Source organism: Giraffa tippelskirchi, chromosome X, assembly GCF_054371585.1.
Source record: "Giraffa tippelskirchi isolate mGirTip1 chromosome X, T2T-mGirTip1v1.2.pri, whole genome shotgun sequence".
Classification (NCBI taxonomy): Eukaryota; Metazoa; Chordata; class Mammalia; order Artiodactyla; family Giraffidae; genus Giraffa; species Giraffa tippelskirchi.
In genome coordinates, this window is record NC_137289.1 from 33,485,943 (window position 1) to 33,594,312 (window position 108,370).

At 46.6% G+C, this 108,370-nt stretch overlaps 5 protein-coding genes and 5 pseudogenes across 8 annotated transcripts; all 10 read left to right on the forward strand.

Moving 5' to 3' along the window:
- The first annotated feature begins 1,651 nt into the window (after window positions 1–1,651).
- Window positions 1,652–3,459, forward strand: LOC145536762 (uncharacterized). The gene is made up of 3 exons (XM_081566565.1): window positions 1,652–1,818; window positions 2,008–2,356; window positions 3,103–3,459. Exons 1-3 carry the CDS (start codon window positions 1,740–1,742, stop codon window positions 3,176–3,178), a joined length of 504 nt encoding a protein of 167 aa, XP_081422691.1. The 5' UTR covers window positions 1,652–1,739; the 3' UTR covers window positions 3,179–3,459.
- A 3,167-nt stretch (window positions 3,460–6,626) lies between these two features.
- LOC145536763 (non-histone chromosomal protein HMG-14 pseudogene) lies at window positions 6,627–6,931 on the forward strand (annotated as a pseudogene).
- A 5,681-nt stretch (window positions 6,932–12,612) lies between these two features.
- LOC145535525 (uncharacterized) lies at window positions 12,613–14,419 on the forward strand. The gene is made up of 3 exons (XM_081563983.1): window positions 12,613–12,779; window positions 12,969–13,317; window positions 14,063–14,419. Exons 1-3 carry the CDS (start codon window positions 12,701–12,703, stop codon window positions 14,136–14,138), a joined length of 504 nt encoding a protein of 167 aa, XP_081420109.1. The 5' UTR covers window positions 12,613–12,700; the 3' UTR covers window positions 14,139–14,419.
- A 3,168-nt stretch (window positions 14,420–17,587) lies between these two features.
- On the forward strand, window positions 17,588–17,892 carry LOC145535526 (non-histone chromosomal protein HMG-14 pseudogene; annotated as a pseudogene).
- A 5,683-nt stretch (window positions 17,893–23,575) lies between these two features.
- Window positions 23,576–25,383, forward strand: LOC145535501 (uncharacterized). The gene is made up of 3 exons (XM_081563942.1): window positions 23,576–23,742; window positions 23,932–24,280; window positions 25,027–25,383. The coding sequence occupies exons 1-3, from the start codon at window positions 23,664–23,666 to the stop codon at window positions 25,100–25,102; spliced, it is 504 nt and encodes a 167-aa protein (XP_081420068.1). The 5' UTR covers window positions 23,576–23,663; the 3' UTR covers window positions 25,103–25,383.
- Window positions 25,384–28,552: 3,169 nt separating this feature from the next.
- LOC145535502 (non-histone chromosomal protein HMG-14 pseudogene) lies at window positions 28,553–30,232 on the forward strand (annotated as a pseudogene). The gene has a single exon (XR_014075440.1). The product of XR_014075440.1 is annotated as a non-histone chromosomal protein HMG-14 pseudogene (transcript).
- A 4,308-nt stretch (window positions 30,233–34,540) lies between these two features.
- LOC145535480 (uncharacterized) lies at window positions 34,541–36,348 on the forward strand. The gene is made up of 3 exons (XM_081563916.1): window positions 34,541–34,707; window positions 34,897–35,245; window positions 35,992–36,348. Exons 1-3 carry the CDS (start codon window positions 34,629–34,631, stop codon window positions 36,065–36,067), a joined length of 504 nt encoding a protein of 167 aa, XP_081420042.1. The 5' UTR covers window positions 34,541–34,628; the 3' UTR covers window positions 36,068–36,348.
- Window positions 36,349–39,516: 3,168 nt separating this feature from the next.
- LOC145535481 (non-histone chromosomal protein HMG-14 pseudogene) lies at window positions 39,517–41,195 on the forward strand (annotated as a pseudogene). The gene has a single exon (XR_014075434.1). The product of XR_014075434.1 is annotated as a non-histone chromosomal protein HMG-14 pseudogene (transcript).
- Window positions 41,196–45,501: 4,306 nt separating this feature from the next.
- Window positions 45,502–47,309, forward strand: LOC145536764 (uncharacterized). Its single transcript, XM_081566566.1, has 3 exons — window positions 45,502–45,668; window positions 45,858–46,206; window positions 46,953–47,309. The coding sequence occupies exons 1-3, from the start codon at window positions 45,590–45,592 to the stop codon at window positions 47,026–47,028; spliced, it is 504 nt and encodes a 167-aa protein (XP_081422692.1). The 5' UTR covers window positions 45,502–45,589; the 3' UTR covers window positions 47,029–47,309.
- A 3,168-nt stretch (window positions 47,310–50,477) lies between these two features.
- LOC145536765 (non-histone chromosomal protein HMG-14 pseudogene) lies at window positions 50,478–52,156 on the forward strand (annotated as a pseudogene). Its single transcript, XR_014076007.1, has one exon. The product of XR_014076007.1 is annotated as a non-histone chromosomal protein HMG-14 pseudogene (transcript).
- Window positions 52,157–108,370: the final 56,214 nt, after the last annotated feature.

The window sequence follows — 108,370 nt, forward strand, 5'->3', positions numbered from 1 at the left end:
GCATGAAAGGGAAAAGTGAAAGTGAAGTCGCTCAGTTGTGTCCGACTCTTAGCGACCCCGTGGACTGAAGCCTGCCAGGCTCCTCCGTCCATGGGATTTTCCAGGCAAAAGAGTACTGGAGTGGGGTGCCATCGCCTTCTCCGTAAATCTTACCTAGGTGAATCTATTTAGAGGGCTGCTTCCACATTACAGAAAGCTGTCACACGACCTGCATTGTAAGGGATACCCTAGCTAGGCTAAGGAACACCAGGATCATAACCATTAGAGGTTTCTCAGCTTATAACTAATCCCAAGCCCAAACTGTTCATTGTGGGTGAGGTGAGTAGGGTGGAGAACAAGAGTTCTGGAAGATGGTCCCAGTCAAAGGGAGAGAGAGGAGGGGAAAGAGGAGGGTGAGAAGGGAAAAGGTGGGCGCCAAGGAGGGGATTAGAGGAGCCAAAGAAGAAAAAGAGGAATTTAACCCAAGTCCAGGGGCTTTCCAGGTGGCTGAGCCATAAGGAATCCGCCTGCCAATGCAGGAGACGCAGGTTCCATCCCTGGGTCGGGAAGATCCCCTGGAGAAGGGAATGGCAACCCACGACGGTATTCTTGCTTGGAGAATCCCATGGACAGAGGAGCCTGGCGTGCTACAGTCCACGGGGTCGCAAGGAGTCGCACGCGACTGAGCGACTAAACAACGACGACACCCCAGTCCACACAGCGCCCAGCATAAGAAACCCGTGCACTTGTGCAGAGGGCCGGCAGCCCCAGACGCGGTAGCGGAGCATAGCAAAGCAGATGCTGTGTCCTCCACAATCGCGTCCAGGGCCAAAGCAAGGGCCACGTGCAGTGTTCTACACTTGCTCTCTGACGTAGGTTAGTAGACATTTGGATTACTTGTTGCATTTGCAAGGAACAGGCTGGGCTTCTTGCAGCAGGCCTCCGAGCACACAGTGTGTCTGCAAATACAGCCCCAATTCCCTCGCCCCAGTATCCTCCAGGGAACGGGGCGGGCTCTGCGTTTAGCGCCTTCCTGCAAAAATCCAGCAAGTAGTCTCCCACCTACATCTTTCCGTCTGAATCACTAGCCCGTTTCATGGACTTTGAGAGCGAGTGGACCAGAATCACAGTCCCATCCGTTAATTATCGACTTCCCAGAGGGAAGTCGCGCTCAGAGCCCACGCGACAAGGGGGGACGACTGTCGTCTCAGCCGGCTGGGGTTGCTGGGGCCCCGCGGTTTCTCCAGTCCCATCTCTGCGTCGAACGCTCCGGGGGCCGGGGGGAGGGGGGTTGGGGGGGGAACAAATGGCAGCAAGCCTGAGCCCATCGAGGGCCAGGCGGAGAGACGTTCTCCCAACATTTCTCCCAGGCTCCCGGGACGCGTGAGGTCTCATTCCCTCGCCCCTCCCCTGTCCCAAGTCAGCTCGCACGATCGGGAGAAGCCCCTAGTTCAGGACCGACCCCAGGCAGGAGCCGGGAGTATTCAGCTCAGCCACAAGTGGGAGCTCGCGCGCCCCCACCCGCTCGCCCCCTGCCAGGACTCTCCCCACGTGCACCCCTCTACTCTATGGCCACGCCCTGCCCAGGTGCACGCCCCAGCGGCCACACCCACCGCACGCGCCGTTACTGGGGAGACAAGCTATAAACTCGCAACGCGGCGTCACAGAAAGAGAATCCGACCGGTCAGGCCCTCGGGATCGCCGCCGTCAACAGCGCAGCGTCGGCCGAGGCGCACAGCTGCTCGGACAGCGCTAGCGACATGGACCGTGCGCCCGGAGACAACCACGAAGACTCCGGTTACCTCGGCCTGGGAGTCGACGAGCCCCAGGAAGAACCCGGTCAGTGTCCGGAGCGGGATAGGTGCCCTGGCGAACTCGAGGGAAAGGCCCTTTCCCTGGGAGTGGCGAGTGGACGGGACGCGGCTGCGGCGCGGGCGCCGTCGCCGCTCAGGTCGCGGGCCCGCGCCTCCCGCCGCGGCGCACACTCGGCGCTCCGACGCCCAGACTTCTTGTCTTTTTCCTTTCCAGATACGAAGCCCACCGAGGTCTCGGGCATCGCAACAAGTGCCGCCGTCGAGGAGGAGTCGGGGTCGGAACCTGAGTCGGCAGCGGCGGCAGCAGCAGCGGAACAGGGCCAGGTTGGGGTGGGAGCACCCGACCCCATGGTGGACGAGATCCAGAAGGGCGGCGGCGGCGACGGCGACGGCGACGGCGACGAGGAGGAGTTCCCGCAGGAGCCGCCGATGCAGGCGGACGCCGAGGATCCGCAGCCCTCGGACAGGCAGCCAAGATTCCACGGCTGCCCGTTCCACCGGCTGCACCTGAAGGAGCTGGAGAGCATTTTCCAGCGCAGCCGGTACCCCAATGTGTTCGCTCGGTAAGTGGCTTGCTCTGGAGGCGCCCCAAATTTTCTGGGACGTTAGGGCTCTTCTCCCGACGCCTTTGGCGCTGTCCCTTCCCCCAGAGCCCGATCTCGGTGGGGGGCTCGAGGCCCTTGGAGGCTGCCCGCCCTTGGGCTCCCGGGTTGGGGCGGGGCGGTGAGTGAGTGAATTAAATGCGGAAGCGTAGGTTTCGGTGAATAACGTTTCATTGGATCGGGGTTTAGGTCAGTGGGAGGCGAGTGAGACCCAGTCGTGCAAGTGCAGGATTGAATCTTGCCTTTATTTAAAATGTTAAATAATTTGGTCGTCGTGCAATGTTTTCGCGCGTTTAGTCTTCCAATATTTATTTGGTTGCACCCGGTCTTGGTGGCGGCATGCGAGATCTTTCGTTTCGGCCTGTGGGATCTAGCTCCCTGACCAGGGGTTGAACCGCGCCCCCTGCCGGGGGAGCGAGAAGTCTTAGCCACTGGACCACCAGGGAAGTCTCGGTGCCTTTAGTCTTGATTCTTAAACAGTGTATTAAAAACGCTTAATATGGAATACTGAGGTTTTCAGCGCTCCCATAAATTTTGTGCACAAAGGAAAATTCTCCCTAAAGAGAGCCTGGAACTGGATATACAAAAGGATGTTCCCTGGGCATTTGGGAGAATACAAATTTTAAAACCAGCATAAAATGGACATCGTATATCTAATGTGGTCCACAACTCCCAAATACTGAATATTTGCCATTTTCTCCCCTTAGGAAGGCGCTTTCAAGTCGCAGCGATGGGAGCGAAGCCAGAGGGCAGTTCAGTAAGCCTGAAAACAACAATTTGTGAGGGCAGCCGTTATAAAACCTGCTTCAAGTCTTGGACACACTGGTCCTAGACATTCTCAAGGTTTTTGTTTTTGTTTTTGTTTGGATGCCTTTTCCATGTTTAGCAAATAAGTTTTGAACTTTGGGGGCTTTGGCCAGTAGAAATAGGATAAGTAAACACCAATTTATGAAAATGCCAGTTATCAGTAGTAATGTGATTTCCTAAAAGAGCAAGAAAAGGAAATCACTGTTGTTCCTATTTCCTGTGAAAACTGAGACATAATAAAGTTCAATTTCTTCTAACTCTGGTATCCTTTATTGAGCACTTTGTGGAGTCATGTTGGGGCTGCATCTGATCTGGGAAGTGCACATTACTGTATTAAGGATCTAGGTTATGAGAGGGTTGAACTCTATTACTTAACATATCGAAAAGTCCTTAGCTAAATAAGTGGATTTATAAATATTCAGGCACTGGAGTTAGGGAGTAACTCACATACACTATATGAGTAAGTGTCTGTTTAGTTAGGCTGAGACTGATATGGGGAGACAGCTTAGAAGTCCAAGTGCAGGGGACTCCTGCCATTGATTTTAGTGCTCAGTAAAGCAGTGTAGAAAGCGTCAGCCCTACATCATTTTTAAAAACTATTTCTTTGGTTGCACCAGTCTTAGATGTGGCATCTAGTTCCCTAACCAGGGATTGAACCCGGGTCCCAGCATTGGGAGTGGGGAGTCTTAGCCACTGGACCAGCAGGGAAGTCCTAGCCCTACCACTTCATGTTTGGTGTGCTATGATGTGTCAGCCTGAAACCATTGCTAAAACAGTGACATTATGGTGGAGGGTAGGAGCAAGGTGTACAAACTGGAAATTTGTCTGAAAATTGACACGACAATTTTGAATAAAGTGGCACTGAGCTAAGAGTGACCAGTTTAAGAGAATTGCATACAGTCAAACCATACACCTGGTGGATGGGGCTCAAATTGAACTTTATGAGTGAATATCCTCTGGAGGACTTGGGAACATCTAAAGATATATTTTTGATGGTATTATTTTAAAGAGGTGGGTTTCGGGGAATGTGTTTGGTGGGCGGTGGGAGTGGTGGGGGGAAGGGAAGCTTTCAGTTCAGGCCAGATTCTTTACCTGTGTTCACTTGAAATACTTTTTTGTTTGCTCAGGCAGCGATGACTGATTTGTAGGTCACAAGATTACCATTTGAGACTGTAGAAAAACCATAGGCTGTATTAAGAGAGTATGTATCCAAAACTCCCAGATGAGTTTATTCGCTTTGCTTCACAGTGCCCATGTGAGTGCAGTGATGGATACAGGCTGCCGGACTGGTGGTGGTGAGTTGTAGTGAACTTGGACCCAGGTGAGCTAAACTTTCCTCACCTCTGTAGGCTGAAATATCAAGGCAGTGTCCAGGGCGTCAGCAATCATGTCCCAGTAAGACAAGCCACAAGCCCCATGGGCCCTCCATAACCAGGCCTGCCTTGTCTATTTAACTTGAGGGAAACCTGTTTAAAAATCCAACTTGCTCCTATTGAACATCTCCTTCAGATGGAAGGAACTTTTATTTATTTATTTATTTGAATTTTTTTTTTCCTTTAAAACAATCATTTATTTTAATTGGAGGCAAATTTCTTTACAATATTGTAGCGGTTTTTGCCATACATCGACATGAATCAGTCACGGGCACACACGTGTTTCCCATCCAGAACCCCCCTCCCACATCCCTCCCCATTCCATCCCCCGGGGTCCTCCCAGTGCACCAACCCTGAGCACCCTCTCTCAGGCATCAAACCTGGACCAGCGATCCACTTCACATTTGATAATACACACCTTTCAACGCTACCCTCTCAAATCATCCCACCCTCGCCTTCTCCCACAGAGTCCGAAAGACTGTTCTTTACATCTGTGTCTCTTTTGCTGTCTCACATATAGGGTCATCGTTGCCATCTTTCTAAATTCCATATATATGGGCTCGTTCGTATACTGTCTTGGTGTTTTTCTCTCTGATTTACTGCACTCTGTATAACAGGCTCCAGTTTCATCCACCTCATTAGAACTGATTCAAGTGCATTCTTTTTAATGGCTGATTAATATCGCATTGTGCATATGTACCACGGCTTTCTCATCCATTCGTCTGCTGCCGGACATCTAGGTTGCTTCCATGTCCCTGCTATTACAAGCAGTGTTGTGCTGAACACTGGGGTACACGTGTGTCTTTCAAGTCTGGTTTCCTCGGTGTGTCTGCCCGGCAGTGGGATCGCTGGGTCGTATGGCAGTTCTAGTTCCAGTTTTGTAAGGAATCTGCACACTGTTCTCCACAGTGGCTGTACTAGCTTGCATTCCTACCAACGGTGTAAGAGGGCTCCTTTTTCTCTGCACCCTCTCCAGCATTTATTGTTTGTAGACTTTTGGATAGCAGCCATTCTGTCTGGTGTGAGATGGCACCTCATTGTGGTTTTGATTTGCATTTCTCTGATAATGAGAGACGTTGAGCATCTTTTCATGTGTTTGTTAGGCATCTGTATGTCTTCTTTGGTGAAATGTCTCTTTAGTTCTTTGGCCCATGTTTTGACTGGGTCGTTTACTTTTCTGGAATTGAGCTGCAGGAGCTGCTTGTATATTTTTGAGATGAATTCATTGTCAGTTGCTTCATTTGCTATTGTTTTCTCCTATTCTGACGGCTGTCTTGTCAGCTTACTTATAGGTTCCTTCCTTGTGCAAAAGCCTTTAAGTTAATTAGGTCCCATTGGTTTATTTTTGCTTTTATTTCCATTACTTGGGGAGGTGGGTCGTAGAGGATCCTGCTGTGATTCATGTCAGAGCGTGTTTGGCCTCTGTTTTCCTCTAGGAGTTTGATAGTTTCTGGTCTTACGTTTAGATCTTTAATCCATTTTATTCCTGTGTATGGTGTTAGAAAGTGTTCTAGTTTCACTCTTTTACAAACGGAAGGGACTTTGAGTATGCTCAGCTGCCCCCACACCCAGGGTGATGCTATCCCTGGAAGGTAGGGGGCAGAGGCAGTTGGACCACTGAGGATCCGCTGTCGAGATACGGACATTTCTCCATCCTGTACCAGACATAGCATTAACAGAAGGGACTGGGTGCGATCCATCAGCTGGACTAGCATCTAACTGGAAAAACCACTAACGAGTATTCAGGGTGGGAGGACAGAGACAAAACAGGAGATCTGCTTATCGGGAAGCTTGGCACTTAGCGCTCAGTAAGGGTAAACTGAAGGGAACGGGGCTGTGGTGGAAACTTTACTAAGATGTTTTATCAATCAAGAAACAGCTTCTCCCAGGGGGATTTATAAGAGCTACAGCATAAAGAGTGGCATGTTGGCTGTGGGTCCCAGCAGCTCGGGCAGCGGGAAAAGTGGCAGCGGTCAGGCTACTCGGCCTCGCCAAGGCTCTTGGCGCGCCGCGGCCCTCAGGCTCCGGCTCTCGCCCACCCCGCCGCCACGATGCCCAAGAGGAAGGTCACCTCTGCAGAGGAGGCGGCGAAGGAGGAGCCCAAGAGGAGATCTTCAAGGCTGTCAGCTAAACCGGCTCCTGCAAAAGTGGAAACGAAGCCCAAAGAGGCCGGGGAAAGGATAAATCTTCAGGCAAAATAATGCAAACAGAAGGGAAAAGAGGAGCAAAGCCAAAACAGGCGGAAGGGGCCAACCCAGACACTAAAGAAGACTTACCTGCAGAAAATGGAGAGACTAAAATCGAGGAGAGCCCAACCTCTGATGAAGCAGAAGGAAAAGAAGCCAAGTCTGATTAATACCGCACACCCAGTCCGGTCAGTGGTCCCTGTTTCCCCTCTTGTCCCATCCAGAGGAATATTTTTATCGCCTATTTTGTAAATGCAAGTATTTTAGTAGCTCTGAAACATTTTTAAAAAGGAGGAAATCCCACCTCATCCCATTTTTTAAGTGGAAATGCTTTTTTGCAAGAGGTGAAATCATTTGCTGGTTGTTTATTTTTTGGGACAACCAGAAACTAGTGGGATATTGGATAGTGGAGGCTTTGATTGTCTTGGGTGTCAGCTTAACAGTCCATAGATGGGGGTAGCTTTTCTATCCTATAATACAAAAGCATACTAAATGGCAGTGTGGAGTCAGTTGTGCATTTAATGTCTTGAACACTTTAAATTACTTCTCTTCCCAGCTTGTTTTGGTAGGATTCGTTCCTACAGCCAACTACTCCTTGATCTTGACTCTCCTGGTCAGAATTTTGTGCACTCTGTAATATCTTTGGTCGTGGTAGTTCAGTTTTCCTAGGAAGTTGGTCAATGTGCTGTGAACGACTGACAGTTTGAGGATATAGTGTATATGATAGTGTGAATCAGTGGGACGTATGATGTAACAGAATATCAATATTTGAAGATAACTGGTACTTGATATCCTGTTAAGGAAAATTTGCTCCCAATTTTAAGCTGGAAAGTCACTGGAATAACTGCTAAGAATCACAACTACATGATTGTTTTCAGTTTCTGGTATGTATGTTTAGAAGTGTGTACAAATCGAAATGTCTGCGTAGTGATCCTCAAAACAACCAATCAAAACTCCATTATAAAAGATGAAAACAAGAGTGGCATGTTGTGTGGGGGGAAGTGGTTACTATGACAGAAATTGCTCAAGATAGTAAACCAATCCCTTTTTTCCTCTCTTAATTGAAGGTTTGGTTGAAGAATATGAGAGTCAAGGGGAGGAGACATCAGAGGGCATTAATGTTGAGAAATACGCACCGCGCCCCCCCTCCCCGGGCCACCCTGTGGGCATCATCTCGGATGGGCCCTGTAGTCCCATCCTTGTTCTGGAGCCTGATTGGAGAAGGGTTCTTCTGGAGCCACTGTCATGCAGGCGGCCTGTGCCATCCATGCCTCCTCTGCCCTCGCGTCCCTCTGGCCAGGCCGAAGTTGGCCCAGAATCAGCCCCTGTCACCCGTGACCGTGCTGTAGTCCCTCGTGACTAAGATATGGTCTCCATGACAGTTCTTCTGAAGATATTTTCTGCCAGGTTTTATGCACAGCACAGTACCAAGAGCACTTCACCGAATGCCCGTTAAATGAGTTGAATACATGCAAAAAGTCAGTGTCCCCCTTTTAAAGTAGGGCACATTTTTGTATTTTTCAATAAAGAGGTGAATTCTCAGCATCTTTTGTGTGTGTGTGTGTGTGTGTCCAATGGGGTTAAGTGTGAACAGATGGGAATTTCTAAGGGAATGTCATTCACAGAGAATGGCAAGGAGGCCTCCTATCAAGAGGTGCCATCCCCCAGTCACTGGCAGTGGGCCTGTGTGCATGATAGAAGTTTTCCAAGTACCCAAGGTCGGTTTCTACTGACGCATACTTTTTTTTCCCTCCACCTTCCATTATCCCATCCTCACCCTCACCCTTTGGTGTTGCATGCACATGCAGGATGGGGCGGGACGAGTCCCCAGTGAGAGAAGAGTGTATTTCCAGGCAGGGTAGAGTCCCACCCGTGGTAATTGAAACACTCAGCCCAATGCTGGACACAAGGGAAGCTTCCTAAGAGGCTACATTACAGGGATCCATGGGAAGGTGGCAGCCGAGCATTCATCCCACATGCTCCAAATTCTGTTCGCTGTCCTCTCTGGGGAGAAGATGGGGCAATGGGAGTCCTGGCACACAGGTTCTGCTGCTTCAGAGGCGACACAGAGGAGACCCCATAAGGCCGGTGAGGAGTATTGCACCTTCCTCCAAAGCAATCACACCTTGCAATGTATTATCTTCCTTGAGAGAACCTTGATTCCTGCTAATTCAACACCAAAACGGATTATTTTGGTTTAGTGCTGTGCAAAGCAAGAAGAGCGCCTTCCCGAGTAGCGTCTTCAGGCCCACGTTTTAGAAAGCATTAAGTTCTCAGTACAACCTTGGCACCTGACCTGTCTCTTGAGAAACCTGTATGCAGGTCAGGAAGCAACAGGTAGAACTGGACATGGAACAACACACTGGTTCCAAACAGGACAAGGAGTATGTCAAGTCTCTATATTGTCACCCTGCTTCTTTAACTTCTAGGCAGAGTATATCATGAGAAACCCTGGGCTGGAGGAAGCACAAGCTGGAATCAAGATTGCCGGGAAAAATATCAATAACCTCAGCTATGCAGATGACACCACCCTTATGACAGAAAGTGAAGAGGAACTAAAAAGCCTCTCGGTGAAAGTGAGAGAGGAGAGTGCAAGAGTTAGCTTAAAGCTCAACATTCAGAAAACGAAGATCATGGCATCCGGTCCCATCACTTCCTGGGAAATAGATGGGGAAACAGTGTCAGGCTTTATTTTTGGGGGCCTCCAAAATCCCTGCAGCCATGAAATTAAAAGACGCTTACTCCCTGGAAGGAAAGTTATGACCAGCCTAGATAGCATATCAAAAAGCAGAGACCTTTGCCAACAAAGGTCCGTCTAGTCAAGGCTATGGCTTTTCCAGTAGTCATGTACGGAGGTGAGAGTTGGACTGTGAAGAAAGCTGAGCGCCGAAGAACTGATGCTTTTGAACTGTGGTGTTGGAGAAGACTCTTGAGAGTCCCTTGGACTGCAGGGAGATCCAACCAGTCCATCCTAAGGGAGATCAGTCCTGGGTGTTCATAGGAAGGAATGATGTTGAAGCCGAAACTCCAGTACTTTGGCCACCTCATGCGAAGAGTTGACTCATTGGAAAAGACCCTGATGCTGGGAAGGATTGGGGGCAGGAGCAGAAGGGGACGACAGAGGATGAGATGGCTGGATGGCATCACTGACTCGATGGACATGAGTGTGGGTAAACTCTGGGAGTTGGTGATGGACAGGGAGGCCTGGCGTGCTGCGGTCCATGGGGTCCCAACAAGTCGGACACGACTGAGCGACTGAACCGAACTGAACAACCATTGCTCGGAGCAGTGCAAGGCTTCTTTAATGTTCAGTTCAGTTCCGTTTAGTCGCTCAGTCGTGTCTGACTCGTTGCGACCCCGTGAACTGCAGCATGCCAGGCTTCCCTGTCCATCACCAACTCTCAGAGCTTGCTCAAACTCATGTCCATCGAGTCAGTGATGCCATCCAACCATCTCATCCTCAGGACTGAGTTCCTTTAGGATGGACTGGTTTGATCTCCTCGCAGGCCAAGGGACCCCCAGGAGTCTTCTCCCAGGTCACAGTTCCAAAGCATCAATTCTTTAAGATGGTTTCTGTTAAATGTGTTTAATGGTGAACACTGAGGTCCTCCTGTGAAGTGACTGCTGAGATAAGTGCCTTGACTCCATTGGAATTTCCCCGCACAAGGGTACATCCCAGGCCAGTTTCACAGCTTGGATGCTCCCAGTGGAGCGAGAGGCTCTGTTTTGGGGGGGAAAGCATGTGCTTTAGGCTGTGCTTCCACTACTTTCACTCCTCTCTTCTCTCCCTTTGCACTTGTGGCTGTGTGTCAGACATCAGCACCGTGGTTGTGTGTGATGTGGGCCTTCTGCACAGAGAGGAGGGGAGTGCACCCTGAGGCCCAGCCTCCGCTGGGAGAGAGGAACAACTGAGCCCCAGTGTGCACACGTTGCCATCCTCACCAGATGCTTTTGAAAACACAATTTCTCATTTCCGAGTATTGACCCCTGACCTTCTTTTTAAACATCAGGTTCCTCAAACTTCAGAAATACAAGTACAGCATCTTGTACAAACAAAAGCCACCGGCCACCACCGCTGCTAAGTCGCTTCAGTCGTGTCCGACTCTGTGCGACCCCATAGCCGGCAGCCCACCAGGCTCCGCCGTCCCTGGGATTCTCCAGGCAAGAATACTGGAGTGGGTTGCCGTTTCCTTCTCCAGTGCATGAAAGGGAAAAGTGAAAGTGAAGTCGCTCAGTTGTGTCCGACTCTTAGCGACCCCGTGGACTGAAGCCTGCCAGGCTCCTCCGTCCATGGGATTTTCCAGGCAAAAGAGTACTGGAGTGGGGTGCCATCGCCTTCTCCGTAAATCTTACCTAGGTGAATCTATTTAGAGGGCTGCTTCCACATTACAGAAAGCTGTCACACGACCTGCATTGTAAGGGATACCCTAGCTAGGCTAAGGAACACCAGGATCATAACCATTAGAGGTTTCTCAGCTTATAACTAATCCCAAGCCCAAACTGTTCATTGTGGGTGAGGTGAGTAGGGTGGAGAACAAGAGTTCTGGAAGATGGTCCCAGTCAAAGGGAGAGAGAGGAGGGGAAAGAGGAGGGTGAGAAGGGAAAAGGTGGGCGCCAAGGAGGGGATTAGAGGAGCCAAAGAAGAAAAAGAGGAATTTAACCCAAGTCCAGGGGCTTTCCAGGTGGCTGAGCCATAAGGAATCCGCCTGCCAATGCAGGAGACGCAGGTTCCATCCCTGGGTCGGGAAGATCCCCTGGAGAAGGGAATGGCAACCCACGACGGTATTCTTGCTTGGAGAATCCCATGGACAGAGGAGCCTGGCGTGCTACAGTCCACGGGGTCGCAAGGAGTCGCACGCGACTGAGCGACTAAACAACGACGACACCCCAGTCCACACAGCGCCCAGCATAAGAAACCCGTGCACTTGTGCAGAGGGCCGGCAGCCCCAGACGCGGTAGCGGAGCATAGCAAAGCAGATGCTGTGTCCTCCACAATCGCGTCCAGGGCCAAAGCAAGGGCCACGTGCAGTGTTCTACACTTGCTCTCTGACGTAGGTTAGTAGACATTTGGATTACTTGTTGCATTTGCAAGGAACAGGCTGGGCTTCTTGCAGCAGGCCTCCGAGCACACAGTGTGTCTGCAAATACAGCCCCAATTCCCTCGCCCCAGTATCCTCCAGGGAACGGGGCGGGCTCTGCGTTTAGCGCCTTCCTGCAAAAATCCAGCAAGTAGTCTCCCACCTACATCTTTCCGTCTGAATCACTAGCCCGTTTCATGGACTTTGAGAGCGAGTGGACCAGAATCACAGTCCCATCCGTTAATTATCGACTTCCCAGAGGGAAGTCGCGCTCAGAGCCCACGCGACAAGGGGGGACGACTGTCGTCTCAGCCGGCTGGGGTTGCTGGGGCCCCGCGGTTTCTCCAGTCCCATCTCTGCGTCGAACGCTCCGGGGGCCGGGGGGAGGGGGGTTGGGGGGGGAACAAATGGCAGCAAGCCTGAGCCCATCGAGGGCCAGGCGGAGAGACGTTCTCCCAACATTTCTCCCAGGCTCCCGGGACGCGTGAGGTCTCATTCCCTCGCCCCTCCCCTGTCCCAAGTCAGCTCGCACGATCGGGAGAAGCCCCTAGTTCAGGACCGACCCCAGGCAGGAGCCGGGAGTATTCAGCTCAGCCACAAGTGGGAGCTCGCGCGCCCCCACCCGCTCGCCCCCTGCCAGGACTCTCCCCACGTGCACCCCTCTACTCTATGGCCACGCCCTGCCCAGGTGCACGCCCCAGCGGCCACACCCACCGCACGCGCCGTTACTGGGGAGACAAGCTATAAACTCGCAACGCGGCGTCACAGAAAGAGAATCCGACCGGTCAGGCCCTCGGGATCGCCGCCGTCAACAGCGCAGCGTCGGCCGAGGCGCACAGCTGCTCGGACAGCGCTAGCGACATGGACCGTGCGCCCGGAGACAACCACGAAGACTCCGGTTACCTCGGCCTGGGAGTCGACGAGCCCCAGGAAGAACCCGGTCAGTGTCCGGAGCGGGATAGGTGCCCTGGCGAACTCGAGGGAAAGGCCCTTTCCCTGGGAGTGGCGAGTGGACGGGACGCGGCTGCGGCGCGGGCGCCGTCGCCGCTCAGGTCGCGGGCCCGCGCCTCCCGCCGCGGCGCACACTCGGCGCTCCGACGCCCAGACTTCTTGTCTTTTTCCTTTCCAGATACGAAGCCCACCGAGGTCTCGGGCATCGCAACAAGTGCCGCCGTCGAGGAGGAGTCGGGGTCGGAACCTGAGTCGGCAGCGGCGGCAGCAGCAGCGGAACAGGGCCAGGTTGGGGTGGGAGCACCCGACCCCATGGTGGACGAGATCCAGAAGGGCGGCGGCGGCGACGGCGACGGCGACGGCGACGAGGAGGAGTTCCCGCAGGAGCCGCCGATGCAGGCGGACGCCGAGGATCCGCAGCCCTCGGACAGGCAGCCAAGATTCCACGGCTGCCCGTTCCACCGGCTGCACCTGAAGGAGCTGGAGAGCATTTTCCAGCGCAGCCGGTACCCCAATGTGTTCGCTCGGTAAGTGGCTTGCTCTGGAGGCGCCCCAAATTTTCTGGGACGTTAGGGCTCTTCTCCCGACGCCTTTGGCGCTGTCCCTTCCCCCAGAGCCCGATCTCGGTGGGGGGCTCGAGGCCCTTGGAGGCTGCCCGCCCTTGGGCTCCCGGGTTGGGGCGGGGCGGTGAGTGAGTGAATTAAATGCGGAAGCGTAGGTTTCGGTGAATAACGTTTCATTGGATCGGGGTTTAGGTCAGTGGGAGGCGAGTGAGACCCAGTCGTGCAAGTGCAGGATTGAATCTTGCCTTTATTTAAAATGTTAAATAATTTGGTCGTCGTGCAATGTTTTCGCGCGTTTAGTCTTCCAATATTTATTTGGTTGCACCCGGTCTTGGTGGCGGCATGCGAGATCTTTCGTTTCGGCCTGTGGGATCTAGCTCCCTGACCAGGGGTTGAACCGCGCCCCCTGCCGGGGGAGCGAGAAGTCTTAGCCACTGGACCACCAGGGAAGTCTCGGTGCCTTTAGTCTTGATTCTTAAACAGTGTATTAAAAACGCTTAATATGGAATACTGAGGTTTTCAGCGCTCCCATAAATTTTGTGCACAAAGGAAAATTCTCCCTAAAGAGAGCCTGGAACTGGATATACAAAAGGATGTTCCCTGGGCATTTGGGAGAATACGAATTTTAAAACCAGCATAAAATGGACATCGTATATCTAATGTGGTCCACAACTCCAAATACTGAATATTTGCCATTTTCTCCCCTTAGGAAGGCGCTTTCAAGTCGCAGCGATGGGAGCGAAGCCAGAGGGCAGTTCAGTAAGCCTGAAAACAACAATTTGTGAGGGCAGCCGTTATAAAACCTGCTTCAAGTCTTGGACACACTGGTCCTAGACATTCTCAAGGTTTTTGTTTTTGTTTTTGTTTGGATGCCTTTTCCATGTTTAGCAAATAAGTTTTGAACTTTGGGGGCTTTGGCCAGTAGAAATAGGATAAGTAAACACCAATTTATGAAAATGCCAGTTATCAGTAGTAATGTGATTTCCTAAAAGAGCAAGAAAAGGAAATCACTGTTGTTCCTATTTCCTGTGAAAACTGAGACATAATAAAGTTCAATTTCTTCTAACTCTGGTATCCTTTATTGAGCACTTTGTGGAGTCATGTTGGGGCTGCATCTGATCTGGGAAGTGCACATTACTGCATTAAGGATCTAGGTTATGAGAGGGTTGAACTCTATTACTTAACATATCGAAAAGTCCTTAGCTAAATAAGTGGATTTATAAATATTCAGGCACTGGAGTTAGGGAGTAACTCACATACACTGTATGAGTAAGTGTCTGTTTAGTTAGGCTGAGACTGATATGGGGAGACAGCTTAGAAGTCCAAGTGCAGGGGACTCCTGCCATTGATTTTAGTGCTCAGTAAAGCAGTGTAGAAAGCGTCAGCCCTACACCATTTTTAAAAACTATTTCTTTGGTTGCACCAGGTCTTAGATGTGGCATCTAGTTCCCTAACCAGGGATTGAACCCGGGTCCCAGCATTGGGAGTGGGGAGTCTTAGCCACTGGACCAGCAGGGAAGTCCTAGCCCTACCACTTCATGTTTGGTGTGCTATGATGTGTCAGCCTGAAACCATTGCTAAAACAGTGACATTATGGTGGAGGGTAGGAGCAAGGTGTACAAACTGGAAATTTGTCTGAAAATTGACACGACAATTTTGAATAAAGTGGCACTGAGCTAAGAGTGACCAGTTTAAGAGAATTGCATACAGTCAAACCATACACCTGGTGGATGGGGCTCAAATTGAACTTTATGAGTGAATATCCTCTGGAGGACTTGGGAACATCTAAAGATATATTTTTGATGGTATTATTTTAAAGAGGTGGGTTTCGGGGAATGTGTTTGGTGGGCGGTGGGAGTGGTGGGGGGAAGGGAAGCTTTCAGTTCAGGCCAGATTCTTTACCTGTGTTCACTTGAAATACTTTTTTGTTTGCTCAGGCAGCGATGACTGATTTGTAGGTCACAAGATTACCATTTGAGACTGTAGAAAAACCATAGGCTGTATTAAGAGAGTATGTATCCAAAACTCCCAGATGAGTTTATTCGCTTTGCTTCACAGTGCCCATGTGAGTGCAGTGATGGATACAGGCTGCCGGACTGGTGGTGGTGAGTTGTAGTGAACTTGGACCCAGGTGAGCTAAACTTTCCTCACCTCTGTAGGCTGAAATATCAAGGCAGTGTCCAGGGCGTCAGCAATCATGTCCCAGTAAGACAAGCCACAAGCCCCATGGGCCCTCCATAACCAGGCCTGCCTTGTCTATTTAACTTGAGGGAAACCTGTTTAAAAATCCAACTTGCTCCTATTGAACATCTCCTTCAGATGGAAGGAACTTTTATTTATTTATTTATTTGAATTTTTTTTTTCCTTTAAAACAATCATTTATTTTAATTGGAGGCAAATTTCTTTACAATATTGTAGCGGTTTTTGCCATACATCGACATGAATCAGTCACGGGCACACACGTGTTTCCCATCCAGAACCCCCCTCCCACATCCCTCCCCATTCCATCCCCCGGGGTCCTCCCAGTGCACCAACCCTGAGCACCCTGTCTCAGGCATCAAACCTGGACCAGCGATCCACTTCACATTTGATAATACACACCTTTCAACGCTACCCTCTCAAATCATCCCACCCTCGCCTTCTCCCACAGAGTCCGAAAGACTGTTCTTTACATCTGTGTCTCTTTTGCTGTCTCACATATAGGGTCATCGTTGCCATCTTTCTAAATTCCATATATATGGGCTCGTTCGTATACTGTCTTGGTGTTTTTCTCTCTGATTTACTGCACTCTGTATAACAGGCTCCAGTTTCATCCACCTCATTAGAACTGATTCAAGTGCATTCTTTTTAATGGCTGATTAATATCGCATTGTGCATATGTACCACGGCTTTCTCATCCATTCGTCTGCTGCCGGACATCTAGGTTGCTTCCATGTCCCTGCTATTACAAGCAGTGTTGTGCTGAACACTGGGGTACACGTGTGTCTTTCAAGTCTGGTTTCCTCGGTGTGTCTGCCCGGCAGTGGGATCGCTGGGTCGTATGGCAGTTCTAGTTCCAGTTTTGTAAGGAATCTGCACACTGTTCTCCACAGTGGCTGTACTAGCTTGCATTCCTACCAACGGTGTAAGAGGGCTCCTTTTTCTCTGCACCCTCTCCAGCATTTATTGTTTGTAGACTTTTGGATAGCAGCCATTCTGTCTGGTGTGAGATGGCACCTCATTGTGGTTTTGATTTGCATTTCTCTGATAATGAGAGACGTTGAGCATCTTTTCATGTGTTTGTTAGGCATCTGTATGTCTTCTTTGGTGAAATGTCTCTTTAGTTCTTTGGCCCATGTTTTGACTGGGTCGTTTACTTTTCTGGAATTGAGCTGCAGGAGCTGCTTGTATATTTTTGAGATGAATTCATTGTCAGTTGCTTCATTTGCTATTGTTTTCTCCTATTCTGACGGCTGTCTTGTCAGCTTACTTATAGGTTCCTTCCTTGTGCAAAAGCCTTTAAGTTAATTAGGTCCCATTGGTTTATTTTTGCTTTTATTTCCATTACTTGGGGAGGTGGGTCGTAGAGGATCCTGCTGTGATTCATGTCAGAGCGTGTTTGGCCTCTGTTTTCCTCTAGGAGTTTGATAGTTTCTGGTCTTACGTTTAGATCTTTAATCCATTTTATTCCTGTGTATGGTGTTAGAAAGTGTTCTAGTTTCACTCTTTTACAAACGGAAGGGACTTTGAGTATGCTCAGCTGCCCCCACACCCAGGGTGATGCTATCCCTGGAAGGTAGGGGGCAGAGGCAGTTGGACCACTGAGGATCCGCTGTCGAGATACGGACATTTCTCCATCCTGTACCAGACATAGCATTAACAGAAGGGACTGGGTGCGATCCATCAGCTGGACTAGCATCTAACTGGAAAAACCACTAACGAGTATTCAGGGTGGGAGGACAGAGACAAAACAGGAGATCTGCTTATCGGGAAGCTTGGCACTTAGCGCTCAGTAAGGGTAAACTGAAGGGAACGGGGCTGTGGTGGAAACTTTACTAAGATGTTTTATCAATCAAGAAACAGCTTCTCCCAGGGGGATTTATAAGAGCTACAGCATAAAGAGTGGCATGTTGGCTGTGGGTCCCAGCAGCTCGGGCAGCGGGAAAAGTGGCAGCGGTCAGGCTACTCGGCCTCGCCAAGGCTCTTGGCGCGCCGCGGCCCTCAGGCGCCAGCTCTCGCCCACCCCGCCGCCACGATGCCCAAGAGGAAGGTCACCTCTGCAGAGGAGGCGGCGAAGGAGGAGCCCAAGAGGAGATCTTCAAGGCTGTCAGCTAAACCGGCTCCTGCAAAAGTGGAAACGAAGCCCAAAGAGGCCGGGGAAAGGATAAATCTTCAGGCAAAATAATGCAAACAGAAGGGAAAAGAGGAGCAAAGCCAAAACAGGCGGAAGGGGCCAACCCAGACACTAAAGAAGACTTACCTGCAGAAAACGGAGAGACTAAAATCGAGGAGAGCCCAACCTCTGATGAAGCAGAAGGAAAAGAAGCCAAGTCTGATTAATACCGCACACCCAGTCCGGTCAGTGGTCCCTGTTTCCCCTCTTGTCCCATCCAGAGGAATATTTTTATCGCCTATTTTGTAAATGCAAGTATTTTAGTAGCTCTGAAACATTTTTAAAAAGGAGGAAATCCCACCTCATCCCATTTTTTAAGTGGAAATGCTTTTTTGCAAGAGGTGAAATCATTTGCTGGTTGTTTATTTTTTGGGACAACCAGAAACTAGTGGGATATTGGATAGTGGAGGCTTTGATTGTCTTGGGTGTCAGCTTAACAGTCCATAGATGGGGGTAGCTTTTCTATCCTATAATACAAAAGCATACTAAATGGCAGTGTGGAGTCAGTTGTGCATTTAATGTCTTGAACACTTTAAATTACTTCTCTTCCCAGCTTGTTTTGGTAGGATTCGTTCCTACAGCCAACTACTCCTTGATCTTGACTCTCCTGGTCAGAATTTTGTGCACTCTGTAATATCTTTGGTCGTGGTAGTTCAGTTTTCCTAGGAACTTGGTCAATGTGCTGTGAACGACTGACAGTTTGAGGATATAGTGTATATGATAGTGTGAATCAGTGGGACGTATGATGTAACAGAATATCAATATTTGAAGATAACTGGTACTTGATATCCTGTTAAGGAAAATTTGCTCCCAATTTTAAGCTGGAAAGTCACTGGAATAACTGCTAAGAATCACAACTACATGATTGTTTTCAGTTTCTGGTATGTATGTGAAGAAGTGTGTACAAATCGAAATGTCTGTGTAGTGATCCTCAAAACAACCAATCAAAACTCCATTATAAAAGATGAAAACAAGAGTGGCATGTTGTGTGGGGGGAAGTGGTTACTATGACAGAAATTGCTCAAGATAGTAAACCAATCCCTTTTTTCCTCTCTTAATTGAAAGTTTGGTTGAAGAATATGAGAGTCAAGGGGAGGAGACATCAGAGGGCATTAATGTTGAGAAATACGCACCGCGCCGCCCCTCCCCGGGCCACCCTGTGGGCATCATCTCGGATGGGCCCTGTAGTCCCATCCTTGTTCTGGAGCCTGATTGGAGAAGGGTTCTTCTGGAGCCACTGTCATGCAGGCGGCCTGTGCCATCCATGCCTCCTCTGCCCTCGCGTTCCTCTGGCCAGGCCGAAGTTGGCCCAGAATCAGCCCCTGTCACCCGTGACCGTGCTGTAGTCCCTCGTGACTAAGATATGGTCTCCATGACAGTTCTTCTGAAGATATTTTCTGCCAGGTTTTATGCACAGCACAGTACCAAGAGCACTTCACCGAATGCCCGTTAAATGAGTTGAATACATGCAAAAAGTCAGTGTCCCCCTTTTAAAGTAGGGCACATTTTTGTATTTTTCAATAAAGAGGTGAATTCTCAGCATCTTTTGTGTGTGTGTGTGTGTGTGTCCAATGGGGTTAAGTGTGAACAGATGGGAATTTCTAAGGGAATGTCATTCACAGAGAATGGCAAGGAGGCCTCCTATCAAGAGGTGCCATCCCCCAGTCACTGGCAGTGGGCCTGTGTGCATGATAGAAGTTTTCCAAGTACCCAAGGTCGGTTTCTACTGACGCATACTTTTTTTTCCCTCCACCTTCCATTATCCCATCCTCACCCTCACCCTTTGGTGTTGCATGCACATGCAGGATGGGGCGGGACGAGTCCCCAGTGAGAGAAGAGTGTATTTCCAGGCAGGGTAGAGTCCCACCCGTGGTAATTGAAACACTCAGCCCAATGCTGGACACAAGGGAAGCTTCCTAAGAGGCTACATTACAGGGATCCATGGGAAGGTGGCAGCCGAGCATTCATCCCACATGCTCCAAATTCTGTTCGCTGTCCTCTCTGGGGAGAAGATGGGGCAATGGGAGTCCTGGCACACAGGTTCTGCTGCTTCAGAGGCGACACAGAGGAGACCCCATAAGGCCGGTGAGGAGTATTGCACCTTCCTCCAAAGCAATCACACCTTGCAATGTATTATCTTCCTTGAGAGAACCTTGATTCCTGCTAATTCAACACCAAAACGGATTATTTTGGTTTAGTGCTGTGCAAAGCAAGAAGAGCGCCTTCCCGAGTAGCGTCTTCAGGCCCACGTTTTAGAAAGCATTAAGTTCTCAGTACAACCTTGGCACCTGACCTGTCTCTTGAGAAACCTGTATGCAGGTCAGGAAGCAACAGGTAGAACTGGACATGGAACAACACACTGGTTCCAAACAGGACAAGGAGTATGTCAAGTCTCTATATTGTCACCCTGCTTCTTTAACTTCTAGGCAGAGTACATCATGAGAAACCCTGGGCTGGAGGAAGCACAAGCTGGAATCAAAATTGCCGGGAAAAATATCAATAACCTCAGCTTATGCAGATGACACCACCCTTATGACAGAAAGTGAGGAGGAACTAAAAAGCCTCTCGGTGAAAGTGAGAGAGGAGAGTGCAAGAGTTAGCTTAAAGCTCAACATTCAGAAAACGAAGATCGTGGCATCCGGTCCCATCACTTCCTGGGAAATAGATGGGGAAACAGTGTCAGGCTTTATTTTTGGGGGCCTCCAAAATCCCTGCAGCCATGAAATTAAAAGACGCTTACTCCCTGGAAGGAAAGTTATGACCAGCCTAGATAGCATATCAAAAAGCAGAGACCTTTGCCAACAAAGGTCCGTCTAGTCAAGGCTATGGCTTTTCCAGTAGTCATGTACGGAGGTGAGAGTTGGACTGTGAAGAAAGCCGAGCGCCGAAGAACTGATGCTTTTGAACCGTGGTGTTGGAGAAGACTCTTGAGAGTCCCTTGGACTGCAGGGAGATCCAACCAGTCCATCCTAAGGGAGATCAGTCCTGGGTGTTCATAGGAAGGAATGATGTTGAAGCCGAAACTCCAGTACTTTGGCCACCTCATGCGAAGAGTTGACTCATTGGAAAAGACCCTGATGCTGGGAAGGATTGGGGGCAGGAGCAGAAGGGGACGACAGAGGATGAGATGGCTGGATGGCATCACTGACTCGATGGACATGAGTGTGGGTAAACTCTGGGAGTTGGTGATGGACAGGGAGGCCTGGCGTGCTGCGGTCCATGGGGTCCCAACGAGTCGGACACGACTGAGCGACTGAACCGAACTGAACAACCATTGCTCGGAGCAGTGCAAGGCTTCTTTAATGTTCAGTTCAGTTCCGTTTAGTCGCTCAGTCGTGTCTGACTCGTTGCGACCCCGTGGACTGCAGCATGCCAGGCTTCCCTGTCCATCACCAACTCTCAGAGCTTGCTCAAACTCATGTCCATCGAGTCAGTGATGCCATCCAACCATCTCATCCTCAGGACTGAGTTCCTTTAGGATGGACTGGTTTGATCTCCTCGCAGGCCAAGGGACCCCCAGGAGTCTTCTCCCAGGTCACAGTTCCAAAGCATCAATTCTTTAAGATGGTTTCTGTTAAATGTGTTTAATGGTGAACACTGAGGTCCTCCTGTGAAGTGACTGCTGAGATAAGTGCCTTGACTCCATTGGAATTTCCCCTCACAAGGGTACATCCCAGGCCAGTTTCACAGCTTGGATGCTCCCAGTGGAGCGAGAGGCTCTGTTTTGGGGGGGAAAGCATGTGCTTTAGGCTGTGCTTCCACTACTTTCACTCCTCTCTTCTCTCCCTTTGCACTTGTGGCTGTGTGTCAGACATCAGCACCGTGGTTGTGTGTGATGTGGGCCTTCTGCACAGAGAGGAGGGGAGTGCACCCTGAGGCCCAGCCTCCGCTGGGAGAGAGGAACAACTGAGCCCCAGTGTGCACACGTTGCCATCCTCACCAGATGCTTTTGAAAACACAATTTCTCATTTCCGAGTATTGACCCCTGACCTTCTTTTTAAACATCAGGTTCCTCAAACTTCAGAAATACAAGTACAGCATCTTGTACAAACAAAAGCCACCGGCCACCACCGCTGCTAAGTCGCTTCAGTCGTGTCCGACTCTGTGCGACCCCATAGCCGGCAGCCCACCAGGCTCCGCCGTCCCTGGGATTCTCCAGGCAAGAATACTGGAGTGGGTTGCCGTTTCCTTCTCCAGTGCATGAAAGGGAAAAGTGAAAGTGAAGTCGCTCAGTTGTGTCCGACTCTTAGCGACCCCGTGGACTGAAGCCTGCCAGGCTCCTCCGTCCATGGGATTTTCCAGGCAAAAGAGTACTGGAGTGGGGTGCCATCGCCTTCTCCGTAAATCTTACCTAGGTGAATCTATTTAGAGGGCTGCTTCCACATTACAGAAAGCTGTCACACGACCTGCATTGTAAGGGATACCCTAGCTAGGCTAAGGAACACCAGGATCATAACCATTAGAGGTTTCTCAGCTTATAACTAATCCCAAGCCCAAACTGTTCATTGTGGGTGAGGTGAGTAGGGTGGAGAACAAGAGTTCTGGAAGATGGTCCCAGTCAAAGGGAGAGAGAGGAGGGGAAAGAGGAGGGTGAGAAGGGAAAAGGTGGGCGCCAAGGAGGGGATTAGAGGAGCCAAAGAAGAAAAAGAGGAATTTAACCCAAGTCCAGGGGCTTTCCAGGTGGCTGAGCCATAAGGAATCCGCCTGCCAATGCAGGAGACGCAGGTTCCATCCCTGGGTCGGGAAGATCCCCTGGAGAAGGGAATGGCAACCCACGACGGTATTCTTGCTTGGAGAATCCCATGGACAGAGGAGCCTGGTGTGCTACAGTCCACGGGGTCGCAAAGAGTCGGACGCGACTGAGCGACTAAACAACGACGACACCCCAGTCCACACAGCGCCCAGCATAAGAAACCCGTGCACTTGTGCAGAGGGCCGGCAGCCCCAGACGCGGTAGCGGAGCATAGCAAAGCAGATGCTGTGTCCTCCACAATCGCGTCCAGGGCCAAAGCAAGGGCCACGTGCAGTGTTCTACACTTGCTCTCTGACGTAGGTTAGTAGACATTTGGATTACTTGTTGCATTTGCAAGGAACAGGCTGGGCTTCTTGCAGCAGGCCTCCGAGCACACAGTGTGTCTGCAAATACAGCCCCAATTCCCTCGCCCCAGTATCCTCCAGGGAACGGGGCGGGCTCTGCGTTTAGCGCCTTCCTGCAAAAATCCAGCAAGTAGTCTCCCACCTACATCTTTCCGTCTGAATCACTAGCCCGTTTCATGGACTTTGAGAGCGAATGGACCAGAATCACAGTCCCATCCGTTAATTATCGACTTCCCAGAGGGAAGTCGCGCTCAGAGCCCACGCGACAAGGGGGGACGACTGTCGTCTCAGCCGGCTGGGGTTGCTGGGGCCCCGCGGTTTCTCCAGTCCCATCTCTGCGTCGAACGCTCCGGGGGCCGGGGGGAGGGGGGTTGGGGGGAGGAACAAATGGCAGCAAGCCTGAGCCCATCGAGGGCCAGGCGGAGAGACGTTCTCCCAACATTTCTCCCAGGCTCCCGGGACGCGTGAGGTCTCATTCCCTCGCCCCTCCCCTGTCCCAAGTCAGCTCGCACGATCGGGAGAAGCCCCTAGTTCAGGACCGACCCCAGGCAGGAGCCGGGAGTATTCAGCTCAGCCACAAGTGGGAGCTCGCGCGCCCCCACCCGCTCGCCCCCTGCCAGGACTCTCCCCACGTGCACCCCTCTACTCTATGGCCACGCCCTGCCCACGTGCACGCCCCAGCGGCCACACCCACCGCACGCGCCGTTACTGGGGAGACAAGCTATAAACTCGCAACGCGGCGTCACAGAAAGAGAATCCGACCGGTCAGGCCCTCGGGATCGCCGCCGTCAACAGCGCAGCGTCGGCCGAGGCGCACAGCTGCTCGGACAGCGCTAGCGACATGGACCGTGCGCCCGGAGACAACCACGAAGACTCCGGTTACCTCGGCCTGGGAGTCGACGAGCCCCAGGAAGAACCCGGTCAGTGTCCGGAGCGGGATAGGTGCCCTGGCGAACTCGAGGGAAAGGCCCTTTCCCTGGGAGTGGCGAGTGGACGGGACGCGGCTGCGGCGCGGGCGCCGTCGCCGCTCAGGTCGCGGGCCCGCGCCTCCCGCCGCGGCGCACACTCGGCGCTCCGACGCCCAGACTTCTTGTCTTTTTCCTTTCCAGATACGAAGCCCACCGAGGTCTCGGGCATCGCAACAAGTGCCGCCGTCGAGGAGGAGTCGGGGTCGGAACCTGAGTCGGCAGCGGCGGCAGCAGCAGCGGAACAGGGCCAGGTTGGGGTGGGAGCACCCGACCCCATGGTGGACGAGATCCAGAAGGGCGGCGGCGGCGACGGCGACGGCGACGGCGACGAGGAGGAGTTCCCGCAGGAGCCGCCGATGCAGGCGGACGCCGAGGATCCGCAGCCCTCGGACAGGCAGCCAAGATTCCACGGCTGCCCGTTCCACCGGCTGCACCTGAAGGAGCTGGAGAGCATTTTCCAGCGCAGCCGGTACCCCAATGTGTTCGCTCGGTAAGTGGCTTGCTCTGGAGGCGCCCCAAATTTTCTGGGACGTTAGGGCTCTTCTCCCGACGCCTTTGGCGCTGTCCCTTCCCCCAGAGCCCGATCTCGGTGGGGGGCTCGAGGCCCTTGGAGGCTGCCCGCCCTTGGGCTCCCGGGTTGGGGCGGGGCGGTGAGTGAGTGAATTAAATCCGGAAGCGTAGGTTTCGGTGAATAACGTTTCATTGGATCGGGGTTTAGGTCAGTGGGAGGCGAGTGAGACCCAGTCGTGCAAGTGCAGGATTGAATCTTGCCTTTATTTAAAATGTTAAATAATTTGGTCGTCGTGCAATGTTTTCGCGCGTTTAGTCTTCCAATATTTATTTGGTTGCACCCGGTCTTGGTGGCGGCATGCGAGATCTTTCGTTTCGGCCTGTGGGATCTAGCTCCCTGACCAGGGGTTGAACCGCGCCCCCTGCCGGGGGAGCGAGAAGTCTTAGCCACTGGACCACCAGGGAAGTCTCGGTGCCTTTAGTCTTGATTCTTAAACAGTGTATTAAAAACGCTTAATATGGAATACTGAGGTTTTCAGCGCTCCCATAAATTTTGTGCACAAAGGAAAATTCTCCCTAAAGAGAGCCTGGAACTGGATATACAAAAGGATGTTCCCTGGGCATTTGGGAGAATACAAATTTTAAAACCAGCATAAAATGGACATCGTATATCTAATGTGGTCCACAACTCCCAAATACTGAATATTTGCCATTTTCTCCCCTTAGGAAGGCGCTTTCAAGTCGCAGCGATGGGAGCGAAGCCAGAGGGCAGTTCAGTAAGCCTGAAAACAACAATTTGTGAGGGCAGCCGTTATAAAACCTGCTTCAAGTCTTGGACACACTGGTCCTAGACATTCTCAAGGTTTTTGTTTTTGTTTTTGTTTGGATGCCTTTTCCATGTTTAGCAAATAAGTTTTGAACTTTGGGGGCTTTGGCCAGTAGAAATAGGATAAGTAAACACCAATTTATGAAAATGCCAGTTATCAGTAGTAATGTGATTTCCTAAAAGAGCAAGAAAAGGAAATCACTGTTGTTCCTATTTCCTGTGAAAACTGAGACATAATAAAGTTCAATTTCTTCTAACTCTGGTATCCTTTATTGAGCACTTTGTGGAGTCATGTTGGGGCTGCATCTGATCTGGGAAGTGCACATTACTGCATTAAGGATCTAGGTTATGAGAGGGTTGAACTCTATTACTTAACATATCGAAAAGTCCTTAGCTAAATAAGTGGATTTATAAATATTCAGGCACTGGAGTTAGGGAGTAACTCACATACACTGTATGAGTAAGTGTCTGTTTAGTTAGGCTGAGACTGATATGGGGAGACAGCTTAGAAGTCCAAGTGCAGGGGACTCCTGCCATTGATTTTAGTGCTCAGTAAAGCAGTGTAGAAAGCGTCAGCCCTACATCATTTTTAAAAACTATTTCTTTGGTTGCACCAGGTCTTAGATGTGGCATCTAGTTCCCTAACCAGGGATTGAACCCGGGTCCCAGCATTGGGAGTGGGGAGTCTTAGCCACTGGACCAGCAGGGAAGTCCTAGCCCTACCACTTCATGTTTGGTGTGCTATGATGTGTCAGCCTGAAACCATTGCTAAAACAGTGACATTATGGTGGAGGGTAGGAGCAAGGTGTACAAACTGGAAATTTGTCTGAAAATTGACACGACAATTTTGAATAAAGTGGCACTGAGCTAAGAGTGACCAGTTTAAGAGAATTGCATACAGTCAAACCATACACCTGGTGGATGGGGCTCAAATTGAACTTTATGAGTGAATATCCTCTGGAGGACTTGGGAACATCTAAAGATATATTTTTGATGGTATTATTTTAAAGAGGTGGGTTTCGGGGAATGTGTTTGGTGGGCGGTGGGAGTGGTGGGGGGAAGGGAAGCTTTCAGTTCAGGCCAGATTCTTTACCTGTGTTCACTTGAAATACTTTTTTGTTTGCTCAGGCAGCGATGACTGATTTGTAGGTCACAAGATTACCATTTGAGACTGTAGAAAAACCATAGGCTGTATTAAGAGAGTATGTATCCAAAACTCCCAGATGAGTTTATTCGCTTTGCTTCACAGTGCCCATGTGAGTGCAGTGATGGATACAGGCTGCCGGACTGGTGGTGGTGAGTTGTAGTGAACTTGGACCCAGGTGAGCTAAACTTTCCTCACCTCTGTAGGCTGAAATATCAAGGCAGTGTCCAGGGCGTCAGCAATCATGTCCCAGTAAGACAAGCCACAAGCCCCATGGGCCCTCCATAACCAGGCCTGCCTTGTCTATTTAACTTGAGGGAAACCTGTTTAAAAATCCAACTTGCTCCTATTGAACATCTCCTTCAGATGGAAGGAACTTTTATTTATTTATTTATTTGAATTTTTTTTTTCCTTTAAAAAAAATCATTTATTTTAATTGGAGGCAAATTTCTTTACAATATTGTAGCGGTTTTTGCCATACATCGACATGAATCAGTCACGGGCACACACGTGTTTCCCATCCAGAACCCCCCTCCCACATCCCTCCCCATTCCATCCCCCGGGGTCCTCCCAGTGCACCAACCCTGAGCACCCTGTCTCAGGCATCAAACCTGGACCAGCGATCCACTTCACATTTGATAATACACACCTTTCAACGCTACCCTCTCAAATCATCCCACCCTCGCCTTCTCCCACAGAGTCCGAAAGACTGTTCTTTACATCTGTGTCTCTTTTGCTGTCTCACATATAGGGTCATCGTTGCCATCTTTCTAAATTCCATATATATGGGCTCGTTCGTATACTGTCTTGGTGTTTTTCTCTCTGATTTACTGCACTCTGTATAACAGGCTCCAGTTTCATCCACCTCATTAGAACTGATTCAAGTGCATTCTTTTTAATGGCTGATTAATATCGCATTGTGCATATGTACCACGGCTTTCTCATCCATTCGTCTGCTGCCGGACATCTAGGTTGCTTCCATGTCCCTGCTATTACAAGCAGTGTTGTGCTGAACACTGGGGTACACGTGTGTCTTTCAAGTCTGGTTTCCTCGGTGTGTCTGCCCGGCAGTGGGATCGCTGGGTCGTATGGCAGTTCTAGTTCCAGTTTTGTAAGGAATCTGCACACTGTTCTCCACAGTGGCTGTACTAGCTTGCATTCCTACCAACGGTGTAAGAGGGCTCCTTTTTCTCTGCACCCTCTCCAGCATTTATTGTTTGTAGACTTTTGGATAGCAGCCATTCTGTCTGGTGTGAGATGGCACCTCATTGTGGTTTTGATTTGCATTTCTCTGATAATGAGAGACGTTGAGCATCTTTTCATGTGTTTGTTAGGCATCTGTATGTCTTCTTTGGTGAAATGTCTCTTTAGTTCTTTGGCCCATGTTTTGACTGGGTCGTTTACTTTTCTGGAATTGAGCTGCAGGAGCTGCTTGTATATTTTTGAGATGAATTCATTGTCAGTTGCTTCATTTGCTATTGTTTTCTCCTATTCTGACGGCTGTCTTGTCAGCTTACTTATAGGTTCCTTCCTTGTGCAAAAGCCTTTAAGTTAATTAGGTCCCATTGGTTTATTTTTGCTTTTATTTCCATTACTTGGGGAGGTGGGTCGTAGAGGATCCTGCTGTGATTCATGTCAGAGCGTGTTTGGCCTCTGTTTTCCTCTAGGAGTTTGATAGTTTCTGGTCTTACGTTTAGATCTTTAATCCATTTTATTCCTGTGTATGGTGTTAGAAAGTGTTCTAGTTTCACTCTTTTACAAACGGAAGGGACTTTGAGTATGCTCAGCTGCCCCCACACCCAGGGTGATGCTATCCCTGGAAGGTAGGGGGCAGAGGCAGTTGGACCACTGAGGATCCGCTGTCGAGATACGGACATTTCTCCATCCTGTACCAGACATAGCATTAACAGAAGGGACTGGGTGCGATCCATCAGCTGGACTAGCATCTAACTGGAAAAACCACTAACGAGTATTCAGGGTGGGAGGACAGAGACAAAACAGGAGATCTGCTTATCGGGAAGCTTGGCACTTAGCGCTCAGTAAGGGTAAACTGAAGGGAACGGGGCTGTGGTGGAAACTTTACTAAGATGTTTTATCAATCAAGAAACAGCTTCTCCCAGGGGGATTTATAAGAGCTACAGCATAAAGAGTGGCATGTTGGCTGTGGGTCCCAGCAGCTCGGGCAGCGGGAAAAGTGGCAGCGGTCAGGCTACTCGGCCTCGCCAAGGCTCTTGGCGCGCCGCGGCCCTCAGGCGCCAGCTCTCGCCCACCCCGCCGCCACGATGCCCAAGAGGAAGGTCACCTCTGCAGAGGAGGCGGCGAAGGAGGAGCCCAAGAGGAGATCTTCAAGGCTGTCAGCTAAACCGGCTCCTGCAAAAGTGGAAACGAAGCCCAAAGAGGCCGGGGAAAGGATAAATCTTCAGGCAAAATAATGCAAACAGAAGGGAAAAGAGGAGCAAAGCCAAAACAGGCGGAAGGGGCCAACCCAGACACTAAAGAAGACTTACCTGCAGAAAACGGAGAGACTAAAATCGAGGAGAGCCCAACCTCTGATGAAGCAGAAGGAAAAGAAGCCAAGTCTGATTAATACCGCACACCCAGTCTGGTCAGTGGTCCCTGTTTCCCCTCTTGTCCCATCCAGAGGAATATTTTTATCGCCTATTTTGTAAATGCAAGTATTTTAGTAGCTCTGAAACATTTTTAAAAAGGAGGAAATCCCACCTCATCCCATTTTTTAAGTGGAAATGCTTTTTTGCAAGAGGTGAAATCATTTGCTGGTTGTTTATTTTTTGGGACAACCAGAAACTAGTGGGATATTGGATAGTGGAGGCTTTGATTGTCTTGGGTGTCAGCTTAACAGTCCATAGATGGGGGTAGCTTTTCTATCCTATAATACAAAAGCATACTAAATGGCAGTGTGGAGTCAGTTGTGCATTTAATGTCTTGAACACTTTAAATTACTTCTCTTCCCAGCTTGTTTTGGTAGGATTCGTTCCTACAGCCAACTACTCCTTGATCTTGACTCTCCTGGTCAGAATTTTGTGCACTCTGTAATATCTTTGGTCGTGGTAGTTCAGTTTTCCTAGGAACTTGGTCAATGTGCTGTGAACGACTGACAGTTTGAGGATATAGTGTATATGATAGTGTGAATCAGTGGGACGTATGATGTAACAGAATATCAATATTTGAAGATAACTGGTACTTGATATCCTGTTAAGGAAAATTTGCTCCCAATTTTAAGCTGGAAAGTCACTGGAATAACTGCTAAGAATCACAACTACATGATTGTTTTCAGTTTCTGGTATGTATGTGAAGAAGTGTGTACAAATCGAAATGTCTGTGTAGTGATCCTCAAAACAACCAATCAAAACTCCATTATAAAAGATGAAAACAAGAGTGGCATGTTGTGTGGGGGGAAGTGGTTACTATGACAGAAATTGCTCAAGATAGTAAACCAATCCCTTTTTTCCTCTCTTAATTGAAGGTTTGGTTGAAGAATATGAGAGTCAAGGGGAGGAGACATCAGAGGGCATTAATGTTGAGAAATACGCACCGCGCCGCCCCTCCCCGGGCCACCCTGTGGGCATCATCTCGGATGGGCCCTGTAGTCCCATCCTTGTTCTGGAGCCTGATTGGAGAAGGGTTCTTCTGGAGCCACTGTCATGCAGGCGGCCTGTGCCATCCATGCCTCCTCTGCCCTCGCGTCCCTCTGGCCAGGCCGAAGTTGGCCCAGAATCAGCCCCTGTCACCCGTGACCGTGCTGTAGTCCCTCGTGACTAAGATATGGTCTCCATGACAGTTCTTCTGAAGATATTTTCTGCCAGGTTTTATGCACAGCACAGTACCAAGAGCACTTCACCGAATGCCCGTTAAATGAGTTGAATACATGCAAAAAGTCAGTGTCCCCCTTTTAAAGTAGGGCACATTTTTGTATTTTTCAATAAAGAGGTGAATTCTCAGCATCTTTTGTGTGTGTGTGTGTGTGTGTCCAATGGGGTTAAGTGTGAACAGATGGGAATTTCTAAGGGAATGTCATTCACAGAGAATGGCAAGGAGGCCTCCTATCAAGAGGTGCCATCCCCCAGTCACTGGCAGTGGGCCTGTGTGCATGATAGAAGTTTTCCAAGTACCCAAGGTCGGTTTCTACTGACGCATACTTTTTTTTCCCTCCACCTTCCATTATCCCATCCTCACCCTCACCCTTTGGTGTTGCATGCACATGCAGGATGGGGCGGGACGAGTCCCCAGTGAGAGAAGAGTGTATTTCCAGGCAGGGTAGAGTCCCACCCGTGGTAATTGAAACACTCAGCCCAATGCTGGACACAAGGGAAGCTTCCTAAGAGGCTACATTACAGGGATCCATGGGAAGGTGGCAGCCGAGCATTCATCCCACATGCTCCAAATTCTGTTCGCTGTCCTCTCTGGGGAGAAGATGGGGCAATGGGAGTCCTGGCACACAGGTTCTGCTGCTTCAGAGGCGACACAGAGGAGACCCCATAAGGCCGGTGAGGAGTATTGCACCTTCCTCCAAAGCAATCACACCTTGCAATGTATTATCTTCCTTGAGAGAACCTTGATTCCTGCTAATTCAACACCAAAACGGATTATTTTGGTTTAGTGCTGTGCAAAGCAAGAAGAGCGCCTTCCCGAGTAGCGTCTTCAGGCCCACGTTTTAGAAAGCATTAAGTTCTCAGTACAACCTTGGCACCTGACCTGTCTCTTGAGAAACCTGTATGCAGGTCAGGAAGCAACAGGTAGAACTGGACATGGAACAACACACTGGTTCCAAACAGGACAAGGAGTATGTCAAGTCTCTATATTGTCACCCTGCTTCTTTAACTTCTAGGCAGAGTACATCATGAGAAACCCTGGGCTGGAGGAAGCACAAGCTGGAATCAAAATTGCCGGGAAAAATATCAATAACCTCAGCTTATGCAGATGACACCACCCTTATGACAGAAAGTGAGGAGGAACTAAAAAGCCTCTCGGTGAAAGTGAGAGAGGAGAGTGCAAGAGTTAGCTTAAAGCTCAACATTCAGAAAACGAAGATCGTGGCATCCGGTCCCATCACTTCCTGGGAAATAGATGGGGAAACAGTGTCAGGCTTTATTTTTGGGGGCCTCCAAAATCCCTGCAGCCATGAAATTAAAAGACGCTTACTCCCTGGAAGGAAAGTTATGACCAGCCTAGATAGCATATCAAAAAGCAGAGACCTATGCCAACAAAGGTCCGTCTAGTCAAGGCTATGGCTTTTCCAGTAGTCATGTACGGAGGTGAGAGTTGGACTGTGAAGAAAGCCGAGCGCCGAAGAACTGATGCTTTTGAACCGTGGTGTTGGAGAAGACTCCTGAGAGTCCCTTGGACTGCAGGGAGATCCAACCAGTCCATCCTAAGGGAGATCAGTCCTGGGTGTTCATAGGAAGGAATGATGTTGAAGCCGAAACTCCAGTACTTTGGCCACCTCATGCGAAGAGTTGACTCATTGGAAAAGACCCTGATGCTGGGAAGGATTGGGGGCAGGAGCAGAAGGGGACGACAGAGGATGAGATGGCTGGATGGCATCACTGACTCGATGGACATGAGTGTGGGTAAACTCTGGGAGTTGGTGATGGACAGGGAGGCCTGGCGTGCTGCGGTCCATGGGGTCCCAACGAGTCGGACACGACTGAGCGACTGAACCGAACTGAACAACCATTGCTCGGAGCAGTGCAAGGCTTCTTTAATGTTCAGTTCAGTTCCGTTTAGTCGCTCAGTCGTGTCTGACTCGTTGCGACCCCGTGGACTGCAGCATGCCAGGCTTCCCTGTCCATCACCAACTCTCAGAGCTTGCTCAAACTCATGTCCATCGAGTCAGTGATGCCATCCAACCATCTCATCCTCAGGACTGAGTTCCTTTAGGATGGACTGGTTTGATCTCCTCGCAGGCCAAGGGACCCCCAGGAGTCTTCTCCCAGGTCACAGTTCCAAAGCATCAATTCTTTAAGATGGTTTCTGTTAAATGTGTTTAATGGTGAACACTGAGGTCCTCCTGTGAAGTGACTGCTGAGATAAGTGCCTTGACTCCATTGGAATTTCCCCTCACAAGGGTACATCCCAGGCCAGTTTCACAGCTTGGATGCTCCCAGTGGAGCGAGAGGCTCTGTTTTGGGGGGGAAAGCATGTGCTTTAGGCTGTGCTTCCACTACTTTCACTCCTCTCTTCTCTCCCTTTGCACTTGTGGCTGTGTGTCAGACATCAGCACCGTGGTTGTGTGTGATGTGGGCCTTCTGCACAGAGAGGAGGGGAGTGCACCCTGAGGCCCAGCCTCCGCTGGGAGAGAGGAACAACTGAGCCCCAGTGTGCACACGTTGCCATCCTCACCAGATGCTTTTGAAAACACAATTTCTCATTTCCGAGTATTGACCCCTGACCTTCTTTTTAAACATCAGGTTCCTCAAACTTCAGAAATACAAGTACAGCATCTTGTACAAACAAAAGCCACCGGCCACCACCGCTGCTAAGTCGCTTCAGTCGTGTCCGACTCTGTGCGACCCCATAGCCGGCAGCCCACCAGGCTCCGCCGTCCCTGGGATTCTCCAGGCAAGAATACTGGAGTGGGTTGCCGTTTCCTTCTCCAGTGCATGAAAGGGAAAAGTGAAAGTGAAGTCGCTCAGTTGTGTCCGACTCTTAGCGACCCCGTGGACTGAAGCCTGCCAGGCTCCTCCGTCCATGGGATTTTCCAGGCAAAAGAGTACTGGAGTGGGGTGCCATCGCCTTCTCCGTAAATCTTACCTAGGTGAATCTATTTAGAGGGCTGCTTCCACATTACAGAAAGCTGTCACACGACCTGCATTGTAAGGGATACCCTAGCTAGGCTAAGGAACACCAGGATCATAACCATTAGAGGTTTCTCAGCTTATAACTAATCCCAAGCCCAAACTGTTCATTGTGGGTGAGGTGAGTAGGGTGGAGAACAAGAGTTCTGGAAGATGGTCCCAGTCAAAGGGAGAGAGAGGAGGGGAAAGAGGAGGGTGAGAAGGGAAAAGGTGGGCGCCAAGGAGGGGATTAGAGGAGCCAAAGAAGAAAAAGAGGAATTTAACCCAAGTCCAGGGGCTTTCCAGGTGGCTGAGCCATAAGGAATCCGCCTGCCAATGCAGGAGACGCAGGTTCCATCCCTGGGTCGGGAAGATCCCCTGGAGAAGGGAATGGCAACCCACGACGGTATTCTTGCTTGGAGAATCCCATGGACAGAGGAGCCTGGTGTGCTACAGTCCACGGGGTCGCAAAGAGTCGGACGCGACTGAGCGACTAAACAACGACGACACCCCAGTCCACACAGCGCCCAGCATAAGAAACCCGTGCACTTGTGCAGAGGGCCGGCAGCCCCAGACGCGGTAGCGGAGCATAGCAAAGCAGATGCTGTGTCCTCCACAATCGCGTCCAGGGCCAAAGCAAGGGCCACGTGCAGTGTTCTACACTTGCTCTCTGACGTAGGTTAGTAGACATTTGGATTACTTGTTGCATTTGCAAGGAACAGGCTGGGCTTCTTGCAGCAGGCCTCCGAGCACACAGTGTGTCTGCAAATACAGCCCCAATTCCCTCGCCCCAGTATCCTCCAGGGAACGGGGCGGGCTCTGCGTTTAGCGCCTTCCTGCAAAAATCCAGCAAGTAGTCTCCCACCTACATCTTTCCGTCTGAATCACTAGCCCGTTTCATGGACTTTGAGAGCGAATGGACCAGAATCACAGTCCCATCCGTTAATTATCGACTTCCCAGAGGGAAGTCGCGCTCAGAGCCCACGCGACAAGGGGGGACGACTGTCGTCTCAGCCGGCTGGGGTTGCTGGGGCCCCGCGGTTTCTCCAGTCCCATCTCTGCGTCGAACGCTCCGGGGGCCGGGGGGAGGGGGGTTGGGGGGAGGAACAAATGGCAGCAAGCCTGAGCCCATCGAGGGCCAGGCGGAGAGACGTTCTCCCAACATTTCTCCCAGGCTCCCGGGACGCGTGAGGTCTCATTCCCTCGCCCCTCCCCTGTCCCAAGTCAGCTCGCACGATCGGGAGAAGCCCCTAGTTCAGGACCGACCCCAGGCAGGAGCCGGGAGTATTCAGCTCAGCCACAAGTGGGAGCTCGCGCGCCCCCACCCGCTCGCCCCCTGCCAGGACTCTCCCCACGTGCACCCCTCTACTCTATGGCCACGCCCTGCCCAGGTGCACGCCCCAGCGGCCACACCCACCGCACGCGCCGTTACTGGGGAGACAAGCTATAAACTCGCAACGCGGCGTCACAGAAAGAGAATCCGACCGGTCAGGCCCTCGGGATCGCCGCCGTCAACAGCGCAGCGTCGGCCGAGGCGCACAGCTGCTCGGACAGCGCTAGCGACATGGACCGTGCGCCCGGAGACAACCACGAAGACTCCGGTTACCTCGGCCTGGGAGTCGACGAGCCCCAGGAAGAACCCGGTCAGTGTCCGGAGCGGGATAGGTGCCCTGGCGAACTCGAGGGAAAGGCCCTTTCCCTGGGAGTGGCGAGTGGACGGGACGCGGCTGCGGCGCGGGCGCCGTCGCCGCTCAGGTCGCGGGCCCGCGCCTCCCGCCGCGGCGCACACTCGGCGCTCCGACGCCCAGACTTCTTGTCTTTTTCCTTTCCAGATACGAAGCCCACCGAGGTCTCGGGCATCGCAACAAGTGCCGCCGTCGAGGAGGAGTCGGGGTCGGAACCTGAGTCGGCAGCGGCGGCAGCAGCAGCGGAACAGGGCCAGGTTGGGGTGGGAGCACCCGACCCCATGGTGGACGAGATCCAGAAGGGCGGCGGCGGCGACGGCGACGGCGACGGCGACGAGGAGGAGTTCCCGCAGGAGCCGCCGATGCAGGCGGACGCCGAGGATCCGCAGCCCTCGGACAGGCAGCCAAGATTCCACGGCTGCCCGTTCCACCGGCTGCACCTGAAGGAGCTGGAGAGCATTTTCCAGCGCAGCCGGTACCCCAATGTGTTCGCTCGGTAAGTGGCTTGCTCTGGAGGCGCCCCAAATTTTCTGGGACGTTAGGGCTCTTCTCCCGACGCCTTTGGCGCTGTCCCTTCCCCCAGAGCCCGATCTCGGTGGGGGGCTCGAGGCCCTTGGAGGCTGCCCGCCCTTGGGCTCCCGGGTTGGGGCGGGGCGGTGAGTGAGTGAATTAAATCCGGAAGCGTAGGTTTCGGTGAATAACGTTTCATTGGATCGGGGTTTAGGTCAGTGGGAGGCGAGTGAGACCCAGTCGTGCAAGTGCAGGATTGAATCTTGCCTTTATTTAAAATGTTAAATAATTTGGTCGTCGTGCAATGTTTTCGCGCGTTTAGTCTTCCAATATTTATTTGGTTGCACCCGGTCTTGGTGGCGGCATGCGAGATCTTTCGTTTCGGCCTGTGGGATCTAGCTCCCTGACCAGGGGTTGAACCGCGCCCCCTGCCGGGGGAGCGAGAAGTCTTAGCCACTGGACCACCAGGGAAGTCTCGGTGCCTTTAGTCTTGATTCTTAAACAGTGTATTAAAAACGCTTAATATGGAATACTGAGGTTTTCAGCGCTCCCATAAATTTTGTGCACAAAGGAAAATTCTCCCTAAAGAGAGCCTGGAACTGGATATACAAAAGGATGTTCCCTGGGCATTTGGGAGAATACAAATTTTAAAACCAGCATAAAATGGACATCGTATATCTAATGTGGTCCACAACTCCCAAATACTGAATATTTGCCATTTTCTCCCCTTAGGAAGGCGCTTTCAAGTCGCAGCGATGGGAGCGAAGCCAGAGGGCAGTTCAGTAAGCCTGAAAACAACAATTTGTGAGGGCAGCCGTTATAAAACCTGCTTCAAGTCTTGGACACACTGGTCCTAGACATTCTCAAGGTTTTTGTTTTTGTTTTTGTTTGGATGCCTTTTCCATGTTTAGCAAATAAGTTTTGAACTTTGGGGGCTTTGGCCAGTAGAAATAGGATAAGTAAACACCAATTTATGAAAATGCCAGTTATCAGTAGTAATGTGATTTCCTAAAAGAGCAAGAAAAGGAAATCACTGTTGTTCCTATTTCCTGTGAAAACTGAGACATAATAAAGTTCAATTTCTTCTAACTCTGGTATCCTTTATTGAGCACTTTGTGGAGTCATGTTGGGGCTGCATCTGATCTGGGAAGTGCACATTACTGCATTAAGGATCTAGGTTATGAGAGGGTTGAACTCTATTACTTAACATATCGAAAAGTCCTTAGCTAAATAAGTGGATTTATAAATATTCAGGCACTGGAGTTAGGGAGTAACTCACATACACTGTATGAGTAAGTGTCTGTTTAGTTAGGCTGAGACTGATATGGGGAGACAGCTTAGAAGTCCAAGTGCAGGGGACTCCTGCCATTGATTTTAGTGCTCAGTAAAGCAGTGTAGAAAGCGTCAGCCCTACATCATTTTTAAAAACTATTTCTTTGGTTGCACCAGGTCTTAGATGTGGCATCTAGTTCCCTAACCAGGGATTGAACCCGGGTCCCAGCATTGGGAGTGGGGAGTCTTAGCCACTGGACCAGCAGGGAAGTCCTAGCCCTACCACTTCATGTTTGGTGTGCTATGATGTGTCAGCCTGAAACCATTGCTAAAACAGTGACATTATGGTGGAGGGTAGGAGCAAGGTGTACAAACTGGAAATTTGTCTGAAAATTGACACGACAATTTTGAATAAAGTGGCACTGAGCTAAGAGTGACCAGTTTAAGAGAATTGCATACAGTCAAACCATACACCTGGTGGATGGGGCTCAAATTGAACTTTATGAGTGAATATCCTCTGGAGGACTTGGGAACATCTAAAGATATATTTTTGATGGTATTATTTTAAAGAGGTGGGTTTCGGGGAATGTGTTTGGTGGGCGGTGGGAGTGGTGGGGGGAAGGGAAGCTTTCAGTTCAGGCCAGATTCTTTACCTGTGTTCACTTGAAATACTTTTTTGTTTGCTCAGGCAGCGATGACTGATTTGTAGGTCACAAGATTACCATTTGAGACTGTAGAAAAACCATAGGCTGTATTAAGAGAGTATGTATCCAAAACTCCCAGATGAGTTTATTCGCTTTGCTTCACAGTGCCCATGTGAGTGCAGTGATGGATACAGGCTGCCGGACTGGTGGTGGTGAGTTGTAGTGAACTTGGACCCAGGTGAGCTAAACTTTCCTCACCTCTGTAGGCTGAAATATCAAGGCAGTGTCCAGGGCGTCAGCAATCATGTCCCAGTAAGACAAGCCACAAGCCCCATGGGCCCTCCATAACCAGGCCTGCCTTGTCTATTTAACTTGAGGGAAACCTGTTTAAAAATCCAACTTGCTCCTATTGAACATCTCCTTCAGATGGAAGGAACTTTTATTTATTTATTTATTTGAATTTTTTTTTTCCTTTAAAACAATCATTTATTTTAATTGGAGGCAAATTTCTTTACAATATTGTAGCGGTTTTTGCCATACATCGACATGAATCAGTCACGGGCACACACGTGTTTCCCATCCAGAACCCCCCTCCCACATCCCTCCCCATTCCATCCCCCGGGGTCCTCCCAGTGCACCAACCCTGAGCACCCTGTCTCAGGCATCAAACCTGGACCAGCGATCCACTTCACATTTGATAATACACACCTTTCAACGCTACCCTCTCAAATCATCCCACCCTCGCCTTCTCCCACAGAGTCCGAAAGACTGTTCTTTACATCTGTGTCTCTTTTGCTGTCTCACATATAGGGTCATCGTTGCCATCTTTCTAAATTCCATATATATGGGCTCGTTCGTATACTGTCTTGGTGTTTTTCTCTCTGATTTACTGCACTCTGTATAACAGGCTCCAGTTTCATCCACCTCATTAGAACTGATTCAAGTGCATTCTTTTTAATGGCTGATTAATATCGCATTGTGCATATGTACCACGGCTTTCTCATCCATTCGTCTGCTGCCGGACATCTAGGTTGCTTCCATGTCCCTGCTATTACAAGCAGTGTTGTGCTGAACACTGGGGTACACGTGTGTCTTTCAAGTCTGGTTTCCTCGGTGTGTCTGCCCGGCAGTGGGATCGCTGGGTCGTATGGCAGTTCTAGTTCCAGTTTTGTAAGGAATCTGCACACTGTTCTCCACAGTGGCTGTACTAGCTTGCATTCCTACCAACGGTGTAAGAGGGCTCCTTTTTCTCTGCACCCTCTCCAGCATTTATTGTTTGTAGACTTTTGGATAGCAGCCATTCTGTCTGGTGTGAGATGGCACCTCATTGTGGTTTTGATTTGCATTTCTCTGATAATGAGAGACGTTGAGCATCTTTTCATGTGTTTGTTAGGCATCTGTATGTCTTCTTTGGTGAAATGTCTCTTTAGTTCTTTGGCCCATGTTTTGACTGGGTCGTTTACTTTTCTGGAATTGAGCTGCAGGAGCTGCTTGTATATTTTTGAGATGAATTCATTGTCAGTTGCTTCATTTGCTATTGTTTTCTCCTATTCTGACGGCTGTCTTGTCAGCTTACTTATAGGTTCCTTCCTTGTGCAAAAGCCTTTAAGTTAATTAGGTCCCATTGGTTTATTTTTGCTTTTATTTCCATTACTTGGGGAGGTGGGTCGTAGAGGATCCTGCTGTGATTCATGTCAGAGCGTGTTTGGCCTCTGTTTTCCTCTAGGAGTTTGATAGTTTCTGGTCTTACGTTTAGATCTTTAATCCATTTTATTCCTGTGTATGGTGTTAGAAAGTGTTCTAGTTTCACTCTTTTACAAACGGAAGGGACTTTGAGTATGCTCAGCTGCCCCCACACCCAGGGTGATGCTATCCCTGGAAGGTAGGGGGCAGAGGCAGTTGGACCACTGAGGATCCGCTGTCGAGATACGGACATTTCTCCATCCTGTACCAGACATAGCATTAACAGAAGGGACTGGGTGCGATCCATCAGCTGGACTAGCATCTAACTGGAAAAACCACTAACGAGTATTCAGGGTGGGAGGACAGAGACAAAACAGGAGATCTGCTTATCGGGAAGCTTGGCACTTAGCGCTCAGTAAGGGTAAACTGAAGGGAACGGGGCTGTGGTGGAAACTTTACTAAGATGTTTTATCAATCAAGAAACAGCTTCTCCCAGGGGGATTTATAAGAGCTACAGCATAAAGAGTGGCATGTTGGCTGTGGGTCCCAGCAGCTCGGGCAGCGGGAAAAGTGGCAGCGGTCAGGCTACTCGGCCTCGCCAAGGCTCTTGGCGCGCCGCGGCCCTCAGGCGCCGGCTCTCGCCCACCCCGCCGCCACGATGCCCAAGAGGAAGGTCACCTCTGCAGAGGAGGCGGCGAAGGAGGAGCCCAAGAGGAGATCTTCAAGGCTGTCAGCTAAACCGGCTCCTGCAAAAGTGGAAACGAAGCCCAAAGAGGCCGGGGAAAGGATAAATCTTCAGGCAAAATAATGCAAACAGAAGGGAAAAGAGGAGCAAAGCCAAAACAGGCGGAAGGGGCCAACCCAGACACTAAAGAAGACTTACCTGCAGAAAACGGAGAGACTAAAATCGAGGAGAGCCCAACCTCTGATGAAGCAGAAGGAAAAGAAGCCAAGTCTGATTAATACCGCACACCCAGTCCGGTCAGTGGTCCCTGTTTCCCCTCTTGTCCCATCCAGAGGAATATTTTTATCGCCTATTTTGTAAATGCAAGTATTTTAGTAGCTCTGAAACATTTTTAAAAAGGAGGAAATCCCACCTCATCCCATTTTTTAAGTGGAAATGCTTTTTTGCAAGAGGTGAAATCATTTGCTGGTTGTTTATTTTTTGGGACAACCAGAAACTAGTGGGATATTGGATAGTGGAGGCTTTGATTGTCTTGGGGTCAGCTTAACAGTCCATAGATGGGGGTAGCTTTTCTATCCTATAATACAAAAGCATACTAAATGGCAGTGTGGAGTCAGTTGTGCATTTAATGTCTTGAACACTTTAAATTACTTCTCTTCCCAGCTTGTTTTGGTAGGATTCGTTCCTACAGCCAACTACTCCTTGATCTTGACTCTCCTGGTCAGAATTTTGTGCACTCTGTAATATCTTTGGTCGTGGTAGTTCAGTTTTCCTAGGAACTTGGTCAATGTGCTGTGAACGACTGACAGTTTGAGGATATAGTGTATATGATAGTGTGAATCAGTGGGACGTATGATGTAACAGAATATCAATATTTGAAGATAACTGGTACTTGATATCCTGTTAAGGAAAATTTGCTCCCAATTTTAAGCTGGAAAGTCACTGGAATAACTGCTAAGAATCACAACTACATGATTGTTTTCAGTTTCTGGTATGTATGTGAAGAAGTGTGTACAAATCGAAATGTCTGCGTAGTGATCCTCAAAACAACCAATCAAAACTCCATTATAAAAGATGAAAACAAGAGTGGCATGTTGTGTGGGGGGAAGTGGTTACTATGACAGAAATTGCTCAAGATAGTAAACCAATCCCTTTTTTCCTCTCTTAATTGAAGGTTTGGTTGAAGAATATGAGAGTCAAGGGGAGGAGACATCAGAGGGCATTAATGTTGAGAAATACGCACCGCGCCCCCCCTCCCCGGGCCACCCTGTGGGCATCATCTCGGATGGGCCCTGTAGTCCCATCCTTGTTCTGGAGCCTGATTGGAGAAGGGTTCTTCTGGAGCCACTGTCATGCAGGCGGCCTGTGCCATCCATGCCTCCTCTGCCCTCGCGTCCCTCTGGCCAGGCCGAAGTTGGCCCAGAATCAGCCCCTGTCACCCGTGACCGTGCTGTAGTCCCTCGTGACTAAGATATGGTCTCCATGACAGTTCTTCTGAAGATATTTTCTGCCAGGTTTTATGCACAGCACAGTACCAAGAGCACTTCACCGAATGCCCGTTAAATGAGTTGAATACATGCAAAAAGTCAGTGTCCCCCTTTTAAAGTAGGGCACATTTTTGTATTTTTCAATAAAGAGGTGAATTCTCAGCATCTTTTGTGTGTGTGTGTGTGTGTCCAATGGGGTTAAGTGTGAACAGATGGGAATTTCTAAGGGAATGTCATTCACAGAGAATGGCAAGGAGGCCTCCTATCAAGAGGTGCCATCCCCCGGTCACTGGCAGTGGGCCTGTGTGCATGATAGAAGTTTTCCAAGTACCCAAGGTTGGTTTCTACTGACGCATACTTTTTTTTCCCTCCACCTTCCATTATCCCATCCTCACCCTCACCCTTTGGTGTTGCATGCACATGCAAGATGGGGCGGGACGAGTCCCCAGTGAGAGAAGAGTGTATTTCCAGGCAGGGTAGAGTCCCACCCGTGGTAATTGAAACACTCAGCCCAATGCTGGACACAAGGGAAGCTTCCTAAGAGGCTACATTACAGGGATCCATGGGAAGGTGGCAGCCGAGCATTCATCCCACATGCTCCAAATTCTGTTCGCTGTCCTCTCTGGGGAGAAGATGGGGGAATGGGAGTCCTGGCACACAGGTTCTGCTGCTTCAGAGGCGACACAGAGGAGACCCCATAAGGCCGGTGAGGAGTATTGCACCTTCCTCCAAAGCAATCACACCTTGCAATGTATTATCTTCCTTGAGAGAACCTTGATTCCTGCTAATTCAACACCAAAACGGATTATTTTGGTTTAGTGCTGTGCAAAGCAAGAAGAGCGCCTTCCCGAGTAGCGTCTTCAGGCCCACGTTTTAGAAAGCATTAAGTTCTCAGTACAACCTTGGCACCTGACCTGTCTCTTGAGAAACCTGTATGCAGGTCAGGAAGCAACAGGTAGAACTGGACATGGAACAACACACTGGTTCCAAACAGGACAAGGAGTATGTCAAGTCTCTATATTGTCACCCTGCTTCTTTAACTTCTAGGCAGAGTACATCATGAGAAACCCTGGGCTGGAGGAAGCACAAGCTGGAATCAAAATTGCCGGGAAAAATATCAATAACCTCAGCTTATGCAGATGACACCACCCTTATGACAGAAAGTGAGGAGGAACTAAAAAGCCTCTCGGTGAAAGTGAGAGAGGAGAGTGCAAGAGTTAGCTTAAAGCTCAACATTCAGAAAACGAAGATCGTGGCATCCGGTCCCATCACTTCCTGGGAAATAGATGGGGAAACAGTGTCAGGCTTTATTTTTGGGGGCCTCCAAAATCCCTGCAGCCATGAAATTAAAAGACGCTTACTCCCTGGAAGGAAAGTTATGACCAGCCTAGATAGCATATCAAAAAGCAGAGACCTATGCCAACAAAGGTCCGTCTAGTCAAGGCTATGGCTTTTCCAGTAGTCATGTACGGAGGTGAGAGTTGGACTGTGAAGAAAGCCGAGCGCCGAAGAACTGATGCTTTTGAACCGTGGTGTTGGAGAAGACTCCTGAGAGTCCCTTGGACTGCAGGGAGATCCAACCAGTCCATCCTAAGGGAGATCAGTCCTGGGTGTTCATAGGAAGGAATGATGTTGAAGCCGAAACTCCAGTACTTTGGCCACCTCATGCGAAGAGTTGACTCATTGGAAAAGACCCTGATGCTGGGAAGGATTGGGGGCAGGAGCAGAAGGGGACGACAGAGGATGAGATGGCTGGATGGCATCACTGACTCGATGGACATGAGTGTGGGTAAACTCTGGGAGTTGGTGATGGACAGGGAGGCCTGGCGTGCTGCGGTCCATGGGGTCCCAACGAGTCGGACACGACTGAGCGACTGAACCGAACTGAACAACCATTGCTCGGAGCAGTGCAAGGCTTCTTTAATGTTCAGTTCAGTTCCGTTTAGTCGCTCAGTCGTGTCTGACTCGTTGCGACCCCGTGGACTGCAGCATGCCAGGCTTCCCTGTCCATCACCAACTCTCAGAGCTTGCTCAAACTCATGTCCATCGAGTCAGTGATGCCATCCAACCATCTCATCCTCAGGACTGAGTTCCTTTAGGATGGACTGGTTTGATCTCCTCGCAGGCCAAGGGACCCCCAGGAGTCTTCTCCCAGGTCACAGTTCCAAAGCATCAATTCTTTAAGATGGTTTCTGTTAAATGTGTTTAATGGTGAACACTGAGGTCCTCCTGTGAAGTGACTGCTGAGATAAGTGCCTTGACTCCATTGGAATTTCCCCTCACAAGGGTACATCCCAGGCCAGTTTCACAGCTTGGATGCTCCCAGTGGAGCGAGAGGCTCTGTTTTGGGGGGGAAAGCATGTGCTTTAGGCTGTGCTTCCACTACTTTCACTCCTCTCTTCTCTCCCTTTGCACTTGTGGCTGTGTGTCAGACATCAGCACCGTGGTTGTGTGTGATGTGGGCCTTCTGCACAGAGAGGAGGGGAGTGCACCCTGAGGCCCAGCCTCCGCTGGGAGAGAGGAACAACTGAGCCCCAGTGTGCACACGTTGCCATCCTCACCAGATGCTTTTGAAAACACAATTTCTCATTTCCGAGTATTGACCCCTGACCTTCTTTTTAAACATCAGGTTCCTCAAACTTCAGAAATACAAGTACAGCATCTTGTACAAACAAAAGCCACCGGCCACCACCGCTGCTAAGTCGCTTCAGTCGTGTCCGACTCTGTGCGACCCCATAGCCGGCAGCCCACCAGGCTCCGCCGTCCCTGGGATTCTCCAGGCAAGAATACTGGAGTGGGTTGCCGTTTCCTTCTCCAGTGCATGAAAGGGAAAAGTGAAAGTGAAGTCGCTCAGTTGTGTCCGACTCTTAGCGACCCCGTGGACTGAAGCCTGCCAGGCTCCTCCGTCCATGGGATTTTCCAGGCAAAAGAGTACTGGAGTGGGGTGCCATCGCCTTCTCCGTAAATCTTACCTAGGTGAATCTATTTAGAGGGCTGCTTCCACATTACAGAAAGCTGTCACACGACCTGCATTGTAAGGGATACCCTAGCTAGGCTAAGGAACACCAGGATCATAACCATTAGAGGTTTCTCAGCTTATAACTAATCCCAAGCCCAAACTGTTCATTGTGGGTGAGGTGAGTAGGGTGGAGAACAAGAGTTCTGGAAGATGGTCCCAGTCAAAGGGAGAGAGAGGAGGGGAAAGAGGAGGGTGAGAAGGGAAAAGGTGGGCGCCAAGGAGGGGATTAGAGGAGCCAAAGAAGAAAAAGAGGAATTTAACCCAAGTCCAGGGGCTTTCCAGGTGGCTGAGCCATAAGGAATCCGCCTGCCAATGCAGGAGACGCAGGTTCCATCCCTGGGTCGGGAAGATCCCCTGGAGAAGGGAATGGCAACCCACGACGGTATTCTTGCTTGGAGAATCCCATGGACAGAGGAGCCTGGCGTGCTACAGTCCACGGGGTCGCAAAGAGTCGGACGCGACTGAGCGACTAAACAACGACGACACCCCAGTCCACACAGCGCCCAGCATAAGAAACCCGTGCACTTGTGCAGAGGGCCGGCAGCCCCAGACGCGGTAGCGGAGCATAGCAAAGCAGATGCTGTGTCCTCCACAATCGCGTCCAGGGCCAAAGCAAGGGCCACGTGCAGTGTTCTACACTTGCTCTCTGACGTAGGTTAGTAGACATTTGGATTACTTGTTGCATTTGCAAGGAACAGGCTGGGCTTCTTGCAGCAGGCCTCCGAGCACACAGTGTGTCTGCAAATACAGCCCCAATTCCCTCGCCCCAGTATCCTCCAGGGAACGGGGCGGGCTCTGCGTTTAGCGCCTTCCTGCAAAAATCCAGCAAGTAGTCTCCCACCTACATCTTTCCGTCTGAATCACTAGCCCGTTTCATGGACTTTGAGAGCGAATGGACCAGAATCACAGTCCCATCCGTTAATTATCGACTTCCCAGAGGGAAGTCGCGCTCAGAGCCCACGCGACAAGGGGGGACGACTGTCGTCTCAGCCGGCTGGGGTTGCTGGGGCCCCGCGGTTTCTCCAGTCCCATCTCTGCGTCGAACGCTCCGGGGGCCGGGGGGAGGGGGGTTGGGGGGAGGAACAAATGGCAGCAAGCCTGAGCCCATCGAGGGCCAGGCGGAGAGACGTTCTCCCAACATTTCTCCCAGGCTCCCGGGACGCGTGAGGTCTCATTCCCTCGCCCCTCCCCTGTCCCAAGTCAGCTCGCACGATCGGGAGAAGCCCCTAGTTCAGGACCGACCCCAGGCAGGAGCCGGGAGTATTCAGCTCAGCCACAAGTGGGAGCTCGCGCGCCCCCACCCGCTCGCCCCCTGCCAGGACTCTCCCCACGTGCACCCCTCTACTCTATGGCCACGCCCTGCCCAGGTGCACGCCCCAGCGGCCACACCCACCGCACGCGCCGTTACTGGGGAGACAAGCTATAAACTCGCAACGCGGCGTCACAGAAAGAGAATCCGACCGGTCAGGCCCTCGGGATCGCCGCCGTCAACAGCGCAGCGTCGGCCGAGGCGCACAGCTGCTCGGACAGCGCTAGCGACATGGACCGTGCGCCCGGAGACAACCACGAAGACTCCGGTTACCTCGGCCTGGGAGTCGACGAGCCCCAGGAAGAACCCGGTCAGTGTCCGGAGCGGGATAGGTGCCCTGGCGAACTCGAGGGAAAGGCCCTTTCCCTGGGAGTGGCGAGTGGACGGGACGCGGCTGCGGCGCGGGCGCCGTCGCCGCTCAGGTCGCGGGCCCGCGCCTCCCGCCGCGGCGCACACTCGGCGCTCCGACGCCCAGACTTCTTGTCTTTTTCCTTTCCAGATACGAAGCCCACCGAGGTCTCGGGCATCGCAACAAGTGCCGCCGTCGAGGAGGAGTCGGGGTCGGAACCTGAGTCGGCAGCGGCGGCAGCAGCAGCGGAACAGGGCCAGGTTGGGGTGGGAGCACCCGACCCCATGGTGGACGAGATCCAGAAGGGCGGCGGCGGCGACGGCGACGGCGACGGCGACGAGGAGGAGTTCCCGCAGGAGCCGCCGATGCAGGCGGACGCCGAGGATCCGCAGCCCTCGGACAGGCAGCCAAGATTCCACGGCTGCCCGTTCCACCGGCTGCACCTGAAGGAGCTGGAGAGCATTTTCCAGCGCAGCCGGTACCCCAATGTGTTCGCTCGGTAAGTGGCTTGCTCTGGAGGCGCCCCAAATTTTCTGGGACGTTAGGGCTCTTCTCCCGACGCCTTTGGCGCTGTCCCTTCCCCCAGAGCCCGATCTCGGTGGGGGGCTCGAGGCCCTTGGAGGCTGCCCGCCCTTGGGCTCCCGGGTTGGGGCGGGGCGGTGAGTGAGTGAATTAAATCCGGAAGCGTAGGTTTCGGTGAATAACGTTTCATTGGATCGGGGTTTAGGTCAGTGGGAGGCGAGTGAGACCCAGTCGTGCAAGTGCAGGATTGAATCTTGCCTTTATTTAAAATGTTAAATAATTTGGTCGTCGTGCAATGTTTTCGCGCGTTTAGTCTTCCAATATTTATTTGGTTGCACCCGGTCTTGGTGGCGGCATGCGAGATCTTTCGTTTCGGCCTGTGGGATCTAGCTCCCTGACCAGGGGTTGAACCGCGCCCCCTGCCGGGGGAGCGAGAAGTCTTAGCCACTGGACCACCAGGGAAGTCTCGGTGCCTTTAGTCTTGATTCTTAAACAGTGTATTAAAAACGCTTAATATGGAATACTGAGGTTTTCAGCGCTCCCATAAATTTTGTGCACAAAGGAAAATTCTCCCTAAAGAGAGCCTGGAACTGGATATACAAAAGGATGTTCCCTGGGCATTTGGGAGAATACAAATTTTAAAACCAGCATAAAATGGACATCGTATATCTAATGTGGTCCACAACTCCCAAATACTGAATATTTGCCATTTTCTCCCCTTAGGAAGGCGCTTTCAAGTCGCAGCGATGGGAGCGAAGCCAGAGGGCAGTTCAGTAAGCCTGAAAACAACAATTTGTGAGGGCAGCCGTTATAAAACCTGCTTCAAGTCTTGGACACACTGGTCCTAGACATTCTCAAGGTTTTTGTTTTTGTTTTTGTTTGGATGCCTTTTCCATGTTTAGCAAATAAGTTTTGAACTTTGGGGGCTTTGGCCAGTAGAAATAGGATAAGTAAACACCAATTTATGAAAATGCCAGTTATCAGTAGTAATGTGATTTCCTAAAAGAGCAAGAAAAGGAAATCACTGTTGTTCCTATTTCCTGTGAAAACTGAGACATAATAAAGTTCAATTTCTTCTAACTCTGGTATCCTTTATTGAGCACTTTGTGGAGTCATGTTGGGGCTGCATCTGATCTGGGAAGTGCACATTACTGCATTAAGGATCTAGGTTATGAGAGGGTTGAACTCTATTACTTAACATATCGAAAAGTCCTTAGCTAAATAAGTGGATTTATAAATATTCAGGCACTGGAGTTAGGGAGTAACTCACATACACTGTATGAGTAAGTGTCTGTTTAGTTAGGCTGAGACTGATATGGGGAGACAGCTTAGAAGTCCAAGTGCAGGGGACTCCTGCCATTGATTTTAGTGCTCAGTAAAGCAGTGTAGAAAGCGTCAGCCCTACATCATTTTTAAAAACTATTTCTTTGGTTGCACCAGGTCTTAGATGTGGCATCTAGTTCCCTAACCAGGGATTGAACCCGGGTCCCAGCATTGGGAGTGGGGAGTCTTAGCCACTGGACCAGCAGGGAAGTCCTAGCCCTACCACTTCATGTTTGGTGTGCTATGATGTGTCAGCCTGAAACCATTGCTAAAACAGTGACATTATGGTGGAGGGTAGGAGCAAGGTGTACAAACTGGAAATTTGTCTGAAAATTGACACGACAATTTTGAATAAAGTGGCACTGAGCTAAGAGTGACCAGTTTAAGAGAATTGCATACAGTCAAACCATACACCTGGTGGATGGGGCTCAAATTGAACTTTATGAGTGAATATCCTCTGGAGGACTTGGGAACATCTAAAGATATATTTTTGATGGTATTATTTTAAAGAGGTGGGTTTCGGGGAATGTGTTTGGTGGGCGGTGGGAGTGGTGGGGGGAAGGGAAGCTTTCAGTTCAGGCCAGATTCTTTACCTGTGTTCACTTGAAATACTTTTTTGTTTGCTCAGGCAGCGATGACTGATTTGTAGGTCACAAGATTACCATTTGAGACTGTAGAAAAACCATAGGCTGTATTAAGAGAGTATGTATCCAAAACTCCCAGATGAGTTTATTCGCTTTGCTTCACAGTGCCCATGTGAGTGCAGTGATGGATACAGGCTGCCGGACTGGTGGTGGTGAGTTGTAGTGAACTTGGACCCAGGTGAGCTAAACTTTCCTCACCTCTGTAGGCTGAAATATCAAGGCAGTGTCCAGGGCGTCAGCAATCATGTCCCAGTAAGACAAGCCACAAGCCCCATGGGCCCTCCATAACCAGGCCTGCCTTGTCTATTTAACTTGAGGGAAACCTGTTTAAAAATCCAACTTGCTCCTATTGAACATCTCCTTCAGATGGAAGGAACTTTTATTTATTTATTTATTTGAATTTTTTTTTTCCTTTAAAACAATCATTTATTTTAATTGGAGGCAAATTTCTTTACAATATTGTAGCGGTTTTTGCCATACATCGACATGAATCAGTCACGGGCACACACGTGTTTCCCATCCAGAACCCCCCTCCCACATCCCTCCCCATTCCATCCCCCGGGGTCCTCCCAGTGCACCAACCCTGAGCACCCTGTCTCAGGCATCAAACCTGGACCAGCGATCCACTTCACATTTGATAATACACACCTTTCAACGCTACCCTCTCAAATCATCCCACCCTCGCCTTCTCCCACAGAGTCCGAAAGACTGTTCTTTACATCTGTGTCTCTTTTGCTGTCTCACATATAGGGTCATCGTTGCCATCTTTCTAAATTCCATATATATGGGCTCGTTCGTATACTGTCTTGGTGTTTTTCTCTCTGATTTACTGCACTCTGTATAACAGGCTCCAGTTTCATCCACCTCATTAGAACTGATTCAAGTGCATTCTTTTTAATGGCTGATTAATATCGCATTGTGCATATGTACCACGGCTTTCTCATCCATTCGTCTGCTGCCGGACATCTAGGTTGCTTCCATGTCCCTGCTATTACAAGCAGTGTTGTGCTGAACACTGGGGTACACGTGTGTCTTTCAAGTCTGGTTTCCTCGGTGTGTCTGCCCGGCAGTGGGATCGCTGGGTCGTATGGCAGTTCTAGTTCCAGTTTTGTAAGGAATCTGCACACTGTTCTCCACAGTGGCTGTACTAGCTTGCATTCCTACCAACGGTGTAAGAGGGCTCCTTTTTCTCTGCACCCTCTCCAGCATTTATTGTTTGTAGACTTTTGGATAGCAGCCATTCTGTCTGGTGTGAGATGGCACCTCATTGTGGTTTTGATTTGCATTTCTCTGATAATGAGAGACGTTGAGCATCTTTTCATGTGTTTGTTAGGCATCTGTATGTCTTCTTTGGTGAAATGTCTCTTTAGTTCTTTGGCCCATGTTTTGACTGGGTCGTTTACTTTTCTGGAATTGAGCTGCAGGAGCTGCTTGTATATTTTTGAGATGAATTCATTGTCAGTTGCTTCATTTGCTATTGTTTTCTCCTATTCTGACGGCTGTCTTGTCAGCTTACTTATAGGTTCCTTCCTTGTGCAAAAGCCTTTAAGTTAATTAGGTCCCATTGGTTTATTTTTGCTTTTATTTCCATTACTTGGGGAGGTGGGTCGTAGAGGATCCTGCTGTGATTCATGTCAGAGCGTGTTTGGCCTCTGTTTTCCTCTAGGAGTTTGATAGTTTCTGGTCTTACGTTTAGATCTTTAATCCATTTTATTCCTGTGTATGGTGTTAGAAAGTGTTCTAGTTTCACTCTTTTACAAACGGAAGGGACTTTGAGTATGCTCAGCTGCCCCCACACCCAGGGTGATGCTATCCCTGGAAGGTAGGGGGCAGAGGCAGTTGGACCACTGAGGATCCGCTGTCGAGATACGGACATTTCTCCATCCTGTACCAGACATAGCATTAACAGAAGGGACTGGGTGCGATCCATCAGCTGGACTAGCATCTAACTGGAAAAACCACTAACGAGTATTCAGGGTGGGAGGACAGAGACAAAACAGGAGATCTGCTTATCGGGAAGCTTGGCACTTAGCGCTCAGTAAGGGTAAACTGAAGGGAACGGGGCTGTGGTGGAAACTTTACTAAGATGTTTTATCAATCAAGAAACAGCTTCTCCCAGGGGGATTTATAAGAGCTACAGCATAAAGAGTGGCATGTTGGCTGTGGGTCCCAGCAGCTCGGGCAGCGGGAAAAGTGGCAGCGGTCAGGCTACTCGGCCTCGCCAAGGCTCTTGGCGCGCCGCGGCCCTCAGGCGCCGGCTCTCGCCCACCCCGCCGCCACGATGCCCAAGAGGAAGGTCACCTCTGCAGAGGAGGCGGCGAAGGAGGAGCCCAAGAGGAGATCTTCAAGGCTGTCAGCTAAACCGGCTCCTGCAAAAGTGGAAACGAAGCCCAAAGAGGCCGGGGAAAGGATAAATCTTCAGGCAAAATAATGCAAACAGAAGGGAAAAGAGGAGCAAAGCCAAAACAGGCGGAAGGGGCCAACCCAGACACTAAAGAAGACTTACCTGCAGAAAACGGAGAGACTAAAATCGAGGAGAGCCCAACCTCTGATGAAGCAGAAGGAAAAGAAGCCAAGTCTGATTAATACCGCACACCCAGTCCGGTCAGTGGTCCCTGTTTCCCCTCTTGTCCCATCCAGAGGAATATTTTTATCGCCTATTTTGTAAATGCAAGTATTTTAGTAGCTCTGAAACATTTTTAAAAAGGAGGAAATCCCACCTCATCCCATTTTTTAAGTGGAAATGCTTTTTTGCAAGAGGTGAAATCATTTGCTGGTTGTTTATTTTTTGGGACAACCAGAAACTAGTGGGATATTGGATAGTGGAGGCTTTGATTGTCTTGGGGTCAGCTTAACAGTCCATAGATGGGGGTAGCTTTTCTATCCTATAATACAAAAGCATACTAAATGGCAGTGTGGAGTCAGTTGTGCATTTAATGTCTTGAACACTTTAAATTACTTCTCTTCCCAGCTTGTTTTGGTAGGATTCGTTCCTACAGCCAACTACTCCTTGATCTTGACTCTCCTGGTCAGAATTTTGTGCACTCTGTAATATCTTTGGTCGTGGTAGTTCAGTTTTCCTAGGAACTTGGTCAATGTGCTGTGAACGACTGACAGTTTGAGGATATAGTGTATATGATAGTGTGAATCAGTGGGACGTATGATGTAACAGAATATCAATATTTGAAGATAACTGGTACTTGATATCCTGTTAAGGAAAATTTGCTCCCAATTTTAAGCTGGAAAGTCACTGGAATAACTGCTAAGAATCACAACTACATGATTGTTTTCAGTTTCTGGTATGTATGTGAAGAAGTGTGTACAAATCGAAATGTCTGCGTAGTGATCCTCAAAACAACCAATCAAAACTCCATTATAAAAGATGAAAACAAGAGTGGCATGTTGTGTGGGGGGAAGTGGTTACTATGACAGAAATTGCTCAAGATAGTAAACCAATCCCTTTTTTCCTCTCTTAATTGAAGGTTTGGTTGAAGAATATGAGAGTCAAGGGGAGGAGACATCAGAGGGCATTAATGTTGAGAAATACGCACCGCGCCCCCCCTCCCCGGGCCACCCTGTGGGCATCATCTCGGATGGGCCCTGTAGTCCCATCCTTGTTCTGGAGCCTGATTGGAGAAGGGTTCTTCTGGAGCCACTGTCATGCAGGCGGCCTGTGCCATCCATGCCTCCTCTGCCCTCGCGTCCCTCTGGCCAGGCCGAAGTTGGCCCAGAATCAGCCCCTGTCACCCGTGACCGTGCTGTAGTCCCTCGTGACTAAGATATGGTCTCCATGACAGTTCTTCTGAAGATATTTTCTGCCAGGTTTTATGCACAGCACAGTACCAAGAGCACTTCACCGAATGCCCGTTAAATGAGTTGAATACATGCAAAAAGTCAGTGTCCCCCTTTTAAAGTAGGGCACATTTTTGTATTTTTCAATAAAGAGGTGAATTCTCAGCATCTTTTGTGTGTGTGTGTGTGTGTCCAATGGGGTTAAGTGTGAACAGATGGGAATTTCTAAGGGAATGTCATTCACAGAGAATGGCAAGGAGGCCTCCTATCAAGAGGTGCCATCCCCCGGTCACTGGCAGTGGGCCTGTGTGCATGATAGAAGTTTTCCAAGTACCCAAGGTTGGTTTCTACTGACGCATACTTTTTTTTCCCTCCACCTTCCATTATCCCATCCTCACCCTCACCCTTTGGTGTTGCATGCACATGCAAGATGGGGCGGGACGAGTCCCCAGTGAGAGAAGAGTGTATTTCCAGGCAGGGTAGAGTCCCACCCGTGGTAATTGAAACACTCAGCCCAATGCTGGACACAAGGGAAGCTTCCTAAGAGGCTACATTACAGGGATCCATGGGAAGGTGGCAGCCGAGCATTCATCCCACATGCTCCAAATTCTGTTCGCTGTCCTCTCTGGGGAGAAGATGGGGGAATGGGAGTCCTGGCACACAGGTTCTGCTGCTTCAGAGGCGACACAGAGGAGACCCCATAAGGCCGGTGAGGAGTATTGCACCTTCCTCCAAAGCAATCACACCTTGCAATGTATTATCTTCCTTGAGAGAACCTTGATTCCTGCTAATTCAACACCAAAACGGATTATTTTGGTTTAGTGCTGTGCAAAGCAAGAAGAGCGCCTTCCCGAGTAGCGTCCTCAGGCCCACGTTTTAGAAAGCATTAAGTTCTCAGTACAACCTTGGCACCTGACCTGTCTCTTGAGAAACCTGTATGCAGGTCAGGAAGCAACAGGTAGAACTGGACATGGAACAACACACTGGTTCCAAACAGGACAAGGAGTATGTCAAGTCTCTATATTGTCACCCTGCTTCTTTAACTTCTAGGCAGAGTACATCATGAGAAACGCTGGGCTGGAGGAAGCACAAGCTGGAATCAAGATTGCCGGGAAAAATATCAATAACCTCAGCTTATGCAGATGACACCACCCTTATGACAGAAAGTGAAGAGGAACTAAAAAGCCTCTCGGTGAAAGTGAGAGAGGAGAGTGCAAGAGTTAGCTTAAAGCTCAACATTCAGAAAACGAAGATCGTGGCATCCGGTCCCATCACTTCCTGGGAAATAGATGGGGAAACAGTGTCAGGCTTTATTTTTGGGGGCCTCCAAAATCCCTGCAGCCATGAAATTAAAAGACGCTTACTCCCTGGAAGGAAAGTTATGACCAGCCTAGATAGCATATTAAAAAGCAGAGACCTTTGCCAACAAAGGTCCGTCTAGTCAAGGCTATGGTTTTTCCAGTAGTCATGTACGGAGGTGAGAGTTGGACTGTGAAGAAAGCTGAGCGCCGAAGAACTGATGCTTTTGAACCGTGGTGTTGGAGAAGACTCCTGAGAGTCCCTTGGACTGCAGGGAGATCCAACCAGTCCATCCTAAGGGAGATCAGTCCTGGGTGTTCATAGGAAGGAATGATGTTGAAGCCGAAACTCCAGTACTTTGGCCACCTCATGCGAAGAGTTGACTCATTGGAAAAGACCCTGATGCTGGGAAGGATTGGGGGCAGGAGCAGAAGGGGACGACAGAGGATGAGATGGCTGGATGGCATCACTGACTCGATGGACATGAGTGTGGGTAAACTCTGGGAGTTGGTGATGGACAGGGAGGCCTGGCGTGCTGCGGTCCATGGGGTCCCAACGAGTCGGACACGACTGAGCGACTGAACCGAACTGAACAACCATTGCTCGGAGCAGTGCAAGGCTTCTTTAATGTTCAGTTCAGTTCCGTTTAGTCGCTCAGTCGTGTCTGACTCGTTGCGACCCCGTGGACTGCAGCATGCCAGGCTTCCCTGTCCATCACCAACTCTCAGAGCTTGCTCAAACTCATGTCCATCGAGTCAGTGATGCCATCCAACCATCTCATCCTCAGGACTGAGTTCCTTTAGGATGGACTGGTTTGATCTCCTCGCAGGCCAAGGGACCCCCAGGAGTCTTCTCCCAGGTCACAGTTCCAAAGCATCAATTCTTTAAGATGGTTTCTGTTAAATGTGTTTAATGGTGAACACTGAGGTCCTCCTGTGAAGTGACTGCTGAGATAAGTGCCTTGACTCCATTGGAATTTCCTCTCACAAGGGTACATCCCAGGCCAGTTTCACAGCTTGGATGCTCCCAGTGGAGCGAGAGGCTCTGTTTTGGGGGGGAAAGCATGTGCTTTAGGCTGTGCTTCCACTACTTTCACTCCTCTCTTCTCTCCCTTTGCACTTGTGGCTGTGTGTCAGACATCAGCACCGTGGTTGTGTGTGATGTGGGCCTTCTGCACAGAGAGGAGGGGAGTGCACCCTGAGGCCCAGCCTCCGCTGGGAGAGAGGAACAACTGAGCCCCAGTGTGCACACGTTGCCATCCTCACCAGATGCTTTTGAAAACACAATTTCTCATTTCCGAGTATTGACCCCTGACCTTCTTTTTAAACATCAGGTTCCTCAAACTTCAGAAATACAAGTACAGCATCTTGTACAAACAAAAGCCACCGGCCACCACCGCTGCTAAGTCGCTTCAGTCGTGTCCGACTCTGTGCGACCCCATAGCCGGCAGCCCACCAGGCTCTCCCATCCCTGGGATTCTCCAGGCAAGAATACTGGAGTGATTATCATTTCCTTCTCCAGTGCATGAAAGGGAAAATTGAAATTGAAGTTGCTCAGTCGTGTCCGACTCTTAGCGACCCCGTGGACTTTAACCTACCAGGCTCCTCCGTCCATGGGGTTTTCCATAGAAGAGTACTAGAGTGGGGTGCCATAGCCTTCTTCCCCACGGGACACTATCAGACCCAATTCTGAACCCTGCTAATCTTTGTTGACAGTTGAGCAGATGGCTTTGCCATACAGGGCCAGGAAGTCAGACTGTAGTCAGCACAGATCCTGCAGTTAACACACATACCTAATCTGACACACTTGCAAAGACTCAGACTACCTGGAAGAATAGCCGATACTCTTCCCCATATCTGACGGGTTTTAAAGACACAAATATACTATTTTTAATGCATCTCTACTTCTTATGGGTTCTAAAAGAATTAAGGCAGGATGGCAAGATGAGTCAGAGGAAATATCCAAAACATTGCTACAGAGTGTAATTTCCCCTTAGTCTAAGATCTAAAAGGGACAGGTCTTCTAAAATGAGTCCTACAAAAAGCATTTCTCTTAATGTGTTCTTCAAATACTGCAAAGGTAAAGAAATTAATTCTTTTCATATAAGAAAATTAACACTGATTTGTAAAAACAGTGTTTAACACTGGCTACCATCAAATAGGTTTACTCAAGATCAGTGGTCTTTCTTGAGGCTACTTTTGGCTGTTTATAGCTTATAAACACAATCTCGGAAAGACAGGAGTAGTTTCAGCATCTTACAATGATTTAAAAATTACTAAAAAATACAAAACTAAACAAAAAAAAACCTTTGTATCTTGTTGGGGTCCTTTAGTTGACCGAAACTTTGGAGTACAGGGTCGACCGATAAGAAAGCGAAAGAAGGAAGAAAAGAGACTGAGTAGCCTGAATGGGACAGAGAGAGACAGAGAGAGAGGAAAATGAAGAAATACATGGGGACCAGTGTTCTGATGGAACAAAGGCGTTTATTCAACATATTGTGGGCATATATATACTCTCTTACAAGATAGCCCTTTTTAGCAGAGACAGGGATAAAAAAATTTCACAAGTTATTCAGGAAGCTAGAGGCTAGAATCATTTTCAAGGGAGGGGTTGTAAAAGTTACTTTACATATCAGAAGGGAAGAGAGGTGTAAATGGCTCCTTTTCACCGTACGGAAAGGCTACTTTCCATACAAACGAGATACATAAATTCCTATTATTCCCGAGAGCTGGCTTGCCAGCCCTTCTCACACCTGCATTAAGGAACAAAAGTATTTATTCAAGACTGAAAACAGCATACAGGAAGCCTCCTGTTAAATGCTACCTTACGATATCTTGCTTTCTAAAGCTTCTAAAGTTGTTTCACATCCAGTAATATGTCTCCTTCGAGACAGCTGTAAAAAGTGAATTTTTAAATAAAGAGTTACCTTCAGTTCAGTTCAGTTCAGTTCAGTCGCTCAGTCGTGTCCGGCTTTTTGTGAACCCATGAATTGCAGCACACCAGGCCTCCCTGTCCATCACCAACTCCCGGAGTTTACCCAAACTCATGTCCATCGAGTCAGCCATGCCATCCAGCCATCTCATCCTCTGTCATCCTCTTCTCCTCCTGCCCCCAATCCTTCCCAGCATTAGGGTCTTTTCCAATGAATAAACTTTTTGTATGAGGTGGCCAAAGTATTGTAGTTTCAGCTTCAACATCAGTCTTTCCAATGAACACCCAGGACTGATCTCCTTTAGAATGGACTGGTTGAATCTCCTTGCAGTCCAAGGGACTCTCAAGAGTCTTCTCCAACACCACAGTTCAAAACCATCAATTCTTCAGTGCCCAGCTTTCTTCACAGTCCAACTCTCACATCCATACATGACTACTGGAAAAACCATAGCCTTTACTAGACGGACTTTGTTGACAAAGTAATGTCTCTGCTTTTAAATATGCTATCTAGGTTAGTCATAACCTTCCTTCCAAGGGTAAGCGTCTTTTAATTTCATGGCTACAATCACCATCAGCAGTGATTTTGGAGCCCCCAAAAAATAAAGTCTGACACTGTTTCCACTGTTTCCCCCTCTATTTACCATGAAGTGATGGGACCAGATGCCATGATCTTAGTTTTCTGAATGTTGAGCTTTAAGCCAACTTTTTCACTCTCCTCTTTCACTTTCATCAAGAGGCTCTTTAGTTATTCTTCACTTTCTGTTATAAGGGTGGTGTCATCTGCATATCCTAGGTTATTGATATTTCTCCTGGCAATCTTGATTCCAGCTTGTGCTTCTTCCAGCCCAGGGTTTCTCATGATGTACTCTGCATATAAGTTAAATAAGCAGGGTGGCAATATACAGCCTTGACGTACTCCTTGTCCTATTTGGAACCAGTGTGTTGTTCCATGTCCAGTTCTAACTGTTGCTTCCTGACCTGCATACAGGTTTCTCAAGAGACAGGTCAGATGGTCTGGTATTTCCATCTCTTTCAGAATTTTCCACAGTTTATTGTGATCGACACAGTCAAAGGCTTTGGCATAGTCAATAAGGCAGAAATAGGTGTTTTTCTGGAACTCTCTTGCTTTTTTGATGATCCAGCAGATGTTGCCAATTTGATCTCTGGTTCCTCTGCCTTTTCTAAAACCAGCTTGAACATCTGGAAGTTCACAGTTCACGTATTGCTGAAGCCTGGCTTGGAGAATTTTGAGCATTACTTTACTACCATGTGAGATGAATGCGATTGTGTGGTAGTTTGAGCATTCTTTGGCATTGCCTTTCTTTGGGATTGGAATGAAAACTGACCTTTTCCAGTCCTGTGGCCACTGCTGAGTTTTCCAGATTTACTGACATATTGAGTGCAGCACTTTCACAGCATCGTCTTTCAGGATTTGGAATAGCTCTACTGGAATTCCATCACCTCCCCTAGCTTTGTTCGTAGTGATGCTTTCTAAGGCCCACTTGACTTCACATTCCAGGATGTCTGGCTCTAGGTGAGTGATCACACCATCATGATTATCTGGGTCGTGAAGATCTTTTTTGTACAGTTCTTCTGTGTATTCTTGCCATCTCTTCTTAATATCTTCTGCTTCTGTTAGGTCCATACCATTTCTGTCCTTTATCGAGCCCATCTTTGCATGAAATGTTCCGTTGGTATCTCTAATTTTCTTGAAGAGATCTCTAATCCTTCCCATTCTGTTGTTTTCCTCTATTTCTTTGCATTGATCACTGAGGAAAGCTTTCTTATCTCTCCTTGCTATACTTTGGAACTCTGCATTCAAATGGTTATATCTTTCCTTTTCTCCTTTGCTTTTTGCTTCTCTTCTTTTCACAGCTATTTGTAAGGCCTCCTCAGACAGCCATTTTGCTTTTTTGCATCTCTTTTCCATGGGGATTTTCTTGATCCCTATCTCCTGTACAATGTCACGAACCTCTGTCCATAGTTCATCAGGCACTCTGTCTATCAGATCTAGTCCCTTAAATCTATTTGCCATTTCCACTGTATAATCATAAGGGATGTGATTTAGGTCATGCCTGAATGGTCTAATGGTTTTCCCTACTTTATTCAATTTAAGTCTGAATTTGGCAATAAGGAGTTCATGATCTGAGCCACAGTCCGCTCCCGGTCTTGTTTTTGCTGACTGTATAGAGCTTCTCCATCTTTGGCTGCAAAGAATATAATCAGTCTGATTTTGGTGTTGACCATCTGGTGAGGCCCATGTGTAGAGTCTTCTCTTGTGTTGTTGGAAGAGGGTGTTTGCTATGACCAATGCATTCTCTTGGCAAAACTCTATTAGCCTTTGCTCTGCTTCATTCTGTACTCCAAGGCCAAATTTGCCTGTTACGCCAGATGTTTCCTGACTTCCTACTTTTGCATTCCAGTCTCCTATAATGAAAAGGACATCTTTTCGGGGTGTTAGTTCTAAAAGGTCTTGTAGGTCTTCTTAGAACCGTTCAAGCTCAGCTTCTTCAGCGTTACTGGTCGGGGCATAGACTTGGATTACCGTGTAATTGAATGGTTTGCCTTGGAAATGAACAGAGATCATTCTGTCGTTTTTGAGATTGGATCCAAGTACTGCATTTTGGACTCTTTTGTTTATCATGATGGCTACTCCATTTCTTCTAAGGGATTCCTGCCCACAGTGGTATATATAATAGTCATCTGAGTTAAATTCACCCATTCCAGAGTTACCTTAAACGTATATAAAGAAGGGGAATGGAGTTTGTTCTGAGGTGTTATTGTTTTTTTTAAGAATAGAAGTATACCTACCTGAGTTCTGATCATGGGATGTTGTGCTTATAATTGGGCATCTCTGAGCACATAAACTGTTCTAAACCAAACTGAGTGACGAGCAAAGAAGAGATTAACGGTTGTATCCTCCCCCAGCATCCTGGCTTCCCAGGTAGCTCAGTGGTGAAGAATCTGCCTGCCAATGTAGGAGATGTGGGTTCAATCTCTGGGTCAGGAAGATCCCCTGGAGAAGGAAATGGCAACCCATTCCAGTATTCTGGCCTGGACAATCCCATGGACAGAGGTGCCTGGCAGGCTACAGTCCGTGGGGTCACAAATAGTCAGACACTACTGAACAACAACTGAGCACATTCACAGAAGTACTGTTTTACCAGGCAGTCATTTGGTGCTGATGCGATCCCTCTAGGAAATGTTGGAATCCTGGAAGTAGAGCTAAAATAGAGTTCTTCACTGGATTTCCTGACCGGTAAGCCCAGTTGTTCTCATTTGACTTAGTGTAGCCCACGACATGGACTGGGGTTTTGAAAACCTTGAGTGAACACCTCAGGAGTCAGTTACTATGACAACATAACCCTCATCACATAACCCTCATCCTAAGAATGCTGCCTGACATTACTTTTATTTTGGGATTCGTTGGAGACTTTCCTTACACTTCCTTCTGTCAAACCAAAGCACTAGGGTGTCCCAACGAGACGGAATCCTTGCCTCAGCCAGGTTGTTTTCTTTTTCTTTTTTAATATTTAATTATTTTTAATTGATTGATTATTGTTTTACAGTATTGGTTTGATTTCTGTCATACATCAACATGAATTAAAGCCAGGTTGTTTTTAAGAGAATTTTTTAAAATAATTTTATTTATTTGGCTCTGCCGGATCTTCGTTGCTATGTGAGCTTTGCTCTAGTTGTGTCAGGTGGGGGCTACTCTTTAGTTGTGGTGTGCAGGCTTCTCATTGTGGTGGCTTCTCTTGTTGGGGAGCACAGGGTCTAGAGCTCATGGGCTTCAGTAGTTGTGGCTCCTAGGTTCTAGAGCACAGGCTCAGTAGTTGTGGTGCACAGGCTTAGTTGCTCTGTATCAGCCAGGTGATTTTCTCAGCAGGCATATTCTCATTTTCCTTTGTGTAACCCTCATGCAAGATTTCTTCATTTCAGGTATAACTGATTCATTTTGCTGTACACCTGAAACTATCACAACATTGTTAATCAACTATACTCCAATATAAAATAAAAAATTAAAAGAAAGGATATCTTCATTTGACAAATAAGACAAATGTTCCCAGAGCCCTGCAATAATAATCAACCACAGAGAACCAGTCCTATTGGATCCTGTGGCTCTTCCAAGCAAAGTGCCTTTGTCTTATGTACCCAGCTTAAAGGAAGAAACCGTGGTGGTCTCCACACTGCAAGGGTCATCAGTTCACACCCTTCATTTTACAGATTTTGGACACAGGCCCAGAGCAGTGGAGTGGCCAGCCCAAGAAAGCACAGAGTTCATCCCAGAGAAGGCCAGCCTCTTGGTGGCCATGCTGTCTGCTGGGCCTTGTATCATCCAGCATGGCCAGTGCCCATTCAGACTCAAAGCTCCCACCAAAGCCTGATCACTGAGTCATTTTACCTCTAGGAAAAGTAATAAACCTCCCCTGCAGAGGCATTTGGCCTCCTGGTGTCCACAGTTTCAGGTCCTGCTGCTAAGCTGCTGCTAAGTCGCTTCAGTTGTGTCCGACCCTGTGTGACCCCATAGACGGCAGCCCACCAGGCTCCGCTGTCCCCGGGATTCTCCAGGCAAGAATACTGGAGTGGGTTGCCATTTCCTTCTCCAGTGCATGAAAGGGAAAAGTGAAAGTGAAGTCGCTCAGTTGTGTCCAACTCTTAGCAACTCCATGGACTGTAGCCTACCAGGCTCCTCCGTCCATGGGATTTTCCAGGCAAGAGTACTGGAGTGGGGTGCCATTGCCTTCTCCGTTCAGGTCCTGAGAAGGATGCAATTTGTACCCTCCTCACAAAAGCCTGAGTGTGCTTCCACTACAACAGCCCTCATTTCTCACAATCTCCTTGCAAAGACAAGTCTTCCAACCAGCAGCACGATGCATGAGCAAGAGCCAGCCCTGAGCTTACGCTGAATTAGCTTTTTTAGGAAAGTAATATTAATATAACAGCATGGAAACAGTCATTGTTGTTGTTGTTTAGTCGCTAAGTTGTGTCTGGTTCTTCTGCGACCCCATGGACTGTAGCCCCCAGGATCCTTCCTCTGTCCGTGGTTTCCCAGACAGGAATACTGGAGTGGGTTGCCATTTCTCTTCTCCAGGGGATCTTCCCAAACCAGGGATCGAACCTGAGACTCCTGCCTCAGCACGTGGATTCTTTACCGCTGAGCCAGTGCCCCAAAACTGTCACTAGGCAATTAATATTCATTTTGAAATTGATAATTTATGGTTTGCCTTGATCAATGTCATACTTGCTCCTTCTCAGACATCAGCATGAAGCTATGGGGCAGGGACATTTGGTGTGATGGTGTAAATATAATTTTCAACTTCAGTGAGCTGTATCCACGTATGTGGATACACCCCACACCATCACCACACAAAGGGTAGGTCTGTAGGTAAATGTCTGAATTCCTAATATTTACATTCCAATCTTTTATTATTTTAAAAATTAATTTATAAATTTATTTTTGGCTGTGCTGAGTCTTCACTGCCTTGAAGGGCTTTCTCTAGTTGCGAGGAGTGGGGGCTACTCTCTAGTTGCAGTACACGAGCTTCTCTGTGGTGGCTTCTCTTATTGTGGAGCACAGGCTCATGGGCTCTAGAGCACAGGCTCAATAGTTGTGGTGCATGGTATGTGGGATCTTCATGTCCCCTGCATTGGCAGGCAGATTCTTTACCGCACAGCCACCAGGGAAGCCCCAACATACCAATATTTTAGACTCTAGATGTACAAAACACACCTCCTACATATACTCTCGCTTTCAAAATCAAGGGACACCAGACATTGACATGGTGGCATTCAGACATGGATACATAATTGATATGCCTAGACCGTTTGAAGCACAGGCTGCAGCCAAAATTAGAGCTGTTATGAGAACTGCAGGTTCTTTAGCATAATCTCCTCCTATCTCAGGCCCAAGAATCTTGATCTAGGGGGAAAATGAGATAGGTAGAATCCAAAGAAAAGTAAGTCTCTGTCCACCTCTCCCTTGAACAAAAGACACAAAGGATGAAACAAAGGATATTTTTTCATAGTAAGTGGAAAAGGAAGCTCCAGGGGGAAAAAAAATCTATGTCAACAGCTGGGCCCAGAGCTACTGATCTGGGTTAGGGAGCTGGGTATTGAGGTAGGCTGGCAGCTCGGCACTGCCTCTGGATAGCAGTCAGAAGGGTACAAGGAGATGGCTCTGGCCAGCTGGGCTTTATAAGAGAAAAGAGAAACAGGACTCAGATTCATGGTCAGGTGAGTTCCTTACATCTCCTTCCACAGCCCTCATCACAAGCTCAAGCAACAGAGCTTTTTTTTTTTTTTTAATTTGGCTGCTCCAGGTCTTAGTTGTGGCATGCAAGATCTTTGATCTTAGTTGCAGCATGAGGGAATCTTTAGTTGTGGCATGTGGACTCTAGTTCCTCAACCAGGGGTTGAACCTGGGGCCCCCTGCGTTGGGAGTGAGGAGTCTTAGCCACTGGACCACCAGGGAAGTCCCCAAAGCTCTTTTTTCTTTTTCTCTCCCTTGCCTCAGTTCAGTTCAGTCACTTAGTCATGTTCGACTCTTTGCAACCCCATGGACTGCAGCATGCCAGGCTTCCCTGTCCATTACCAATTCCCAGAGCTTGCTCAAACTCATGTCCATCGAGTCAGTGATGCCATCCAACCATCTCATCTTCTGTCCTCCCCTTCTCCTCCTGCCTTCAATCTTTCCCAGCATCAGGGTCTTTTCCAGTGAGTCAGTTCTTCACATCAGGTGGCCAAAGTATTGGAGCCTCAGCTTCAGTATCAATCCTTCCAATGAATATTCAGGACTGATTTCCTTTAGGATGGACTGGTTTGATCTCCTGGCAGTCCAAGGGACTCTCAAGAGTCTTCTCCAGCACCACAATTTGAAAGCATCAATTCTTCAGTGTTCAGACTTCTTTATGGTCCAACTCTCACATCTGTACATGACTACTGTAAAAACCATAGTTTTGAGACTATACAGACCCTTGTTGGCAAAGTGATGTCTGTGCATTTTAATATGCTTTCTAGGTTTGTCATAGCTTTCCTTTCAAGGAGGAAGCATCTTTCATGGCTGCAGTGATCATCTGCAGTAATTTTGGAGCCAAAGAAAATAAAGCGTGTCACTGCTTCCATTGTTTCCCCATCTATTTGCCATAAAGTGATGGGACCAGATGCCATGATCTTAGTTTTTTGAATGTTGTGTTTTAAGCCAGCTTTTTCATTCTCCTCTTTCACCCTCATCAAGAGGCTGTTTAGTTCCTCTTCGTTTTTCTGCCATTAGAGTGGTGTCATCTGCATATCTGTGCGTAGTCCCTCAGTCATGTCCAACTCTTTGTGACCACAAGGACTGTAGCCCACCAGGCTCCTCTGTCCATGGAGATTATACAGGCAAGAACACCAGAGTGGGTTGCCATGCCTTCCTCCAGGGAATCTTCCCAAACCAGGGATCAAACCCAGGTCTCCCACATTGCAGGCAAATTCTTTACTGTCTGAGCCACCAGGGAAGCCCCTGCATATCTGAGTTTGTCGATATTTCTCCCAGCAACCTTGATTCCAGTTTGTGACTCATCCATCCCGGCATTTCACATGTACTCTGCATATAAGTTAAATAACCAGAGTGACAATATACAGCCTTGACATACTCCTTTCACAATTTTGAACCAGTCCGGTGTTCCATTCCCAGTTTTAACTGTTGCTTCTTGACCTGCATACAGGTTTTTCAGGAGACAAGTAAGGTGGTCTGGTATTCCCATCTTTAAGAATTTTCTACAGTTTATTATGATCCACCCAGTCAAAGTCTTTAGTATAATCACTGAAGCAGTGAAAGTGAAGTCACTCAGTCTTGTCCAACTCTTTGGGACCCCATGGGCTGTAGACTGCCAGGCTCCTCCATCCATGGGATTTTCCAGGCAAGAATAATGGAGTGGCTTGACATTTCCTTCTCCAGGGCATCTTCCCAACCCAGGAATTGAAACTGGGTCTCCCACACTGCAGGTGGACTCTTTACCATATGAGCCACCAGGGAAGCAGAAGTAGATGTTTTTCTGGAATCTCCTTGCTGTTTCTATGATCCAGTGACTGTTGGAAATTTGATCTCTCATTTCTCTGCCTTTTCTAAATTGAGCTTGTACATCTGGAAGTTCTCAGTTCATATACTGCTGAAGCCTAGCTTGTAGGATTTTGAGCTGAAAGATTGAGTGCAACACTTTAATAGCATTGACTTTTAGGATTTGAAATAGCTCAGCTGGAATTCCATCACCTAGCTCTGTTTGTAGTAATGCTTCCTAAAGCATACCTGACTTCACACTCCAGGATGTCTGGCTCTACGTGAATGACCACACCATTGTGGTTTATCTGGGTCATTAACATCTTTTTTGCATAGTTCTTCTTTGCATTCTTGCCACCTCTTCTTAATCTCTTCTTGTTCTGTTAGGTCCTTGGGTTTTGCTAAAGCTGAGTTGACCAGGAGGCAGGGAAATACCCAATTTCAGCTCCTTCTAGCCTTCGTGTCTCTGCTAAAGGGAAGGGTGGGAAAGTTGAGAGGCACTTGTAACAGTCACAGTTCAGGGAGACAGGCTCACTAAAAGAGTGAGATTCAATCATAGGGCTACAGACTGCTTCCCCTGCCTCCAAGCTTACCACCACATCAATAGTGCTCCTGTGTAATAATAACAGTGGATTACAGCTGAAAGAACTGCAAGCTCCGACTCTATTTAAGAAGAAGCCTCTAGGGGCTTCCCCGGTGGTCCAGTGGTTAAGAATCCACCTTGTAATGCAGGGGATGCAGGTTTGATCCCTGGTCAGGGAACTAAGATCCCACATGTCTCAAGGCAGCTAAGCCTGAGTGTCACAACTATTGAGCCCAAGCACGAAAATAAAAAGATCCCCCATGACCCATCAAAGATCCCACCACAGCCAAATAGTAAATAAATAATTTTTTTAAAATGAAGAAGCCTCTAAGGAAATGCAAAGATGACAGGGGAGACGAATAAGGATACTAGTGGAAATTTTAGCCTCTGACACCTACCAGTAACAGTAAACACAGCCTAATTCTTAGCCAGATAGACACAAAACACCTCACAAGAAAAAAACACCTACTTCAGTTCTTTTATCCAATACATCATGACTGGATTTCAACAAAAAATTACAAGGCATGCTAAAAAAAAAAAAAAAAGAAAGAAACATTCAAAAGAGATAAAGCAGGCATCAGAGCCAGACTAAAATGTGGCAGAAATTTTTGTAATTATTGAATCTAGAATTTAAAATAACTATGATTATTATACTAAGGGTTGTAATGAAAAAAGTGGACAAGATACAAGAACAGATGAGTAATGTAAGTTGGAGATAAAAACTCTAAGAAAGAATCAAAAGGAAAAGCTAGAAATCAAAAACACTGTGACAGAAATGAAAAATGTCTTTGATGGGTTTATCAAAAGACTGGATGAGGCAGGTAAAAATCAGTGAGGTAAAAGATAAAACAATACAAACATCCCAATATGACAATGGAAACATCCCAAAATGCAAAGCAAAGAGAAAAAAGAATTTAAAAAAAAACAGAAAAGAATATGCAAGAACTGCAGACAATTTAAAAGGTATGGGACTTCCCTTGTAGTCCAGTGGCTAAGACTCTGCACTCTCAATGCAGGGTGCCCGGGTTCAATCCCTGGTCAGGGAACTAGATCCCACATGCAGCAACTAAAGATTCTGTATGCCATGTCTGAGACCCATCAAAGACAAGTAAATAAAAATAAATATATATATATTTTAAAAGCTTAACCCTAAAAACAAAACCCCCTACACCATTTATATTAGCACCTCAAAACTGACATACTTGTGTATAAACCTAAGAAAATATAAGCAATATCTCAATATCTATATGTAGAAAACTATAAAACTCTGATGTAAGAAGTCAAAAGTAGATCTGAATAAATGAAGAGATATTCTACGTTTATGGATAGGAAGACTTGATAATGTTAAGAAGTAAGTTCTTCCCAACTTGATCTATAGATTGAACACAATCCCAATCAAAATTACAGCAAGTTACCTTGTAGAAATTGACAAACTGATCCTAAAGTTTATACATAAAGGCAGAAGACCCAGAATGGCCAAATTAATACTGAAGAAGAACAAAGCCAGAAGACTGACACTATCCAACTTCAAGACTCACTATAAATCTACTATAATCAAAATAGTGTGGTACTTCCAAATTCAGTTCAGTTCTGTCACTCAGTCATGTCTGACTCTTTGCGACCCCATGGACTGCAGCATGCCAGGTGTCCCTGTCCATCACCAACTCCCAGAGCTTGCTCAAACTCATGTCCATCGAGTCAGTGATGTCATCCAATCATCTCATCTCTGTCATCCCCTTCTTCTCCCACCTTCAATCTTTCCTAGCAACAGGGTCTTTTCCAATGAGTCAACTCTTCGCATCAGGTGGCCAAAGTATTGGAGTTTCAGCTTCAGTATCAGTCCTTCCAATGAATATTCAGGACTGATTTCCTTTAGGATGGACTGGTTGGATCTCCTTGCAGTCCAAGGGACTCTCAAGAGAAGAAATAAATAGGTCAATGAAACAGAATACAGAATTCAGAAATAGACTCATGTAAATATAGTCAACTGATTTTTGACAAAGGAACAAAGATATTATAATGGAGAAAGAAACAGGCGCTGGAACAATGAGAGATTCACATGTTCCCCTCACCTCCCAAAAACACATGAATCTTGCATCTTTCCTGTCTAGAAGATAATGTAAGAAAAAATCTAGGTAACTTCAGGTTTGGTGATGTGGTTTTTTTTTTTTTAGATTTTAAAAAATATTTATTCATTTATTTTTGGCTACACTGGGTCTTCATTGCTGCTCAGGCTTTTCTCTAGTTGCAGTGCATGGGCTTCTCATTGCAGTGGCTTCTCTTGTTGCAGACCATGGGCTCTTAGGGTGAGTAAGCTTCAGCAGTTGTGGCACAGAGGTCCATTAGTAGTGGCTCCCAGGTTTTAGAGCATAGGTTCGATAGTTGTGGCACTCAGGTTTAGTTGCTCCGTGGCATGTGAGATCTTCCCAGATGAGGGATCCAACCCGAGTCTCCTGCACTGACAGGCAGATTCTTTACTACTAAGCCACCAGGGCTGTTCAAGAGGGAGGGACTACATGTATGCATATAGTAGATTTTCTTAGTTGTACAGCAAACACTAATACAACATTGTAAAGCAATTATACTCCAATAAAATAAAAAAAGAAGTGAATCCTAATATAAACTATAGATTTTTTTTTGTTAATTACAATGCATCAATATCATTCATCAACTGTAACAAATGCACCAATGTGTATGCTCGGACTCTCAGTGGTGTCCGAGTCTTTGTGACCCAATGGACTGTAGTGTTCCTCTGTCCCTGGAATCAAACCTGAGTCTGTTACATTCCCTGCATTGGCAGACGGATTCTTTACCACTAGCACCACCTGGGAAGCTCCAGTGTACCAATGCAAAATGTTAATAATAGGGGAAACTGGTGGCGGGGAGCTAGGGGAAGGAGAGGGACTGCATGAGAACACTCTGTCCTCTGCCCAATTCTTCTGAAAACCTAAAACTTCTCTTTTGGTGCCAGTGCTGAACCAGACAGAAGACAAACCCACTCTTCTCCATGGCTTTCTGATGCTGATGAATCTCTTTGTCCTGTATTTACCTGCCTGGACCTTAGAGAGATTCTTTAAGAATATCCCAGTGACTTCTATACCCTATGGTTTCCTACACTCACAAAGAGTCAGACTCGACTGAGCAACTGAACAACAACACTTCACAAGAAAAAAAATCTGAAATATTTCACAACAAGTTCACAATGAGAGTCGAGTATTTCAAGTATAATATTATATGTCAAGTATAAGTATGTCAACTATAATATTGAATTTGGACAATACTAAGGTTTTCAACATAGGGAACTACTAGTAATATTAGAATTGAGTTTTTCTATGATAATTTTAAACACTAAAAAATTGGAGGATATGTAAAAGTATACTCCTAACATTAAAAGTGGAAGTAGTAATATTAACTAGCTATTTTGAAGTTGAAAGTGACTCGGGTTATTCTGGGTAATGTTGACAATTTTCAGATATTGGACATTAGCAACATCATATATCTGAAATCGTGTGACTCACTTAATTTTTGTTAACATTTGCCATGGTGAAAGAAACTTAAGTATTTTAAGAAATAAAGCCAATATTATTTATTTTAAAAATCTAAAGCTGCCCTAAAAAATAAAGCCTATTTTTTTTCCCAAAAAGCAAGGTAAGATCAGCGTGAATATTGCTAGCATCTCAACTTGTTAGAATCCAATGTTTTCAAGATGTACTTACTTTGGATTTTTGGTTTCTTGCTGTGGTTTATCTGATCATAGATATAAAAGTACTTCGTGTGGTGGTGGTTAAATTTTGCAAAATTGTATTTTGAGAAACTCCTTTCATGTTTAAAGCAAAGGAAGGCAGAAGGGGGGTGTAGAGAAGGAGAACAGAGAGGAAGAAAAGAAGAGAGCAGCCCGAGGAAATCAAATACCATATTTATCATTTGCCCTTAAAAGGATATTACCTTTGAATATCATCACAATCAATGTTTTATACCTTAAATGCCACAAATAAAGAACATCAGTAAATTGGAGTTAAGCAATGGAGGAATGGAGGGCTGTATCTTCTTTGCTTCAGTATTCAACCATCTTTCCCATTTCTCCTCTTTCACATATAGATGTGCATTGATAGTTGTTTAATTTTATTTGGAATCTGATTCCACAATCATTGGTCATGCTTCAGAATCCAAGTTATTTGCAAAGTTTTGGAACTTCTTTATTCTCCATGCTTCTCAGACATTGACGATGGGTTTCCCCACACTCAACACTAGCCTCTAACGAAGTTGACAGTTAGTTAGTTAGTTCAGTTGCTCAGTCGTGTCCGACTCTTTGCGACCCCATGGACTGCAGCATGCCAGGCCTCCCTGTCCATCACCAACTCCCAGAGCTTGCTCAAACTCATGTCCATCAAGTCGGTGATGCCATCCAACCAACTCATCCTCTGTCGTCCTCTTCTCCTCCCACCTTCAATCTTTCCCAGTATCAGGGTCTTTTCAAATGAGTCAGTTCTTCACATCAGGTGGCCAAAGTATTGGATTTCAGCTTCAATATCAGTCCTTCCAATGAATATTCAGGACTGATTTCCTTTAGGATGGACTGGTTGGATCTCCTTGCAGTCCAAGAGACTATCAAGAGTCTTCTCCAACACCACAGTTCAAAAGTATCAATTCTTCAGCACTCAGCTTTCTTTATGTTCCAACTCTCACATCCATACGTGACTACTGGAAAAACCATAGCTTTCACTAGACGGACCTTTGTTGGCAAAGTAATGTCTCGCTTTTTGATATGCTGTCTAGCTTGGTCAACACTTTTCTTCCAAGGAGTAAGCATCTTTTAATTTCGTGGCTGCAGTCACCATCAGCAGTGATTTTGTAGCCCCCCAAAATAAAGTCTGTCACTGTTTCCACTCTTTCCCCATCTCCTATTCCCCAAGGGGCCTGGTGGGCAGCAAAACACTCAAATTTTCCATCCAAGCCATGTTCTGTGCAGTGCATTATTCATTCTTTCCTCTATATTTTTCACACATGCACACATTTTAATGCAAATATATCCTGGAATGGTCACACCAAAAATATAAACACATACAGCTCAATATCATAAAGAAAAAAAAAGAACAGCCTGATTTTATTTTTTTTTATTTTCATATAATGTGACATTTACTTTATTTTTTTTATAAATTTATTTATTTTAGTTGGGGGCTAATTACTTTACAATATTGTAATAGTTTTTGCCATACATTGACATGAATCAGCCATGGGTTTACATGTGTTCCCCTTCCTGGACCCCCCACCCACCTCCCTCCCCATCCCATCCTTCTGGATCATCCCATTGCCCCGGCCCTGAGCCCTTGTCACATGCATCGAACATGGAATGATGTTCTGTTTCACATATGATAATATACATGTTTCAATGCTATTCTCCCAGAACGTCCCACCCTCACCTTCTCCCTCAGAGTCCATAAAATTGTTCCATGCATCTGTGTCTCTTATTCTGTCTCGCATATAGGGTTATCATTACCATCTTTCAAATTCCATATATATGCATTAGTATACTGTATTGTTGTTTTTCTTTCTGGCTTACTTCACTCTGTATAATGGGCTCCAGTTTCATCCATCTCAGTAGAACCGATTCAAATGTATTTTTTTTAATGGCTGAGTAATATTCCATTGTGTATATGTACCACAGCTTCCTTATCCATTCGTCTGCTGATGGACATCTAGGTTGCTTCCATGTCCTGGCTATTGTAAACAGTGCTGCGATGAACATTGGGGTACACGCATCTCTTTCAATTCTGGTTTCCTCGGTGTATATGCCCAGCAGTGGGATTGCTGGGTCATATGGCAGTTCTATTCCCAGTTTTTTAAGGAATCTCCACACTGTTCTCCATAGTGGCTGTACTAGTTTGCATTCCCACCAACAGTGTAAGAGGGTTCCCTTTTCTCCACACCCTCTCCAGCATTTATTGCTTGTAGACTTTTGGATAGCAGCCATTCTGACTGGTGTGAAATGATACCTCATTGTGGTTTTGATTGTGGCTCAGTTGGTAAAGAATCTGCCTGCAACACAGGAGACCTGGGTTCGATCCCTGGGTAGGGTAGATCCCCTGGAACAGCCTGATTTTAAAATGGGCAGTGGACAAGAATTGACATTTATCCAAAGAACATGTACAGATGGGCAACAGGTACATGAAAATATGCTCAACATCAATAATCATCAGAGAAATGCAAATCAAAACCATGAGATACAACCAGTATTGTTGCAAGGAGGAAGCCAATTCTGACTCCACTTTGGAACTGTTTCTTTGACTTGCTTTTCATTGCTTTTGTTATTATAATCATACAGAATGATATGCCTCAGGGAATCCTGCCCCTCAGCCTGACTGTTAAAGTAAAGTGCCTTTGTTCAGAACTCTGTCCGCCTATGGATGGCAAGAAGGAAGAAATTAACACATCTCCTGCCTGAAGCTTGCCATTCTAGGAGACGTTCATGGCCTTTTTACTTTGCTTCCTCACCTCCCCTCATCTCTGATCTATCAAAGAAACTGGTATCCAGATCCCAATAAGATGGTTATTTTGAGGCACTAGCCTGCCATCTTCTTGGTCTGCTGGCTCCGATTAAAGTCTCTTCCTTGCCTCAAAACCTGGTCTCTTGGATTCATTGGCCTGTCATGTGGCGAGCAGAGCAAGCTTGGACTCAGTAATAATTTGGCTTAGCCAGCCAGGAACCTTACTGCTCGTGGCTAGCCGGCCCCTATCAGGGAATACTGGGGCAAGATCCTAGCAGCTGCTGGGACCATTTGTTGTTCTGAGGTTCCTTCCTTCAGGATTCCCTGAAGTGGCACTGGCTGCCCCCAGCACTTGGCAGTTGAGACAAAGAACCGACAAACTTCTAGAGTCGATGGATTCAGTTTCATTTGTAGGGTAAGTCTACCCAATTTGATAGCTGGTTCAGCCACTTCGCTTGTTTTGTGTGTCCTTTTGTGTTAAGAGCTGACGGGCACAACTTTGGAAGGTAAGTCACTCTGGTGTGCACATGGGAACAGTTTTTCCCCTCAAACTGGGCTTTTGCTTTACAGGCTTAGCCAATGTGGTTGTGTTAGGTAGTTAGAATAGGTAAAAAGAGTCCAGAATGGCGGTGGCTAAAAGACAAAGAACGGAAAAGCCCGTGAAAATACAACAAAGAAAGGTCCGAGGACAGGAGTGAGAACCTTAGATGAAGCAAACAGCCCTCCTGCCTAGCCCAATTTACATAGGGCAGGCTGAGGGGGAGGAGAAAAAAAACGTATAAAAGGAGGAAACCAAGACAGATTGAGGCCTCTCCTTTGGGTTCGACCCGCCCTCACACCTCGAGGGTGTCCTTTGTAAACAAAGGACATCCTTTGTTTTTCCTAATAAAACTGAGCTGTAACCCAGCTGTAACACTGGCCCGCCTTTTCAAATTTTTGCTGCAGTGAGACTGAACCGAGGAAATTACACACTCCTCCAACATCTCTGGTGCCATTTCTCAGATTTAACCTGGCTGAAACAACCTCGGCTCAGCCCCCACAAGGCAGAGGCCAAGCACAGCAGAAGCCCAGCTTGGCTCCCCTGGTGGAAGCTGAATGCAAAGAAAACCCAGCACAGTGGCAGTGATAAGCCCAGCATGCTGGAAACCAGGACAGCAAAAACAACTTGGCAGAAAGCTCATGTGGCTCAGTCTCAGATTCCAGAAGACCTCCGGTGAAGGTAGGAGGTCCTCACTATTATGGCTAGAAGGACATATGGTTAACAAAATATTAATTCCTTTACAATCTCTCATTTCTTGTTTCCTCAAACCCCCTGTGAACAAGCAAGTGGCAGTGGGTGCAATTGGGGGACTCTGGCAGGGCCTACTTAGTAGCTGTTGCCCAAGGAGGTGAGGGGTCTTCTATCCTTAATCTTCTTTGTGCTAAGGATCAGGCCAATGAAAACTGTGAGCATAGGTCAGGTATTTAGGAGATCTTCTGGCAGGTTATGAAGGGCATTCCTCAGCACGTTTTTCCCATTGCTTCTTCCTCCTGTCCTTCAGCTCCTCACTCCATCTATTCCACTACTTACAAAGTATTGGGCAGGTCATCATCTTTCCATTTCTGAAAGTTGTGTTTGAAACTGATTACCTAAGATTGGGACTCAAACCCACGTGAGGGACTCTGTGCTATGCTTAGTCACTCAGTCACATCCAACTGGGACTTGAGCCCAGCCAAAACCCCACGTTCCTGGTTTTAGGACCTAATGAATCTCAGGCTCTTGATGTCTCATTGCAAAAAAAAATCAGTAAGACACAGCGATAGGTAAGAGGCGGATTTGTTTGCATTTAGAGAGAAGCAGACTCCACAGGGTACAGGCCATCACAGAGGGCGAGTGCTGCAGCCATAAAATGTGGTGTGGTTAGTTTTTTCGAGCTGGGTGATTTCTTTTTTTTTTTTTTAGTGGGAAAGAGTTTAATGATTTTATTAGCATAATCAAAATAACAATTTTCATCACACTATACATATACAAGTGAGGAAAAAGGAAATCAAAAAAATACTGTTATCATGTCATTATGTGATTGTATAATTTTCCCCCAAGAAATATAAAGACTTGAGCCAATAGTTTAAGATACGTGAATCTACAATAGATTGGATAACTTGATGTGTTTTTCCAAAGGCATTAAATACTATAGAAATTCCAACAACAAAAAAATTTCCTTGAATTTTCATTAAAGCTTTTCTCTCCCATGATCTCAATAAATAAAAAGAGATGACTTGGTTTCTGTGCCTGCCATAGACATTTTTCAGTAAGGTTTACAAACTAAACATTTTGTTTTAAATATTTTATATGTATTGAAATAAGAAACAGAATAAAGAACATTCATTATTCCTCTGAGGTATAACTTCAATATTCAATGAACATATAAATTCTACATGGTTCATGATATTAATTAACTACATATACCTTGAATACAAGAACTGTCAAGTGTGATCAGAGTATTTTTTTTTTCCTTTCAGCTTACCTGAGAGATATAATTAAATATAAAATTGTGTAAGTTTATGGTACACAATGTGATGATTTGGTATACTTACATATTATCAAGTGTTTACCATAATGTTTAGTTAATACATCTATCACCTCTCCCCTCACCGAGGACCTTTTGTCTCTTTTGCCTTGAGATCTTTTAAGATGTACTCAGCAGCTTTCAAGTATGCAATACAGTGTTGTTAACTATATTCATGCTGTACATTATGGCAACATGTATTCATATTATACACGGAAGTTTGTACCCTTTGATCACCTTCACCCATTTCCCCCAGAGGCCCTGGAAACAACCAACGTACTCCGCTTCCATGTCCTCCTTACTTAAAGTTGTTGTTTTAGTCAGTCACTCAGCCGCACCTGACTCTTTGTGACCCCATGGACTGCAGCACACCAGGCTTCCCTGTCCTTCACCATCTCCCAGAGCTTGCATAAACTCATGTCCATTGAGTCGGTGATGCCATCCAACCATCTCATCCTCTGTCGTCCCCTTCTCCTCCCAACTTCAATCTTTCCCAGCATCAGGGTCTTTTCCAATGAGTCGGCTCTTCGCATCAGGTGGCCACAGTATTAGAGTTTCAGCTTCAGCATCAGTCCCTCCAGTGATTATTCAGGGTTGATTTCCTTTAGGATTGACTGGTTTGATCTCCTTGCAGTCCAAGGGACTCTCAAGAGTCTTCTCCAGCACCATAGCTTTGACTATATGAACTTTTTCTAGCAAAGTGATGTCTCTGCATTTTAATACTGTCTAGATTTGTCATGGCTTTTCTTCCAAGGAGCAAGTATCTTTTAGTTTCATGGCTGCAGTTACCAACTGCAGTGATTTTTGGAGTCCAAGAAAATAAAGTTTGCCACTGTTTCCATTGTTTCCCCATCTATTTGCCATGAAGTGATGAGGAGAGCATTTAAGTAAGTGGTCTCTTCTTCCAGACTTTACAGATTCGCTGCAGCATGGAAAAACATTCACTAGGTTGCTCAGTGTGGGGTACTGGGTGGGTAAACAGGCAGAGTTCATGGGCAGGCAGGGCTTGCTCTCAGGGTCTCTAGTTGGTCAAGACCACTGCCCATGCTCTCAGGTCAAGGAGAGGTAGCGGATGCCTCTGGCTAAGCTCGGTGGCTGAGTGAGCCTGCCAGCTGGCTTCTTTGTTCTAGCAAAGCCACAGTGTGGTCTTTGTGCCCAGGAGGGGCTTCTGGTGGTGCTTCACAGCCAGGTCAGGCCACTAGCTAGGATCTGGTCAGTGGGGCTTCAGGCTAAGTAACCTGGCAGGGCAGTGCCACTGGTTGGATTCTACCATTCGGCATGGCTGTGGGCTGGGTTGAACAACTGTTCCTGGTCTGGTGGGGCCCCAGGCTGTGCTAAACTGGATGGTGCCACTTGTAAGACTCTATATTCAGGTGGGGTGCATGCAGAGCTTTGTGGTTGGGGGGGACTCAGTCTGTGGTCTGTAATCGGGTGAGGCCACGGGTGGTGCCACAAGGTCTGGTGGGGCTACAGCTGGGGCTCTGAACCTGAGTAGCCTACTGGCTGTGCAGTTGTGCTATACTGCTGGGCAAGGTTGCTGGTTGGGCCCTTTGACTGGGCATGACCTCCAGCTGTACCCCACAGCTGTATGGAGCTGGAACCTGTGCTCTGCAATAGGGCAGGGTCACTATTCAGGCTCCAAGGTACTGCAGGTTATGTTTTGTGACTTGACAGGGCCACTGGCGGGTCTCCTTGCCTGGGCAAGGCCACAGGCCACATTCAACAACTGAGTTGGGCCGCAGGGCTGGGCTGTAGGCTGCTCAGGGTCATTACTGAGAGTCTCTGGTTATGCAGAGTCGTAGGCTATGCTCAACAGTTGGGCAGGGCTGCTGGCTTGGCTCCTGGGGCTGTCGAATGAGTTCTGCAGCTTTCGCTAGACTTCCTGATTGAGTGGGACAAGAGGCTTTGCTCAGCAAGTGTCTGGAGCTGCATATTTGTTTCTCTGCCCAAGTGGATTCATAAAACAAGCTCCACAGTGGCAGGGCTTATTGTCTAGGGATGCAAATCAGGCAGAGTTTCCATTTCTTGGCTAAATGGGTCCACTGACTTGACTCTCCTCATATCATTTGGATGGGAGGGTCCCATTAGCAGAGACCTCTGCTAGAGATCTACTGCAAGAAGGAATATCTGAACAATATCTGAAGCCCGGTTGCTGTAAACCCTGTCTGCTTCATGTCTATCTGATCCCCAGTGTTTCTCCTGATGATCACCATGAAGTGAAATTTAAGGAGACCTCTTGTGAAGGGTCCTGCAATGCTGAGAAAGCTAGATGTCCACTTTGCACTCCCTCTGGAGAAATCACAGGCCAAGGGGTGGTGATTGGGTGGCATATTGTTGAAGTGCTATGCCAGCCTGGGGGCAAGGGGAGCGATGCGGTCAAAGCAAAACTGCTTGTCAAACCCTTCTAATCCAATTCTCCTCATCTCTGTGGTCCAGTGAGTGCTTCAGCCTCACCCTGGTTTCTGGGATTTTCACAATGGTGTCTTCTCTATGTAGAGCTGCCAGCTGGTCTTCTTATGAGTGTCTTTAGAGTATTTTCCATTTAACAGTATATTTGAATATTTAAGTTTGTTCTCATTCTTCTACCCGACATAATCCATACCCTGTAATTCACCGGACTATGCAAAACTCTGAATACTTATGTTTCAAGAAACTGAAGGTCAGCCTGGCTTTGAATGGTGGTGCTTTCCATAGTTGTTGCTTTTCTTATGCTATACGTGAAGCCACTATCAAGTATCTGTTAAATACTGCTTTTCAGGAAAAGCTACAGAAATGCCTCTCCCAGACCTTGTCTGCAGGGATTAAGTCCTCCAGCGTCCATGAGCCACTCCCAGCAGTGGCCCATTACCTGCTGAGGAGCTTTGCAAATCTCCATCATCCACAGAATCTATTACCCACCAACACATGTGGAACAACATGTGGAACAACAGCATTTCTCAGTGAACCCGCTAGGGCTGGTGACAGGCAAACAATGCCTGCTAGAAGTCCATCTGTTGTTGGCATCCCTTTAAAGGCAATTGGGCTTCCAAGGATAATGTTTGCCACTCTGGGAGTTAGCCCTGCAGGCCGTTTAGGTCCAAACCCTTATCACCCTTCTCCTAAAGTTACAAACATACCCCCATTCCACTCCACTTTATCAAACATCTGGTCTGTTGCCTCTTAACATTTTGTCCTTAAGCCACTTACTAACTCCTACAACCAGGACCCTGCCCCCTTGTAGGCAACATCGCTCCACCCAGCCTATTATTGAAATACTATTAATGCCCCTAACAGGACCAGATAACCCACTCCTTTGTCACTACTTCTGTTATTACCTAAAGTGAGTCTATGACAATGAAATGTTTACCATTGAAAACACCCTATGCTGCTCTTATGGAGGACTAGGGGAAGAAATCAGGGACTTACATTCCCTCAGAGCAATAAGAGAATAAGGCTTATTGCTGTTTCATCAGGTTCCCAGTCTCAAGGCACGGGCTTGGATTGCTTTACATCATGGTATCTATTCCCAATCAGCAATGAGTTAAGATTACAACCCCTTAATCCTACCCAGCACTGGTCATGCTGGAGACCTTGGGGATGCTTAACTCCAGTCTGGGGGTCCCAGGAGGTAGACCTGCCCAGGGACCCAATTCTTGGGAGGCTGACCTTCCCGGAGATTCGATCTCCAGGAGGCTGTCATGCCTCAGCCTGCCTGGAGATCTGCACCCTGATCCAGGGACACCTGGCTCTCAGGTTGCAACAGTACTGGGTAGGATAAGCTTCAAAAAGACTCACCCCTAAGGAAGTTCACCCATAAGATAGAAGGAGGTCTATTAGGTTTTTTTTTTCTTTTTTCTTTTCCTCCCTGTCATCACTGTCTTTCAGATGGGAAATAACCAATCCACTTCCTGACAGACGCCCTTGAGTTGCATCCTTGATAACTGGAAGCTGTTCGATCCTCCAACTCTAAGAAGTCGCTTAAAATTCTTTTGTGCCACTATGTGACCATTGTATCCTCTGGGGGATAAGGAATACTGGCCTGAGGATGGGAGTTTAAATCACAATACCATTCTGCAGCTAGACTTATTCTGCAAAAGACAAGGGAAATGGACAGAGATCCCCTATGTTCAAATGTTCTTCTGACTACGAGATATGAAGGAACTCTGTCTTAAGTATGGAATTGTTGTATGCCCTAAAAGTGAGCCTACTAAGCAAATGGTGTTTGGCACAGACAAGCAAGAGAAGGAAGCCCCCTATGAAGGCTCACCTCCCAAGGCTCCCAAGTTGCCTTGTGCTCCTTCCTTGTGTCAGGCGAATGTATGCTCCTTAGTTCTGTCTCGTCACAACAAAGATTTGGAGTGACGCTTGTATCCAAATGTGCTCCCATATCTGGGAGCACCCCCCCACAAAAGCCAACTCGAGTATGGCCCTTAGTTGAAACTGGAGGAGAATTTGGACCAACCCAGGTCCATAAGCCCTTCTCCCTCTTAGAACTAAGACAGATCAAACAAGACCTGGGAAGCTATACAGATGACCCAGGCAAATATATAGATACATCCCAACACATTACCTTGGCCTTTGACTTAATGTGGAAGGACGTCATGGTCATATTTAGTCAAACTTTATCTGACCCTGAGTATTCTGGGTCTTAAAGGAAGCCCAAAGGTATGCTATGAGGCTTCACATGTCAAGCGATAAATACCCAGTGGGGGATACTTCGGTCCCCTCCTCAGATCCTAATTGGAATTATAATGACCCTGAGCACATCTGGGAAAGGGATCATTTTCTGATCTGTGTAAAGTAGGACTAAAAGCAGCCCAGCAAAAAGTAATCAGCTATGCCCGGGTCTCAGAATTAACTCAGGAACCCAATGAGAACCCCATTGTCTTTCTGGAAAGGCTAAAAGAGGCCCTCCAAAAGTTTACCAATCTGGACTTAGACTCTTACGAAGGACAGGTGATTTTAAAGGATAGATTCCTGTCCCAAGATGCATCAGACATCAGGATAAAGTTACAACAGCTACAGCAGCAGGACTCTGCTGCCTTTTTAGATGAGATGGTTCAGACAGCCACCAATACCTTTTATAACAGAGAACAGGAGAGGGAGGCCAAGGCCCAGGAAAGGGAGAAAAGGAAAGAGAGAAGGCATGTCCAGATGCTGGCCGCCCTCTGGGGAAACCCTATGCCAAATCCTGAGTCCTTGGACAAGGCATGAGCAAATGCCTAATCTGTAGACAGGCAGGACATTGGGCCGAAGAGTGTCCAAACCATGGCAAGTCTCCTAAAATGGCTTGCTACAAATGCCATCAATTGGGACATTTGGTGGCACTCTGCCCTTGGGACCCAAGAGCCTCAAGGTCAAGCGCCAAGCTTTCACTCATGATGGTTCAACAGGACTGAAGTGGCCCTGCTGCAGTCAGCCTGCCTGTCACAGATAACCATCACAGGGCTGGAGCCAAGGGTGCAACTGGATGTGGCAGGTAGGTCTGAGAATTTCTTGGTTGACACAGGGGCTACCTACTCTGTCCTGACCTCCTACTCCAGAGCCTTCTCCCTCCCAAACCTGTACCATTTTGTGTGCTATAGGAAAAACAATTACAAAAAGTTTCACTGGAGCACTTCTTTGTTGCTGGGATGGACAAATATTTTCCCACCAGTTTCAGGTGGTCCCTGAGTGTCCAACTCCCTTATTGGGAAGAGATCTTTCCCTGCCTTTGAAATCTTATGGCTATTGTCGTCCTGATAGAAGATGCTTTAAAACTCTCTTTTGGGGGCAAACTATTTTTACCAGTCACCCAGTGAAACAATTCCTGAATGGAAGAGGCCATTTATGGATGTCTGATCAAAGGATCCTCAGATATCAAGTAGTGTTGATGGAAAATCCAGGCCTGACTATATCCCCTTGTGAGGTTCTTAACCCAGCTACCTTCCTGCCTACCCCTGAGGGCTCTCTCCCCATTCACTGTTGCCTAGAAACCTTGGACCATTGGACAAAACCCCGAGAGGGATTGTCAGAAGATCCTCTGACCAATCCTGAGGAAATCTGGTACACTGATGGAAGCAACTTTGTCTTGGATGGAAAAAGAAGAGCCAGATATGCAGTAGTTTCCAATTTTGAGACCCTAGAGGCTCAACCTTTGCCACCAGGTACTTCAGCCCATCTAGCTGAGCTCATAGCCCTGACTCGAGCTTTAGAGCTGGGAAAAGGAAAAAGAGTAGCCATTTACACTGAATCCAAGTATGCCTTTCTGTTGCTACATGCACATGCTGCTATTTGGAAAGAAAAAGGCCACTTGACCACCCAAGGGTTTCCAATCAAATATGGTGATCAAATCCTTAGGCTCTTGGAGGCAGTTCATCTGCCACTGAGGTTTCAGTCTCCCATTGTAAAGGACACCAAAAAAGGAGCACAGAAGTGGTGCAGCCGATCAGGCAGCTAAGAGAGCAGCATTACAGAACAATGACCTAATAAGTGTTGCCTTCTTAGTTCCACAGACTAATTTGTCAGAAATTCCTTCATATACTGAAGGTGGTGAGACTCTCAAAGCTAGGAGTGAGGGCTTTCAAGAAGATCATATGGGGTGGTTCCAAAAGGAGGGACTCCTTTTTCTACCTGGGAACCTCCAGTGAAAATTGGTTAACTCCTTACATGCCACCACTCATTTAGGGGAGAAGGCCCTCTGAAGATTACTAGAAAGGCCCTTCAGAGGAACAGGGCTCCAAATGACTATAAGGCAAGTGGTTTCCTCTTGACCCACTTGCCAATTAAACAACCCCAAGGAGCTTGAAGACCCCAGCTGGCCCAGCTCATCCAATCGCATGGGACCTACCTAGGAGAGGATTGGCAGATGGACTTCAACCAGATGCCAGTTTCTCAAGGGTATAAATATCTGCTAGTCATGATAGATACATTCACAGGATGGATTGAAGGTTTTCCCACCTGGACTGAGAAGGCTGAGGAGGTGGTTAAAAAAACTGCTCCATGGAATCATTCCAAGATTTTGTCTGCCCAGGTCATTACAAAGTGACAATGGGACATCATTCACCTCTAAGGTCACACAAGGGGTCTCTAAAGCATTGGGCATTGCTTATTATCTCCATTGTGCCTGGAGGCCTCAGTCTTCAGGAAAAGTAGAAAGAGCCAACAAATTCTTAAAATTAGCTATAAAAAAGATAACCCAGGAGATCTCCCTTGGATGGAAGGAGGCTCTCCTCCACACCTGTATTGCCCCTAAGGAACGGGTTGGTCTTAGTCCTTATGAGATGCTATATGGGAGACCTTTTATTTATGTCAATGACCTCTACATAGATCCAGAGGCTCAGACCCTCCAGCCTTATACCATGGCCATTGGCCAATTCCAACAGGATATACGCTTGTGTGGTGTCAACCAGGACCCAAAAGATTCTAAAGAGCCACCACTATATGCTCCAGGGACTCAAGTCCTAATTAAAGTCTGGAAAGATGGGTCCCCAAAGGCTCAACTCCAGTCCACATGGAAGGGCCCCTGCCCTGTAATATTTTCTACCCCCACAGCAGTCAAGGTGCCGGGACACAACTCCTGGATTCACTACTCACAAGTCAAGCTGTGGGATAAAACAGAAGAGGACTCTCAATACACCTGTGAGCCCCTGGGAGATCTCAGATACCTATTCAGGACTACAAATGAGTGCCATTCTAATGAACACCCCCAAAATTAAGTTTCTGGGAATAAGATTTCTCGGGATAGCTCTAAAGAGCCAACAGTTTGTCAAGGGTTATACTTCAAAATAGACAGAAGATAGATCTCCTGATCCCTGAACAAGGAGGGACTTGAACCATCTTGAATGAGACATGTTGTTTCTGGGTAAATACCTCCAGCTAAGTTAAAGAAAGTCTCACAGCCCTCAAGAAAAACATTCAGACCCTACAGGATCTCAAAGAATGAGCTGGAGAGTTACTGGGATGACTACAATCTCCCTTTGGGGGATCCTTCTCCTGACAAGGGGAAATTTGGAGTTGGCTAATGCCCCTACTAATCCTTGTTATCACCATATTGATGCTGCTTAGGTTGCTCCATGTATTATCAGTTGTCTAACCTGTTTTGTCTCTGCCCAGGTCAACAAGCTACAACATGCAGTGCCAGTTCAACAAGGATATATAAAACTATAGCCGACCATGGAAAATATCACTCACCCTTAGATGGACACTGTTATAAGGACTCTGAGGCTTGAGACTAGCAAGAAGGGGAGGCCCAATGCCCCTTGCCATTCCAGTTCAGCAGGAAGTAGCCAGAGAAACCTTGACACCCCTATTCCCAAAGAATTGGGCTTCCCATCTCTTGAGGGGGGAATGTTAGGTAGTTGGAATAGGAAAAAGGAGTCCAGAATGGCGGTGGCTAAAAGACAAAGAAGGAAAAAGCCCATGAAAATAGAACAAAGGAAGGTCCGAGGACCAGAGTGAGAACCTCAGGTGAAGCAAACAGCCCTCCTGGCTAGCCCAATTTACATAGGGCAGGCTCAGGGGGAGGATAAAAAACATATAAAAATAGGAGCCAAAATGGAGCTTGCTCTCTATCCTCTTTGCGTCTTGAGGATGTATTTTCCTTTGCTTGCCAAATAAAACTGAGCTGTATACTGATCCATCCATCCCTTCAAATTTTTGCTGTGGAATTTTGCTTCAAATTTTTGAGACAGAACTGAGGAAATTACACACTCCCCTAACAGTTAGGTACCCATGTGCAGAGGGGAGGTGTTGTTGGACTCTACCCTGAATGGGTTCATTGGGAACTAGTCCTCGTGGGGCAAGCCCACGCTAGTTGGAATTAGCTCATTTGTAGGGTAAATTTATTTACCTGATTTGGGAACGGGTCCTCTTGGAATAGGTTCACTTGGGAGCTAGCTTTTGTGGGGGTGGGTAGCCTAGTTGGAGTTAGTTCATTTGTTTTATAGGGTAAATTTATTCACCCTATCTGGGAATCGGTTCATCTGGATGCATCGATGCTGGAATCTGTCTGTGCTGTTTTTGTTGGAATTTGTCTGCGTCTTTTGTGTTTGGTGTTATACAGCTTATAACAGTGGGAAATATTTCATCTATCCCGAAGGAAAGATCTTTGGGGTGCATATTAGATATGTTAATATCAGAAGAACAATGGCCCCTGAATGGCTCACAATTAACAATCTGGCAGTCAAGGAGCACTTTACAAAGCGCTGATAATGAACATGCCTGGGAGGCGGGGGGGGGGGCGGTGAGGGGGAGTCTGCTTCCTTGGACTTGAGGGGTCCAATTCTAATTTCCCCTACAGGAGCCCCAGGTAATTTTGACAGTGGGGAACAAGTTGACTGTCTCTCTGATACTGTTGCAGAAACCAGTAGTTGAGAAACCAAGCACCACACTCGGAGAGTTGGAGAGCTCAGGTTTACTATGCCGGTGGGCCCAGAGGAGTTAACACTCCAAGCTCTGAGCCCCAAACAAGAGTTACAGAGTTTTTATAGACCTACCATAGTGGGCAACACTAGCTGCTAGTAGGCTGGTTTAAACTAAGGGGTTTCGCACATGCAGGAACAGCAGTCAAGACGGGGAGATGGATGCCTGACCTTTACACGGACAGGCATGATTAGGCAGGTTTGCAGGGGCTGGGCAATTACAAAGAGCAGGACAAGTGTGACTGAGATAAGCTCCAGTTCCTAGTATTGTAAGTCCCCACTTTCTGAGACTACATGACCTACATGATACAGACTTTCTAAGGAGCAAGCTGAGTTACAGAGGCAGAATGAGCAGGAGGTTATGTGAAGTTTTAACTTTTCCTCTTCATTCACCCCTCTTGATGCTTCTATCACTCATTGTAGAAAGCATCATCTCATATTTTGGTAGGACATTCAGAGCTCCCCATCGTTTAGGGGGCTGTATTGAGCTACTGCCATTTGCAACTTGATGGATTCAATCTGAGAGGTTATGAACCAGGTAATTGCATTGAGAATACAAGGGCCAAACAAGAGTGCTGCAAAGAGCATGAAGAGAGGACCTGTTAAAGTGAGAAGCCACGATGCCCAGCTCCAGATATTGTTCCAATTACCCCAGGAATTAACTAGTTTCTCTCTCCTTTGTATGATTCATTTCCTTAGCTGTTGGGCCATGTTCCTGACTATTCCTGATTGGTTTACATAAAAGCAGCACTCTTCATTCAAGAAGAGGCAGAGTCCTCCCTTTTCAGCAGTCAGTAGGTCTAGTCCTCTCCTATTCTATAAAACCACCTCAGCCAGGGAGTGTAGTTGGTCCTGTGAAGAGCACAGCAATAATACCTATTAGGGATAGAGGCCAGGGTTGATAATGAAAATCCATCGATTTTTTGATAACCAGATTCTCAAGCTTCTGCCGTGTGTTGACTAGTCAGCTTCCAGAGTGACTACAGCAGGGTTCAGCATCCTTCCTGGGTGAGGGCCGTTGTCTTTGGAACTGGACCTTAAGGAGGTTTTTGGGGTTCCAAACTGCTTTCCAAGTGTCCTCATCACAGGAACTCACTGCCTTCTTGACTCTGGTGTGGTGGATCCAAGGGATGACACCTATAACTTTAACAGCAGTAGGGATTGCCAGGACGACTGTGTGAGGGCCTGTTCAAACTGGCTGAAGTGATCCTTTTTTAAGTCTTTAAACCATACCTCATCTCCTGGCTGATAGCGATGAGCTCAGTTGCCCAAAGGAATGGGTGTCCTTTCTAAGGTTTCTCGGGCAATATAGCAGAAGACTTTCCAGGGCCTGGAGGTGTCAAGGTGGTCTCCCTTGAGCTTTTTTTAAATCACTGGGGGTGGTCTCCCGTATAAGATCTCAAAGGGAGAATAGCCTGAGGACCTCGGGGTGTATTTACGGAGGGAGGTGAGAGTCCATAGAATAATAAAGCAGCTTGTTCCAGCACTGTCTGGGTGTTGGCCGGGGGATATTCTTGTCTTACTACTATTTGGAGAAACAAACTTAACAAGAAAGTTAAAGATATATGGCTCAAAGATTAATAGAAGTAGGAAAGTTGTTGTGGAGTTAGCCAGGAGAACCAGGTCCAGACATTCGTTAGTGACATTAGTGTTTCTCTATGTATGAGAATTTCGACTCATAAAAATATTTACCTGAAAACATCTGACTATGTGAAGGCCTGTTTATCCATGTTTTTCCCAGAGCACAGAGTGTCTTATTTTTTGTCTCCACCCTGAACTCCTTTCAAGGGGGTGTTGAAGGTCAGCATCTTATAGTGGTCATGATGTAATCTTTGTAGAGGTAGCTGGCAAGGGCCAAATTCCAGTCAGCAGGGCCCCTTCATAGCTACATATTTGACCATGTTTTGGGGGCATTACATGGTCATTGTGTCCCATGGTGCTGGGAAAGCTCATTACCAGGTCTAACAAAGATTGCATTGACAGGCTACTAAATATGTTGTCACTAGACCAAACCTTGTAAGTAGCAAAAGTCTCTGGACCATACTTGTCTCACTAGCCTCTTGGTCCAGGAAAATATTTCCTCTTGTTGCTTCTTTCCATATCTAGACTTACATTATTACAATTATTGATCTCATATGGAACTGCATATCAGCATTTTATCACAGTCTCACACATTTTATCACATTTTATCACACATTTGGTAAGGTAAGAAATAATCTTCTGAAGCAAGCTACATAGAAAATAATATAGCTAGCAGTTATTAGTAAGGTCACAAGTGTTAGTCGCTCAGTCATGCCCGACTCTTTGCAACCCCATGGACTGCAGCCCGCCAGGCTCCTCTGTCCATGGGATTTTCCAGGCAAGGATACTGGAGTGGTTTGCCATTTCCTTCTCCAGGGGATCTTCCCAACCCAGGGATCAAACCTTGGTCTCCTGCACTGCAGGCAGATTCTTTAGCATCTGAGCTACAAGGGAAGCCCAGTAAGCTCACAAGCAAGAATTTAAGTCAAGAACTTTCATTGGGTATAGCCTGGTATACCCCAGGTCTTCTGACTCAGTTAAATGATTATAGCCAAGTGTTAATCTCCTTGTTGTACATCATGGAGCATCTGACTTTTATCCAAAGATTGGTTACTGAGATAAGCTTTAGAAATAATCTTAGAGTGTGCTTTTAATAACTTAATTAAATCTTTTAGCAATATAACATAACAAGGAACTATCTCAGAAGTGAGTCTTAGTAAGCACAGACCTTAATTAACAAAACTAGAGCTTAACATTCAGTGAATCATAGTTTTTTCTTTGTTTTAGAACTCATCATGAGGGCATTAACGCTGTATCCAAGGAAGGTTTTAACCCATCAAATAAAAATGAGGTCTGTCAGGGAGCCGGGGAAAGCCAAGCGGCCAACTTGGATTTCCCATAGCCCTGGTTCTTTGATTTTTAACTGTTGTTTATCCATTTTTAATTTCCTGATTTAGGACCAGACTATTGCCATGTTTTAAGGACATCAGGATAGCAAAAGTCTAACTGTGAGTGGTTATTTTTTATAGAAGCAGAATAGCTTTGTCTACATGTACCATAATCTTAAATAATGTTTATTTACTTTATCAAAGTAACAAAAAGATTTTTAAAACAAATATGAACCATTTAAGGGCAAAGAAATTCGTAATCTGTTATTGAAAGCTGCATTCTAAGAAAACTTTATTCTCTAAACAGAGAGAAGACCAAATTCCAGTCTGGTACCAGCTTACTGTTAATAACAAAATTTGTTTATCTGTTTAATCTTAGGAAGTCTTTTCCATAAATCTTGAAGAACTAGCAGTATTCTTCTAAAGGTATGAGAGTAAAACTATAGAAGGCATGTTTAAAATCTGATTCTATTGCAATTGACAAATAAACCTAGTCATTGTTGTGATACGTAACACTGTAATATAATATCTAGAATTATAATTGACCATATTTTATCAGGGTATATCAGATCTATATGAATTTCACACAATTTTAGGATATCTATATTAGTAACATCAACCATACAGTATAACCTGAAAAGGTTTATCACCCCTTTAACAGTACTTCCCATGTAATTTAACATGTCCAATGAACCAAGGTACTTTAACAGCCCCTTGGGATGTCTCAGGGGCCCTCTGAAGCAACCCAAAGCTATCTAGAAGTCAAGTTATTTAGGAAGTTTTGTCAATAAATGTCAAAAGGGTTTATAACACTCAGTCAGGTAGGATCATATAAGTTACTATGAAATATTAGTTATTCACTTAGTCAAAGTTAACTAAAGATTTCAAAGGTAAATATAGAACAGATCAATTAAGAGGTAAAGAAACTTAAAACTAATATTAAAAGCAGTTCAATATCTGAAGAAAGCATGTCCTCTTAACAGAGAGAAAGGCCGAATTCAAGTTTTGCACCAGCTTACTTTAAACTCATTTAGGAAACTCAAATTTATTTTAAACTGAGTCAGTCCTAACCATGCACAAAACCATTTTTTCAGGGTCCACATTTCCACAAACTTTTTAATTACTTTCTGTAACAGCCACCTGTAAGTTAGACCTACTTTTTTTTCCTTTTATGAAATATGATTTTATTTTTTATATCTTCTTTATTAAAAACATACATCCTATCTCCTTATTAGACTAGCAAAAAACATTAATACTAAATATTTAATATTGAATATTTCCCAGTTTACAGGAATCTGAAATATATTTAGGTTAATTTTTATTGTATTTATAATTGTTTGATTACTAAGTGCTTACGTTTCTTTCAGTTCAGTTCAGTTCAGCCATTCAGTCCTGTCCGACTCTTTGGGACCCCATGGACTGCAGCACACCAGGCTTCCCTGTCCATCACCAACTACAGGAGCCTACTCAAATTCATCTCCATCGCGTTGGTGATGCCATCCAATCATCTCATCTTCTCTCGTCCCCTTCTCCTCCCGCCTTCAATATTTCCCAGCATCAGGGTCTTTTCAAATGAGTCAGCTATTCACATCAGGTGGCCAAACTATTCGAGCTTCAGCATCAGTCCTTCCAGCGAATATTCAGGACTGATTTCCTTTAGGATGGACTTGTTGGATGTCCTTGCAGTCCAAGGGACTCTCAAGAGTCTTCTCCAACACCACGGTTCAAAAGCATCCATTCTTCCATGCTCAACTTTCTTTATACTCCAACTCACATTCATACATGACTACTGGAAAAACCATAGCTTTGACTAGATGGAACTTTGTTGGCAAAGTAATGTTTCTGCTTTTAATATGCTGTCTAGGTTGGTCATAGCTTTTCTTCCAAGGAGCAAGCGTCTTTTAATTTCATGGCTGCAGTTACCATCCACAGAAATTTCAGAACCCAAGAAAATAAGTCTCTCACTGTTTCCATTGATTCCCCATCTATTTGCCATGAAGTGATGGGACTGGATGCCATCATCTTAGTTTTCTGAATGTTGAGTTTTAAGCCAGGATTTTCACTCTCACTTTTATCAAGAGTCTCTTTAGTTCTTCACTTTCTGCCATAAGGGTGGGGGCATCTGCAAATCTGAGGTTATTGATATTTCTCCTGGAAATCTTGATTCCAGCTTGTGCTTCATCCAGTCCAGCATTTCTCATGATGTACACTGCATATAAGTTGAACAAGGAGGGTGACAATATACAGATTTGACATATTCCTATCCCGATTTGGAACCAGTCTGTTCTACCATGTCCAGTTCTAACTGCTGCTTCTTGACATGCATACAGATTTCTCAAGAGGCAGGTCAGGTGGCCTGGTATTCTTATGTCTTTTAAAATTTTCCAGTTTATTGTGATCCACACATTCAAAGGTTTTGGCATAGTCGATAAAGCAGAAATAGATGTTTTTCTGGAACTCTCTTGCTTTTTCGATGATCCAGAGGAGGTTGGAAATTTGATCTCTGGTTCCTCTGCCTTTTCTAAAACCAGCTTGAACATCTGAAAGTTCATGGTTCACGTATTGCTGAAGCCTGGCTTGGAGAATTTTGAGCATTACTTCACTAGCGTGTGAGATGAGTGCAATTGTGCGGTAGTTTGAGCATTCTTTGGCATTGCCTTTCTTTGGGATTGGAATGAAAACTGACTTTTCCAGTCCTGTGGCCACTGCTGAGTTTTCCAAATTTGCTGACATATTGAGGGCAGCACTTTCACAGCATCATCTTTCAGGATTTGAAATAGCTCAACTGGAATTCCATCAACTCCACTAACTCTGTTCGTAGTGATGCTTCCTAAGGCCCACTTGACTTCACATTCCAGGATGTCTGGCTCTAGGTGAGTGATCACACCATCATGATTATCTGGGTCGTGAAGATCTTTTTTGTACAGTTTTTCTGTGTATTCTTGCCACCTCTTCTTAATATCTTCTGCTTCTGTTAGGTACACATCATTTCTGTCCTTTATTGAGCCCATCTTTGCATGAAATATTCCCTTGGTATCTCTAACTTTCTTGAAGAGATCTGTAGTCTTTGCCATTCTATTGCTTTCGTCTATTTCTTTGCATTGATCACTGAGGAAAGCTTTCTTATCTCTCCTTGCTATTCTTTGGAACTCTGCATTCAGATGGGAATATCTTTCCTTTTCTCCTTTTCTTTTTGCTTCTCTTCTTTTCACAGCTATCTGTAAGGCCTCCTCAGACAGCCATTTTGCCATTTTGCCTTTTTGCATTTCTTTTTCTTAGGGATGGTCTTAATCCCTGCCTTTTGTACAATGTCACGAACCTCCATACATAGTTCTTCAGGCACTCTATCAGATCTAATCCCTTGAATCTATTTCTCACTTCCACTATATAATTGTAAGGGATTTCATTTAGGTCATAACTTAATGGTTTTCCCTACTTCAATTTAAGTCTGAATTTGGCAATAAGCAGTTCATGATCTGCGCCACAGTCAGCTGCTGGTCTTGTTTTTGCTTACTGTATAGAGCTTCTCCATCTTTGGCTGCAAAGAATATAATCAGTGTGATTTTGATATTGACCATCTGGTGATGTCCATGTGTAGAGTCTTCTCTCGTGTTGTTGGAAGAGGGTGTTTGCGATGACCAGTGTGTTCTCTTGGCAGAACTCTATTAGCCTTTGCCCTGCTTCATTCTGTACTTCAAGGCCAAATTTGCCTGTTATGCCAGGTATTTCTTGACTTCCTACTTTTGCATTCCAGTCCCTTATTGAAAGGTTGTTGCTGAACCATGAACGACCCTGGGATTCTTGGCCTCCAGAGGAGAAGAATGCAATCCAAAACCAGTGACAAGGCTTGATCATCCAGAGCTTTGTGTAATAAAATTTTATTAAAGTATAAAAGAGATAGAGAAAGTTTCTGACATAGACATCAGAAGGGGGCAGAAAGAGTGCCCCCCTGCTAGTCTTTAGCCAGATGTTATACACCTACTAGCAGTCTGCTAATTAGACAAAGAATATGCCTCAAAATCCAAGCCTATGCCCCAACCAGTAACACTGAAGAAGCTGAAGTTGAATGGTTCTATGAAGACCTACAAGACCTTTTAGAACTAACACCCCCAAAAGATGTCCTTTTCATTATAGGGAACTGGAATGCAAAAGTAGGAAGCCAACAAAGATAGAAATATAGATCAATGGAACAAAATAGAAAGCCCAGAGATAAACCCACGCACATACGGACACCTTATCTTCGACAAAGGAGGCAAGAATATACAATGGAGAAAAGACAATCTCTTTAACAAGTGGTGCTGGGAAAACTGGTCAACCACTTGTAAAAGAATGAAACTAGAACACTTCCTAACACCGTACACAAAAATAAACTCAAAATGGATTAAAGATCTAAACGTAAGACCAGAAACTATAAAACTCCTAGAGGAAAACATAGGCAAAACACTCTCCGACATAAATCACAGCAGGATCCTCCATGACCCACCTCCCAGAATATTGGAAATAAAAGCAAAAATAAACAAATGGGACCTAATTAAAATTAAAAGGTTTTTCACAACAAAGGAAACTATAAGCAAGGTGAAAAGACAGCCTTCAGAATGGGAGAAAATAATAGCAAATGAAGCAACAGACAAACAACTAATCTCAAAAATATACAAGCAACTTCTGCAGCTGAATTCCAGAAAAATAAACGACCCAATCAAAAAATGGCCCAAAGAACTAAACAGACATTTCTCCAAAGAAGACATACAGATGGCTAACAAACACATGAAAAGATGCTCAACATCACTCATTATTAGAGAAATGCAAATCAAAACCACAATGAGGTATCATTTCACACCAGTCAGAATGGCTGCTATCCAAAAGTCTACAAGCAATAAATGCTGGAGAGGGTGTGGAGAAAAGGGAACCCTCTTACACTGTTGGTGGGAATGCAAACTAGTACAGCCACTATGGAGAACAGTGTGGAGATTCCTTAAAAAACTGGGAATAGAACTGCCATATGACTCAGCAATCCCACTGCTGGGCATATACACCGAGGAAACCAGAATTGAAAGAGATGCGTGTACCCCAATGTTCATCGCAGCACTGTTTACAATAGCCAGGACATGGAAGCAACCTAGATGTCCATCAGCAGACGAATGGATAAGGAAGCTGTGGTACATATACACAATGGAATATTACTCAGCCATTAAAAAAAATACATTTGAATCGGTTCTACTGAGATGGATGAAACTGGAGCCCATTATACAGAGTGAAGTAAGCCAGAAAGACAAACAACAATACAGTATACTAATGCATATATATGGAATTTGAAAGATGGTAATGATAACCCTATATGCGAGACAGAATAAGAGACACAGATGCATAGAACAATTTTATGGACTCTGAGGGAGAAGGTGAGGGTGGGACGTTCTGGGAGAATAGCATTGAAACATGTATATTATCATATGTGAAACAGAACACCATTCCATGTTCGATGCATGAGACAAGGGCTCAGGGCCGGGGCAATGGGATGACCCAGAGGGATGGGATGGGGAGGGAGTTGGGTGGGGGGTCCAGGAAGGGGAACACATGTAAACCCATGGCTGATTCATGTCAATGTATGGCAAAAACTATTACAATATTGTAAAGTAATTAGCCCCCAACTAAAATAAATAAATTTATAAAAAAAAAAAAGTAGGAAGACAAGAAACACCTTGAGTACCAGGCAAACTTGGCCTTGGAGTACAGAATGAAGCAGGGCAAAGGCTAATAGAGTTCTGCCAAGAGAACACACTGGCCATCGCAAACACTCTCTTCCAACAACACAAGAGAAGACTCTACACATGGACCTCACCAGATGGTCAACACCAAAATCACATTGATTATATTCTTTGCAGCCAAAGATGGAGAAGCTCTATACAGTAAGCAAAAACAAGACCGGGAGCAGACTGAGGCTCAGATCATGAACTGCTTATTGCCAAATTCAGACTTAAATTGAAGAAAGTAGGGAAAACCACCGGACCATTCAAGTATGACCTAAATCAAATCCCTTATGATTATACAGTGGAAGTGAGAAATAGATTTAAGGGACTAGATCTGATAGACAGAGTACCTGATGATCTATGGACAGAGGTTCATGATATTGTACAGGAGACAGGGATCAAGACCATCCCCATGGAAAAGAGATGCAAAAAAGCAAAATGGCTGTCTGAGGAGGCCTTACAAATAGCTGTGAAAAGACGGGAAGCGAAAAGCAAAGGAGAAAAGGAAAGATATTCCCATCTGAATGCAGAGTTCCAAAGAATAGCAAGGGGAGATAAGAAAGCCTTCCTTAGCGATCAATGCAAAGAAATAGAGGAAAACAACAGAATGGGAAAGACTAGAGATCTCTTCAAGAAAATTAGAGATACCAAGGGAACATTTCATGCAAAGATGGGCTCAATAAAGGACAGAAATGGTATGGACCTAACAGAAGCAGAAGATATTAAGAAGAGGTGGCAAGAATACACAGAAGAACTGTACAAAAAACATCTTCATGACCCAGATAATCATGATGGTGTGATCACTCACCTAGAGCCAGACATCCTGGAATGTGAAGTCAAGTGGGCCTTAGAAAGCATCACTACGAACAAAACTAGTGGAAGTGATGGAATTCCAGTTGAGCTATTTCAAATCCTGAAAGATGATGCTGTGAAAGGGCTGCCCTCAATATGTCAGCAATTTGGAAAACTCAGCAGTGGCCACAGGACTGGAAAAGGTCAGTTTTCATTCTAATCCCAAAGAAAGGCAATGCCAAAGGATGCTCAAACTTCCACACAATTGCACTCATCTCACACGCTAGTAAAGTAATGCTCAAAATTCTCCAGGCCAGGCTTCAGCAATACGTGAACCGTGAACTTCCAGATGTTCAAGCTGGTTTTAGGAACGGCAGAGGAACAAGAGATCAAATTGCCAGCCTCCTCTTGATCATCGAAAAGCAAGAGAGTTCCAGAAAAACATCTATTTCTGCTTTATTGACTCTGCCAAAGCTTTTGACTGTGTGGATCACAATAAACTGTGGAAAATTCTGAAAGAGATGGAAATACCAGGACACCTGACCTGTCTCTTGAGAAATCTGTGTGCAGGTCAGGAAGCAACAGGTAGAACTGGACATGGAACAAAAGACTGGTTCCAAATAGGAAAAGGAGTACATCAAGGCTGTATATTGTCACCCTGCTTATTTAGCTTATATGCAGTGTACATCATGATAAACGCTGGGCTGGAGGAAGCACAAGCTGAAATCAAGATTGCTGGAAGAAATATCAATAACCTCAGAGATGCAGGTGACATCACCCTTATGGCAGAAATTGAAGAACTAAAAAATCTCTTGATGAAAGTGAGAGAGGGGAGTGAAAAAGTTGGCTTAAAGGTTAACGTTCAGAAAAGAAAGATCATGGCATCCAGTCTCATCACTTCATGGGAAATGGATGGAGAAACAGTGGAAACAGTTTCAGACTTTATTTTTTTGGGCTCCAAAATCACTGCAGATGGTGACTGCAGCCATGAAATTAAAAGACGCTTACTCCTTGGAAGGGAAGTTATGACCAACCTAGATAGCATATTAACAGAGACATTACTTTGTCAACAAAGGTCTGTCTAGTCAAGGCTATGGTTTTTCCAGTAGTCATGTATGGATGTGAGAGTTGGACGGTGAAGAAAGCTGAGCGCCGAAGAATTGATGCTTTTGAACTGTGGTGTTGGAGAAGACTCTTGAGAGTCCCTTGGACTGCAAGGAGATCCAACCAGTCCATCCTAAGGGAAATCAGTCCTCGGTGTTCACTGGAAGGACTGATGTTGAAGCTGAAACTCCAATACTTTGGCCACCTCATGTGAAGTGTTGACTCATTGGAAGAGACCCTGATGCTGGGAAGGATTGGGGGCAGGAGCAGAAGGGGACGACAGAGGATGAGATGGCTTGATGGCATCACTGACTCGATGGACATGAGTTTGGGTAAACTCTGGGATTTGGTGATGGACAGGGAGGCCTGGCGTGCTGCAATTCATGGGGTCACAAAGAGTCGGACATGACTGAGTGACTGAACTGAACTGATGTCTCAAAACTCAGAGACTGGCAACAGGCCTGTCACCCACAACATGCATTTTGAGATAACATTGGCACAAGGTGAGTTGTTCCAGGCTATAAAATGACTGACATGAATCTTAAAGAAAGGCAGGTTTCCAAGCAAATACTATCTCATTAACATAGCTTAAGAGAACGTTTGCATGAGTAAAACATACTGGTATGTCAAGTAGGTTCTGAGTCTTAGGTGAACTGACTTGAAAACAGAGTCTAGAGTAAATACATGGTTTATCTACATAGCTTAAGTTAAACATTTCCATGAAAAAAAACACATTGGTTAGCTCAAGGCTTTAGAAAAGTTAAGTTCAGATGGAACCAGGTGTCATCATGGCAACAGAGAATTCTGAAAGAACCCTCTTTTTAAATTTGTATAGAGAAGGGGAAAAAACATAACACTAGTAGTTTGTTTCCTCCTGCCACTTAAGAGATATAAAAAATGTCTGACACTTGCAACCTATTTCCTCCATTTGGAGACCCCTGGCCTTCCTGCCTGTTACTCTCTCACTATAATGAAAAGGACATCTTTTTTGAGTTGTAGTTCTAGAAAGTCTTGTAGGTTTTCATAGAACTGTTCAACTTCGGCTTCTTCAGCATTCCTGGTCAGGGCATAGACTTGGATTACCATGATATTGAATGGTTTGCCTTGGAAATGAACAGAGATCATTCTGTCGTTTTTGAGGTTGCATCCAAGTACTGCATTTCGGACTCTTTTGTTGACTATGATGGCTACTCCATTTCTTCTGAGGGATTCTTGCCCACAGTAGTAAATATAATGGTCATCTGAGTTAAATTCACCCATTCCAGTCCATTTTAGTTCAATGATTCCTAAAATATCTATATTCACTCTTGCCATCTCCTGTTTGACCACTTGCAATTTTCCTTGTGTAAGGCGAGTGCAGAGAAAAAGAGACTGAGCTGGGCAGTCAGGCAAGAAAAGGGAAATTTATTAGAAGGAGAAAAGAGGGTGACTGGCTCTTAAGGAGAACCAGCGTCCTCCCTTTCTGATGGAGTCCTTCTTATACCCCACCAATGAAAAAAATCTCAGAAGGGATGGTCACGTAGCCGGAAGTCTGGAATCTGGTGGTCTTGCAGCTTTGAGAAGATAGGTGCCAGTGCGATAACAGGATGCCATTTGGGCAATTTGGTCAGTCTCAAGGATCACTGTGATTTATTTTTTGTTTGCGAGGTCAACATAATGACCCATCTTATCAGGGAGAACCCATGTGGGCACTATCATTCCAGCATTTTGATTTAGGATAAGGGCCAAAGGCCAATCTTCTGTAATTGCTTCTTGCAGAACAGGGATGTTGTGGGGGTGAGATAAGAAAAGGCTGGAATGTGGGTCAAGGGGATTTATGTGGGGTCGAAGTTTTTGATAATCTGAGTGAGTTATAAGTAGCTCACGGATAGTTCGGTTGGTGAAGACTTGTAACCCATCCTGAAGAAATTTTGAAAAAAGACACATTAAACATGGGCAGAAAGCTAGAATAAGGGTTAGTAGATGGAGAGGGCCTAGAAAAGGTAGGACCCAGGGCATCCAATTCTAATTGCTTAACCAGTTTTCCCATGAATTACAGAGGTGTTGGCATATTCACAAGGCCTTGTGTGTCAGATTTCTTGCTCCTTCCTTTACCACGCATGATTTATTGGTGTAGAAACAGCAGGCTTCCTCCAAAAATAGGCATAGGCCTCCTTTTTCTTCTTTGAGGAGGTCTAACCCTCTTCTGTTTTGGAGGACCACGGCTGCCAGGGAATCTACCTGGTTTTGGATAGTGATAAGGCTGTTAGCTATTTCTTCTAGGCTGTCAGTGAGATCTTTAGAAAGGCTTTGATAGTAATTTAAAGAGGTTGCGAGTCCTGCGGTCCCTGTCCCAATCCTAGTGGCTATTCCTAAACTGATTAATAGAGGAATGAGTTGAATTGCCCATCTGTGTCAGTTATGAGTTAGTGGGATAGGAAGGGCCTGATTGTTAGGAGCAATAGAAATACCTGGGGCCAGATATACCAGGGTGCATGTTCCTGTCCAGTTAGTGGGAAGACATAAATAAGTAGTGGTTCCACATAAGAAAAATATTCCAGGAGTAATAAGACAATAGCTGAAATCAATAGTAAATAGGAGTTTTTCTGGGAACTTGTTAGTAGTCTCTGAAACTGACAGTGAACTCTACAGTGTAGCCCCTACAAGAGGAGAATTTACACCATATGCAGAAGGGAGTCTCCCTGAGAAAGTAAGAGAATGGCCTGCTGTTCCTGAGACATGATAGACAGATCAACCTGAAGGGAAGGAGAGATGTGAAGTGTGACTACAGAGGTGTGGTAGTATAGTTCCTAGTTGGAGGTAAGAATTGTTTATAGAGTTTTGTCTGGAAAAATAGAAAGGAGCCTGTTGTTGTAGATGAACGTCAGAAGTCGTGGGTCCTCCTATAGCTGGTCTTCTATGAGTAGAAGTGAGGTTTGTAAGGAGGGAGGTCAGTATCTTGTTGGGATTGTGAATTTGATCAATTGAATATAAATAACATATGTATGATAAAAAAGAGAGATTCTCCTCTATATGTGTGATAAAGAGAAGTGTTTATGTGAGTCCATTTATCTGTGGAAATGGGGAGTGCCAATCCTCCGGGCAAGGAGATGAATTAGCAAATCCAGCAATCATTGGCCAGGGTTGGGTTTGAGGTATTGAGTAAATGATGGTTCAGATTTAGAGTTATCAATAGGTAGACAAGGTTTTGGAGAAGGAAATGGCAACCCACTCCAGTATTCTTGCCTAGAGAATCCTGTGGACAGAGGAGCCTGGTGGGCTGCTATCCATAGGGTCGCATAGAGTTGGACACGACTGAAGTGACTTAGCATGCATGCATGAGTTGGAGAATGAAATGGCAACCCACTCCAGTATTCTTGCCTGGAGAATCCCAGGGACAGAGCAGCCTGGTGGGCTCCCATCTATGAGGTCGCACAGAGTCGGACACGACTGAAGCGACTTAGCAGCAGCAGCAGGCAAGATTTGGGGCAGGGTGAGTTATAGATAGGATATTAATGTGAAGTTTGGACTGTAAAAGAAGAGGGAGTAAGAGTAAAATCACGATGTGGTGCCAGAGTCCAGCTCCAGCAGGTCCAGGGGTTCCCTCAGGATGGACGGCGTTGGCGATGCGAATGAGAAGACACAGCGAGTCTCGGTGTTTCCAAGTGTATTCCCACTTTATTGTTTTTAAGACAGCTTTTATATTTTTTGGTGGTACATAGAAACAAATGTAAAGTATAGAGTCATACCAATTCAGCTTAATAGGCCAGCAGTTTTGACCCTCATCGAAACCATTTGCATATCTTCAGTTACAAAAAGCCTCATTTTGTTTACATCATCTTTTGGCCTGGGGGCCTGCTAACATCTTGTGACTCTCCATTGATAAGGGTTGATCAGTCAGAACACTTTTGTATCAGGCACAGCAGGAAAGAATTCATCAATAGAAATTTTCAAGGTAAAAACTGTTTTCGGTAATCTATCCTACACCTTGAGCTTAACAGAAAAGAATGTGGTTCCATAAAGTCATAGAACAGCAAGCTGAAGGTCAGCTCTAAGTAAGAATCATGAGTTAAATCAACAATTGTCTTATTATTTGTATTAAAGCTTAACTTCTATTTATAAATCTCTAACTATTATGCTTTCATTATATAGGCTAAATACGTTAAGAGCAAAAACATAGTGAGTAAATATAAACTAAGTAACAGTTTTATAAAGCAATATCTCTTATATTTTCTAATAAGCCTTTTTTCCTATGAAGGGTTCTGTGCCCATTGGGGCTTTCTGTGTGGTGGCTCTCAATGTTGTTTATTGTTAAACAGCAGTCATGCACACTAGCTCCAAAGGCACAGGCACATTTATTAAACAAACCAATATGTTAGCAAGAGAAATTTGGATTAGTATACTCTATATCCTAGATAATTTTATTAGGGTATTACCGTTCAGGGGCCTTGTCGATTGAGGTTTCAGATAGATCTATTTTAGAAGAGAATCAGGAAAAGCCTTTTGCCCAAGTCACAGAAAATAAGAAGAGGTTTATTATAGCTAACATCAGAAAGACAGATATCATCTTTAAGGTGAGTGCTGAGGCAGCCTTCCGAGAATCCCTGAAGCCTGAGAAGCCGTGCTCGATCAGTCCTTTTCCTCATGGCCTTGCCATGGGTGGGATCTCGTGAGCTGGCTCCTGGCAATGTGGTGTCTCATGTCTAAGGGGAGAAAATGATAAAAATAAGAATCCAGGTGTAGAAATCAATTTGGGTTGGCGTGAACTCTGTGAAATCTCCCTGGAGCCAAAGATCAGTTATAAAGTCAAGGAATAAGGGAAGATCAGTAACAGTGGTGTTTCCAGGAAAGGTAAGGGCTTGTGTTACTATGTGAAGGAAAGTGGATAATGAATTCATCTAGGCTGATCACGGTAAGAGGAGGGCCATGCCCCCAAAAAACAAAAACAATGGAGAAGTAGGTAAAACATAAGGGAAGCTTTAGAATGATAGTCCACTCAGGGGGAGACACAAAGTAAAGTCCTATTGTGAATAGGGTATGTAGAGGAAATCCTAGTCCAATTAGTAACTAATACATCTATTTTTGTTTTACTTATCTATATTTGATTTTCTGCCACGGGGACAGGGGCTCTGGGTACAGCAGACTTGGGTATGGCATAAGCCCCCTTGCAGAAGGTCGCCATTAATCCCACCGTAGAGCTGCCAGAACTTACACAGGACTGGGAAATAGACTCTTTGAGGGCACAAACAGAACCTTCTGCACCAGGACCCAGGAGAAAGGAGCAGTGACCTCACAAGAGTGACCCAGACTTGCCTGTTAGTGTCCAGGAGTCTTCAGCGGAGGCATGGGTCAGTGGTGACCTGCTGCAGGGTTGAGGGCATTGAGTGTAGCAGTACATGCATGGGATCTTTTGAAGGAGGTCACCATTATCTGAATGGTCTAGTGGTTTTCCCGCTTTCTTCAATTTCAGTCTGAATTTGGCAATAAGGAGTTCATAATCTGAGCCACAGTGAGTTCCTGGTCTTGTTTTTGCTGACTGTATAGAGCTTCTCCATCTTTGGCTGCAAAGAATATAATCAGATTTCAGTATTGACCATCTGGTGATGTCCATGTGTAGAATCTTCTCTTGTGTTGCTGGAAGAGGGTGTTTGCTATGACCAGTGCGTTTTCTTGGCAAAACTGGGTTAGTCTTTGCCCTGCTTCATTTTGTAATCCAAGGCCAAATTTGCCTGCTACTCCAGGTGTTTCTTGACTTCCTACTTTTGCAATCCAGTCCCCTATAATGAAAAGGACATCTTTTGGGGGGTGTTAGTTCTAAAAGGTCTTGTAGGTCTTCATAGAGCCATTCAACTTCAGCTTCTTCAGCATTCCTGGTCAGGGCATAGACTTGGATTGCCGTGATATTCAATGGTTTGCCTTGGAAATGAACAGAGATCATTCTGTCATTTTTGAGGTTGCATCCAGGTACTGCATTTCGGACTCTTTTGTTGACTATGATGGCTACTCCATTTCTTCTAAAGGATTCTTGCCCACAGTAGTAGATATAATGATCATCTGAGTTAAATTCACCCATTCCAGTCCATCTTAGTTCACTGATTCCTAGAATATCGACATTCACTCTTGCCATCTCCTGTTTGACCACTTCCAATTTGCCTTGATTCATGGACCTAACATTCCAGGTTCGTATGCAATATTGCTCTTTACAGCATCAGACCTTGCTTCTATCACCAGTCACATCCACAACTTGGTGTTGTTTTTGCTTTGGCTCTATCCCTTCATTCTTTCTGGAGTTATTTCTCCACTGATCTCAAGTAGCATATTGGGCACCTAACGAGCTGGGAAGTTCAACTTTCAGGGTCCTATCTTTTTGCCTTTTCATACTGTTCATGGGGTTCTCAAGGCAAGAATACTGAAGTGGTTTGCCATTCCTTTCTCCAGGGGATGAAATTCTGTCAGACCTCTCCACCATGACCTGTCCGTCTTGGGTGGCCACACACAGCATGGCTTAGTTTCATTGAGTTAGAAAAGCTGTGGTCCGTGTGATCAGATTAGCTAGTTGTCTGTGGTTGTGGTTTCAGTCTCTCTGTCCTCTGATGCCCTCTCTCAGCGCCTACTGTCTTACTTGGGTTTCTCTTACTTGATAGACAGAGTGCGTGAAGAACTATGGACGGAGGTTCGTGACATTGTACAGGAGACAGGAATCAAGATCATCCCAAGAAAAATAAATACATAAAAGCAAAATGGCTGTCTGAGGAGGCCTTACAAATAGCTGTGAAAAGACGGGAGGCGAAAAGCAAAGGAGAAAAGGAAAGATATTCCCATCTGAATGCAGAGTTCCAAAGAATAGCAAGGAGAGATAAAAAAGCCTTCCTCAGCGATCAATGCAAAGAAATAGAGGAAAACAACAGAATAGGAAAGACTAGAGATCTCTTCAAGAAAATTAGAGATACCAAGGGAAATTTTCATGAAAAGATGGGTGCAATAAAGGACAGAAATGGTATGGACCTAACAGAAGCAGAAGATATTAAGAAGAGGTGGCAAGAATACACAGAAGAACTGTACAAAAAACATCTTCATGACCCAGATAATCACGATGGTGTGATCACTCACCTAGAGCCAGACATCCTGGAATGTGAAGTCAAGTGGGCCTTAGGAGGCATCACTACAAACAAAACTAGTGGAGGTGATGGACCTCCAGTTGAGCTATTTCAAATCCTAAAAGATGATACTGTGAAAGTGCTGCACTCAATATGCCAGCAAATTTGGAAAACTCAGCAGTGGCCACAGGACTGGAAAAGGTCAGTTTTCATTCCAATCCCAAAGAAAGGCAATGCCAAAGAATGCTCAAACTACCGCACAATTGCACTCATCTCATACACTAGTAAAGTAATGCTCAAAATTCTCCAAGCCAGGCTTCAGCAATATGTGAACTGTGAACTTCCAGATGTTCAAGCTGGTTTTAGAAAAGGCAGAGGAACCAGAGATCAAATTGCCAATATCCTGTGGATCATCGAAAAAGCAAGAGAGTTCCAGAAAAACAACTATTTCTGCTTTATTGACTATGCCAAAGTCTTGACTGTGTCGATCACAATAAAATGTGGAAAATATTGAAAGAGATGAGAATACCAGACCACCTGACCTGTCTCTTAAGAAACCTGTATGCAGGTCAAGAAGCAACAGTTAGAACTGGACATGGAACAATAGACTGGTTCCAAATAGGAAAAGGAGTATGTCAAGGCTGTATATTGTCACCCTGCTCATTTAACTTATATGCAGAGTACATCATGAGAAACACTGGGATGGATGAAGCACAAGCTGGAATCAAGATTGCTAGGAGAAATATCAATAACTTCAGATATGCAGATGACACCACCTTTATGGCAGAAAGTGAAGAAGAACTAAATAGCCTCTTGATGAAAGTAAAAGAGGAGAGTGAAAAAGTTGGCTTAAAGCTCAACATTCAGAAAACTAAGATCATGGCATCTGGCCCCATTACTTCATGGCAAATAGATGGGGAAACAGTGGTTGACATTATTTTTTTGGGCTCCAAAATCACTGCAGATGGTGATTGCAGCCACCAAATTAAAAGACACTTACTCCTTGGAAAGAAAGTTATGACCAGCCTAGATAGCATACTAAAAAGCAGAGACATTACTTTGCCAACAAAGGTCCATCTAGTCAAGGCTATGGTTTTTCCATTAATCATGTATGGATGTGTGGGTTGGACTATAAAGAAATCTGAGTGCCGAAGAATTGATACTTTTGAACTGTGGTGTTGGAGAAGGCTCTTGAGAGTCCCTTGGACTGCAAGGAGATCCAACCAGTCCATCCTAAGGGAGATCAGTCCTGGGTGTTCATTGGAAGGACTGATGTTGAAGCTGAAGTTCCAATACTTTGGCCACCTGATGCAAAGAACTGACTCATTGTAAAAGACCCTGATGCTGGGAAAGATTGAGGGCAGGAGGAGAAGGGGACACCAGAGGATGAAATGGTTGGATGGCATCACTGACTCGATGGACATGAGTTTGGTAAACTCTGGGACTTGGTGATGATAGGAAGGCCTGGCGTCCTGCAGTCCATGGGGTCGCAGAGTCAGACCTGACTGCGCGACTGAACTGAACTGAACTGACTGACTTACTGAAGTCCCTGTGTATGAGTGTTAAGTCAGCTGAATTCGTTTGATGAGGCTTTGGGAGAGAGCAATCTGCATGTTCTCTCATGAAGTGTCTAATAAGGTTAAGGGTGGGAAGATAATCTCCAGCAAGGGGCTGGCAGTAGGGAACTGACCTAAGACAAAAGGGCATCCATATATAAGCTGAAAAGGATTGAGGAAAGACGGGCCTGTGGAGTATCCCTAATGTGAGCCAAAGCCATGGGAAGGAGTTCAGTCCATGGCTTTTGTAGTTCTAGAGTTTGGTTAGGTCCGTTTTGAGAATAGAATTTGGCTTTTCTACTTTTCCCGTTGATTGTGGTCTGTAAGGAATATGTAATTTCCAGGTTGTGCGAAAGGATTGGGCTACCTGTTGAGTGATTTGGGAGATTAAAGCTGGCCCATTATCGGATTGGAGAGAGAGTGGGAGGCCAAAGTGAGAGACGATTTCTTGTATGAGAAACTGTGTTACCTCTGAGGCAGTTTTTTATCTCGTAGGAAAAGCCTTAATCCACCGTGAAAAAGTGTCTACTAGAGTGAGCATGAGTTTTATTTTTCATGTTGGAGGCATATGAATGAAGTCAATTTGCCAGTCCTCTCCTGGGATATGACCTTGAGCCTCATGTGTAGGGAATAAGGGAATAGGCTTCAGGGCTCCCTGTGGTGAGACTGAGGAGCAGATAATACAAGAGTGAGTGATTTGTTATAGGAGTGAAAGAAGGTTAAGATAGGTGATAAGATGTCTTAAGAGATGATAAAGAAGTTTAGTGCCTACGTGTAGGGCCTGATGAAGAATCTGTGTGGCCTGAGATTGGGGAAGGACATGGTAGCCCTGTTTTTGTAACCAGTCTCCTTGTAGTTGTGCTCCCTCTTGTAATAATCTTGTAATAATTGTTTTTTCTTCAGGGAGGTAAAGGGGCTTTATGTTGGGGGTTACTATAAGTTGTTGAGCTGGTGATCCGAGTGAGGCTTGTTTTGCTTCTATGTCTGCAGCATCATTGCCCTGTGAAATGGAGCCTGAGGCCACCTGGTGACCTCGGCAATGTATGATGCCTACTTCAGTTGGCATGTTAGCTGCTTTTAAAAATTGGAGTATAAGCGGGGCATTAGTTATGGGAGAGCCTTTAGTAGATAGGAGCCCTCATTCCTTCCAAATGGCAGCATGTGAGTGTATGATGTGGAAAGTGTATTTAGAGTCAGTGTATATATGTGCTCTCTTGTTAGCTGCAAGGGTAAGAGCTCTAGTTAGTGCAATAAGTTCTGCCTTTGGGGAAGGGGTTCCCCAGGGGAGAGGTTGGGATTCAATAATTTTGGTGTCAGAGACAATTGCATATCCAGCTTTTTTTCCTTCTGATGTCATAGAGGAGCTGCCATCAATATACCAAGTAAAGTCAGGGTTATTTAAAGGGGTTGAGGAAATGTGGGAGAAATGGGGCATCAGGTCTTCTAATGCCTCTTTGCAAGTATGAATAGGGGGCTCAGAAGAATTAGGGATAAGTGTGGCAGGGTTTAGAGTAGGACATCTTTCAAAGGAAAACTCAGGAGATTCAAGAAGGGTGACATGAATTAGTTGAATGCCTGAAGGGTCATGGATTTGTGAGAAAGTAAGTCCTTAAAGTCATCTGGTGAACGAATGACAGTGGATTCTCCAAAAGTAAGTTTTTTACTTTCCTGAGCGAGGAATGCAGCTGCTGTCAGAGCATGCAGGCAAGCTGGCCATCCTTGAATTGTGGTATCTAATTGTTATGATAGATGAGCAACAGGGGTGAAGGAGGGGCTCTGATTTTGTCCCAAAACTCCTATGGCAATTCTGTTTCTCTCAGTAGTGTAGAGGATAAAGGGGCAAGAAAGGTCAGGAAGTGTTAGAGCTGGGGCTGAGAGAATGGCTTGCTTAAGGTTGTTAAAGGCTGAACAGATATTTGATTTTAGCTCTAGGGGTTCTGAAAGATCTCCTTGGCTTGATACAGGGGTTGTGCCAAGAGGGCCAAATTAGGAATCCAGAGGCGTAGATATCCAGCTAACCCCAAGAAGGACTAGATCTCTGTTTCTGATGTAGGGAGTGGTAGGGTGGATATAAGACACTTTCTATTGGTAGTAATATATCTTTTTGTTGGTGTTAAAAGGACTCTGAGATAGGTGACTCTAGGAAGAGAGAGCTGAACCTTGATGGGAGATACTCGATACCCTCGATCAGCTAGAAAATTAAGGAATTGTATAGTGTGTTGTTGAGAATATGTAAGCGAAGGACTACAAAGGAGGAGATCATCCACATATTGGAGGACAGTACTTGGAGTAAGGTCAAGAGAGGTTAGGTCTGATGCTCGAGCTTGGCCAAAGAAATGAGGGCTATCACAAAAGCGTTGTGGGAGGACTGTCTATGTCAGCTGTTGGGAGCGATGATTGTCTGGATCAGTCCAGGTAAAGGCAAAGAGGTCTTGAGAGTCTGGGTGTAAAGAAGGCATCTTTGAGGTCTAGAACAGTGAAGTGGGTAGTGGAATAGGGAATGAGAGAGAGAAGAGTATAGGGATTTGGAACTACTGGGTATATGGGAATAACAGCTGCATTGATAAGTCTCAGATCCTGGACCAGGCAATAGGAGCCATTTGGCTTTTTGACAGGTAGGATAGGGGTGTTATAGGGAGAGTGAGTTGGGTGCAAGAAGCTCTGACATAGGAGTTTAGTGACGATAGGCTTTAACTCTTGTTGATGTTTTTGGGAGATGGGGTATTGTGGTTGATCGGAGAATTTAGAGTGGTCTTTGAGATGGATATGAATTGGAGCATGGTGACAGGCAACAGATGAGTTGTCTGTATCCCAAACTATGGGGTTTGTGGACGAGGAGGGCAATGGGGTGGGGGAAGAGGAGGTGGGGTTAAGAAGCAGTAGCCAGGCTAGATCAGAGGGTGGACTTGGGATAGTAATAGAGGCTTTGAATTTTGAGAGAAGGTCTCTCCCAAGAATAGGAGTGGGGCATTTGGGGAGTATGAGAAATGAATGGGAAAATGGGGTATCTTGAAGTGTGCAAGGTAGAGGCTCGGTTATTCGTGGTATAGATTTTAAACTGTCAACCCCCATAACAGAGACCTGAGAGACCTTGGTTTTTCTGGATTAGGCAGGCATAGCAGAGTAAGTGGCCCCTGTGTCAATGAGAAAGGAGATCGGCTCACCTGCCACAGTAAGAGTTACCCTGGGCTCCGTACAGGTGATGACAGTCGGGGCCTGGGGCCCTGGGCACCTTCAGTCTTCAGTGGCAAGTCTGAGGAGGCTGGGCAGAGCTGGGTCGGAGGACTCCTGCTTGGGACCAGGAGGGGATGTCCAGATCCCTAGAGGGGGATTTGGGCAGTTGACCTTCCAATGTTCCTTTATGCCACAGCTGGGACATGGACCTGGAGGAGGCCTTGGCTTTAGGTATAGGCGGGCCCAGTGGCCTTCTTTGCCGCATTTGAAGTAGGGCCCAGGTGGCTTCCTTTCTTTGTTGGTTGATGGAGGCTTGGAGCCATGTAGGGCAGTGGCTAAAAGGTGGTATTTGGCCTGATCTCATTGGGCCTTCTCTAGCTTAGCCTGTTCTTCCTGGTTATTGAAAATCTTAAAGGCTAAATTTAAAAGGTCTCGTTGAGGGGTTTGAGGGCCTTCTTCTGCCTTTTTTAGTTTCTTTAGGATATCTGGGGATGACTGGGAGATTAAATAGGTGTTAAGGACAATGGTGTCCTCTGCTGAAGTGGGGTCTAATTTTGTATGTTTGTGTAGCACTTCCTTTAACTTGGCTAGAAATTGTGCCAGGTTTTTATCTAGTCTTTGAGTTCTTTCCTGGAGCTTATCAAAGTTGACGGCTTTATGCCCTGTCTCTTGAAGACCCACAATGAGGCAAGCTATCATATGATTACAGGCTGCTTGTCCAGGTCTCCCTGCCTGATAATCCCAGTTGGGATCTTCTCGGGGGACAGCCGTTGCCCCTATGGGCTTAGTGTCCTCTGTCCTGTGTATCTCATCAGCATGTGCCTGAGAGACTTGCCATACTCATTCCTTCTCTTCTGGGAGAAGAGTGGAGGAAAGTATGATGTAAATATCATGCCAGGCTAAGTCATAAGACTGGGTAAGATACTTGAATTCTTTTAGATAATTATCAGGGTCTGAGGAGAAGGAGCCAACATACTTTTCAATCTGAGATAGATTGGTGAGGGAGAATGGGACATGAACTGGAACAATGCCATCTGCTCTAGCTACTTCCCGTAAAGGGAGCAATGGAGCAGGGGAAGGATCGGGGTCCTGCGGTGAAGTTTCCTGTTTTAAAGTTGGTCGGGACCGGTAAGGGAGGGGATCTAGGGAGGTTGGGGTAAGGCCTTGGGACCCTCAGTGTAGAGGGTGGGACTGAGGCCTCAGAACTTATCTCAGGCACAAGCTGGGGAGGGGGATTGGGAGCTGCTGCGGTGGAGGCCTGCGCTTGAGAAGGAGGGAGGGAGGAGGGGACGTAAAGTGGAGGTTGTGGAACTGGATCTGGAGCGGCTGCAAGGGGACTGGGAGTGCTAGTGGGTGGGCTGTGGTCGGAAGGGTCGAAGGAAAAAGAAGAAAAGTCTGAACAGGGATCAGGAGACATTGTATTAGGAGGATGTGGCCCAGAGTGGGCTAAGAGTATTTGAGAAGTAGAACAGGATTCACAGAGAGAGGATCGAGAGTGGAGAGTGAATAAAACCTGAACATAAGGGATTTCTAACCACTTGCCATTGCAGCAACAGAAGTTATCGAGGTCCCATAGTGTATTATAACCAAGAGTTCCATTTCTGGCCACTGGCACCTGTTATCAAGTCTGTATTGTGGCCAGACAGTGTTAGAATAGTAAATAAGTCTTTTTGGTCTTATCTCCCCTTGGAAGCCCAAAGCTTTTAGGTTTCGGAGAAGGCATCCTAGAGGAGTAGATTTTGAGGGCTGGGATTGAGAATTTCCCATTGCAGCTGAATAGGGAGGTTAGACAAGGGCGAGAGAAAGCGAGGAGAAAGGTCCAAGTGAAATGGGCATCCCCTATTTCAAAGTCAGACGGGGCACAAGGCCAAGGGCCGGAGGGCTGTGGGGATCCTCCCGCCTAGCACTAGGACTTGGAAATGAGGCGAGAGACACAGGATCCAAGAGAATGGGATTTCACTCACCCTTGTAACCGACGGATGCAATGTGGGCCGGTGTGTGGATGTCAGTCCAGCAAGGCAAGTGGAAAGTCCCATCCCGGAGCTCGCCTCAGTTTCTCGCTAAGGTCCAAGGGAGGGGACCACTGGAGGTGGGCTCCTGAGGAGCCCACCCAGTTGCGGTGGATCTTCCCTCCTGGGTTTCGGCACCAGAATGTAAGGCAAGTGCAGAGAAAAAGAGCGAGCCGGGGAGTCAGACAAGAAAAGGGAAATTTTATTAGCGGGAAAAGAGAGGGTGACTGGCCCTTAAGGAGAACCAGCGTCCTCCCTTTCTGATGGAGTCCTTCTTATATCCCACCAATGAAAATTTTTCTGAAGGGATGGTCACGTGGCCGGAGGTCTGGACTCTGGTGGTCTCGCAGCGTTGAGAAGATAGGGCCAGTGCGATAACAGGATGCCATTTGGGCAATTTGTCAGTCTCAAGGATCACTGTGATTTATTCTTTGTTTGTGAGGTCAACATAATGAGCCATCTTATCAGTGAGACCCCCATGTGGACTCTATCACCTTGATTCATGGACCTAACAATCTAGGTTCCTAAGCAATATTGTTCTTTACAGCATCTGACTTTACATCCATCACCTGTCACATCCACAACTGGGTGGTGTTTTTGCTTTGGCTCCGTGTCTTCATTCTTTCTGGAGTTATTTCTCCACTATCTCCAGTAGCATATTGGGCACCTACTGACCTGGGGAGTTCATCTTTCAGTGTCCTCCTATCTTTTTGCCTTTTCATGCTGTTCGTGGGGTTCTCAAGGCAAGAATGACTT

Bases quoted from the DNA above. Each gene is read 5' to 3' on its own strand.
- LOC145535501 (XM_081563942.1), top strand. From the start codon at position 23,664: ATGGACCGTGCGCCCGGAGACAACCACGAAGACTCCGGTTACCTCGGC. The intron at 23,743-23,931 runs GTCAGTGTCCGG...TTTCCTTTCCAG, and splicing joins CGAGCCCCAGGAAGAACCCG to ATACGAAGCCCACCGAGGTC. The intron at 24,281-25,026 runs GTAAGTGGCTTG...TTCTCCCCTTAG, and splicing joins TACCCCAATGTGTTCGCTCG to GAAGGCGCTTTCAAGTCGCA.
- LOC145536762 (XM_081566565.1), top strand. From the start codon at position 1,740: ATGGACCGTGCGCCCGGAGACAACCACGAAGACTCCGGTTACCTCGGC. The intron at 1,819-2,007 runs GTCAGTGTCCGG...TTTCCTTTCCAG, and splicing joins CGAGCCCCAGGAAGAACCCG to ATACGAAGCCCACCGAGGTC. The intron at 2,357-3,102 runs GTAAGTGGCTTG...TTCTCCCCTTAG, and splicing joins TACCCCAATGTGTTCGCTCG to GAAGGCGCTTTCAAGTCGCA.
- LOC145535525 (XM_081563983.1), top strand. From the start codon at position 12,701: ATGGACCGTGCGCCCGGAGACAACCACGAAGACTCCGGTTACCTCGGC. The intron at 12,780-12,968 runs GTCAGTGTCCGG...TTTCCTTTCCAG, and splicing joins CGAGCCCCAGGAAGAACCCG to ATACGAAGCCCACCGAGGTC. The intron at 13,318-14,062 runs GTAAGTGGCTTG...TTCTCCCCTTAG, and splicing joins TACCCCAATGTGTTCGCTCG to GAAGGCGCTTTCAAGTCGCA.
- LOC145536764 (XM_081566566.1), top strand. From the start codon at position 45,590: ATGGACCGTGCGCCCGGAGACAACCACGAAGACTCCGGTTACCTCGGC. The intron at 45,669-45,857 runs GTCAGTGTCCGG...TTTCCTTTCCAG, and splicing joins CGAGCCCCAGGAAGAACCCG to ATACGAAGCCCACCGAGGTC. The intron at 46,207-46,952 runs GTAAGTGGCTTG...TTCTCCCCTTAG, and splicing joins TACCCCAATGTGTTCGCTCG to GAAGGCGCTTTCAAGTCGCA.
- LOC145535480 (XM_081563916.1), top strand. From the start codon at position 34,629: ATGGACCGTGCGCCCGGAGACAACCACGAAGACTCCGGTTACCTCGGC. The intron at 34,708-34,896 runs GTCAGTGTCCGG...TTTCCTTTCCAG, and splicing joins CGAGCCCCAGGAAGAACCCG to ATACGAAGCCCACCGAGGTC. The intron at 35,246-35,991 runs GTAAGTGGCTTG...TTCTCCCCTTAG, and splicing joins TACCCCAATGTGTTCGCTCG to GAAGGCGCTTTCAAGTCGCA.